Raw genomic sequence first — 141,809 nt, forward strand, 5'->3', positions numbered from 1 at the left:
CCTTGCTACCTCTCTGAGTCTGGCAAGCAGCCTGTGCAGCCTTTCCTCAGACCAGAAATGATCTCACAGGGCAAGAGGAGAAGTGAAGGGACAAGTCTGGGAGGCAAAACACCCATGAATTCCCCTGCTGCCTGTGAAGAGGCTCAAAGCTCATCTCTGGTGGGTGCAGAGATGCTGCTGCGGCTCACCCCCATGGTCTTATCACACAGCCGCCCACAGACGCCTCCTGCATGGTGAGAGCCCCAGGCACAGTTATCACAGCAGCATCTCTCCATCCTTTCCAAGCTGGAGCAGCCAGGGCAGGGTGGCTGGCACCAGGACACCATCCTGCCCATGATGGCCGTGTGTGACATGATGAGCTTTGCCTCATTACAGCTCCCTTCAGCTGACAGCAGCCTTTGTGCTACCTCCAAGGGCTCCTCTGGGCTGCAGTGACAAGCCGTGATGCCCAGGTTCAGTGTACACCCAACAGGCAGGGTGGCTGGCGGGCAAGGTGTCTGTTGGGGTTGTGGTTCCATGGGTTGGTAATCTCCCCACACACCAACATAAACATGTTGTAAATCACATTGTGTGGCAACACCAGAGAAACTGTGGCTGCCCCATCCCTGGCAGTGTTCAAGGCCAGGTTGGACACAGGGGCTTGGAGCAAGCTGCTCCAGTGGAAGGGGTCCCTGCCCGTGGCAGGGTTGGAGCTGGATGAGCTTTAAGGTCCCTTCCAACACAAACCAGGCTGGGTTCCATGATTCTGCGGTTATACACCCAGTGCTGTTGCAACACTGACTGATCACCAGTAGGTGCTGGTTCTTCCCACACTGCCCAGAAAGACAAGCAGAGCACTGTGGGACTCTGGAGCACCCCGGCTCCCAGCAGCATGGAGCTGTGACAAGGCTGCTACAAAGAGAGCACTGAGGAAGGGTCTGGTGTCCACCCTGACATCGCTAACCCCCAGTTTAAAGCCTTTTGAGAAGGCTCTCCAGGGCCAGACCTGGTAACATCACAATTTAGGGCTGTTTCACAAGTGAAAGTGGGGCTCAGCTGGGTTCTGCAGCACAAGCTGGCTGTCCATAATGAGATCAGGGTGGAAAGACAGGCTCAGGCAGCTCAGAGTCTGCTGCGTCGCATCTGTTAGTTTGGAGGAGCCTGGGACAGGGAAGTTCGGAGCTGCCTTTCCTGAGGAGCATGGTGCTGAGATAGCTGGTGATTGGCACCCTGCTCGCAGGTGATGGACAGGCAGGCAGGGAAAGGGATGCTGAGGGAGGGAGGACCGGCACACTTCTGGAACAGAGCGTGGCTCGCATTTGCACTAATCCCATTAGGTCTGTTTGCACTAAGCCCCCGTGAGAGCACCCTTATCGAGAGAGGCTGCCTTTGTGAGGGCCAGGCTCAGCTCCATCACCACCACTGGGAGCAGATGGGGAAGAAGGGCACAGTCCAACCAACTGTGCGTCCTTGTGTGATCAAAACGAGGTGCCAGACCAGCCTGGCATGGTTACTCAGAGGTTCATGGCAGGCTAAAGGGTGCTCTCAGCACTGAGGATGGATTGGGGCTAGGATAAGCACAAGGAAGGGATGGCAGAAGCAATGTGGGGTGAATGCTGTTGCAGGCTGGTCATCTGGCTGTGGAAGAACCTCATAGATTTTCCCTGGGTTAGAAGATGCCAATTCCCTGCTAGCAGAGGCGGGGAAGCTCCTGCTCTTAGATTAGCTGCTGTTAGCAGCACCCCAGCCTTCTCTCTATCAGTCTGCCTATGGGAATTAACTGAGCTATGCATTCTGCTGGGGCTTCAGTTGGAGAGCCCCCCAGAGAGGGGCTGGGCTTGCTCTAAATCTCCTAATCCCTTCATCATGCTGCCAGACAACCAAAGGCATGGAAGCAAACTGCCTGGGGCTGGGCCCCCCTGCCTCCCCCGAGCTGCTGCAAATCCCAGTCATCCTGTGGGTGATTACAGGGGCTTCTCCTGTAGTACAATATCCAATCTCCCCCAGAGGCCACGGCAACATATGCAGGGCCAGTTGCCATGAGCAGAGGCAACCCTGCTCATCCTATTAATGGTGATACAAGGGAGGGATAAGCAGGGCAGGGCAAGCTCCCTACAGCCTAGATCCAGCCAGGGAGGGAGGGCTTTGCAGCTTCCCCCTGCCATGGTCCCGCTCCTCCTGCATGGTGGGCTCTGCTCCTCACAGAATCTCCCCGTGGGGTTTGGTTATTGAAGTCCATCAGTGCCCTCTCCATGGCCAGCCCTGCTCTCCACAGCTGTCCACAGCTGCCTGTGGGCATCGTGGCATAAAACACACCCCCTGCCAGAAGAGACGGTGTTGGCTCTTAGAATGTTTCAGCTCTTTTTGAACCTTTATCGCAAGCATCAGGCAGGCACAGCAGTGGCCCAGTGCCCTACTCCCATGTCAGGAGTACACCTGAGGCCACTGTCACAGCAGAGGCAGGCAGCAAATCTGTGCTGAATGGGCAAGAAAGACATCCTGGTTGGAACTCATGGCCTGGACAGTTCAGCCAGCTCTGCGCGCAGCTCTGCTGGCTCACTTTGTCCTCCCATCACATCTGCTTGGCCCAGGAACCATCTCAGGACCATTTTGTTTCACTCAGTGAAATAAATCAGGCAGTTCTGAGAGTTCCACCTGGATCCCTGTTTCCAGCATGCAGAAATGCCCATTGCTCTGCAAGTGAGGGACTGAGAGCAGGAACCAAGTAAGCGCAGATTTTCTGTTGTTCCTGACAGCTCTGCTTTAAACCTCACCGTGCTTCTTATTGAGCAAAGCCTCAGGAGAGGCAGCCTCCATGAGGAAGGTGGTGCCACTGCACCTGATCACTCCTGGTTGGAGCCAGGACACCCCAAACCTCATCCCACATCACCGTGCAAGCAAATGAATCTGCCAGATCAGTGCAGGCAGCTGGAGCCACAGGGTCAGGCCCTCAGGAAACACTTTTCCATCAAAATGAGTGTCCCTGGCCTGGCACATTCCCAGTTGCTGCTGTAAGCCCAGGACCCTTTTGAACCAGATGTGCTTCAGAAACCCAGGTCAGAACAAAGCTTATGCAGCAAGTTCACCCCATCACCCATCACACACTGTGCCCGTCTGGCAGCCAGTCAGACCGTCACCCTCCTTGCAGATACCTCTACCACAGGGAAAGCCGTCAAGGAGCAGGCAGTAGGAGCAGCTTCTCCACTTTAGATGATTCCTGTGGAGACCCAGGCTGTGCAAACTTCCAAAGACTTGGCAGGGACACCAAGGCCACCTCACTTCAACTCTGTTTCAGTTGGTCATGAGGCTCAGCCTGGTGGGACCATGCCAGGCAGGAGGATACCCCTTCCACCTCCATGTGCAGGGCTCACTGGGTACCAAAACCCGTCCCATGAGCAGCACTGTGCCCATGCCCCAAGCCGTGCAGCTGCAGCATCCTCAGCAGCAGCATGCACGAGGTCCCTTCCCACCCTGGCAATCGATGTGTGCTGCCATGGAAACCAAACAGTTTCCAGACCAGCACAGAGCCTGCTGGTTGTGATGCTCAAGGCATGGATGTGACGCTTGGGGCTGTGCTGGAGCACCCGAAGGCTTGCTGCATTGTGGTGGGGCGGAGAGGCAAGGAGAGAACAGAGGAGGTGAGGAAGTGAGTGAGATGGGATATGTTGGTGGGGTATAGAAGGGTAGAGGGGAGGAGCAGAAGGAGGCACAAATGGGGGCACAGGGGGTCTGAACTGGGCTGACTGGGGAAGAGGAGGGATCATGAGGAACAGCTATAGGGCATGGCACAAGGCCAGGCATGTTCAGAACGGGCAGGGAGGTCCTGGGACTGTGCCTCTCCTTAGGAAGACAGTCCCTGGTGATCCCAGTTATCCTGGGGCAGCTGGGTGCTGGCAGCTCTATGTTTGTTGTCCCCCCTGTGCCAGATGTGGGAGTCTGGCACCATCTTCAGCAACTGGATCCTCTTTCCCTGGGATGGCGCATCAGCAGGCAGCAAGGCCACTTGGTTCCCCAGGATCCCTGGAGACACAGCCCTGCTGCTCAGGGGCACAGAGGGCAGTTGAGAACCCCCAATCCCTCAACCATGAGGATATGATTCCTCAGGAGTGGAGGGCATTGCCCACAGGAGAGCCCAGCAGGAAGGGGATGGTAGCAAAGGAGTGTCTACAGAACCCCTCTTAGGGGACAATGTTCTGTAACTTCACTTGGAAACTCTTCTTTCCTGCGAATACTTGCCGATGCCTTCCAAGCTGGGGATGAGTCTTGCCTTTGCCTGGTGCTAAGACTGTGTCAAACGCAGTGCCTGCAGCTCAGCAAAGAGAGGCACGATGCTGTGTGTGAGCCCAACACAGCTGAGACACATCGCACCCATATATAACCCCACTAATGAGGGAGCACCTCTACTCCAAGCTAAGCAAGTACCTTGTGCAGTTATTGATCTTGCCTAGCTCAGTGCTGTGCAAAGGCAAGCAGGAAAACACAACAGCCAGGGCTGAGCAAGCTCCCTGCAGCTGCAGTAGGAAGCAGCCACAACCATGCCCTGGTTTGAAGCGGCCCAGCTGTTTCTAAAGGGTCTGAACTACCTTAAAAACATCACCCAGGCTTGGGGAAGGAGATGGTGAAATGGTGGGGAATGGCCCCAGATCTCCAAGGAGCAGTGATGGAGGCGGGACTGTGGAGCTGGTTGGTGGGACTTGCCCTGGTTCCCCACCTGAGCTGGTGACAGGGACAAGCGTAGGAAGCCTTGTTTCATGTTTTCCCTGAAACCTTTTGGGTTTAAAGAAAGGAGACTGGTCTGTGGCAAACTGCTCTGTGGGGTTGTCCTGCTCATACCTGGACAGAAACATCCTTAATCCAGAGAACAGGAGCAAGGAGAAAAGAGCAGCCACACCAGGGCTCCTTGTACCTGAAAGAGGGCAGCAAGAGCAGGTATCTCCCCACAGCCACCTCCGCTCACTGCCTCCATGGGCTTTCTTCCCTGAGTACGCCCCAAGCCGCCTCGAAGGATGTGACACGTGGTAAGAATCCATCAGGCACAAGCAGCCGGGTTTTCAACACTTTTATTGTAAAGCTTTAGGAAGGGCTAATTACAATGGAGTTGGTCATCTGACAGCTCAGCAAACAAACAGAACAGGAGAGAACGGAAAGGGGATCACGACGGTGTCATGCTCACTGCTCTGAACAGAAAGAATTACAAGGGAATCAATTGTGCTCACAGCGCCCGGGGAAAACCAAGCCCAAGGCCCAAAGCCTTCCCCGCACAGGGAAATGCATCACACATTGAGAGCAATACAACCTTAGCAAGAGGCATTGCCTTAGACATAGGTCACCATCTGAAAAATAGTTGGGTACTTTACTCTGCCATAGGATTTCTCCTTTAGAAAAGCTACACCTGCATGTACATAAAACTGTACAAAAAACAAGGCATCACAAGCAAGGAAATGAAATCTCGTATAAATAGAACCAACACTGAAGAGCTACAAAGGGGTCGCTTAGATCCTTCCCACGCAGCCCGCCTGCTCCCTGGCTCCCACCTTTGGTTTTACCCCTGGCTTGTCCTAGTGCAGTGTGAGATGCAGTGAACCCCCCTGCAGAGGCGTCAACCCCCTTCCTCTTCCCTGTGCTTGTCTAGACTGGAGCCCGTGGGGAGCGTCACCCCCCCACGTGCACAGAGGCTTTATCCTTCTGGCTTATAATTGTGCAAATGAGCTTCTTTCCCACAGCACCTCTTCCGTGCCCTCCCCCAGTGACACTGACGACTTCACCCCGGGACAAACCCCTAACACCCCTCTCCCAGCACCTCCATCATCCCAGGGACCCACCCCTGCTGCACCCCACAGAGCCTCCCAACCCCGTGGCACCCCAATGAGGACCCATTCCCTGTGCCCCCTGTTTCTCCCCACCCTCACCCCCTCCATGCTCCCCATAGACACCCATCCCCTCTCCACCCCTCAGATACCCACTACCCCACCGATACCCATGCCCTTTCCTCACCGTGCTCCCCTCCAAAGACCCAAACCCACCATCCCACTGTGCATCCCCCCTTCCCACACTCCCCATGGCACAGACCCCCAGCACCCACCCCTCCTGCTCCTCGGGGACCCCCCTCTGCACTCACCCCCCCTTGCACTGAGAACATTGCCAGGCGCTCCAGGAGACAAGACAGCAACTCCAGCCACGGTGATTTCAGCTTCAGAGTCCCTCTGTGACCCCGAGCAGAAGGCAGGGAGCCCCCCCGCAGGCGAGGGGCTGGGGTAAAAGCTGGTCTTGCTCTCTCACAGGGTCCCCAAGAGGGGCACTGGACACTGCTGCTGCCTGAGCCGAGGGGAGGCGTGAGCAGTCGAGTTGGCAGTGGAGTCAAAGATCCTGGCCAGCGCGGCCAAATTGCACATTCTGCCCAGTTTGGCCCTGAAACTACAGAGCTACAATAAAAACAAGTTCAGGAGCGTGACCTGCTCAGGCAGCCAGACCAGGGGCACATGGACCCTGCCGGCCGGCCACCATGGGCAAGGGCAGGGCAGGGATGCCCGGCTGGACATCACCGGAGCATCGCGCCCGCCTCGAGGGAGCAGCAGCAGGAGGCTGGGAGGAGGGTCCTGCCCCCTCCGGTGACACCCCGAGGTGCCAGGGCTGCGGGCGATGCGGTGCTGCCCGGGGATGGCAAGGAGCAGGGTTGGGGCTCGGGGTGCGGGTGTGAGCAGGCGCCTTCTGCCGCCCTTCTCTTGTCACCCGCTGCATCCCCTCAGGCCAACCGGAGCCACACTGGGGAGCTGCCCCCATCTTGCCACCGCTGCCCAAGCAGAGGGAGAGGAACTGCTCAGAGACAGGGATGCTGGAGGGGAGGAGGCTGGGAAGAGGGGGCCCCTGGTGCGCTGCACCCCAACAGGCACTACAGCTATGGCAGGGCAGTCTCTGACCCGCGGCAGCCGGGTGCCAGCTCCCTGCAGTGTCCCCGTGCCAGCTGAGCCCAGCAGAGCCCCATGGTGCTGGACTGCATGAACCGGAGATGAGCCACGGGGGCAACCGTCCTGCAGTTACCGCTGGCCTCGCTCCCTAAGGAAGATGCCAGAGATGAAGACGATCAATGTGAATACGGGAAGAACAACGGTGCAGCACAGCCCCTCCCCGCATCCTGGCAGGGGAGGACTGGGAAGGGCTACCCAGGAATGAGGTGTGAGGCCCCTGGACCCCTCCTGCCCATGGAGCCCCCCAAAACAGGAAGCCCTGGCTCCCGAGGGAGCAGAGATGCTCGGAAAAGCGCCCAGGCATCCCCCTCTGGAGAGTCCCTTGAGGGGCAAGGGGATCCTCTCCATTGCCCCGGTTGGGTGCCCTGCGAGGGAGCAGAGGATGCCAGGGACCTGCCGGGGACACCGGTGGACCTTTGACAATGGAAGAGAAAGCTGGACCCCGTGAGAGTGGCCCTGTGGCCTAAGGGCAGCAGGAGTCCAGCGGGCAGGGGCTCGGCGGCCCCCGGAGTGACCCTGAGACAAAGCTCCTCCTCACAAAGGCAATGGTGGCTTACAGGCGGATGGGATGGAGGTCGAAGACATGGCACAGCCAGCCCCACGGGCATCCCCTGCCCCGGAGGAGGCGCAAGGCGATGGGCTGAGACGCCACAGCCGATGCCGACCTCCCTGCCAGCAGAGCGGGACTGAGGGCTTCTCCGGACCCAGCCGGTCCCTTCACTGGGGGCTCCCCATCCCTCCTCCACCCGCTGGGCGCAGGGCCACCACCAGGGACCCCCCCCAAAGCAGACCCCACCTATGGCACCGGGCAGTCCCTAGGGACCCTGCAGCTTGTGGGCACAGTGACAACGTTCAGGAAGAGGTCCAGGCTGAGAAACAGCAAAGTCCCTGCAGTCCGGCTAGGACGCTGCCCCTCTCCTCCAACTCCCCAGCTGCTGTCTCAGGGACTGGTCACATCTCTATTTACAATATAGAACATGAGTGTGGGCCGGACGCTGCGCTCCCGCGGGCTTTTCCACACAGCAAACCATTCAAAGCTGGAACTTGCTCCCTGTTTGTTTCTGGTTTCTTTTTCTTTCTTTTTTTTTTCTTTTTTTTTTTTTTCCCTTTTTTCTGTATTTTTTTGTTTTTGTTTAAATGTCTTTTGTTTCGAGGACAATAAAAAGTTTCGATCAGGCAGGACTTGAATGTCATTCCTAAGCTTCGTATTTACAGGAGTCTACAGCAAAGAGACAGGCAGCTCGCTCCCCGTGCGTGGGGACACCCCTCATCCTACGCCCCAGGAACTCACCAGCTCTGCATGGACCTTTGGTACGTAAGCCCTTCTCCCCAGCCATGCCCTCTGCACCAGGAGCCTGCCCAGCCCTCCCCGGCGACGCAGCAGTTCGGAGACATGCACCCACAAGTGCTCGGAAATGGGCTTTCGGACGCTTCCATCCTTCCCACCCACCCCTGGCCCCAGGAAAGGACAGGTTAAAAAGGCGCTGCTCTCATCCCTCCTCGCCCTGCCCTGCTGTCCACAGAGCCCCCTGCCTGGAGAACCGGAGCGATAAAGCATTGAAGGTTAAAGTGTTCCTCGGGACACCGGCCTCAGAAGCGCGTGCTCCCTGCCCCTCACGCCCAGCCTCACAGGTAGATCTCCCTCTTGGTGGTCTGGGAAGAGGGGGTGGTGGCTGGCTGGAAGTCCGAGGTCTGGGTGAGAGGAATTTCCTCCATGGGAGAGTCCTTGCAGGGCTCATGGCTACTATTGGAGAAGGCACTGTACGTGGGGAGCAGGCGGAGGTTGGCCATTTTGGTGCTGCGCTCTTCTGAGAGTCTGGGGCTGCCATTCCCGACTTGCTCTTGACTCCCTCTGTCTTGGTAAGGCACAAAAGTGGAGAGTTTGAGGGCGTTCTTGGGCCTGCGGCTGGGGGAGGACTGGCCGGGCATCCAGCAGGTATCGGAGTGGCCGAACTCTGTGCACTCCCGGGTACAGGTCCCAGTCATGGCTACATCGGGCAGAGGCCGGAGATCTGCGGAGAAGCAAGTGAGAGCACTGTTACACGCACCTGGGTACCACCAGCTCGGGATGTGAGGATGCTGCTGAATGTGTTACTGCGAGAGGGATGTGGAGCTGCTTGAGTGAGTCCAGAGGAGGCCATGGGGATGCTGCGAGGGCTGGAGCAGCTCTGCTCTGGAGCCAGGCTGAGAGAGCTGGGCTGGGGCAGCCTGGAGAAGAGAAGGCTCCTGAAGGGGAGACCTGAGAGCAGCTCCAGGGCCTAAAGGGGCTGCAGGAAACCTGGAGAGGGGCTTGGGACAAGGGCCTGTAGGGACAGGCCAAGGGGAATGGCTTTAACCTGCCCGAGGGGAGACTGAGATGAGCTCTTAGGCAGAAGCTCTTCCCTGTGAGGGTGCTGAGGCACTGGCACAGGGTGCCCAGAGAAGCTGTGGCTGCCCCATCCCTGGCAGGGTTCAAGGCCAGGTTGGACACAGGGGCTTGGAGCAAGCTGCTCCAGTGGAAGGGGTCCCTGCCTGTGGCAGGGGGCTGGGACTGGATGAGGTTTAAGGTCTCTTCAACCCAAACCAGTCCGGGATTCTATGATGGAGCACAGGGATGAAAAGCAGAGCCCAGGAGGAACCCTATGGCTCCTGGCAACCGATGCCTCCAGTCCGAGCTCACAGTCACAGCTCCCTCTGGACAAGCACCCTCCCTGCAGCAGATGTGTGCAGAGAAATGGAGGCAGAGCACAGGGCAGAGCTCACCCCCTTTGCAGACGAGCATCGCACAGGAGGAGCTCCACAGCCTGGGCTTGCACAGCAGGAGACAGGCTGGCACCAGACTTGGCACCCCACAAGCTGTGGGCACCACCAGGCTCCAGGAACTCCTTTGGTCCAGCATCTTTGGGCACCACTGACCCAGAGACAGGGAACTGCCCCAAACACAGGCAGGCTCCCCACTGCCCTGAAGGGCATATTTCCTGAGCACCATCCTTGGCCAGCCCTGCCCTGCTCTCCATCAGGCTCTCCATCAGGCATGCCAGGCCACCTGCAAACATCCCAGGCACCCCTCAGCAGGAGCCCCAAGCCCAGCCAGAACTCCTCAGACATCGTCTGGTTTCCCACAGAGCCTGAAATCCCTGAGCACAGTGAAGCACACATGGGCAAACCCACATCTACCCCCAGAGAGGCTGCACACACCTGATACTCATGAGTCCTGGCCCAGGAGTGCCCAAGCACCAAGCACCTGCCTCTGAGAGAGCCAGGTATCTATCTGAGGGCATCAATAGCTCCCTGCTCCTGCCATAGCTGAGAAACTGACCACTGAGGTCTGGTGTCCTCACATACCAGCCACCCTCTGCCCCAGACACCGCAAGATCTTGAGCCTTGGCCATGCATCCTTTATACAGGGAGTACCTGTCACAAGTCTTCAGAGGCTGAAACTTGGTGTTCCCATGCAAAGGTGAGTGTCCCTTCAAGAGCCATTCCAGACGTAAGCCGTTCCTTGCCACCTACCCCAGCCTGAGACACAACACAGCTCCCTGCCACTGCCTGGGACACATCACTGCCCATAAGCACCTACTGGCAGATCAAGGCTGGTGCTGATGAAAGGGTGAGCTGCTCATGAGCCTGAGCCTGCTCTGACTTGCAGACATCTCTTCTGGTTCACAGAAGTCCTCTCCATCTCCACCCAGGGGCTCACTGCACTGTATTGCTGACAAACAGCCCCACTGGCACCTCTCACCCCTGGGAAGAAGCAAACAGGAGCCATCCACGGCATGCTGGGCGCTCTGCCCTCATCAGCGCATCCCTCCTGCACCAGTCTGGGGCTCATGGACACAGACATCCCCCAGTCACCCTGGCACAGCTTTCACACACAGGCAACCCTGGGGTGAGAGGAAGGTCTCTGAAGGAGAAGGCTCAACACAATGCCAGGAACAGTTGTCAAGGGTCGTAAGGGAGAACTAAAGAGCTGGGCATGGGAGAAGGGGCAACGTTAGCAACAAATCAGTGCATGAGCATATCTTGCCCTAATACAGCCTCCAGTGACTGTATCCCCTGGTCTCAGCTCCTTAAGGGGCTGAGGCACCCCAGTTTGTGCCCCTGGTTCCTGCGGAGGCTCTGGCACCCACAGTGCTCCCAATGCTGGGAGGCATCTCCTGTGTCCCGTCCCCGGGCACACACGTAAGCTGTGATATCCTGGCAGCAGCCATAAGGACATACCTCAGCGCAGACCCCCTTCACAGCCTGCTCCGCTCAGGGGACTCTAATGAGGAGCAGAAAAAGGACGAGAGGGTCACATCATTGCACAGCCCCAGCCTCCACACCCACCCTCAAGATCCTCCTGCACCCTTCAGCCTCTGCCAGCCCTCCCCGTAGCCCTGCACTGATCCCACAGCATCCCTCTGGTACCCACTGAATCCTTTGGCCCTGCTCCAGCATCCCTGAGCCTGCTTGGCCACCACTGCTGACCCTTCTTCTCCAGCCTTACACTATCCTCCCTGGAGCCCACGGGCCCTTGCAGGACTCACATGGGGACCTGAAGCAAAGCTTGAAGCCAGCCGGCTTTTGGCACTTTAAGCAGAGGGGCTGTGCATCAAACAGCAACGTGCACACACACACAGATACAGCCCAGCTGGTGCCACCAGCACGCTCATGCAACACAAATGGGCACACTCAGATGAGCACATGGGCAATGGACAGCAAAAGCAGCACAAGCATCACAGGGGACAAGATGCCCACGCAGGGCACTGTGAGAGCAGAGCTCATCAGTGCATACTTTGGGGTTATTCTCAGGGCTGGCCACAGACCAACTGTCCTATTTCCTATTAAAGTTGCCTCATTTCTTTCTCCTTGCTACAGATAGAAAGCAAGAGACAAACCCAGAGGTGAGACAGCTCAGTTTTCATCTCTGTGAATCAAAGCATAGACCAGAGCTCACATCCTAGATGATCCACCAGGTCTTCCTCTCAGAACACCAGGATGCCTTGGTGGCCACTGATGTGGTCAGTTTGAGGTCATGTTATGCTGTCTTTCACTTCTATTAAAGAGGCAATACTGTTGTCTCTGTCTCATCTGCTTTCCTACCAGACAAATGACACGGCTCATCATCATTTCCACTTCCAGACATGCCTCGGTGCTGCACACTCCAAGGGTGGGGAGCAGATGAGTGCTGTCACTTCTTGCTCTGACAGAAGGTGCTTTGCTGAGTCCATGGAGGGTAATTGCAGGATGAAAATAAAAGCTACCTCTCCAGGGAACAGAGCTATGGTGATTTCCTTGTGCCAACAGCAGCTTAGAAAGCACAGGATCAAGCAGGAGCGCTTGGTCTTTTATTCAAGCAGGGTCTTTTATTCTGGTTTTACCATTGTCAGTTTCTGGCACTAATATCCTTTTCCAGTGCAGTCCCTTCGCTTGCAGTGAGATGCTGGCATCAGAGCTCTGCTGCTAAAGGAACATATTATGTGCCATGAACACAACCAGCTCTGCTTCAAGAGCCCGGGAACAGGGCAGGGTGTCATTCCTGAATAGCTGTGATTTAGAGCAAGCAGCAAGCACGACCCTGCGGCCTAATTCTCAGCACACGCTGGTGGTGCTTCAGAGCCTTGCTGTGCCCCTGCAGGCAAGCAGAAATCCTTCTTTGGGGGTGGGAGTTTTGCCCATGAAGTGCTGATCCTGGGTGCCCTGCAGTGTGTGAGGAGGCAGACCCTAAACCTCCCTTGGGATCAAGGTGCCCACTTTACCTTACAAAGTGTACTTGGGATTCTGGATCCCTCCTCCACCCCAGGAATGCAGTTTTGTGACTCTGAACCCCAGGTGAAGAAGAGCATGGCCATGCCCTCTCCAGCATCCCATTCTTCCACAGCATCCTGGCCATGCAAAGTAAAAGCTCCATCTGTGTCCCCTCCTTCAGAGGGCTGGCCCATCCTCCTATTGCCGTTTCCATAGCAGAAGGCTCTACTTCACAGCCGGGAGGGTTGTGTAGTTGGGCATTCACAGTCTTCTAGCTCCCCACTTCCTACAGCTTTACATTCCTATGGCAGCCTCATTAGCCCCTTCCGGGCTGCTCTGCCTCAGCACATTGCATAGGAATGAATCTGGGGCAGTAAAAGCCACATCCTTTTGAGTTTTCCAGATGAAAGGGTGGCACAGTTTGGGGCTCACACCATGGGGCATTCAAAGATGCACCCTCTGCCCCCGTTCTGGCTGGAGGAGGGGAAGCTCTCTCAAGCCGTGGCTCTGTTCTGGATGCTGGTGTCTGTTCTCATCTCCAGACATCCAGGGCACCTCTGCAGTCTGTGCAGGAGACGGTGCCAGGCTGTCTCCTATGGGAAGAGGCACAAATTGGTGCCACTGCTAATTATTTCTCTCTACATCCCCACGCAGGGCAGGGACACATCCTGTTGCAGCCACTTTTAAGGGCTCCTCTAATCGTAGCAGCTCTTAGTGGGGGATTTCAACAGTGCACTGTCAGATAGGAGACAAAAGCAGGCAGCCTCATTCAGCAGGCACTTCCATCTCGTGCTGAGGATGTGCTGAGGTTCACTCACCCACTGCAAGCCAGGTAGCTTCAAACAGAGGCTGAGAGCCAACCTCAGCTACTTATTCTGCCACCATCTGCAGCATCTGCAGCCTGGTTTGGTCCTCCCTGTCTTCCCTCTATGTCAGACATCAGCACTGCATGTGTGGTGTGCAGGGATGATGCAGCACAGGAGGCCACATCTTGCAGGTGAGGGGATGTGGTGGAGCAGCTCTGGGAGGGAAGACAGTGGGACTGCAGGGATGTGACATGGCAGAGCACGGCAGAGGGTGCAGAAAGTCTGGAAGGGAGGAAGAGGGAAGCAGAGCATGCTAGGAGCAACCAGAGAGGTTCAGTGGTACAGAGAAATGGGAAATACGACAGTGTAGGAGGCTAAGCAGGGTGCTTTCCTGAAGCATTAGATCAGAGTCATCTTCCCTACCTGGTGGCACTGAGAACATTGGCCACTGATTCCAACCCTGTCCAGAGCCCAAAAGCAGTGTAGCCCTGGTTGGGGGTAAAGGGGTGGAGCAAGGCCCCGGCTGCAGACTGAGGGCTGGGGTGCAAGGTACTTCCTTCAACGTGGCTGTCTTTCAGCCAGGGAAGGATGCAATCTCCGGTACAGGCAGCTTTACCACCTCCGTTGCCCTGGTGTGGACACCTGGAAACACCCCTCACCCACATGGAGCCCTCAGGGCTCTGCAGACCACTCCTGGGATATCCCTTACACGGTGAACTCCCATGACATCCCATCCCAGCAGCACTGCCCTCCCTGCCTGCCCCTACTGCATCTATGCAACGGGAACAGCCTTTGAGATACTGCTCATTCCAATGGTTATTCCCACCACACAGCTCTTGAATGTAGGCACCATTCCCCTACTCCACCATCACTTACTGCTGCCATTCTCCTGCACCATCACTCCCTCCAGGTACCACTGCCTACAGCGCTGCTCCCCACAGGCACCATTCCCCTACCGCGGTACTGCTGACAGGTACCATTCTCCCATGCAACTGTTCTCTATAGGTACCAGTTCCCTACAGCGCGACTACCAACAGGTAGCTTTCCCCTGCAGCGCTGTTCCCTACACGCGCTGTCCCCCGTGGCGTGGTTACCGAAGGTGCCACTCTCCCATGGCGCTGCTCTCTACAGGTGCCATTCCCCGCAGCGCCATTCCCAGGAAGCACCATTCCCCCACAGCGCTGCTGCCTACAGGTACTGGTCCCCCACGGTGCCACGTCCTCCATGTGCCACGTTCTGTGCTGCTGCTCCCCCCAGGTATTGCCTCCTCCCCACTGCTGTCTTCCCTCCAGGCACTGCTGTTCTAATGGTGCCATTTCCTCCAGGTTCCATGTTTTACAGCGCTGTTCCCTCCAGATACCATCCTCCTGCGGTGCTGCTTCCTCCAGGCACCAGAGCTTTGTGGTCTGCTCCCTTTTCGCTACACCCCAACAGTACAGCAATGTGGATAGTGTGATCCAACATCCCGGTTTCTTATCCCAGCAGCCCCACTGCTATTCTATTCCATTCTATCCTATCCTAGTCCATTCTATTATAGCATATTCCACCCTATGCTTATTCTATTCTATTCTAGGTTATTTAATTCCATCCCACTCTACCCTATCATATTCTGTTTTATTCTATTCTGTTCTATTCTTCATGTCTTTGCTTCCCAGCACTGCCTTGCATGATCTCACCCCTTGACTTACTCCTCTCCATGTTCCTCCCTCCCAGCAGCAGCATGCCTGACCTAACAGCCTGGAGAAGTCCCCCAGTGTTGGCAGCAATAGATGCTCCACAGCCCATCCCCACCTGGCCAGCTCAGTGTGAGCTTTCCTTGGTGTACAGGAGCCTTAGTGTACAGAATGGTGGCCCCTTCGCAACACGGCTTCCCTTTCAAGGCCTTTTGGGAGAGGGAAGCTGTGCTGCAGGTAGCTGTGGAGCTGTGATCTCCTTTGAAAAGCCCAGACACAAGGTTTCCCCTTCAAAGCTCCCAGATGAGGTGGACAGGGCCAGTGTGTTATCCCCAGCAGGGAATGCCCACTCTCCAGACACAGGGGCCTGGAGCAGCAAGCTGTACTGCAGCTCCTCAGCCTGTCTGCTTTCTGGCCCCTGATTCCCACATCCCATGTGGACGTGACCAGAGCTCTCTACCTCCGGAGCAGCACAAGCACAACACCAATCGCACTTTCCAGGCCTTGGGGAAGGCTGCTGGACTGCTGCCTGTTTCCACAGCAGTGCTCCAGAGATCAATGAGTACAGCAATATCGGAAGCTGCAATCACAAGCAGAGCTCCCCGCAGTCCACGTCAGTCCCTATTTTTCCTCGACTGAGCTAACACCATCCCTACAACACCCAGGCAGACGGTTTGCAGGACCATTCCTAGCACTACAACACCCAGACAGACGGCTTTGGGGACCAATTCTAGCACTACAACACCCAGACAGATGGCTTTCCAAACTTAACACCATCCACTACAGCATGCAGACAGATGGCTTCTGGTATCTGAAACCGACCCGACACTGCCCATAGAGGTGGTTACTGCAGTTCAATGCCACACCTACAGCTCTAGGGGCAATAACAAGCAACACTGGCTCTTACAATAAATACTGAGAAAGATCCTCAGACTGATGCCGGCACACAGATGGGTTTCTCCTAGGCACCAAAGTCAAGAGATGTAGCATGCACAGCCATCTCCCTCAGACCCTACGGCACTGAGCATCTCTCCCCTCATGCTAAACAGTAGTATCCAAACACCAGTACCAACAGCTTGCTCCTAAGTTAATGGGCTGTCAGCCCCCAGATGCATACACAGATCAAACCATGGCCCCTGGAGTGTATTACAACAGCACACACTAACTGCAGCACCGGAGCAAATGACTTTCCAGATCCTGCCAAAGGGATCACAGCAGAACCAGCGTGTAATGCATGTGGACAGATCACCCACCAGCCTCAGCATCCCCAGCACAGGTAGCACTAAGCCACTGTCAGAGTGAAAGCCTGAGCCCTGGCTCCCAGAGGACATGTTCTTCCCTTGTCTGGCACAGCTGGAGCTGGAGGGGCCACCTATTGCTCCTGTTATCCCTGCAACCTGCAGGCAGCTAGTAGGATGGGTATCTCACAGCCACATTGCCCCAGCAATGGAAGGTGATCCTAGCACCCAAATGGACACTCACCATGTTCCTGCAGGGACCAGGCAGGGCTCACAAGGTCAAGTGGTAAACTACAGGAGCCATGGGACACCCAAAAGGCCCATCTGCCCCCGGCTTCTCTGCAGCCCATGTGATACCCAGTGAGACAAATTCAGTCCCCCTATAATAGACTTTGTGCTGTGTGGTGCCACTGACATGATCTCCTACCCTGGCACAGTGGGGCTGCAACCTTTGCTGGGCTATAAAAAGCAGAATTATTACATTAAATGGCTGAATAATTCTGTTCAGAACTACCTTAATAGGATTAGAGAGTTCAAAGGTTAGGAAATGCCAAAATTAGGATGGTCCATGCAGTCTTAATTCACTTCATGAAGGTCTGCTTCGTGTTGCAGAACTGAACTGTGCTCCCCAGGGTCCTTCTGTGCCTCTGAGGGACAGAACAGAACCACCTGGGAGATACCCCAGGGTTTGGGGGAAGAAAAGGCTTTGCTCTACCCCCCAGGCTGCAGGAATTGGGGAAGGTACAATAAAAGGGTCAAAAGGTCACAGAAAATTGCTTCTCTGAAGCACTGCGCTGGAGGATACGGGGGTTGCTTCACTCTCGAGGAAAACCACAACCATTTCCTTTCCTATCTCCTTTGGAAATGAAATCTCTGGGCAGATTTCACTGCCACGTTTCAAAATATCTGGTAAGTGGCACATGTCCATGGAGGAGCTGTGTCCTTGCAGTTCAGGTTTGCCAGAACTTCAAGCAACGGAGTCACTGGGCAATGAAACCTGCCAGAGGGGAGACTGAGATGAGCTCTTAGGCAGAAGCTCTTCCCTGTGAGGGTGCTGAGGCGCTGGCACAGGGTGCCCAGAGAAGCTGTGGCTGCCCCATCCCTGGCAGTGCTCAAGGCCAGGTTGGACACAGGGGCTTGGAGCAAGCTGCTCCAGTGGAAGGGGTCCCTGCCCATGGCAGGGGTTGGAGCTGGGTGAGCTTTAAGGTCTCTTCCAACCCAATCCAGGCTGGGATTCTGTGATTCTATGATCCTCTTCACCCACGTTGTATAAAACACAGTAACAAGCCTAGCTCCAAAATGAAATCATGGTTCCTATAATATCCAAACACTGTCCTCTGGCCAAGGAAGAACTTCTCAAGACACCAACAGACAACAGCGGTTCAACAAATAACCACCAGGCAGGTCAAGGAGTCAGGCAATAACCAAACTCTCTTCCCAGTCTCATTACCTGCTCCTGCAATATCCAGCCCAGGCGAGTAACAGCTCCTGTAGTAGCTTCAGGAGTGCACAAAGGTCTTGACAAGAAGCAGTGGGCAGCAGAGCATCCTCCCTTCTTCCCCCCCTGCCTAAAGAGGAGGGGCAGGGGAGCGCAGGGCTCCTCGGGCTTTCGAGTGCTCTCAGAAGGCTGATGATGGTTATGTAAATGGCAAGAGGAACACCAGCTGCCATCCCCTGGGGCTGTCAGCTCATGCATGCCTTGTATGCGCATTCCTGCTACCCAAATACCGACACAATTGCTCCTTCCACATTCTCACCTTGTCTCCTGCACACAGGAATGCTCCCAGACCCTCCCAGTGGGGGTCCCAGACTGGGTCTGTGGGGCTGACCCATCCCCTTGTCCAGCCAGGGGCTCCCTGAGGATACAGGGATGCATTACCCAGAGGCTCCTGGTACTGCTGGATGATGGGAGGGGGGAAACCACAGGGGCCAGGCACCCAGGGCCAGCAGCAGTGATCCCCATGCCAGTGAGAGCTCTGGCTACTCACTGACCCATAGCTGAGGTGCCCTTGCCCAGCCCTCTGATGCAAGGCACTCTCCAGCCAGGGTCTGCTGTGTCTGGGTGAACAGCAGCAACATGGCCCTTGTGGCACCAGGTCCTGGGGAGCTCCTTGTCCATATTATTATGGGTTGCTGAAATAGAGTGGTCCTCTTACCCTTCTTCCCCTCTCAGAGCATCACTGAGACATATAATGGCTCCTGGAGCGGACTGGAGACCTGTCCATGGCTCCTGCAGGATTGTGCCTTGTGCTCCTGCCGTGGTTCCAGAGGCTGGGGACACCCTCCAGACGTTGGGGACACTCTACCTGCTTGCACTGAAACCCTTGGGGCAGCAGCCCAACCACCCCAAGATATCAGGCATAGGACATATTACAGCAGCAAATGCTCTTACAGGAGGAACCAGTGCTAATCCTTGATCTCTACCTTGTGCCTGAGCCTGCGTAAGGCGGGGGTCCCATCCCCTCTGTCCCAGCCCCTCTATGAAGGCAAAGGGCTCTGGGGGAGCACATGAAGGGGTCCCCTCCAGCCCTCACCGCACAGTGTGAACCACAGCCCCCAGTGTGGGGCCGGGCTCAGCACCGTGGCTCTGCTGCAGCCCATGGCTCCCGCCAGCCTCGCTCCAAGGGTTAATCTTCCTCTCCCGAGCTCCTCAGAGCTAATTAGAAAGAGCCTGGGTAAGTGTGGCAGCACACAGCCACCCTGCACTTATCTCCCCACTTCCGGGGCTCTGCCCTTATCATTTAATTAAAGCTGCAGCGCGCTTCCCTGCCTGGCAGCACCTCATCAGGGAGCTCACTGGAGCTTGAGGCGGTGCCTTTGCCAGTTTGCCACGGGAGAAGCAGGACAAAGGCAGGGAACATACCCCAGGAAAGACAATAAAAGGGAGAAGAAGGTAAAGAGAGTCCCTTTGTGCTGGCAGCCAGGTTGGACGGGGCTTGGAGCAAGCTGCTCTAGGGGAAGGTGTCCCTGCCTGTGGCAGCGGTTGGAACTGGATGAGCTTTAAGGTCCCTTTCAACACAAAACAGTCTGGGATTCTATGACAAGGTGGGCAGGGAGGGACCAAGCCCCATCCCCAGTGGCAGCCATGATGCTCTTAATGGGGACGCAGGGTTCTCTCGGCCCTACATGGACCTCTGGGATGTCAGCCTGGAGGTCTGACAGCAAGCTGCCTCCACCACAGGCAGGTTGGGGGACCCTACAGCCCAGCTCCGTCACCCAGCAGCAGCAGGTCCCTGGATCCCCTACCCCACCCCAAAGCAGCTCTCCCAGCACAGCACGCTTGGATGTACCCTGACACCAGAGCCCATGCATGCTGCATGCCCCTGCAGCACTGCAAGCCACACTCAGCCCTCCCATTGGCAAGGAACAACCATGCAGCACCCAGCACCCCAAAGAGAACTGGGGACCTCCAGTGTACTGGGCAAAGAGAGATGCCATCAAACAGCAGCAGCTGCAGCACCAGGTCTGTGAGGGAGGGCTGGGATGCGTAGACCCTGAGAGCTGCTGCTGTTTGAAGGCCGCACAGCAGTGTGTGGGAGCAGGTACCAGGGCTGTGTGCTGGGACTCAGGCATTTTGGGGCATGCAACCCCCAACTGATGCTGACAGCTTCCGTGCCAAATTCCACACCTCTCTTCCAAAGCATGGTTAAGCTAATGGGTCTTGAAAAGAACTTCTTATAATCAGTTTGTTAGCAGGGCTGAGCCAGCACATCTTGTTCTCAAGAAACAGCTGGAACACCTCTGCTAAACCTCCAGAAAAGAAGAAAAAGGCATTGACCCGAGGGAAACCCAGCATGGAAAATTCAAGCCTTAGTGCTGGAAATCTGCTGAAGTGATAAGCAATCAAAACCAAGGCTGTATAACACAAAATGCCAAGCAGCCCGAGGCTGTACAGTCTATATAATGATCTTCATTGCAGATTCCTAAAGCTGCTGGGAAGCTGCAGCCTGGTTGGGAGATGCACGCGTGTGCTTGGCGTGTTCCAAGCAGGAGGAATGGAGCGATTCAGCCTTATACCAACACTGTGCCATCCTTCCACTGCTCCTGCAAGGGGTGGTCCTCTCCCACCACCATTAGTTCCTCAATCCTAATCAGGAGCAAGAATTAATGCATGATATTTTAATTTATTCTCTAAACTCATTTCCATCAAGCCCAGTTTTGTCACCTCCGGGCTTGTAGCCACATGTTCAACCTTGGAGCACATTGCAAGGTGCCCCAGTTCATGTGCAAGGGGGACTTAGGAGCACTGCTCTGGTTTTATGAGCACTCTGTGTTTGCTCCTTGGTGGCTGCCTCTCATTGTAAGCTTGTATTAAAGCTCTTGTGTCAGGGAGTACGCATGTCTGCCTTTGAACAAAACCATTGTTAACTCTCCATCAACAATTTAATAATCTTTCTCCAGCAGGACAATGAAGCAGGGGAAATTATTCTTGCAGGGGAGCCGGTAGCCACACAGCAAAGTGCTGCTCGAGGCCTTTGAAGTCACATAGGTGTTTAACTGACAAAAGAAATCACAACTTTATGAAAAGGGCTTGCCTCCAACAAGGAGAGCTGGAAACAAAGGAAACCAAGACCACTCGGAGGGAAGCGGAGCAGGGGAGAAGGAAGAGCCTTTGTAAAAGAGTCAAGCCAAACCCCAAGGAGAGAGGAAATGACAGTATGGATTTGCATGCACACGCTTTGTTTTCTTTCCACAGATCTTTCCTGGGCTGCTTAAGAGTAGAGTGAGCGCATTCACTTGTCGCTTCAGCTTTCTTGCGTCTGCTCTGACTCTGGAAACACGCTGGCTGGCTCAGCCATGATGGAGAGGAGGAAGAGGCTAGATCCTTGCCAGAATCTGTGGTGGATATTTGAGGGAACAGGGAATGGGCATTAAACCCAGACCTGATGCTCTTGGGCTTGAGGAGGAAATGTCTGTGTTGATGGAGGGTGCACGCATAGACCTGGATACCACACCCAGCCAGAGAACCAAACGCAGGTGAAATCCAACATAGAACATCTTTGCGAGCATCAGACCAGGGGTATGGTCATCAAAATGACCCAACAGCAAATGAGGGTGTCTGACTGCTCAAAGAGCCCACACAGAAGAGCCTGAACCTCTGAACTACCCAGCCCCTTTCTCTGCAGTGAGGAGACGTGCCATAAACCCAGCTGAACACGCACATTATTGATGCCTCCACCACCCACAGCCTCAGAGGTTGAAAATCTGCAGTGGAAACTAAATGGGGAGGGATTTGTGGCTGTGATGTGGCGGGAGCAGCCTATGCACTGGTCACATCCTCCTGTGGTGCAGCCACAACGTGTGCCAAGGATCAGCCCAGGTAGTCAAAGATTCTGAATTGAAGCACTTGCCATAATCCCTCATGGGGGCATTGACAGGATCTGCAGTGGCAATGGCCACAGCAGGGCAGAAGTCACCTCCTCATGTGAAAATAGGATGTATCAACGCCAATGCAGCTCGCTAAAGGCGCAGCTCTGAGCAGGCGGGAGGATATCAGTGGTCTGATGCAAATGGGGAGGTTTAGGAATGAGGCAGACTGGTTATGGTTTGTTTGGGAAGATCCAGGGGAAAAGCCCAGCTTCTGATGAATACTGCTCTGCCCCATGTTTGTTATTAGGACGGCAGAAAGGCGCACTTGTGGGAGAGTGGGAAAAAGAAGGATAATCGCTTCCGATAGGGAATATCAACCTCCAGCTACTCCTGAGTGCTGCAGTTTACAGACTGCTAGAGGTGAGATGCAATAAAGTTTGCACCACTCGAGGGAGAGCTGCCAGAGGCAGTCCTAAAGGCGCAGGATGAATAAAACATGCTTTAAGGAATGAGAGAGGATCAAACCTGCTGCCTAGCACCCTGGCAGGACAAGGGGGATACATCATTGCCTTGTGTTGGCAAAGGGGATTTGCCAGCTCTGTCACCCCCAAAGCACAGCACAAAGGCACAGCAGGATGATCATGAGAAGGTTCTGATTTCACGGTCCAGCAGAGACGTCTGAAAACTTCCAGAATCAGTCCAAGGGCATAATTTTTACAGATTATTTGTCAAAAGGGAGAAGATGGTAATAGCAGGTTTGCTCCTTATGCACAGTCCATAGCAATAGATGTGTGCAGCACTGAGCAAAGCAGCGGTGTACCTGTTTGAAAAAGCAGCTCGGAACTGGACAGGTAGAGCACTCAAAAGGATCTGTGATTTGAGAGGTCTAGGATCAGCAATTGACCCTTTGAAGGAAGCCATTAATCATCATTAAGGAGGTTTATGTCCCGAGGGCCCAAAGGCAAAGCAACATGAGTCTTGTGTCTTCTGATGTGGGTTAGCAAAGAGAAAACAGGGCTTGGAGATGAAAAATAGAACATGTGTGGCCAACAGGGTTTACCTGCAGCACGGAACTGCCTGAGCACGGGAAGGGTTCAGGATGTAGCTGCTGATAGGGGGAACAATAGCATGAAAGCAGCACGGGTTTCAGGAAAGGCAAGATATTTGCCTTCTCTCCCTGATTCATCTGCATCCCAGTGGGTGCCCCTTCCTCTGTGGCTAATAAGCAGCAAGATGCTAGACACAGAATATACAATTCCTTTTGCTTTTATTCATTTTATTTCGAGATATAATAAGTCTTGCTTTTGTCAAGATCCCTGTTGTCTGGGTAATTTCATCTAGAGATCCTCAAGGAACAGAGATCTCCATATCACTCCAAGTTTAATATCTTGGTTTTAGCTGGCATATTCTCAAGCAATAACTTACACAGCCAAAGAAGAAGAAAAAAGATTACTTATGTCTAATTGGCATTATACTAATTAGCAGCAAAATACATCAGGCAAATAGCACATCTATTCGCTCCCTGTCATTTTGCATTCCCCACTCCATCTTCTCCTTCCTCTGCAGCTATAAACCAACACAGCATGCTGTTCTGACACATCCCTGAACAAAGATCATATCCTAACCCTTTCCTCCTTTCTCTTGCTGCCTCCTTGTTTTTTCCCTTCCAAGCAAGGTTGATTGAAAACAGACACAGACATACAATGGATTGAGAACTGTTGGGTTTATGAATTTGTGCCCATCCTGCTTTTCTCTGCCAGATCCCCTCCCCAGCCTCTCCCAGTGTTTCGCGTACAGATGGTTTATGGCCATCCATGTAAGAACATTTAACCTTTTATATCTGAATGAGTATATGAAAACAGATAGACTAAACGAGAGGTACACATCCTCTCACACATGGGCCACCACAGCTGATTTATTCCTGACTCACGGCATTTTTGGCAGTTCACCCTAAATGCTTTTAAAAGTGAAACAAGTTAAACTTGATAATGCCAGTCTTCTGCTGGAGCAAGGGTCCTGAGTGTAAATCTAAGCATCCCCAAGACTGAGCACTGTCCTCATCATTTTGAGTCAGAGCAGCTTTCTACCAGACAAGAGCCCTGGTGCAGTTTGGAGGTGAGCACTCTGTGTGGAGCAGCCCTTCCCAATGGACAGGATGGATGAAGCAACACTGACTGAAAGAGTTTAGCCAAGTAGGTATGAGATATGCTGGGGTGGCTGGCCTCAAAGCCCAGCAATAAGAACAACCTTGTTTTCAGTGACATGGCAGTGGAAGAAGCACCGATGTAGGACCTGGTATCCATCAGACCCTGGGCAGTCCTACTCTCCCATCAGGGAGGTGCAGCCCTCCTTTCCCATAAGGAGTGAGGCTGAAGCCCACTGCAGAGATTATCCAGGTCCAACCACAATGCCCAGGGAAGAAGGAGCTCACCACCATGTGGCTTCCCTACACTGCTATTGTACCAGCACTGGCTCTGCATGATTGCATCAGCTCACAAGAAATGAGCCCTGGTTCCTGCAGGGGAACCTCAGCTCTCTGAAAGGCAAAGACAGGGGCTGATATGGTTAGATAAGCTCTGAGTCAAAGCAGCCTATCCTTGGTATCTCTCGCCAGATGCCATGACTAATGTTAGATTTATGGAGTGTCCTCTCGCAAGTAAAGCAAAGAGCTAGCGTTACAGCACTTACTGGAGGCGACTTCAAATCAGGATGGATGAGAGTTTGTGGGAAGGAGACGGAGAGAGAAATTCATTAATAGTGAGAGCACAAAGGATGAAATCCTGGAGAAGAGTGAACAACTGAGATTGACATTTGACCTCACATTGATTTCTCCGAGGACAGGAATGAATCCCTTATCCACTCTCTCATGCCTACAAGAGGGATTTTCCACCTGAGGGATCTACACCTGACCAATCCTTCAAACTCAGCCACATGCTATTTCTATGAGAAAGAAAATGCAGTGTGAAGTCCTCAAGAAGCTCAAATGGGTGACTTCATAAGCTTCTCTAGCATTAAGTTTAAATCCCACACTAATGCAGGTCCCTTTACATAGGAAGAGGTACTGCCAAGCAGGAAGGTTTATAGAGACATTCAGGAGCACTCAGAGGCAGATAAAGGGGAAATAACTGACTTAGATCACACAGGAGCTGGAAATGGCATGTCAAATTACTTCAAAAGAAGATTTCTAAGGAAGCAGGTCTTTGAAAACAACAAATAGTCTGGGGCTGCTGAGGGATCCTAGCTGTCTGTTGCTTTTACACTTAGTCACTGTTTCTGGTTTAGATGTATTCTAAACCTCACGTGGCTGTTCGGTGCCCTTCTGCCAAAGCCCTGCGTTCTGCAAGTTCTGCTCTTTGTGGAGCCACAGAGTAGTCAGGTTAGGAAAATTGCTCTGACTTCAGAGTAATATAGCCAAAAAATAAGTGATCCAGCAAACCTTCAGCCTGATCAGCTCCCCAGTCCAGTTTGCCATGCAGCCAAACTGCTGTGCTGGCACAAGAGGGCACATGGCACAGGGACAGGGATGAGCAAACCAGGACACAGAGGAGGGGAGCTGCCTATTCTGGCACTCTTGCTAACAAAACACACAGGGTGCTGGCTGTGCTTAACAGGTTCATCAACAGAAATGCTCATAACTCAGCTGCTGGCTCTCCCCCATGGATGTCCTGTTCCAGTGAGACACACCGCTTGCCCAAGGAAGCTGTGAATGCTCCATCCCTGGCAGTGCTCAAGGCCAGGTTGGACACAGGGGCTTGGAGCAAGCTGCTCCAGTGGAAGGTGTCCCTGCCCATGGCAGGGGGGTGGAACTGGATGAGCTTTAAGGTCCCTTCCAAGCCAAACCATTCCATGATTCTATGATTCTAGGTCACATCTGCAGTCGCTCCAGAGAACCTGTCCAAGGGCAAGGCACTGGGTTCAAAGCCCTGTTCAAATGCAGATTTTAAAAGGATATAGAAAACATTTCTATACAAAACCAAACACAACAGAAGTGTCTGAGGGAGCTCCATCCAACCCCTTGTTCTGATGAAAAGTCCTGCCTGGAGAGCAACGTGGGACAAACGCAAAAGGGACCCACCCTCTTGTTCCTGGTGCAGACCTAATTCTGAATGCTTCTTCCTGTAACAGAGTTTAGCAAACTTGAGTTGAACCCATGAATAGTTTGAGGATGACATAAACCACTCTTTGGAAAATAGACTTTGTACCAAGGAAGGGGTGTTTAGATTTGGTCTGGATAAGAAGGAACATTTGCATGGGCATTTGCAATCACTGCCAGGCAAGGAAGAAAACCCTCATTGTGTGGCAGTAAAACTGTACCTCACCTTGCAGCCACTTTGTGAAGGTGAAGAGTTCCCTGTTTCAATGTCACCAGGGCTGCAGGAGTGCATGTCCTGCCAGGTGAGAGTGAATAGGGAAGAGTGATTCCAAAAAGCAAGGTGAGTTTTGGGCTGGCTTTCAGCACATTCCCAAGCCTGGGGTCTCTGCAATATCATGCAGTAAATCAGCAAGTTTAGAGCAGGGTCATCTCACTGGGATGTGCACTCATGATAGCACAGGGAGAGGATCGTGGTGGGTAGTGCTTCCAAATGGAAGAAAGAGTAAAGACGTAGAATAATGACAGGATTTTCTCCATCCAGTAGGTTCACAGCAGGGAGAATGTGAAGGACATAAAAGAAGGGAGATGACATTGTCATTTCCATCGTCTTGCCAAAGACAGCAAGAGGGAATGGAAGATGTCACAGCCCAGCCCAGGATCACAAGGAATAGCAGAAAACTCAAAAAATCCCATCTTAAATGCAGGAGGCACACGTACAGCCATAGGGATCTATATATTCTACAAGAGAAGGCACCTTCCTACTGAAATGTGAAGCTTTTTGTCCCTCAGGCACTGACTGAGAACAGCTGTCCTGCCTAGATTTTCCATAATCACATAATGCAGCTACAGTTCAGGGACAGAAAGGGTGAAAAACGTAATCAGAATTCAACAAGGAAACTTGGATCCTTCAAAGAGCTCCTCTAGAGATGTCCAGGATCTGCCAATGCTCTTTGGAGAACCTGAGGACAATCTTACACGCACACTACCACATAATCCTGTGAGACAAGAAAGACACTGTCAAATAAATTATTAAAGCTATTTTGGACAACGTCTGAAGCAAGTAGCATCCTTCTTAGAAGGTCTTGAGAGGATTAAAGGCATTCTCTGTAGCTAGTAGCTGTGTAGTTGTTACTCAGTCTGGGGAGGAGAAACCAGCTGTACCCTGTTTACCCCGTGCTCCTTGGTGCAGCTAAGGTGAGGAAGGTGACCTGGCTGACGTGACATCCCAGACCTGCTCTGACTGAACGGCTCTGTCGTAACAGAGAGTTTACCCAGGCATGAATGCTGGAAAACATGGAGAAGAAAAACATTAGGGTGAGAACAAGTTTGCAGTTACAGCTCAGACAGAAACGGCGTGTTGCAATAGCGATGGTGTAATCCATGACCATTTGCAATCTGTCAGATGTTGCCTCTCCCAATGAAAATCTTTCCCTACATCTCTCTCCAGTAGTGATTAGGAGAATCAGAAGCTGTCTTTGGGGATGAACCAACATTAACTGAAGAAAGAAGACAAGCTCACGATTTCTTATGACGAAATGCAGATGCCTGCAGAGCTGAAGATCACTGAGGAACCCAGATGTAATTTGTAGAAGTAGACGAGATGCAGAAGATGGTCCCAGACAGGATGTGTACCCTAAACAAGAGCAGGACTCAGAAGCTGCTAGTAATGACAAAACATCTACAGTAAGTAATTCCAGCCCTGGTGTCAATAACCTGTGTTAAGAAGGATCAGTTATAAAAAATCCCAATGTTTCAGCTAGAGAGGAATCCAAGCACTGGTCAGAGCCAAGCCAACAGCCCTTAGATGTGTGACCTGCTGGCTCTCAGTTGGAAAGGGGACACAGTGCCAGCCAGAGACCATCCTTATTCCACAGGCAGCACCATTTATCTTACCCTCTGCCGTACTCTCAGTGTTCTCTTAAAAGGTGTGAGATCTTCCAGTAAGTGCCGTGTACCAGACAACCTATGTGGGCTCACAGCATTTGACCAGGACACGGCATAGAGCTTGCTTGAATCCTACAGCCCAGACAGAAACCCAGTCAAAAGCATTCCTCAGTCCTCTGCAACAAAGCAAAAGTGCCGCAGGGTATGTTTGAAAACAAATCTGCAGACTGAACATGTGCTTGGAACACTTTCTGCAAGACAAAAGGGACATTTACAGATAATGCAGAAAAAAGAATAGGCTTTAAGATCCAGAGACTTCACTCTGCCAGAGGAGGAGAGAGACAGTCATTTTTTTTCGGTCCCATCTGCTGGCTGGAAGGAACTGAGCAACAACAGCATGGAGAACCTTAAAAAGAAGCTCATGACTGGACTGACACGAAGCAGAAGACAGGAGGCAGTGGCTGCCCAGTGCTGCAAACCCATCCCATCACCATGAGCAGTAAGAAGAGATTGCTGGCTTGGGACTCCTCTTGTGGGCTAGCCACCTTCCCAAGGTGCTGTGATATTGCAGGGGGCATACGCAGCCCTGTGCCAGGCAGCAGCAGCTCTGTTTGTGTGTGATGGACACACATGCCTGTTGTGAGGCTATGAAGATGAACACCAGCAGTCACATTATCTCTGTGCCTGGGGCTGCTATGGATGCCACTGAGTGCTGCTGAGAGCTGTGGGCTATCATCTGGACACATCCACACCGCTAAAAGGTTGTTGGCAAATTGGCCATCAAGCACAGAAAAAATGATATGAAGGAAGGGAAGATCCGAACTATAATCAGAAGCGTAGCAAAGGGGAGCAGGAGGAAAATTATCTCCCCAGGCTGCCATTGCAAGGGTTGCCAAAAAGCAGCGCACACATCCAAGATGTGCCAGATGTTGTTGCTGCTGCCCAGGAATGGGACTGCAGGTCTGCGGTGGCATCGTGAGCAGATGGCAATGGCTGGGAGGAGTGCAGGGAAAGGTGGGAGGGAAGGAAGAGAGACCCAGCTGCCAAGATATCCTGCCTTGGCTCTGCTCACAGTGAGGGACTTGACTCAGGTTTTGAGCATATCAAAGGGAACTTTAAATGTTGACTTGCTCACATGCGATCTACAAGTATGCATCAAGTGAGGTGTCTCCTAATGTTGTAAGATTCAATGGAATTAAACGGCAGCTAGCGCAGCTCAAGCAGAATTCAAGTTGCAGCACGTGAAACTGGGGGCAGAGAGGATGTGCCACTGGAAGGGATCACCGGAACACTTGCCACCATTTGCGCTCAAAACGGGACCTTTCCGAAGCAGTCCTCCCGCTCAGCCATGGTGAGATGAAGAAATCAGAGGGTGGAATTTTATGGCTTGTGTCATGCAGGGGTTAGACAAGCTGCTCCTTCTGGCTTACATCAACCTACCAATCTTTCTTGAAACTAACAATACTCTGGACTGAAAGGGTTTAATTAAGTCCAGCAGTCAAACCCCGGCAATGCTCTCTCAATTCCTACGCTCAGCCTGTGCTGAGGTGTACAAAGGAGGTAGGAGACCATCAGAAAAAGACTGGTCTTGACAGAAAAGCCTATGACTATGAACCAGGTGAGAGGGTTTTACACCTAGCTCTGCCACACAGTCCCAAAGCCACGCTGCTCACGCCTCGTATGCAGCCTTAGCTTTGCCATCCAAGAGCAGCTCCGAGCCCCATGGCTCGGAGCACTGGGGTGCTGCAGCAGCTCCTCCGGGGGTCACCCAATGCTAGCAGCCATCTCAGAATGCAGATTGTGATTTTCTGTTTCATTCCCCACCTAGGGTGGAAACTCCTTCCTGGAAGGAGAGCTGCGAGGATAAACTCATTAACATCTGTGAAGTACAGACACTACTGCACTAAGTGCATTGCGAAAGCTCAGGAGATGATTGTTAATTACATATTCAGTGCGGGGTTGTGATGGCATGCATTAAAAATGGCATGGGGTGCCCACTTTAAATAATGGGGATAAAGCAATTTAAACATTCGTCCCTGCTCTGTGGGCTGAATTCAGAACTACTTCATGCAATACTTCATCAGGTACCTCTGTACCACACAGGGACAGAGCGAAACAGCCTTGATGTAACGGTTCCTAAATTGCACATATTTGGTCCTGTAATCTTACTAAATTGTCTCCATCGTCAATGGAGAGAGACTGGCACTTTCATCATCCAAGCTCTGCATGCATTATGGCAGGGCAGATCCTCTGCAGAGCAGAATCACTCCCAGGCTCCTTCCAACTAAAGCAAATCTGTGATGCAGGGAGAGCAGATGTCTTTAGCAAAAGCAACGGGTGGCCAAGTGGGAGACTAAGCTCAGTTCCCAGCTCAGTGTACCCCACAGAAGCAGATAACAGCATGGCAAAATGTTGGGGAGGAAACAGTGGGCAGCTAGGTAAAATACCAGGGATGACAAATGCCTGGGATGAGTGAGGAGCTGGCACATCAGTGCCAAGATACTGGAGAAGTCTTCATCAGAAGCATCGTAATTCCTCCTGAAAAGGACCTGGCTCAGCCCCTGCAATACCGCATTTTACTGCAGTCTGCACAGTCAAAAGTGTCCAAAAAAGGAGGACACTGATATGTGTGTTAATCAAGTGAAGAACCATCTACAAAGAAAAGGCATGGATCTGTCTTCCAGTTGAAGAGCTATAAATAGCCTTGCATACTTGCTTATCAGATTGGTTCGGCTGCAGGGATAATCTCCTGGAGAAAGCAATGGAAGCCCTGTTATGTTGGATATTTATAACTAGATGAAAGCCTAGAAAATGCGCAGTCGTGTCAGTCTTGCACTCGTGCCGCGAGATAGGGTGTGTGGGATCCAACTCATCTCTTCAGTTTAATATAAGGTCAAGGATGGCTTAGTCTTCCCAGATTCACAAAGAACAATATCTGATCTCTTTGAGGAGCTGGTGCCGCTTCAGAAGCCGAGGCAAGGGCATGGTGAGACAGTCCCCTAAAAGGTCATGATGGTCCCATATCACTGGAGACTCTTTGCAGGGAGGAAGATATGACCCTTCTCTGGTCAAACAAGGCAGAGACGTCTTGTTTGCACCAGGGAGGTGTCATGTGCCACATCTCGGGCAGGAGAACCATGGGAAGCCCTATTCTAATGAACAGATCTAATATGATCAGTATCTCCTAATCTCCAAATCGCCTGACCTAGTGCCTGCTTAATGGATCACGATGCTGACCCCAGCCCCTAAGGTTCATCAAACTGTCTTTGCCAGATTACCTGCAGAGCACCAGGACCAACTAGGGTTAATGCTGGTGGATTCCCCAGAGCATTGGCCTGCCACGGCCTCTGCACTGATCCTGGTTTATACAGGTCAGAATGGCTGCTGGAGGCACTGGAGCCTGACTTCCCAGCACTGCCATGTGAGGGGAGCCAAGACAGGACAGGCTGGGGGATGGAGAGCAGAACAGGGTTACAGTCTTCCCCTGGGAGCCTCTGCACACACTGTATCACATGTGGATATTTGTGGATGGGTGCGTGGTGCTGTGAACATACACAGGGTGTCATGTGCAAAGTGAGCTGCCTAATTTATAGGGCAGGTTGGGTTTTGTGATGCTGTGGGCACCACGCCTGAATGCTCTGTCCCTGAGAGTCACTGCTCTAGGCGGTATTCTCTAGCCTTCCTTGGGTCTGCTAATCCCCATCGGGCAGACAGTGAACATCTCAAGCAATACAGGCAGAGTTTTCTGCCCTCCATCTCCTGCTGCAGATCATCCAGGTCCTGTTCTCTTTCATAGAATCATGGAACGGTTTGTGTTGGAAGGGACCTTAAAGCTCATCCAGCTCCAACCCCTGTCACAGGCAGGAACACCTTCCACTGGAGCAGCTTGCTCCAGACCCTGTCCACCTGGCTTTTCCTCTTTCTGGTTTTAGGCCTGCTCCTCCCTCACCACCTCTGGGTTGCCTGTCACCTCCAGGGGATCAAACTTTCCTCTTCCAGGTCCATCATCACCACTGCCCTTTCATATCCCTCAGCACAGCCATGTAGTATCTCCTTGCCCACAAGCCCTTCAAGCCTCTCTTGTAGGTACAGGCTTATACTCAAATGGAACTTAAGAATTCCAGTACTGTTGTCCTGTGCCAGGACTCCAGGAGCCTCTTCACACTTCCCAGTTGACTGGCTGGTACTTTTGGGAAGAAAGTGATCTGCATGACACTCCTAGACAGGAGGATACCTCATATTGCAAGAGCAATGTGGATTTGGGAACCCTGCCAGACCCTGCACCACCATGCCTTGCTTCAGTGGTTATGGCATACCAAACTCCAGTGTTACTCCAGGAACTAACCTGGGAAGAAGGAAGAGATGTTCCAAGAGACCTTCAAGACCACAGGCTACCCTGGGCCACACGTGTTCCTTGACAGGGAGACCCAGTGGGTTTGCAGCTCCCTGGACCAGCTGAACACACTCTGAGCCCTTTTCACACCACATACAGACCTGTCCCAGAGCCAAGGATGCCCAGAAGTAGCAGGAGACTTCAGGAGAACACTCTGCACGCCCTCTTTTTCCCTCCCAGAGGTTCCTCTGAACTTGCCAGCCCCACTGCAACCTCCCCTCAGTACAAGAGCACAGAAGGCAGCAGGTACAGGAATGTTATGTGCACAGCCAGAGCCAAATCCAAGGAAGCAACTTAAGCTGGCCAGAGAAGATAGCTTGGGGAGTGGGCTCGCTGGGGGTAGTCAGGCAGGCAGCACAGAGGCAGCACAAGGAGCAGAACTGGGGTTGAAGCTGTGCCAGGGCAGGGGGAAGCCAGCTCTCCCACGGTGAGACTGCAGAGCCCCCGGTGGGGAGCTCAGGTAAAGGTGGCCCTGAGCAGGAGGTCACTGTCGGGTTTGCCACGACCACACTCCCTGATCCTCCACCTACCTCCTCACCCCAGCCTGTGCCCCTGAGCTCTCCCCCTCTGCTCCCTGGGAAACCCCCCGGCTCCAACACCCACCGCAGCACAGAGAGCTGCATCACACCCCGGGCACCCCTACATCCCTGCCCTGCCATGGGGCACCCATGGGACCACTTGACTGTGGCACACAAGCCCACCATCGGCTGGGCTACAACCCCCTGCACTGCTGCCTGTGCTGCCACCTCGGACCATCCTGTTGGGCCCCCTGTCTACATCATTCCAAACCCCTCTGCCTCTTGCCAAACCCGTCTTCCTCCTCGACTCTTCCTATTCCCACATCTCGCTCCACCCAGACCTCCTCTCCCTCACCCACTTCTCCCGTCCCCACCATGTCCTTGTTGTTCTCTTGCTTTGAGCCTCACCTCTTCTCCAGCCTCCCAGCCCTACATGGCAAGCCTGTCCCATCCGAGCTCCTCGCCCCATCCCACCCGCACCAGGGGAGGTGCAGCACTGGGGATGGAGAGCCCTGGCGCAGGGTCCCTGGGATGGGGCAGGCACGCGTGCGGCGCGCACGTACCGTTCTCGGGGTGCTCCATCTCCCCGATGCTGCCATCGGGCGTGGTGCGTTCATAGTGGTCCTCAGGCAGGGCCAGCGGCCCAATGCGGGGCCCTGACGATGATTTGCTGCTCGGGGTCTCTGACTCCTCCAGCCCACTGTCGTAGTAGCTGTGCTGGGAGGGATCCTGCAGGTCCTGAGCCTGGCTGGCTGCAGAGAACGTCACTCGGCGATGAGGTAACTGAGAGAGAAGAGAAAAGCTGTTGTATCACCCACCCAGCAGATGAAGGCAAAGAGGGGGTCAGGCAGAGTGCTCCTGCCCAGTGCTCCCAACACCAGCAGGGTCCACCACAGGTCCCACACAGATGCCATCCGAGCGGCTCCAGCACAGGCAGGAGCACCCCATCAGACACCAGCACATGCAGGGAGCACACCTTGCACCTCTGACCCAGCAGTTCCCTCCATGGCTTGTGCCCCAGCTTCCTCTTCCACTCAGAGACAAACCTGGGCAGATGCCGTCTCCCATCACAGGCAAGGTCCCCTGTTAGCGCAGCATCCTGAATCACTGGCACTCACCCCATCCTACATCTTGGCACTTGGACTCTGCATGCACCCTGGGTGCTCTCAGAGACCCCACCTCAGAGACCAACCTGGCTGAGCTCACCCAAAAGCCTCTCTTATGGGTTCACTTCCCAGCACAGAGCCAGGGTTACTCCATTCTGCACCTTCCAGCCTCTGACCTGACACCATCTCTCATCCTAAGAGATTCAAGGGTCATCCCCGCATCTTTTGTCTGCTTGTTAAGCGTCTCAATGACCCTGCTTTACACTTTCTCTCCCCAGCATTGCCTCATGCTTGGGAGGAGCTCCCTGCAAGCAACCATTAAGCTACATCATTATCCTCCTCCAAACCCGTCCATAAAATCCTTCTTTGTGGTGATTACTGAGGAGTGGAAGGGGTAGCAGGAGTTCATAGGGCAATAGCAGGATGAGGCGTGCAGAGAATGAAAAACAAACACCAAGAGAGAGAGAAAAGACACAAAACCGCCCATAAACGTAGAGCCCAAGACAGGAGCTATTTGTTGGGGATCTGAGGGTGATCAGGATAGAGAGGAACCAACACACCATTTAGGCTGCTACAACTGAGTGGCAATCGGGCATCCCACACAGGTACCACCAACGAGGAAGGGGAAGGAATTGAGCCTAACGGAGGGAAGGAACACACAGGGAGCATTTAGATGAGCTAAGTTGCTTTTCAGGTTGGTTGGACCTGATTAAATTCACCCCAGATGCTCAGAGACCTGATTTAAGTCACTTCAGAGGTGTTATGGCTTTTTTGGTGCCTTTTTTTTTTTTTTTTTTTTTTTTGCCTTTTATACTTTTAAAAAAGAATTTGTAGAGAATCAGGGAGCTTCCAGAAGCCTGGAAGCGATCTAAAATAGCACCTGTCTTTAAAGAGGAGAAAAAAGAAGAGCTGGAGAATTATAAAGCAGTTAGCTTAATTTCAGTTCCTGGAAAAATACTGAAACAGATAAAAGAACTCTTTGTAAGTACCTACAAGATAACAAGAAAATGAGTAACAGCCACTGTAGGTTTGTCACAAACAAACATGTCAAGCCATTGAACTCCTTCCTTTGAAAAGACATCAGGCCTCATGGATGGAGGAGGAGCAGTAAATGTTATGTCTTGACTTGAGGAAGTTTTTGACACTGTTTTAGATGATGTTCTCCCCAAGTAATGCAGGAAAAACAGTGTAGGTGCAGCATAGTACTTCTGTGCTTGGGTAATATAGTGCAATTCACTGCAGGGTGGATGGGAGGCATTCAGAAAGTTGGAGTCAGAAAGTAATTACTGCAGACAGGCCTTTCAGCTGGGACGATGCATCAAATGAAACTCTTCGGGTTGTGTCCCGAGTCCCTCCAGCCTGTATTTCCATTAACTGCTTGGCTGGCAGATGTGGAATAGATCTGTCACATTTGCACACCGCGCAAGCAGGGGGCTGGCTGAGGGACTGGGGGTTACCACAGATCCTGGGTTGATGATCCGCCAGTGTGTCAATCTCACACCAACAAATGCATCTATATTGGGATGTGCAAACAGGAGCTTTGCCCTGGAGTCACGCAGGGATGTGTTTGCTCTGCAGGGCTCAAGCAGGGCTGCAGAGGCAGAGCTGTGTCCAGGCTGGGCACCGCTTTTGAGAACATGTGCACCAGGGGAATAGAAACAAGCAATACGTAACGGTAATAAGACTGAGGAACCTGGTTTGGGGAGGAGAGGGCTAAGGGTGGAAAAGACACAGCACTCCTCAAGCTCATAAAAACCTTCTGCAAAGGCTTTTATGGCTACTTTTGGCCACAGACAGACAGGAAGGAATGGCCTTCACTTGCAGCAGCGAAGACCAAGGTTAGCCACTACAGAAGAAAATGCAGTGGTAGGTTTAGCTTAGATTGCCAATAGATTGCCAAAGAAGAAGCGCAATCTTCATGAAGGGATAGGCAAGCACCTCCCAGGAGGTCTTGTGGAGGAGCTGAGGTCAGGGCAGTCCTGCCCACTGCACATTTGCATGCAGATGACCCTCCAGAGGACATCCTTCCTCTGTAGGCTCTGCAGCTGTGTAGAGCCTTGCAAAAGCCTTCACTGCACAGACCTCACTGCCCAACATAGAACCACAGAATGGTTTGGATTGGAAAGGACCTGCAAAGCTCATCCAGTCCAACCACCCTGCAATGAGCAGGGACACTTTCCACCAGATCAGGTTGCCCAGAACCCAGAACCAGGTTGCCTGGCCTGGAATGTCTCCAGGGATGGCTCATCCGCCACCACAGGTAAAACCTGTGTTTTACCACCTTTGTTGTAAAGGGAGGTTGTGAATGCTCCATCCCTGGCAGTGTTCAAGGCCAGGGTGGACGAAGCCTTGGGTGCCATTGTTTAGTGTGAGGTGACCCTGCCCATGGCAGGGGGGGTTGGAACTGGATGATCTTAAGGTCCTTTCCAACCCAAACCATTCTATGATTCTATGATTTCTTCGTCATGTCATCATGCCAGGCAATGCTGTTCCACCACTGCTTCTTCCTGCACTCTGAGTGCCTGGCTGAGACTGCTTCCTCCATCACTGGGGCTCATCAAATCACAGAATCATTTAGATTGGGAAAGACCTCTAAGATCATCAAGTCCAACTGCAAACCCAACCCTGCCAAGTCCACCACTAAACCATGTCCTTGTAAATGCCACATCTACACATCTCAATGCTTTTGCTTTCTCTCTGTGCTTGTAAAACCCCAGACAAGCAGCCAGGGCTCCTTGGGGTGCCTGCAATAATACAAACAAACAGCTTCAGAAACCCAGCCTGTGACAGCTACTATCCCTCCCCTGAGGGGCCCACTTCCAAATAGCATCACTTTTACCTAAAAACCACCTCTTTTAAATGTCACATCCTGCCTGGCAGCCCTCAAATAGGCTCTTCTCACTGCATGGCAAAGGCAATCCACACTCAACCCCACTCCCCTCCAACCCTGCATGGCACTGATGGGGGTTATTTCCACCCTTGTGCTCTGCACAGTCCTGGCAGCTTGCGGCTGGCTGAAGCTCTCCACCCGGACAGCCTTGCTCCGGAGTCACAGAAAGACACTGAATCAATTTGTCTGGCACTGACTTACAGCAATTGGGTTTTGATTGACCTTTCCCTGCGAGGTTAAAGAGCCTTTCAGCACGCAGCGTTTCCTACACAAGAAGTTGCTTGTACAGTGTGATCAAGGCACGCCTCAATCTTCTTTTTGAGGAGTTAAACAATCCGAGTTCCTTATGTCTCAACCTGCAAGCCAGCAAATCAGTTCTGTGGCCCTCATCTTTACTTGCCCCAGCTCTTCCCCAGTCCTCGTCAGTGGCGATTCCTGCAGAGCTGCTGGTGCCATCTCACCAGGGCTGTCCGCAGAGCCCTGCTTCTCCTTCCTCTCAGGGTTTTGCACCCTAGGACTGTAATAACCCTTTGGTGGGAGCACTGCGAGTGCTCACACTGAGCTACTCATGCAGTGTGACCCTAAAATCCATTTTAAAGTCAGTGCTTTCCAGGATATAAACCAGCATTGCCATTTCACAACATCCAAGCTTTGCATTTGGCTGTGTTAAAATGCACTTTGTTTAAATGGGCCCAGTTTACCAAGCAATCTGGATTGCTCTGCATGACTGCTCTATCCTCATCATGATCTCCACTCCACCAATCTCCGTGTCAGCTCCAAATTTTATCAGTGGTGATTTTATATTTACTTCCAGATCGTTGATTACAACATTGAATGGCAGCAGGCACAGTGCTGCTGCCGAAGAGCTCCTCCAGGAGAACCTCATTCCATGAGGATTCCCAACAACAATTGCTTTTCTTCACTAAGCTGTTGATAAACCAGATCTTCATCTAGCTAACAATGCTTTGCTTCTAATGAGGAGTGCTGATGCAAAGTAATAATAATAATAACATGATGCGTTATCAACTCGGTATCTTCACCCAGCTCCAAGTTGATCAGCTGCACACTGTAATCTTCCACTGACATTAAACCAGATCTGCTGCTTCAGACCCGCAGGTATGCCTAAAGCAGGTCCTGTTCCTCACCATGGGCAGGAGCAGATGCCTAAGGAAAGGTTTAAGAACTGGACCTGTCACGTAACGCCTCTGCCCAATATCCCTTCCCATCAAACTGCGTTGACTGACGTCAATGCTATTTCCATCACTGAGTTTCCTGCCTCAGCTATTAATCCAGTTGTTCCCTGGGGCTGGTGAGGACAGCATGCGCTGCACACAGCATCCCATCACTGTTCCAGCTGGCCCATCCTGGGGTCCCCAGCTCCGTTAACACTCCCAGATCAGGCAGCTCCTACTCCAGACCTTTCAAGGCTCTTTGGCACAAAATTATTTGACTTGATTATTTCAAACATCACTCTTCCAGGAGCTGTGTTTAATGTTGAACCAAACCTGGGTCACAGCGCACTGGCAGGTACTGCATCCTACGTTGTTATGTCTCAGTCCAAATTACCAGAACTATTTATTGAATGCGTTTGCATTTTTCCTACATAATTAACCATTTTGCAATCTCCGTTCGGGAATGACAGTTCCTGGATTCCACCTCTTGCTAGCACATTTTTTAAAGCACTCCTTACTACGTTCAGCTTGTCAGAATTGATTTTCCCCCAATGTCTTTGGCTTTCCTCGTCAATTCTCTACACTCTATAACCACTCATTTCTACTAATTGCCATATACTCCCTCCCTTTTCCTCCCTCCTTCCCCCATCTATTGTTTTGCTGTTTCTAACTGCTGTCTCCACTCTGCCACTGCACTGGAACAGGGATTTGGGGCAAAGCTGCCTATTTTCTTAGCTGAGAAATTGTGGCTCTGAGAAAAACTCCTTTCAAGGGCTCCCCAGTGCCTGCTTTTATATCCCCAACAGGGAGACCTGCCTGCACCAGCCTCTACATCCAAGGAGCAAATGAGCCCCTATTCCCCACCACCACCACTTTCTGCAGGGAGTACCAGCACCAGTGGCTGCCTCCAGCAGCAGTGGATGCTCTGATGAAGACATTCATCCCTGTTAAATCCTGTGGGTTTCTGTTGTGCTGCAGCTCAGGGTTTTTCCCTGAGCAAGGAACTGTTTGCAGCTCATACATTTAATGCCCCCCATTCTCTCTGAAGTGCATTCGCTCCTTTTTAACTCCACGCCTGCTTTTGGCCTCCGCGGCATCCTGCAGCAGTGAACTCTCTGCCTGTGTGCTAAGCAAAAAAAGCACTTCCCTTCGGTTTTACATCTGCTGCCTGGTAATTTTTCCTTGAAATCCTCCTGCCTGCAGGGTGATGAGGAAACATGAGTAATTGCTCCTCGCTCTACCCCTTTCCAATTTCACACATCCGCGCTGCATCCCGCTCCGCCGTGTCCTCTGCGAGCTGCAGCGCGTGGCTACGTGCAGCCTTTCCTGCAGACACCAGAGGGGTCAGGCCACCCTTGCTGCGCTCCCCTGTGCCTGGACTAGCTCTGCACCAGCCTTTCTGCAATGAGGAGGACAGCATCACACCCTCAGTTCCGGTTTTGGGGTTTATCCGTCAGTAGCAGGGGCTTGTTTCAATACGACATTTTCTGCCTAAAAGCACACCCGAGCCTGGTAGCACACCCCAACCCCCCCGCAGTACTGGTCCCTGCCATAGAATCATAGAATAGTTAGGGTTGGAAAGGACCTTAAGATCATCCAGTTCCAACCCCCTGCCATGGGCAGGGACACCTCACACTAAACCAAGGATCCTCTGTCCTGATGCACTCCACCTTAAGGGTCCCCACCCATGGATGCTGCAGGGGGACTAAGGGTCCCCATCCCTCCTCAGCCCCACTCTGCTCCCTCCTGCCTCATCCCTCCGTTACAAACATCTCATGGAGGCCTGCACCAAGATGATTCTCCATGCTAAACCCAGGGAAAACAAACGGCCTACATGACAGCAGTGCTATGAAGTATCAGGGCTGCTGGTGTTGCACCAGCTCCCCACAAACACACAGCATCACCCCCTGTGCAGACAACACGGGCCGAACAGCAGAGTATGCTGGTCCCCATCTGACAGGCCTGAAATTGTGCTATTCACAAAGGAAACCTTAAAATCCACCCCAGGCACACTTTTCCTGCCATTAGGAATGGTGCAGAACAACAGCCCCCATGGAGATGATCTGCTCTGCTCCCCCCCTGAGCATCGTTGAACGCAGGAGTGGTGGAAATATCAACATTGATAACTACAATGTTGATATTCCAATGCCATTAGCTGCTGATCCGAAAGCAGGATCCGCGGCTAATGGGCTCATCTGGCAGCTTCCAATTGCTCCTGCGCCTCCCCACATGCCAGGAGCCTCAACGGCCTTTCAGCCAGCTGCCAAAGGAGCTTGCTTCCCCAACAGCCGCCACAATGCAGCAACTCACAGGGCTGCAAGTGAAAGGCAATGTCAGACCAAATGCCCAGAATATAAAAATAAGTGACAAGGGAGCCATTGTAGCCCATGAGTTAGTCAACTCCAGATTCATTCATGAGCCCCTCTCTTTTACAAACCAACCTGGAGCTACACAACATCCCTGGTTACTGCAAAAGAACCCAGAAAGATAAGCCCAGAGATCGTGCCCCCAGACTGCACTTTTCACGTAGGGAGGCTTTGCTGCATGTGGGAAAGATTTTATTTGCTAGTGTCATGTCTGGAGAGGAGCACAGCTCCAGCGCAATGCAACACAGGCTTCAGAGCAGGAGGCGGACGGGAATATTATGCCCATGGAAACCAGGGCAAGCCGCAAGGAAAGCTGGACCTGAATTGCCAAAAGCCATCCAGGGCAACACTCTGGCTCTAGGAAATCAGACACAAGCTCGTGGCCATAGCAGTCGACCATTTTACAGCTCATCTGAGCAACTGCTTCTGCCGGTGTTTGGGGGTGAAGAAGGACTCAGAGCAGATTGCTCTTCCAGTCATTCCCTGTGCTACCCCAGCAGGACACCAACCAGCCATGCACTGACTTTTGGAGAAGAAATCTCACCAAAAGCATCCCTCATTTCTCCTGCACTTACCCTCACACCTGGGGCTGCCAGACCTGCATCACCTGCACGTGATGGAAAGAGGTCACAGTGATGTGTGGCACCAGGCAGAGCAGCGCGATGAGGGAGAGCATTAAGCAGCAAAAGACAAATGCCGCTGCAGCTTGGCATCATCCTCCTGGCACCTATGGTAACGCTCTGCTCCTCAAGGACTGTGCTTCTCCCTCTGGTCCTCTTCATGGTCTGGGAATCCTGTCTGCCCCAGAGGTACATCCCTGCCTTGCCACAGCATCGCCAGGTCCAGATGTTCAGAGGCATAAGGGTTAACTATTGCTTCTTAAAGTGGACCAAACCACGGCAGAGCTGCAGTTCCCAGCAGTACTTGCTCCTTTTCAGCACACCATGAAGGAATTGAGGAAAGAGCTTGTGTAGAGCAAGGGAATGGGTCCGAGGGACTCTGCCTGCTTCGGACAAAGGAAGGATGGAGCAACCAGGCAGGACAACTGCAAGCCTAGAGCTCCAGCCAGCACTAACAACGGAGGGAGACAGAACCAGCCCTAAGCAAAGGTGCGCTCTATGCACCTCCTGCGTTCAAAAGAACCATTCAGACCTTCCCAAAATTCCCTCACTGAAGGTGGTATACCCAAACAAGTGCTGACAGCTCTGGACATGACCAGTAGCAGACCTAAAGGCCCAGCGTTCCGATCTGCCAGTCTGGTGATTTGCTGGGGTCACCTCCTGACAGCTCCTGTGGCTGCAGAAGGCACATTAGCAACAGGAATGACTGTTCTGGTCCATCTGATATTTGAGTAACCTGGTCTAGTGGAAGGTGTCTCTGCTCACAGCAGGGGGTTGGAACTGGATGAGCATTAAGGTCCATCCCAGCTCTAGTGATTCTGTGTTAATGAGGTCTTCTTTAATGGCTGTTCTCTGTCCATGAAGCCTTGTGTCCATCCCCACCCCAGTGTCTGAAGTGAGGGTTGTTCCCAACAGCCCTTTAGATGTTTCACTGTTGACAAACGAAGCTACAGAAGGAATCCATAACTGGAGGAAAGACGCAGAGGACTCCACAGGAATCACACCTCCCAAGCCAGGTATTATGTGAAAAGCAATTGCTCACTCTTCTAAGTGCCCCTTTGCATGGCATCCATCGCTGGCCATTAGCAAGTGCTGACCTTGCAGACAAGAAGAGAGGTGCTGGAAGTCCTGCTGAAATAATGATAGCAGAGCAGCCATCCTAAAATGGACAGCAGATCCCGAGGCACTATTTAATGAATAAATCTGGGTAAAATGTGGGCTGACTCCACATGGGTGCCCTGAAGCCTCCTGAAATTTGCATGATGCTCAAAGAAGCCGCCAAAGCCCGGTGCCAACCTGCCTGGTCAGATCGAATTTATCTAACTCATAGCAGGATCTAACGCAATTAGAAACCCATTTAGACAGCCTGAGGACAGAGATTGCCTAACCTCTGTGCCTATCAGAGCTCTGAGCCCATCAAGGATGTGCAATTTGGCTTTTCTTTGGTTGAAATGAAGACTGGAAAGGAAAATACAAAAATAAATCATCTGAAGGATGAATCATAAAATCTAAAGGGGTTATAATCTTTATGGAATAATGTCTAAATTGGACTGACCGTGGTGTCCCAAAATGTCTATCACCTTCAAGCTGATAATAGAGCCATTTTGTAGATAGCTGGGATGGAATGGAAATTGCTCGGGACACAGAAGGTGGTCTCATAACCACATTAAAACCATCTGAAGATCCCAGAGAGAAAAAGGGTTCCAGGACTGGGAGTAACACTTGAATAAAGCCCTTGAGGAATCCAGCAGCTGGAGAGTGGGACAATAATGCCAGGGAAATAATGAGCTAATCTGGCTCCCAGTTGCACCCAGTGGAGCTGACAGATAGTACTGAAAGCTCCAGGGAGAGCAGGGGGTCCCAAGCCGCAGACTCAGGACTCAAAGAACCAGGAATGCTTCAGTGGCAGACTTGGCATGGAAAAAAATGTCAATTTGTTGAAATCAGATCATTTTTCAAGCAAGTTTCCTGTTTCTAAGTTGGGGCAGGGGGGATATCTTTGCTGACATGTGAGAATGAAAAAGCGATGCTCTTGCAAAGGTAATTTTCCCTTCAGCATTCAAGCCAAGTATTCATTATGAAGCTAAATTCAAAAGGTCAGTGAGAACCATGACTTTAGAAATTATTAGGAAATAGATATTTAAACATCTGTATCCGTGGATTTCCTTGAGCCACAATAGAAAGAAAATTGCCAGTTCTTGCTGATTTGTTTTCAAATAGAAAATTGTCCTCCCATGGCAAGCCTGTTTTCTAACCATCTCCATTTCCACTGGCAAAGGGCAAAGCTTTTCCTTTGTGGACAAGGAATTGTGCCTATTCCCTGAGTCTGTGCACAAACATGCTCTAGAGCCTTTGCTTTAGTGGGCTGCAACCAACCTGCACATAATGATGAATAAGGACAGTGCGTAAGACAAGCCTTCGTCTGGAGGGATCAAACAGGTAAGACAAGGAATACTGTAAGGCTTGTTAAGGCCACTTGTCTGCCAGCACTGGGCAGGCATTACCACTCTTTCTGGCACAGGACCCCGGGTATGGATGAGTTAAGGACAGCTTTCTTTTAGCCTGTCCTCAAATCCTGGGTGAGCTGTCAAGTCCTTGGGCCAGACATTGCAGATCATGGCTCAAGAAAGATTTCCTGAGCATTAGAGAATGTTTCTGCACTGTCTTCTCCAGGCAGCGCACATCCCAGTAGTCCCTAACGCACTGTGATCTCCTTGAAATCATTGGAAAAAACCAGCCCAAGCTCCTCCAGGCACTCCCAGGGCCTTGAATCACAACACCCCAAAAGGTCTTGCCCAGCCTGAATAATAACGAAGAGCTCTTCAAACATCTGAAATACTGATTTGGCTTTCTTCTGGGCTGGAGTGCTTTTGATGAAGAAGCAGAAAGATTAACAGATTAGTGTAAGAGGAACATCAGACACCACATTAGCAAGACATTTAGAGCATGATCTCAGTCCCGGCCTCAGACAAGGAGCTCCCCCCCAGCAGGGATGGATGGATATCTCTCAGAGTCTCCCAGCAGCAGCTTTGCAGCTGCTCAAGAGCATGGGGGAGCTTGGAGCATGTGAAAACCAGGCCATGTGGGAGCTAAATAGCTCCAGGCTTTCAGGTTGCTGGGGCCTTTGGAGGTGTCTCAGAGGAGCTAAATCAGGGCACTCTGACTACTTTGCTACAGAGCAGGATCAGTTCCAAGGGAGAAGGGGGGATCTGTTGTCCACCCAAAGTGATGGCTTCTAAAGACAGTGTGGATGAAGCCCCATTTAGATGGTTTAGATGCCACATTTAGATAGATGATCATGAAGCAGGTATTTTGCAAGTGGAGGTGCTCAGAAGGATGTTTACCTCCTGCGGCAAGGGCATCTTTGGGATCTTTGGGCAGGATCCACAGGGCACGGCTGTGAATGCCAGAATGGATGTAAATAACGTACGAGCTTTCTCCTACCCTCCTAGCAGGTCACTGCCACAAACCTACTCTCCCACCCACTCTTCCTGTGAGCATCTGAGGGACCGAAGTAAACAGCTGGCAGCATGAGAAGACATTGATGCAAAACAACCAGGAGACGTTTTTAAGGGATCCTTGGGAGTTGTTTTCTTTCTGTTCACTTATCTGACCTCCTTTTCCTCTCGTGCTCTCAACTGCTGGGTTGAGACAGGAACCCCACTAGGGAAAGAAACCTGTGCTGCTGGTGGGATAGTGAAAACAGGTCCTCAAGGGTGCACACTGAGACCTCCAGAAGTGTCCAGAAAGTTAGACAGAAGACAATGTTAAAAGAGGACCTACTGGGGGAAGGCTGAGTGTGTCCAAGTCACAGGTGACCCTGGCTCCCAGAGGTGAAACCAAGACTGAGCTTCATCCAGGATGGATTGATGGATGCTGCAGCCAGTGTCAGAGGTGACAAGAGGGGGACCAAGGTACCAGAGGTGGCCCGTGCCCCTGCAGCCAGTCTCCTCCTCACCCATGCTCAACCCGCCTCTGCCTCAACCAAACAGGCTGTGGGCTTCCTGGGCCATTGAAGGAGAAGGGGCCAGGGGAAGAGTTCCTTATGGAGCAATCTCCATCAACCACCTTGGTTTCTCCCAGGAGCAGAGCCTGGGTTGTGTAACTGCAGCTTGGATGGACTGGCACGCAGGGCAGCGCGTAGGAGCACAACTCTCCCATGAAGATGGGTTGTGCCTAGGGTTTCATGCGTAGGTGCTCTCACCCAACAGGTATGCGTGGGGATGAAGGGTGGAGGGGGAGGAAGGAGCTTTGGGCTTGGCACAGGGCTCAGCTCCATGGGCAGCCTTCAAAAGAACATGCCAGCAAGAGACAGATTTGGCAGCGAACCACAGGGGCTGAACGTCCAGGACCCCAAGAACCGTGAAGAGGAGCTCCTGCTCCTTGTGACCCACCCCAGCCCCACATGAGTCAGCCCATGCACAGCTCCATGGCTCTCACAGAGATCATGGGTGGATGTCAGCTCGGGGGACACAAGCACAGAGCATCCATAAGCGCAGAGCATCCATAAGCACAGAGCATCCACCTCTTCACTGGTACCCCACACCCTCCCAGAGCTGCCATCCCCACCTTGAGCTGACACAGCTCCCATGGATAGAACTGCTCTGTGTCCCCTCATGCTCCCCCGCAGCACCCCACCCTGCCCTACATCACTCACCCCCTTATTACCCCAGCCTCCTCTCCATCCCATCCCATCCCAGATCTGTCCTCACCCGGGAACACCCCACCCTTCGCCCCATCCACAGCCTCCTGGCTGCGATCTGGGCAGAGGGACCACAAGGAGCGCAGGGAAACACCCTGCTGTGTTTTACCCTGGGTTTGGGTGATGGATTCAGCAGGCTGCAGGGCTGGGCACTGCTCCAGGCTGCTCTGTGCACTGCAGCTGAGAGCCCGGCCGAGCGGGCAGAGCAGTGCTGGGAATATCAATCAGCACAGCCTGGCCCGCACAGCCAGTGCTTTCATCCACAGGGATCCACGGCTCGGCGGGCAGAGCCGGCCGCGGCCTCGGCCCGCACTCAGCATCTCTCCGCAGCGGGGGCAGCAGTCAGAGAGGCTGGTGGGGAGGGGAAAGCGATGGGGAAGAGGGTGGTCACTGCCTGAGCAGGGAGGGATCAGGAGAGAGGGATGGAGGAGCAGACACAGCTGTGACAGAAAAGGGAAGGGGGAAGAACTCCCCCAGATCTAAACTAGGGAAGCCGGTGTTCACCACAGACCAACACTGGCTCCAAGGGTATCAGGCAGGGGAGAGCCTGGGGGTCTGAGAAGCAAGAGGAAGAGGAGGGCAGGGAGGAATGAGCAGCCTTTGGCACAGCAGGGTGGGAGGAGGGGAAGTGGCAAAAGCTACAGTTCATCCAGCAGCCCTGCCTGGTGCGAGGAGCCCCAGGCAGGCAGCACAAGCTGGGTGAGCCTTCAAGGGATCGAAGGATGAGGTCCCAAGTGCTGTAGGGCCAGGGACGGTGAGGCAGGAGAGCCCAGATGTTCTCCCCGCTGGTACAGGGACAGTAAATACCTGCCTCCCTGCAGACACACCGCTTACAGAGGACTCATCACCTGCCCAAGGCTGCACGTTCTGGACACCCGCTGTCACCTCCCACTGCGTGCAGGCTGCATACACCCCACTGCCACCACTCCACACACTACAGCTTGCACATCGCCCTGTGCCACCTCCGGCTGCGCATCCCCCATGCCCCCTCCCACAGTACAGACTGCACACGCTCCGCTGCCACCTCCTCCTAGGACAGGCTGTGGCTCATCTCCCATGGCTGAAGCTCTTTGATGCCCCACGGTGCTCCCGCAGGCAGAGGCACCCTCCCTGCCACAAACCGAAGTTCCCCAACACAGGAGCCACTGCACATTCCTCCCTTGCTTGTGGGGTTCTCTGCATCCTCACCAACCCCCCCGAAGCCAGCAGTGTACGACCCACTCCTCACCCCTCCTCACGCTCCCCCAGCTCCCTCAAGCACCCCACTGATGCTCACAAGCACCCACAGCTGCTCTGCAGAGCACGGCCACTTTCCAGCACAGAGAACTCAGCCCCTGGGACCTCACCTACACGCTCCCTCCTTTGGTCTCCACATGCCCGAGCCACAGCTCTGTCCCGTTGATCCCGGGATCAGGAGCTGCTGTGCAGTGCCTGGGCCCAAGCCGCCCCCAGCACAGCATCTATCTGAAACAGGGGAAAACCAGGGCAGGTCCCCCATGAACCCTCAGCTCCATCTGCAGCTCGTTGCTGGATCCATTTATCAGCTCATTCCACGTGAACGACCTTGAGAAAATCCACTGACCCGGGACGGTGGGAGCCTTTCCCAGACATCTGCCAACACCTAAACCTGTAATTTATGGAGGCTCTAAGCTAAATTCTGAGACAAGACAATTTCATTTCTGCCCATTACAGTTACAATATCCCTCTTATCCCCCCCCTGCAGAGAGTAATTAATACTGCACTGTGCTCCTGAGCCTGCAGGCAGGTGCAGGCACCTCTGCTGAGCTCGCAGCAGCAGGCTGGAGTTAACACCACTCCAGCAGCGTCTCAGATGGTGGGGGGCACTGAGGACCCGGGGCAGGCTGGGTTTGTGCAGCCAGGAAAGGATGCAGCAGATCCCTCCTCGGTATAAAACAGCCCCAAAGGATGGAGCCTGGGAGACGGGCAGAAGAAAGAGACTCTCCCCACGCGTTCTTGCCCCAGGTTCATCAAAGAGCTGCTGAGGACAAGGAAGGAAGGGAAACTTCTCTCTGAAAGTTCCCAAACGGGAGCAGATAGCAAGGCTGAGCCAAGCCCCCAGACTGCCCTGCCCAGCCCTGAGGGGACTAGTTATTTGGGTGGTTGCTGGTGTCTCCTTTCCTCCTCTGCAGCCATAGCATCTCCCCGCAGGTCGCAGCCCTGCTTGCCTAGGAGGCCCAGACACTTCCTGGATGGTTCAAGATAAAACCTTATGCTGTTAGCAAAACAAACTAGGAGGCTGTGAGAGCCAAGGCTGGCACAGGGCTGAAACCACCGAAGCCAGAACCACTGGTTTCCCCAGATGATCTAATCTCTCCCAGCGCCAGAGCTCCTCTTTCCCCAGCAGCCTGGTGCAGCCTTTTGGAGCCCCTGGGGAAGAGGTGAAGCTGGTGTGATGGGCGCAGGGGTGTCCGCCCCAGCTTGAGAGAAGAAACATGAGAAAGAGGAAGGGGTGTCTGGGGAATGGGGTCCATGAGTTGTGATACTTGGCCTCAGGGCCTGGGGAAGGGGTGATGTGCGACTATGGGGATCCATCCTCTCTCCAGCCCACTGGAGACAAAAGCCTGAGCAACCCCCAGGGCAGCAGCATCACCCCCAACCTCCCCGGAGGGGCAGAGCCATCTTCATGGCGAGCGTGGCTCCATGGCCCTCCCGCAGCCCCACTGCCGCCAGCAAGCTTGCCTTGGAGCAAGGGAGCACCTCTGCTTTGTGCAAGGGTGCCCATGGCATCCCAGGGTGGGGGAGCACCCTGCTTTGGGTGCTTCCCCCCCGGCGCTGCTGACGCACCAAGGCTCCATCTGCAACTGCGTGCGTCCTCATTCCAGCACTGCGGCGGGCGAGAGGCATCTTCCAACCCTCACAGCAGGATGTGGGTCATGCCAGCCAGGCAGGGATCTGCTCCTCCATGCGCTGGGACATGGGTGGGTCTCAAAAGGATGTGGGGATGAACCAGGAGAAGCTGTGAAGGGGGATGTTGGGGTGGATGAAAGCTGGGCGGGAGGGTCCATGGCTCAGACTGCCTCCATGTCCACACATGGGTGTATGTACATGCATGCATTTGTGAACCCTGTCCTGGAGGAAGCTGCCTCCTTAGGTGGCAAAGCAGTGACTGGAGATGAGAGATGTCAATCTGATGAAGGGGGTCAGCACCATGAGGCCTCTGGACTGGCCATGCTGTGGCACAGTGGAGGGCTTGTGGAGATGACTGGCCCACATGAGCATCACCTCTGGGTGCTGCAGGGCCTGGGTACTTCAATGACTGAGGATGTGGGAAAATACGGCTGGGAAATTGCTGGGAGAAAAAGCATTTTCAGGGGCAGCAGGGAAAATAAGGCACAACCGGTCAAAAATAGAAAACTTTATTGAAGTCAATTCCAATAGGGCAGCTGAGCTCAGCCCCACGGCAGGAGCCCAGCCTGCCGCTCACCGGTATACAAAGAAGGGAGAAGGGGTCTCCATAGGGCACAGAGGATACAGCATGGTGGGGGAATGGAATGGGTGGTCCTCACCCACAGGAACCCAGGAAGAAGGCAAAGCCACAGGCACTCATTCCCCCTCTCCATCCCTAGCTTAGTTAAGGATAGACCCGACAGGCGCCAAAGCAGAAACGTGGTGCAAGCTAACTGGCCAGACAGCCCAAGAAAAGAGGGCCCTGCAAGCTCTGGGCTCATCCCATGACCTCCTGGGACAGCTCCAAGCTCCAGTGCACACCAGCGAGCAGCCCTTCCCAGTCCGCAGCCAAGACCTACCTCTTCCCTGCCCCGCACACAGCTGAGACCCTGGCTAGACCAAGAGCAGTGACCCGAGCGCAGCAGGCAGCAGAGACCCCAGTGCCCTGCTCCTCCAGCCCCTAGCACAGACCCGGTCCCAGCACACAGCCGGACCCATCCCGCCTGGAGGAAGCATCGGGGCCGCCCGTATCCACACTCCCTCTCTGCAGCACGGCTCCCGCAGAGCCATAGCTCCGGGCCCGATGCTCGCACTAAGGGAAGCCTGGTTTTCACCACGTTGGCTATGGCAGAAGGCCCAAGCCTGGGGGAAGCCAGAGCCGGAGCCTGGGAAAAAGGCAGAGCTTTGCTCCTCCACCCAGCCCCACCTGCCTGGGCAGCCGCAGCGGGTGCAGAACTCCCTTTTGGGCGGCTTTGTGTAGGGATGGCGAAAGGTTCGGCCACACCAGTGGAGCCAGGTTGGCAACAGCAAGGCTAGTGCCTTCCTCACCGCTCCCTGGATAGGGCACGTCTAGAAACTGCCTGCCCAGAGCTGTGGCAGGAGCAGGACCAGTCTGCCCTCCCCATGAGCCAGCCCAAGCAGAGGGATAGATGGGAGGGTGGGCACTGCCCTCCTCGGTGCTCTTCAAACGGGTCCCCAAAGGGATTCAGGTGGGATTCCCTCCCCAGAGCCCCACATGCAGAGGCACACACATGCAGCGCCCTTCGCATCACCATCACCCAGGCAGCGCCACCAGGACCCAGCCCCGGGCGCTTTGACAAGGGCTCTGACAGATTTTGGCCTCCCCCCCACCATCCCCATCCCTTCCCCATCCCATGACCAGGCTCCGCGGCTCGGCTCCGGGGCAGTCCTCAGCCAGCCCCCCCGGGCCACGCATGCAGGGCTGGGGGCCAGTCCAGGCTCACTCCCACACCTCTGTCCAGATGGCTCCCCGGTGCAGCGGGGGGGCCGCTGCCGGCCGCAGGATGAGCTCTCCTACCTGCTTGTTGGTGTATTTCTGGGGGTTGGTGCGGTAGCTGTAGTCCGAGTACTGCTCGGAGCCCGTCGAGTTGTTGTCCCCAGTGCCAACAAAGGTGTTGGTGGCCGGCAGGTCCTGCACCACTTGGTGCTTCTTGGAGGCAGAGGGCGACTGAGGCTGCAGCTGGATGGAGGGCAGCGGAGAGTTGGAGCGGTAGTGGCGACCCAGGTCCGGGCTGCCCGGAGGGTAGTTGAGGGGCAGGTGGATTCGGGGGCTGTCGCTGACAGAGTCATTCATGAGGTTGAACTTGAGTGATTTCTGCAGCCCCGTCTCCTCCTCATCCTCTGTGGGCTTGGGTGGCTTTGGAGACTTGCTCTTCTTCACCTTGTTCTTGCTCTTACTGCTCTTGCTGGCCTGCTTGGGTGCATACAGGTCCTTGGTCTCCTTCTTGCCTGCCTGGTAGCCGCTCTTGGCCTCCCGCTGCCGGCAGTAGCGCACCAGGACGACCAGCACAATGACCAGGGTGACAGCCACGATGCCGGCGATGACTCCGAAGAGGATGTTGCTTCGCTGCTTGCTGCGCTCATATTCGGGGTCTCCAGCAATGTCAATGTCGAGGGGGGTGTCCAGGCTGTGCCCCACCAGCGTGTCCAGCAGCGTGCGGTTGGCCAGCGTCTCATTGACATAGAAGTGCACCAGCGCCGTGCCATGCCGCGAGGGCTTGCCCTTGTCGTTGACACGCACCACCAGGCGATGCAGGCCATGGTGCTTGCGTAGGATCTCCTTCTCCAGGGTGATGTCCCCACTGTGCGGGGAGATCTGGAAGAGCTCGAAGGGGTTGCCTCCTGTGATGCTGTAGATCAGCTCTGCATTGACACCAGAGTCAATGTCCTCCGCCTTCACCTTGCTCACCTGTTGGCCAGGGCTGGTGTGGGGCAGGATGTGTTTGTAGGTGGCATTGGAGGGTGAAGTGATGAAGGGGGCATTATCATTCTCATCCAAGACATTGATAGTCACCCCCACATAGGCAGACCTGGGAGGATCTCCACCATCTACTGCCTTGAGTCGGAAAGTGTATGTGCTCTGCTGTTCCCGGTCAAAAGAGATGCTGGAGAGAATGGTGCCAGTGCCATTCTGGATGACAAAATCCCCGTTGTCTTGCTCCACTGACAGCTGGATGCGGGCATTTTCTCCTTTGTCAGCATCGATCACCGTCACCATGCCCACAGGGCTGAGGGGTGGCATGTTCTCCATCACTGAGAAGTTGTAGCCGCTCAGCATGAACTTGGGGTCGTTGTCATTCCTGTCCATGACGTTGACGGCCACAGATGCTGTGCCCTTGAGGCTGGGGCTGCCCTTGTCTGCTGCCACCACCAAGAACTCATAACGCTCCCGCTGCTCTCGGTCCAGCACCGCCTTCACCCGGATCTCCCCAGAGTCAGGGTCAATGGCAAAGGATCCCTTGGAGGAGGGGTCTGTCACCAAGGAGTACACCAGCTTGGCATTGGAGCCACTGTCAGCATCGCTGGCACTCACTTCCATCACCAGGTCATCGGGCTCATTGTTCTCGGGGAAGGCCACCTCAGTGAAGCTCTGGCTGAAGACGGGTGCGTTGTCATTGACATCCATCACCTGCACCTTCAAAGAGTTGGTGCTGGAGAGGGGCGGGTTCCCCGAGTCCACCGCCACAATCTCAATGGTGTACTCCTTCACCGACTCATAGTCCAGCGGTGTGGTGGTCTGTAGAAAGTATTTCTTCTTGCTGTCGCTCCCTGTTTCACTAGCCTGCCGCAGCTGGAATGGGACGTCACCCGCCACCACGCAGGTCACCACTGCATTTTCACCCTCATCTCGGTCGGACACTTGTACCAGAGCTACTGCTGTCTCTACCGGCACGTCCTCCGAGATGTTGGCCATGCCATCCTGGTGGGTGACAAGCCCTATACCCCGAATCTCTATGGAGGGTGCGTTGTCATTCATGTCCTTGATGGTGACCACCACCTGCGTGCGGGCGCTTTTGGGGTTGGCCCCCTTGTCCTTGGCCATGACGGAGAACTTGAGGATGTTGACATCCTCGCGGTCGATGGGTCCCTGCACGGTGATGAGCCCTGTGGTGCGGTCCAGGCGCAGCAGCCGCCGCACCATGTCTGAGGCTTGGTGGAAGGAGTAGTCAATCTCAGCATTGGCACCCTGGTCTGAGTCGTTGGCTTTCACCTGCAGGATGGAGGGAGAAACGGTGAGCAGAGGGCACGCTGACATGAGCCCCTCCACAAACCACCATGCTTCCCACCGTGGCTTCCTCTGGGGATGGCTGCGGGGGGTGGGGGGGGAAACCAGGATTTCCTCTTCTGGGGCCAAGGACTATGGGGCAAAGAGCCTGGACCGGCAGAACAGCTGGGAGCGGCCCTCCGGCATGGAGGCTTCTCCTTGCTCTTCTGGAGAAACCGGCTGGGCCGGTTGGCCGTGCTCCCTTCCCAGCCAGCTCCGGCATGCAGGGAATCCTCCGGAACCCATGCCGTGCGACCCAGGCAGCAGCAGGGAGGGACCACAAACCCTCCCCAGAGAGGAGCTCAAGCAGCTGCCTGCTTGAGGTGAGATGGGAGGAGAGGATGTGCGGAGCTGCAGCAGCTCCATCGCAGCATGCAGGGATGCAGCCAAGAAGTGACTGGGTCTGCCTGAGTGCTGCATGGCACCAGCAGTCCCTGCCTGTCCGTCAGGAGCTCTGCATTCACATAAACCTGCCTTTATGCCTATTATTTGCTTTCTAAAGAAGATGAGGTTTGTCTAACATTTGCCTCCCTAATCGGCTCTCCGAGCAGCCTCTTCTCTGCACCATTTGCTGCTCTGCCGTTATCTTGCTCAGCAGATTTGGATGGAAGAACGAAAAGTTGTTAAATGTAAATTCCACCTTTTACCTCCACTCACAAAAAAGGCGGAAGTCATTTTCCCCCTGAAAGATAAAAGCTGAGCAATGGCAGCGAGCGGCGGCTCAGCCCATTCTCCTCCTGGCCATGCAGCTCCCTTATCTGCTTCCAACTTCCATTCTCTTAACAGTGAAAAATGAATTCTTAAAACATTCACATCAGAATTAGCAAGCAGATGAGAGCTGGCCGCGCTCTGCTTATTAAGATGGCAGCTGCAGATAAACACATGTCGGCTACTATCATCTCAGTGCCCCCTCCAAGCCAAATCCACCACGATCCATCCCTTCGGGCTCCCTGGGCCAGTTTGCACTGCTGCCTGAGTCGGGGCAGAGCCCCCATCCCCTGCAGACAGCAAGGCACCCCCGGAGCCACAGGCAGCCCCCCCCCAGACAGGCAGCAGGGATGCTGCTTGCCCCCCATCTCCTGTGCAAGCCTCAGTCTCCATGGAGAGGCCAAGAGAATGCAACTTATGAAAGGGTCTATGTCTTGTCTGCAGGCAGCATTGAGATGGGTCTGGCATGAAGCCAGGCTCCCCGTGGACCTCGGGTCCCAGCCCTCCCTGTAACCCGGAGCCTTGCTCCCGCACACCCGCCACCCTGCTGCTGCCCCTCGGATGTGTCCCGCACCTTCCCATGCATCCCTTACACCCTCATTTTAGATGTGACATCCCAGGGACCTGCCTGCCCACCGGTGACACCGGGCTCCTATGACTTGCAACCCTCCCTTGAGGAACCATGGCAGCAAGCGGCTCTATAAACACTCCCTGGGTTGTCCCTGCTGCAGCCAAGCAGGAGGGGAGCTGGGGAGGAGAAAGCCCTTGCACTCACCTGCAGGACCGAGTGCCCCACAGGGCTGTTTTCAGAGAGCTCTGCCTCATACAGGGCCTTCTCGAACTTGGGCGCGTTGTCGTTCATGTCCAGGATGGTGATGCGAAGCAGGGCACTGCTCGCCCGCGGTGGGTTGCCTCCATCCTGCACCTTGATGGTCAGATCATAGGAGTCCCACTGCTCCCGGTCCAGGTTCCCCATGACGATCAGCTGTGGCTGCTTCTCATCCTGATCCTCTGCCACTTGCAGCCCAAAGAGCTCCTGCGCCTCCGGACCAGCCGTCAGCTCGTAGGAGGCAACACCATTGGGGCCCGAGTCCCGGTCCATGGCCAGGGGGATGGGGAAGAGCGTCCCAATATTGGTGTTTTCAGGGATGGAGAGGGTGAGAACAGGCGAGGCAAAGTTGGGGGTGTTGTCATTGATATCAAGCACCTCTATCTGCCCCTCGAGCAGGCGTGGGCCGCTGCTCAGGATCAGGTCAGTGATGGACACTTCGAACTCCAGGAAGCAGGGCTCCCCGGGCAGGAGGTGCTGGCACTCACGCAAGCTCTCCCGGTCAATGGAGGTCTCTGTAGTGTAGATGTCCCCAGTCTTGCCATCCACACGTAGGTACGGAGCCCCCACTTCCAGCTTGTAGAGGTGCCCCACGTCTGGGAAGCCGTAGTCGGAGGCCAGGCTCCCTATGAGGGTGTTGGGGGGTTGCTCCTCCTGCACTTTGTAGACCACACGCGTCCCAGAGACGAGAGAAGGGAGCTGGAAGAGGAGCCACAGGCCCAGGCAGGATGCCAGCGGTTTCATCCTGCGCTGCAGGGGAGCTGCAAGGAGACACAGACACCAGACGTTAAGCAGACCCAGGACCACTCTGCCCCAGCCAGTTTCCCTGGCATCACTTTTTGGGTGCGTGGCCCCAGAGCAGCCCTCAGAGGGAAGGGGCTGGCAGAGCTGGCCCCAGCAGTGGTCCCCTGGCAGCCTCTGCACACAAGTGCCCTGGAGGACTGGTCCTGGCTTGCAAAGTTTCTGCAACGCCCTGCTCGGGTGAGCAACCCCATCATTGAAACCCCAGCCCGGGCTTCCTGCAAGTGACAGGAAACCACTCCTGCCACTGTCCACCCTCTTCATCACCACACAGGCTGTAATTAGACCCAACGAGGCGCACTGACAGGGTGGACTGCACGCAGCCCTGCCAGCAACCCGATGGGAGCCGGCCAGGCTCCGAGACAGCTTCTCACTACAGGAACACAGGAGCATTGTGTGCCACGCACTGCAGGGACACTGCCTGCCACGCACGGCGGGGACACAGAGGCACTGCACCCATCTGCCAGCCCTGTGGAAACAGGAGACCCCAAACGGGAGCAGGGGTTCTGCTGGGATGCTGCCTGGCTCTGCAGCTGGATGCTGCCCATCCAGCACTGCAGGACATGGGACACTGCAGGGATGCCACCCATCCAGTACTGTAGGGACACTGGGCACTGCGGGGATGCAGGGCTGCCTCCCATCCATCACTGCAGGGACATGGAGTAATGCAGAGATGCAGGGCTACCTCCCGTCCATCACTGCAGTGATTCATGGCACTGCTTGCACTGCAGGAATACCACCCATCCATCACTGCAGGGGCACAGGGCACTGCCACGGCATGGAGAGAGCAGCACTGCCCACCCTGCACTACCAACACAGCAGCACTGCCAGCCTCGCACTGCGAGATACGAAGCCACCACCCATCCAGCACTGCAGGGATGCAGGAGCCCCGAGATTCATCGCTCCTGCACTGCATGCAGGGCACTGCCATCCGCCCGTGCTCCTTGCAGGAAGAGGGGCACTGCCCACCCCTGTATTAGGGGGGCACAGACTCACTGCCCACCCTGCAGTGCAGAGCCCACAGAGCAGACCCTGCGTCTCCCCACTGAGCAGCGGCACTGCACAGCCCCAGCACGCTGCAACGGCAGGCACAGCATCTCCCCTCTGCTGCACAGTCACTAGGCAACCCCACACCCTGCGCCAGCAAACGCTGTTCCCTTCGCTCGCTGCAGACACACTGTTCCTTCCCATTCCTCCCACTCCAGACTGGGACACTGCACACACACGCACTGGGTGCCCACCCTGCCGCTGCAGAGGCAGTGGCAGACGTTCTGCCCCCCTGCATTGCAGAGACACACACTGCACAGGCTGCACCGCAGGCACCCAGCCACTGGAAACCTCCTCACAGTGTGCACACACTGCAGAGGCACTGCCAGCCCCTTCTGCGCCAAGCCACAGGCCCTGTCACCCAGCCCGTGTCTGCTGCCATACTTGGCCCCCAGCTTTCCTGTCCCCTGCTTTCTGCTCTGGGAATGCACCTCCAGGGTCCAGGCGCTGAGCTGTGAGCGTGAAGGGTGCAGCTCAGCTCACCAGCGCCCCAACATCACAGGGGCTGGGTGCCCCAAAATCAACAGCCAGAAGCATCTGCCATGGCCCCTCAGCACCAACCTTCTCACTACTCCCATTGCTTCCTCTCTCCATCCTCCGCACCACATCTGTGGGATGGGTGAGCGCTCCTCCACCGTCTCCCCTCCATGGTGCCACATACCAAGCGCCTAATCCCTGGTGATGCGGGCACTGTACAGATCCTCACCAAGTGAAGCATCCTGCACTGTCCACCCTGGTATTTCCCGCAAGCCAGCGTCTCCCGGTCCCTCCGCCCCTCCGCTTCCCCATGGACAAGTGCCCCATCCCTGGCAGTGTTCAAGGCCAGGTTGGACACAGGGGCTTGGAGCAAGCTGCTCTAGTGGAAGGGGTCCCTGCCCATGGCAGGGGTTGGAACTGGATGAGCTTTAAAGTCCCTTCCAACCCAAACCAGTCTGGGATTCTATGATTCTATGATAAGTGCCTCATCAGTGGCACAGAAGAGAGGAGATCTCCCTCCACAGGTGAAAACACATCTCTTTCTGGAGATGAAACTATGGTCCTGAAGCCCAGCTTGTCTCTGCTCCCTCTGTCCCTCTGTTCCCTTCCCCAGGAAGAAGGGAAGAGGCAATCAGGACTATTCCATTCCCACACAGGGCTGAGCATGGAGGAGGTAAGAAGTTGACCAGAAACACAACGCCCCTCAATACAGTCAAACCCCAGCAACGCATGTACATCCACATGCGTGTGCACTGCCTGCACGTACTCCTGTGTGCACTATTGGGTGTCTGTAGGAAAAGGCACACATGTGCCCACATGTGCACTAGCAGGGTGTGCAGGCATGCCACACGTGTGCATGGAGCACATGCATGCCTGCACCCGGGCAGCCTGTGCAACGGACACGAGCTTGCACTCCTGCACGTGTGTGTGCACCGAGCAACGCGTGTGCCTGCGTGGGGGGGACCATGTGCGCATGTCCCTGCTGCCACCGGGTGTGCGTTCGGGTGATGTCACCCCACACTGGGGTACTTACACCGTGTGCGTGCCCCAGCTGGCTCACACGCATGTCCACAAGCAGCACACGTGTGCGCTCACACCAGACCCCTACAGTTGCCTTCACGGGGTGGCTAAACCCACACTGAGCTTCATCACCCCTGTGCTCCCTTTGGACATGAGGAACAGCGAGCATGGGGAGATGGGGAAGACGGGCATCCGCGGATGCTGGGAAGGGGGTCCCAAAGGACACCCCATCCGGGAGCAGCACCCGCACCCATCTCCGGACTGTTTGCACAAGCCTGTTTGCACTAGGCTGGGTCATGACTGCCGATGACGTTAGCGTTATCCTGACTAAGCCCTGGTGTGAGGCGGAAGATCGCAGGTAAATGTGAAAGTTCCCGACCCGGTGCAATGCCTCACAGAGCCCTGACTGAGAGCCGGGAACTGGGAACGCCTGTGCCGGCCTTGGAGAGGGAAGGGAGTCACCCGAATGTGCCCAGCACCTACGTTTTCTGCTCCAAAACGGGCTGGAGCCTGAACCTGAGCCACATTCCCACAGGTGAAGGAAACCTCCAAGGGAGGAAGAGAGGGGCTGGGGACCAGAGCGGGACCATCACCCCACAAGGCGTGTGAGGGGCCCTGGTTCACTCGGTGAGGAATCCAGCTCAGCGCCTCAGGGTGCGAATGACACAGCGCAGACGTGAGAGCCCAGAGCTGGGCTTGAGGAGGAGGAGGAGGAGGAGGAAGGCTCCACCACCGGGGAAAAGCACGTCTGTGCAGGAGACAGAGGCTTCCCAGGGGCTGGTCCAAGGCATCGGGCTGTTTTCCCATGGGATCTAAGGACCATCCCACACTTTCTTCTCTGGTGCCAGGCACCTTTTTTCCGACCTGCTGGCAGAGCGCAGAGCACTTAAAACTCAAAACCCCTCCCAAAACAACTATTCCTCCGCACACACAATTCTCCCTACGGGGAGAGTGTGAGAGAGACTGAACCACATGAGAGAGGCGTTAGTCACGCTGCTTAATGCATGACTGGGAAGCTCTCAGAGGACAGTGGCATGCAAAATCCGACAGAATTCAGCCATCCACCCCCCAAAACAACCCAAGTCCTAATGAGAGAGAGGTTATAAAGCGCCGAGAACTGAAGCAACTGCTTGAACAAGCCAGTGCTGCCTGCGATTCCCACAGCCCCTTGGCCCCGTTCCACAGAAGGCAGCACCGCTCCGGGAACGGGCACCAAAGTCCACCCTCTTATTGCTCCCAACGGCTGATTGCGTGGCTCGGAGCCATGCTTACAAGTCCATCCACCCTGTACTGAGCACACAAGTCCTAATCCCCCAAACCCCCCTGCTCAAGCTCTGCTCTGACACTCGGAGCTGGATGTTAGAGCTGGAGCAACATCCGAGCAAGCAGCAAATGCAAATCGCGGCTTCACTCCAGGCATGGGGTTGGGATCAAGGACCATATTGTCCAAAAAACGGCCACCGATGCTCATTCCTGCTTCGCAGGCACAGAGAGGCTGAATCTGGGCATTTCGTGGCACGTCCCACGGTTTCCTTAGGCTCCGGCTGCCACTGCGGCTGCTCGGCATTTACACAGCCTGGGCCCAAGCGCCCCAAGCCGGAGCACCCGGTGATGGGGAACCCCACTCGCTTGTGGGCAGCTTTATCCCCAAAACCATCACTTAGAAGCCGCACAGTGATGAAGAGAGCGTGAAGCCCGGGGCCCTCCCTCCTCCTGCCTCCTTCTCCACATCCTTTCCAACTCCGGCAGCGAGCGAGGCAGAGACCTGTCAGAGCCTCCCCGGGCTGGCAGCCTCCATCCTCCCACCCCGGGGGTCCCCCATAGCCCCTCCGGGCTCTTGTCCCCCCCGACCGCCTTCCCAGAATGGACAGGGGTTCTGGGGGAAGGAAAATATGCCGCGGGCCTGAAACACCCGGGCAGGGCCGCAGGGAGCGGCTGTGGAGGGGGCATAGAGGATGGAGGAAGGGATGCAGGGAGGCCGGGCACGGCTCCGCGGCCCCCCGGCGGAGCGGCCCGGGCTGAGGCTCCCGCGGATGGCAGCGCCCCGCTCCGCCGCTCCCCGCCGAGTCCCTGGGGATGAAACGGGGCTTCTCCCGCCAGCCCCGCACGGACACCGCGGGAAAACACCACGGGAGCCGCTCTCCCGGCACCGGCTCCACACCCAGCCCCGCGCACCGGCGGCGGAAACCGGGATCTCACTCGCACAGACACCCCGCTCCGGCAGCGCACCCCAACACACAGCCGCAGCCTCGACACGCACCTCCCCTCTACCCCATCGCCCCCAGGGCACACGCACACGGGCGTGCACAACAGCCAGACCCCTTCACCCCGCTCCTCCCGCACGGACACGCGGAGCCCCGCTCCCAGCTCACCGCAACTTCTCCGGTCCGCACGCACAGCGCGCCCGAGCCGCGCTCACACCCGGGTGGCAGGAAGGGGGGGACACACAGCCGGGGGTGGCAGGAAGGGGGGGACACACAGCCGGGGGTGGCAGGAAGGGGGGGACACACAGCCGGGGGTGGCAGGAAGGGGGGGAACACAGCCGGGGGTGGCAGGAACGGGGGGACACACAGCCAGGGGTGGCAGGAAGGGGGACACCCCCCCAGAGCCACCCCCGACGCACAAAAACCCACCCGGACCAGGCTCTCGCTCCGACACAGCCGCGCACCCACAGCCACCCCCCGCCGCCCGCCCTGCCCGCGCAGCACAACAAGTGGCAGAGCCGGGCGGGACCGGGAACCGGGAGCCGCCGCCCGCGCAGCCCGGCGCGGAGGAGCGCGGAGGGACGCGGGATGCTCCCAGCGCCGCTCTCGCCGCCGCCCGGCTCCGCGCTCCCGCACAGCGGAGGGGTCTCGCTCGGGGCATCCCGCACAGCTCCGCAGGGCTCCGCAGGGCTCCGCAGCTCTCCGCGGCCGCGGGCGGGAGCTCCCGGCCCTGCCGCAGCTCTTACTTGGATGCGGACAGCGCTGCGCTCTGTGCCGGCCCCTTGCGCGCTGATCCAGCGGCGTCTGCATCGCCTCCTCCCCGCCGGGACCGGGCTCCCCGCACCCCCCCGGCTCCTCTCGATCGTTATCCACGGATGAAAATCAAATTAAAAAAAAATTAAAAAAAAAAGAAAAAAAGAAAAAAAGAAAAAAAAAGGAGGGGGGGGAACACAAAAATACAAATCTAAACGTCCCGCGGGAACCGCCCCCCTTTCCCGGGCCGGGGCTGCGGCTCCTCGGCGGAGCGGCGGCGGCAGGGCTGGAGGCAGCCCCGGTGGGCAGCTCCGTCCGTGCCCGCCTCCGTCCCTCGGTGTGTGTGAGGATGTGCAAGGGAAGCGCAGCGCAGGCACGGCCCCTTCCAGCCCCCCCCCCGCTGCCTCCGCCTCCCGCCGCCACCGCGGGGAGGTGGAGCTCCGGCTCCTTATCAGATCCCGAGCCCAGGCGGGCCGGGCGAGCGGGGACGGGGCCCGGGTAGAGCCGTTTCAGCTCCGAGCCTCCCGGCTCCGCGGTGGGGAAGGGGGGGTCCCGCAGTCCCCCGGACCCCTTCGCCCCCCGGACCCCTCCATTCCTCACCCACTCGCGTGTGGGACGGGTCTCCCCGATGCTCTTATCTATGTATTCACTCGTTGAGTTTCTCATCCCGCTAAGGGGTGGGAGCAAGCCCATGTGGGGCTGTGCACACCCCTCTGCGCACCCCCCCCCAAACCAAGCCGGGCTCCCAACCCAGCAATGGCTCCCGCAGCCCTGCCCATGCCCTTCCAGGCACTGTGGCCTGGAAAAGCGACTGTACCCTCCCGTCACACCTTGGTGAATCATGCTTTTATTGCAGTGTCGGGACTGGGGAGCAGAGAGCACCTGTGAGCTCCCCAAAGCACCTGCGAGCTCCGGCTGCCCTTGCGGTGCCCTCGCAAGCTCTGCTACCTCGGCTGGCCCCGTGGGACCTCCGGAGAGGCCTGGCGACAGCGTCCTCCAGAGATGTCGCTTCCCCCGGTGTCTGTGTGCGAGGAGAGCCAACGCTCCCTGCCAGCACGCTGGCTCTGCAGCCTGGCCCTGCCAAAGGCCTCAGCGCTCTCCGATGGAGATGCTGGGGTGGCCCTCGGCACCGTGAGCGCTCCTCCCCACGCAGCACCCGCCGTCCCCGGCCGGTTGCAGGCCGTTTTCTGGCCGGGATGCCGGGAAGCCCTCTCTGCTTGGCCGCAGCGTGCGGCCGGGCTCATCGCTTGCCGCGGGGCCACGCTAACCTGTTGCGCAGCGCCCACCGCCGCACACATGCTCAGCTCGGCTGCGATCACTGCACCATCTAGAGGCTGCGCAGCCCTGCTCCGAGCAGCCCTGGCTCCGGCTCAGCCCAAATCACATCGCTTCCCCCCACCCTCCCCTCCAAGAAGGCTGCTCGGCCCCTGGCAGGCCTTCTTTTTCCTGCTGAGCAGGAGGAAGGGGCTGGAAAGGGATTTCTCTGGGTGGGAATCCCTGCTTTCCGCCAAGACTTCCTGCTCCTGCAGAGATGTCAGCTTCTCCACATCCGTGCTTGGTGTTTTCTTCCCGAGTGTCAATTCTCATGAAGCCAATTTAGCAGAAGATGTGAAGTGAGAACCCAGGGAAGGTCAAAGCCCACCATGGAAGGGCAAGGAAAGGAGCTGCAGGGTTTGCCAGGGTTTACCCTGCTGATAAAGATGGGGACCCTCGCAGAGATGGGGAATAAACTCCTTGGAGACAATGTGAGGTTTCATTTACTAGTCAATGGCAGCCCTCTTTGGAGGGCCAGAAAGCTGCAGCAAAGGGAAGAATGTAAGGAAGTGACCCCATGGATCCGAGGCTGGCCCTGGGGCGGTGAAGGCGAACTGAAGAGCTCATTGGTGACTAAAGGTTTCCATTTCACAAGAGGCATCTGTAGTCATAGTCATGGGTGCTGGCAGCACCCAGGAAACTGTCCATGCACGCAGTTATCTGTTTGGTAGGGAATGGTGTCTGCCACCTACAGCCTCTGCTTGGGCACGTTTTGGAGAGGCAGGTCCAGGCTTTATGGGCGCCGGGGGGACACATGTCCCAGCCCCCTGCAGCCCACAGGAGCTGCTTGGCAAAGCCCCTGCATTCCACACAGCACCTAATGGCCAAGGGAGCTGGTGGGACACCATGTCCAGGCCACCGGAGGCCTGGCATCCCAGGGGTGATTTGTCTGTCCTACCTTCCTCCTCTGCCCGCTGCCTTTGAAAGCAGGCAGGCTCCTCCCAGAACGCTCCTTGCCCTCTGACAGCGAGGACAACCTGATGATGGCATTGCCATTCCCTGGCCTCTCTTTGCTTGGGTGTTGTAGTATGAACCCTTAATATCTCTTAGCCATTTCCCAGGAAGCAGAGCCAGTCTAAGCAAAGGGAAACAATCAAACTGCAGCTTTGGCAGCAGAGTTCTTCCATGAGACCCTCCAGATCCTTCCCACTGGCCTGCCCTGGTGATGGCAGTGCCACCAAGCCTGGGAGTGCTGTTGGAGGCGCTGCCTTGCCCCGTGCAGCGGGTACCCCATGTGGGGATGCTCTGGCATCACACAGAGACAGCTGCTTCGTGGTGCCGGTGGGGCCTTGTCAGAAGAACAAAGCCTGCAAGGGAAGAGCATCCAGCTAAATCTCTGGGAAAGCAAGAAGAAAGGGAAACATGGAGAGCAAATGAACCTTACAAGAGAATAAATACCCCCTCCCCAACACACACACGCAGCAACCTGGCTGCCGTCTGCTGCAAGGAGTTCAAAGGCTCTTCTGTTCTCTCTCATCAGCTCTGGGCTCCACAGGAGAAGCAGCAGCGCGGATTTGGGCAGCAAATGCTAATAACACAGATGTTCTGACAATTCGCTTGTTTCTACAATTAAAAACAAAAAGATCCTCAAACCCCAAATGCGAGGAAATGAGCACATTAAAGAACTTCTCCTCCGCATGCCTACCGTGTAATGAAGGGCTGCAGGTTTGCGGGGGAAGGGGATGGGTGGTTTCAGCCCGATCCGGAGCGTAAGCAGGATGCAGCGGGAGAGGCACATCCCTCGGACCACACCAGCTGGAGAGCATGGCCGGGAGATGCGCTGGACGTGGGATACAAGTGGCCAACCCTACTCCGGGATGGATGGAGGGATGGATGGAGGGGCTGAACGGCTCGGATGGTCGCTGCCTGTCTTGCTTTGGGAGGTGCTTGCTGCCGAGTTCTTGGGAGGTTGTTTTTATTACTGTTTTAACTCTTTTTTTAACCTTGTTTTTCTCTTGGCTGCACTTTCACTCACTCATTAATTTTGGTATTTTTCTCACGGTATATAACCCCTGTCACGGCTGCCATGGCAACAGGAGGGAATGTGCTCAGCGCTAAAATATGCTCTCAAAAATAACAAAAATAAGACAACAGAGGCAGCTTCTGTGGGCTGCTGCAAATGCAGGTCTGGCCCGGCTCGGTGGTGACGGAGGATGAAAGATCCTGCAAGCCGGGGAAGCCCCTGAGCTCTTGGTCCTCCCACAGCGCTCATCCCACCTCGCATCTCAGGGCTCCACCATTGCCATGCTGGAAGCTCCTCCTGGGATGGACCCTTGGGGCTGAACATCACCGACCTCCTCGTCCAGCCCTGAAAGCTCATCCCCTTCTTCAGGGATCACCGTCCCCAGGACATCACTTCAAATGAGGGGGAAGCATGGGTACAAAGGCAGGAGAAGGGGGTGAGGGCACTGCTCAGAGAGGGGTCTGCTGGTCTCTGGTGGGTTTTCAGTCCATACATAGATTCCTGGGTAAGGAACAAATGGAGATGTGTGGTGCCCAGAATCAGGAGCCCCAGCCAGCGTGGCATGGATGGTGGGGCTTGTCACACAGATCTATTGTCCTCTTTCTGACAGGATTCCTGGTGTGGATGAGAAAGGCAATTGTGTTGATATAGTAGACTCGGATCTCTCCGAGGCATTTGACTTACTTCCACCTGACATTTTGATTAAAACTTGCATTATAAGGAATTAACAGGGTACATATTAGATGGATTAAAAATGCTTCCCTGGCAGATCTCAGAGGTAGTTGCTAATGGGTAGATATCAGTAAGTAGCACTATTTCTACCTACCTCCCCCTGGGGACCTGTTCTTCGTCCACTGCTATTAAACATTTTTATCAGCGATGTAGCTGAAGATATGAAATCTTTGCTGGTAAAGCTTGAAAACGACACCGAGAGTGATGAGATAGAAAGGAATGAGGAATGGTTTCATGCTGAATCACCTGGTTAAATGGTCAGGGTGCATTTGAATACAGATAAACACAGGAATATATCTGGAAGTGAAGCTTGCATGTCAAGCCTCCAGGCTAGATCTTGGAAAGCAATGACTCTAGGCATGCTTATACAGGGTGGAGATATGAACGCTGGCTTCCAACCAGCAACCGAGGGAGCGCACTGAAAGCTCTCGCAGGAGTATTTGCGTCATCCAATGATGCAGTTTTGTCCAGAAAGGGGCATTAGTGGACTTAGGTGCCCCCAGATGAACTTGGTGGGCCCAGCTGAGGGTGTCTGAAAGGGAAGTTCACTGTCAGAGCACTGCATCTGTCACCCACACTCAGACAAAGGCAGGGACATACCCACAGACCTGACCACAGACCCGACCGCAGGCTGGAAAGCCAGACCTAATGATGTGATGCTTGTTAAAAATACGTTGTTAGGTGATCTAGGACCTCACCTATGTCCTCCTGTGTGGAGAAGATAGTGAGGAGCCATTAAATCCCACAGAAAGGCGTAACAAGTGCACGGCTGGACCTGAAGAGGGTCAGATTGAGCCTTGAGTTGAAAGCCAAGTGTCCCAGAGGTGAAAGCATGTGAAGGTTGGAAGAGCTTTTCCCAGAGAGATGATGGGCTCAGCCTTAGTAAAGAGATTACATCACTCTGTAAAAAAGAAACCATTTAATCCAGCTCCTGGAGCAGCTCTGAGGGTGATGTGCGAATGGGCCAGGGTGAGTGACCTCCCCTGGCCTGCAGGGACCCTTGTCCACCTTCTCCCTTCCCTTCACAGGCGGTTGGGAGCAGACTGTCTGCAGTGCCCTGCAATTATTCAAGCAATGATTAATCAGTCCCTTGCTCCAGGGGTCAGGTGGACTTCTGCAGGGATCAGGAAGGTTCCTCCAATCTCCACCCATCCTCTGTGACACCAGAGGTTCCTTCAAACAGAAACAGCAAGAGCACCCAACGTGAAACCTTGCTGGCAAGTGGAGCTTTGGTGCTTAATGCCCACGCTGATCGTGGGATTCAGACTTGAGAAGAGCTTCTTAAAGACTGTTATAAGCCTGCGGGGATGCTCAGCTTCCCCAGGCAGTGAGCCAGACCAAGGGGCAGCACCATGCCCATGCCAGGGACTTGGTGGCCTCCCTTCCATCCCTGCCTCTGGCACTCGGTTTGTTCCCATACAGCCTCAGACTCTTGCTCATGGGGCTTAGCACGGGGGCTCCTGGGTAGGAAGCAGCAAGTTGCGCTACGCATGGGGTATGCGGGTCCTTTGGCACCCTTTGCTGCCTCCCCACCCCTGCACCCCTGGACCTGGCATGGTGCAGGTCTAGGAGCAGGCAGCCTCAGCCATGCCCTGGCCAGAACACTGCTGGGTTTGTGTCCTGCTCGTGCAGGAGCTGCTGGGGGTCTGGCAGAGCTGGCATGAAGGGAGGAGAAGCTGGAGAGGAGCAGGAAGAGGGAAGCACACTGGAAGCACAGGAGCCAGCTGAATCTACCCCATCCCTGCTGCTTTCTAAGCTGGCCTCTCCTCCTTTGGGTGACCTCCTATTCATACCTCCTCTGAAAGGAGAATTATCCCCATTTCCTGCTTTTGTTAGGGCCCAATGGTCTCCTGCCTGTCAGCTTACCTCCATCCAGGCCCCTGCTGCTGCTGGGAGATGTCCAGCCCTGGAGACAGTCTCTGTGAGCAGTTGGAAGGAGGTTTCCGCATCCTCAGCACAGGAGCTGTTGGCTGTCAGGGCCACTGTGATCTCCCTCCACAACCTCCTACCTTTGAGCTGCAGTCTGAGGGAAGCAGGAGGAAACTCGGGGAGAGGAGACCAGCTCAGACCTGCCCTGCCCGGCGTGACTGACACAGGGACAGGACACCCAGCAGCAGAACTCGGCTCATGTTCTGACTTGCCCACAGGGACTGGGCTGGGCAGGAGAGGAGCTGCTCTGTGCATGGAGGAAGGGAGAGGCTGGGCTCCTGCTGCTCCTGACAGGACACACACCTCGGGGAGCCCTGGCCAGCCATGCTCCTGTAGGGCTCAGGGTTGCATCAGGGGTGGGCATCACGGCAGGGAGGGTTCTGGGTACCAACCATGGTGCATGGACCATGGTGGGGTCAGAGGTACCATGAGCATGGACAGCAGGAGATGGAGAGCTCAAGGTCAGCACGGACATGGCAGGAGATGGCAGGGACAGACTGAGGGGTGGGGACCTAGGGAAGATTGGTGGATGGAGACAGCAAAGGAGAAGGGAGGCAGAGGACAGGGATCCCAAGAGCATCAGCAGGGTAGAAACAAGATCACTGTGGGCACGGAGGGCAGGAACAGTCAGCCCTGACCCTGGGAGCTCATGGATGGGAAAGACCAGGGCAGGATGGGCTGGGAATGGAGAAGTGCTGAGGCCATATGGGCAGTATCTGCTGGGAGGTCAGGCAGAGGCACACACAGAGGCTTGGGGCCAGCAAGGGGCTGGGGTGGGAGGTGGCGGCAGTGGCGGACCTGCGTGGCCTTTGCAGTCATTTGGATGCAGTTGGAGAGTTGTGTTTGCCCTGAGGGAATGGCGCTGTCTGTCCCTTTATGTCTGCTCTTTGTTTGCTTTGCAATATCCTAAAGCCAACAGTGTTCCAGGGCAAAATCCAGAGGAGCGGGTTGCAGTGCTGAGCAAGTGACAAACAAACTGGGCTCTGCTGAAAAGTCCAGCTGAGACCCTCTCACCAGGGGCACAGGTCCCAGCAGTGGGAGCCCTGAGCAGCAGGGCTGGCCACGGTGGTCCTGATCCAGCACCATGCAGAAATGGGGTATCCCTAGAGAGAGAATGAGCCTGATCTAGGAGGTCTGGATTGCTGGAATGTGGGTTCCTTGTAAAGGGATCTTCATGTGGGGCTGGGGAATGTGCTTGTGCTGGTGTTGGGGATCAGCTGGACCTGGGATGCAGTGGGTGTCATACTGGGGATGGGATGCATGTGGTGAGCATCTCTGTGCTCTGTACACCCCCTGTTTGTGCCCAGGAGCCAGGATGATGGGCACATCAGTGACACAGAGCTCACAGCAGCTCCTGTTTGCCTGAGCATCATTGCCCCAGGCTGGGATCCAGCACCCTGGGATCCTTTACCCCTCCTGCCTCTTGACAAAGTCCTTCTGTTCCCAAAGCACAGGAGGTCCCCTGGCCCATGCGGCAGTGTGTCAGCTTGGTGCCACATTGTGCTCTCCCCACAAGCAGCAAGGCCAGGGAGGCAGAGGAGAGGTGGCAGGGCTGTGCAGTGAGACAGCTTCAGGGCAGGTTCATGAGGAGCAAGATGTGTCCAGGGAGACCAGACTTTGCCCATCCTGATAAACAGAGAGCATTGATTGCTCCAAAGCAATAACTGACTCAGTCTTCTGTTCCTCTCGCTAACAGACACAACTTGCGGGGCTCTGAACTTCTGTGTATTTATTTTAGTACAAAGCATTAAAGGGAAAACATCAAACAAATAATCTACATGCGTCCTGGCTTCCCAGGCATTCTCTGCTCCCCAGGACATGCTGGCAGGTACAGCCCGTGCTGGTGAGTCCCACATCGCACAAGCATGTCTGCCTGTCCCCAAGCCCACAGCAAGACTGTGTCCAGTCCCTCCACATCTCCTTTCATCCAGCCTCTCAGAGCAGAGCCACCCATTCTGGAGGGCTTTCCTGCAGCTTTCTTCAGGCTTATTTGCCGCATTGGCCCTTGCATTTATATTCCCCCTCCAGATGGGTCCTGGGGACTCAAGGATTTGCTCAGCACCAAATGGAGCAGGGTGCCCTTTGAACATCTATAGCATCTCCACATAATCCTCTAACACGTTCATTTGTTGCCTGCCTTTCCTGCCACACAATTGCCAGCGTGCAGCCAGTGGGAAGTGAAGGAGAAAAGCCCCATGTTGGTGGGCTTTGTCTGAAGTGTCAGCCTGGAGGATGGCTCCTTTGGCCTCAGGCCTGCTGCGGTCACCAAAGTGCCCAGCTTGAGGTAGCCCCAGGACCACTGACTTGGTCCAGTGCTCACCAGTCAATGTCCCACCAGGAGCTGCAGCTTCAGCAGCGATGGCTCACGCCTGTGAGCAGCCTTATTTCATCTCCAGAGGAAACTCTTCAAAGCCACGCATGCACTTTGATTTCGGGAAGGTTTTCATCCCTGTGAAGATAAGAAAAGCTCCCTCGGCACGGTGCAAGGGCCCCAAGAGGCGCCGCAGCCCACATGCCTATGAGCCTGGCAGGAGAGGGGCTGAGCAGAGGCAGGCAAACAAGTCCATGGCCACTTGCGTCACTGCTGGCTTGGCACAGGACAGGAGCTGGAGCTGCACTTCTGGAGCCGGAGCTCTGCCGGGGCCAGTGGTGGTGTGGGGTGACCCAGGGGTAGGCTCAGCCCCTGGGAAATGGGGTGACCACCTCCAGGCACTCAGGACAGGGCTTGCAATAGGGTCGGCAGGTTGGCGAGCATTGTGCCTGGTGTGGCCTCTTGCAGGGATGAATGTGGTACCCAGGGGCTGTGCTCAGCTCTGGACTCTGCTGCCCAGGGGCTTGTTTTGGAAATGGGTGGGATGTGTCTGGGTTTGAGAGCTGTAAAATAGGAAAGCGCAAGAGGGACCGATGATGGGTGGCACAGGAGATGAGGTGGGGACAGCGCAGTTATAACAGCACTGCTCCACCACATCAGCCCTGCAGGGACACCAGGTCCACCAGTGATGTGCAGGGTGCTCACCACCTCCTTGTCCATCCTGGGGATGCCAGAGAGTGCCAGTAGCTCACAGAGCTGTCTGCAGTGTCAGTTTTAGCTAGGGCAAAGGAGCAGTTCCCAGGCAGGGCAATGTGTTCCTTGCTCTTCTGTTTCTCTTTGTGACTCCATGCCTGCAGTTTTAGTGTCCTGTGAGACACCAGACAGGCCCAGCTCAAAGGGGATCATTACAGTGCTCGAGCATTACATTGGTGGAGCAAGAGCGGGCAGGGTTAGGCAGGAGTGAACTGGAGAGCTGCTGGGAGCGATGGAAGGAGCACAGGAGAGCCTGGGAGACCTGTCCTACTTTCTCAACAGTGAAGAGCCAGGGCGGGGGTCCCTCCTGATTTCATGTCCTCAGGCCCCTGGCATATGCTATGGGAAGCCGCAGTGGGGAATTCCAGGCCAGCATCCCCCGGAGCATCCTGCAGTCTCTGCGGTGCCCTGTGCTAATGCTCTAGAGGAAGGTGCACGAACGCCCGGGGCACAAGGCAGCAGGGGAGGCCCTTGAGGGAGGTGTTTGCTCTTCTCTCTGCCAAGGAAAGCCTGGGGCAGAAACATTCATCTGTGCCAGATGCCTGCCTGTACCCCCATCCTGCGACAACGGGGGCTCAGAGGGGCTGCTTCGAGGGCACAGTGAGCTCCAAAGGACTGGAGCAGGCAAAGAGGTACCCTCCGAGCATCAGGCCCTCTGCTGCTGGGGCTGAGCTTCCTTGCAGGGGTTTTGTCACAAAAGGTGTTATAGAAACGTCTTTCTCAGCTGGTTTTTGGAGTGTTTTTTGTTCAGAGTCAGGTATTTAAAGCCCTGTGGACCTTTCCATGCCCCTCCACCTATTTAGGAAAGTGGGAGGAGAGGAAGTGATACAACAGATGGCATCATACGTTCTTGTTTTGCAATCCTATTGTTAGCATTGAAAACATAACCCAGACCAGCGCTAGTGCAAGGCAGCACGCCCAGTCCCTGCTGGGACAGCAGCCCATGGGGACACCCTGCCTGGCTGCAGGAGACTGATGGCTGTTTGGTTATGGTGGTGTTTGGTTTATGGTCCTTATATTTCAGCCAGTTTTTCTAAGGAAATGAGGTGATTTTAGCTCTTGGCTGATTTCAGCAGTGGGAGTGAGCTCTGCAGGATTTACTTCCCTTGAGGTGTCCCCACAATCAGTGGCTGGATATGGGGAGGTGCAAAAGGTACCCTGAATGAGGAAAAGACACAGCATGAGCACATGGCAACCTCTTGCATGGCTGCTTCTCTCCCTGCACTACCCCTGAGCCACGGTGCTGGTGCCAGCAGACAATTCTCGGCCAGGGGCCAGATCCTGATGTGCAGAAACACCAGGGATGGAGCTGCCCAGTGCTCCCACAGAATCCTCCTTGTCTGTGCATGAGCAGCAGGTTCCCTTCTGTGCCTGAATGTGCTCCTTCCCCCTTGTTTGTTCAGGGCATCCATGCTGGGTGCAGCATCTTGGGGAAATAAAGAGGGAAGTGAGGGGCAAAGCCTCATGCCCTGGTCTGGTCTGGGTCTGCCCTGCTGCTGTTGGCACGGACGACAGAGTCTAAACCCTCTGATAAGGGTCCTGCTGGCCCCGAGCCCTTGGGGTCTGCTCACAGCTCCGGAGGCAGCTCTGCTCCATCCTGGCTCTGGGCTGTGCCTCCTGTTGCTCGGACACGACTTGTGTGTCCATGGGGTACCAGACCTGCGAATAACGTGGCCTAGAAAGGAGGAGGCGCTCGGGGGACGTGCACTTGCCTGGAGTGGCTGCATACGGCAGCTCAGGAACCCCAGCTCGATGAGGTTTCTAATTACGTTCCTGCATAATGGTTTCCAGCCTTGCCTTGCGCTGAAGCAAAGCTTATTGGTTTGTAATCCCTAGCACACCCCGGGGCCTTCTTTAAAATGTAGGCCCAGCATTTACTGCCCCCGGTCCAACAGTTGGAGGATGTGAATTGGTGTGTTATTGCTGAGAGCTTAGGCACTTCGTTTCCAGCTCTTTGAGGACTCCAGATGTGTCATCCGGGCTTGGGGATTTGCTACCTTTTGTGTGTTCCAGCTTCGAATCCGCCATCTCTGCCTTTTGCTTCCCCGCCTTAGGAGGATGAGTTTGGCAACAGGGCTCCTGCGTGAGGATTTCCCTTCGGGATGCCTCCCTGTTTGGCCATGTGGTCCCCCAGCTCCATCACATCTCCCCATGCCCCCATCCCCAGCAGGCTCCCCCGCGCATGCCCTGTGTTGTTGTGTGTGCTCTCAGCCATCCCTGCCTCCCCGTTTCCATCCCACGTTTTACCCGCTGCTTTCTCTCTCTCTCTGTTAGCTCTCTGGAGGTTAATATCTATTTTCTCAACAGCATTTGGCTCAAACAATCTCATGCATCTGCCATAAGAGCAATATGAACCTTCCCTGTTTCTCTACCCAGTTGTTCCCAAAGCACTGCTAAGCAGGCTCGAGCCCGAGTCCCATCACATTGCACATGGCCACATTTGAGTCTCTGCCTTTCCCGCAGCTCTGCAGGGCCAGGCTTGAGCTTCCTCCATCTCCATCCACCACTCCTACATGTGTCGCAGCGAGAACCGCCCTTCTTTCGATCCCAGCCATGGCAGCTTTAACCACCCTGTTCCTGGGATTGCTTTGTGGGACTCACAACATCACCAAGAGGCAGGATCAGAGGCAAAGTCATGAGCAGGGACTGAGATTAAAGCCAGCTCTGGGTGGTACCACACTTACAGCCTAAATGGTAACCTCCATGGGAAGGGAAAGGGCTTTCCACCCTTCTCAGGGAGGGGCTTGGGCTCATGCATGAGCTTTGAGGATGCATAAATGATGTGCCTTCAGCTGAGGAGGCAAAGTGAGGCTGGGCAGTGGGTGCACAGGGATGCACAGGAGGAGAAGAAGGTGTCACCCATCCTCAGCCAGAGGAGAGGCACACTGAGGACCATCAGTGCCTTGCCATGGTGTCTGGTGATGAGGACCTGACCCCATCAGCACAGTCCAGGTCAGCGATGAGCTGGGGAGATGTCTGCCAACAGCAACAGCTTCCTCCTGCCCCAGAGTTGCTTCATCCGCTTGGCCTGGGGGTCCAGCTACCCGGGATGGATGCTCCCAGTGCTTTCCTCCATGGACAAAGCCTCTTGAGTAGCTGCAAAGCTGCTCCTGGAGGAGCCCTGAGCACCCTGTCCAGGACACAGCGTTCCTTTCGCTGTGCAGGTAGCATCTCCAGACAGGGATCTCTTCTGAAACACAGTGTGTCTGCAGAGCTCCCAGGGCAGGATGCACACATGGTTATGCCATGATGCTGCCCAGGCAGAGACGAATAGCAGCATCAGGCCTGCGCAGTTCTGCAGTAATATCCAAATCTGCTTACTGTCTGCCGCTGTGATTGAAGGAGTTTCTGTAATAATGTATTAGCTAAAGCTTCCAGATTATCCCAAAAACATCAGCTTTAACAAAGGGGTAATGCCTCTTTAATCCCCCCATGATCCCAGTTCCCAGTCTCTGCAGGACATTAATTCACGGCTAATACACAGACTCCAGGCAGGCTGCTGATGTGGGCTGCATCCGAGGCCAGGCTTCGCCAGGCCACCGCTTTGTCCCCCTGCTCCCTGGGAGCAGCCCAGATCTCCAGCCTGGCCCTGGTTCCTGAGCAGGCTCCTGGCCTTGCCCAGCTGCATTGGGTTTCAGGGTGATGCAGGATGCTCCTCTCTTCCCTGCTCCATGACATGGCTGAGCATTGGGTGTTTGTTCCTCATCCCATACCCCTGGAGGAGAACAAGCCGGTGGTTTTGTGGCACTTGGCAAACAGCTTCCATGAGGCTTGGAAAATGCCATGGCCCGGGGCTGCTGGGCAGGCGTGGAAAAGTACATCCCTTGTGAGCACCATGACTTCAGGGGGACTTCACCCTGGCCCCATCCAGTGTGACAGAGAAGCTCTCCTGGGAGCTGGTATTTGGAATAGGACTGTGCTGGCTGTCAGCAGCCTCCTGAGAGCCCAGCGAAGACAGGTCCAAAACTGAGCATGTATGGAGCCCAGCCAGGATACCAGAGAGGACAGCAGCTGGAGGGACAATGTATTAGCAGATGAGGACCACACGGTGCTTGTCCCCTTCAGCAGGACCCCAGGAGCCAGCCTGCCCCACTGACAGGCTGGAAAGCACCATGGAAATAGCTGTTGTCACCCTGAAGTGCTGCAGCCAGAGCCACTAAGCCTGCAGCTGAGCCTCTGCTCTCACCAAGCACCAGCTCAGCCATGGACAGGATGAAGATGGTCCAAGAAGAGATCCTTTGTGAAACAGCCTCTGAGCCTTTTCCTTCTGCGCCCTGTTCTTGTTCTCCTTCAGGCCCAGCTCCATGAGCAGAAGGAGCTGTAACTGAAATGGATGATGATGATATTTTGTCCTGAAAAACTGGTGGCAAATTCTGGGTGGTTCCAGCCAACCCTTCAGAAGGCTCCTCTTCATGGCTCCGAAACCAACCCCATCCATCCTGATCTGCTCGGGGTGTGCACATGGAGCCAGCTCTGTTGAAATCATTTGATGGTGGGAGGGCAAGAGAGGAACCTTGGGATTTTATAGCTATGGCCCTGTGTGGGGAGTGCCCATTGTACTGCCCATCCTTCCGAGAAGCCTGGGACAAGGCCACAGTGCACAGCACTAGACAAAAGGCTCAGGAAAATAACCCTTAGCACAGCAGCAAAGGCATCAGACGCAGTGGCTGTCCAGCCCCATACATATGGGATCCCTGCCCACGGAAGCTCTGCAGTAGTGCCTTCCATCCCACCGATCATTCCCTCTCATAGCCAAGGCCGAGGATCTGGGTCCATGGCTGCTCCAGAAGCATCCAGAGCCCTGTCCAGGAGATAACCGAGAATGTCACAAGTTGTCTTCCAGAGGTGTCCATCTCCATCACAGCCTGTAAAGGGACAACAACAGGGAGGCAGTTTGAGCTGGGAGGAGCACGTCCTACCCATCTGCAGAGGCCAGTAGCCATCTGGGCAAGGACCCGAGCACAGTTCAGCTGCAACCTTTGAGCTGGCTTTTCTCAGCTCTCTCTTTTGATGTGTAAATCAGCCGCTACCTCAAAGAGCTTCAGGATGGCTGAATTCAGCAGCAGGTGCCTTTTGCAGGTTTCTTCCTTTCTCACCAATTACCTTGCTGGTATCCACGGTTACTGCAGCATCCTGCATCCAGAAGGTTTCTCTGCCTGCTCGTCCGGCACCCATGGGGTATTGCTGCAGACCCAGTGCTGCAGACCCAATTCTGTGACAAGGGCAGGAGGCTTGAGGGTCCCTCAGAATGATGATCTTCCCTGGTTGCTGAGGATGCTACCCTGAGATGCACCCTGGCTTGCTGGGGACATGCAGGCCCCCATCCTGGCCATGCCTGTGTGCATGCACACACTGGTGGTGTTGAGGCACCAGTGTTGGCTGAGCTTCTGAGGAAGCACACGCATGAATCCATACGAAGGTGTGAGGTTCCACCCATAGGAGGGTATCATTTGGACATGCAGAGGCCGAACACACTATTGTTTGGCTGGAATTCTGCCTTCAATTCTTCCTAGGCTCTCAGGTGGATCCACGCAAGTGATGCTGCTATGAGACACCACCTTTGAACCTGGGTTCCTGCCTCTGCTCGTGGTATAGGCACAACCTGGGGCCTGTCACTGGTCATACTGGAGCCTGGACCTGAAACCAGCCCTCCCACAGTGTCTGGACCTGCAGTGAGTCAGCCAGCTCCTGTCTGCTCTCTGCCATGCAGGCACTGGAGAGGCTGCAGCAACAGGTCCTTTCCAAGGTGCTTGCCCATGCCTGGGCACTCCCTAGAGCTGTGTCACTGCAGAGGAGACACCCATGAGCTTGCACACATGGACACACGTGTGTGCCTGCACACAGAGTATGTGCAAGCACACACGTTGCCATGGTGGGGTGACAGAGGGTCCAGGGCAGAGCATCCAGCACTGGGGGATGTCTCCAAGGTTTATTTTGGCACCTGCTTCCCCAGCCTCTGTGCTCCCCCCTGCGCTCCATTCCCACCCAGTCCCCACAGCCAGGAACGCCGGTGGATGCTCCCCCTGCCTCTGATCTGGGTTTCTAATGCCAGCGCAAGGAGCTGCAGCAGCAAACCTGGGCTGGTGCCAGGCTCTGAAAATCTGGCCCTGACACAAGCACACCTCCGCGCGCTCAGAGCATCAGCCCCTGCAGTCTGGTGTGGGGAGAGGGGTGGAGGGGGAGCGGCGTGGTCCATGGAGCCCGAGGTGTGTGCGACACCCGTGCATGGGGGAGCCGAGCCGGAGCTCACCCTCCCTGCTGTGCTGCAGCCCCGCAGCCTGGCCATGCAGCAGCCGCATGCACTGAGCCCTGCGTGTGTTCCCAGCCAGCGTGGTGCTGCTGCTGGCCCCGTGCCCCGGCGCTGCCTCCAGCAGGGCTCTGCCCCATGCCAGGGAATGCAGCGAGTGCCAGGGAGGCTCCAGCAGCCTGCGGAGGTTTAGGAGAGGCGCGGGGCTCCCTTGCAGAGCGCTATCCCAACAGGCTGGGTGGTGTTTCCCTGCAGGGCACTATTTCACAGGCACAAGGTGTTTCCTTCCCAGAGACACGTGTGCAGGAGGTGCACGGGCAGGCACGGAGGAGCGGGGCAGGCAGGGAGCTTGGATGCAGGCATGGGGATACCAGGAGCTGAGCCAAGGGGCTGGCATAAGGAAAAGTAGGTCCAACCTGGGCACGGAGGCTGGAAAGAGGAGGCTGCGCTTGCCTGATTAGAGACAGCATCTCCCAGGGATGCCGGGAGGCAGGACACCCAAATGCTTTCACGCAGAGCCTGAGCCGGTGGTGCCTGTGTAAACACAGATGGATGGGTGACCTGGGAAGTTCAGCTGTGCTTATACCTACAGCGCAGGACCTGCGTCTCTGGCATTTCTAATCCAGCTTCCCTCCGACATGGGGAGGCTCAGCCGGACCTTTGGGCAATGGAAGCAGGGGGAGCCTGCGGGACCACTGCCCCCGCGCCCCCGGGGGGTTAGCGCTGGTACCTTCGTCGCGTTTCAGCTCGGTGCCGTGGCTCCTGCTGTGCAAGCAGCCTGCCACCCTAATTACAACTACTTTAACAACAAATAAAATGCCACATACCGCCCACAGCAAGAGGGAGGGGGGAGCTAAAAATACCCTCCCCTGCCTGCTGCCAGCAAACCCCAGTGGGCCACCTGCTAGTGGAGAGCCAGAACCACCCGGAGCAGAGACAAGCACCCACCGCACGCTGTGATGGGGATATAAATGATTCCCGCAGCGTGACCCGGTGCTGCCGGCGTGGGCTCCGTGGCACAGCCCTCGCAGCGGAGATGGGTGCCCAGGCAGCTCAGGCACGCTGGCAGCTCCCCACGCTGCCTGCAGACACGGTGGGAGGTGCAGCTCCGAGGGAGACGGGCTGGGAAAATACCCGGGAGGGTTGGATCCATCCCTGCCTCCTCCCCAGGGTGGCTGCGGAACCAGGGACAGCGGGAAATGCATCAGCAAGGACAAGGAGGTGATGGCAGAGGGGATGGGGGGACACTGGTGTAGTGGGGCAGCATCCCTAGCATCCCAGCAAGCTGCTCTAGTGCAAGGTGGCCCTGCCCGTGGCAGGGGGTTGGAATTGGATGAGCTTTAAGGTCCTTCCCAACCCAAACCAGTCTGAGATTCTATGATCTACAACATTGCTGGTGGAACCAGGGTGTTGCAGTGGGGGCTACAGCAGAGGCATTGCCATGGGGCTGGGGTAGGGATGTTTACTATGTCAATGCAGCCTGCTCTGCACTGGAGGTGGATGATAAAGCACCAGCAGTGATGGAGGTGTAGGGATGACAGGATAAGGATGGTGGGGAGATGCCCCTGAGCCTGCAACACCCTGGACACTGTAACCCTGATTCTAGATGTTGGAGGTGGCACCTTCCTGCCAGCAACCGTAGGAAGGACATCAGTGGCCTGCAGAGACCCCTGAAGCAAGGAGGCACAAGCAGCACTACAGAAAGACCCTGCAAACCCAACCCCTCCTTGACCAGCACTCATCAAAGTGCCCATAAAGAGCAAGGTTTGCTCCCTGCTTTGGAAGCTCCTGGGCTCCCAGGGATGGCCGGTACAGGCTGAGTCCTCTGATGTCTGGATAGGCAGCACCTCAAGAGCTGTGGGAAGCACAAGATCTGGGCCTGCTGGAGCTGCTCCCTTCAGCTCCCCTTGCTCAAGTAACCATTTGAGACCTCAGGGAGTGGATCTGAAGGGGAGAAATGGGCCACATGCTGCCTCTCATCCAACAAAATGGAAACAAGAGGTCCTGGAGGACACATCACAGCGTAAAGAGCGTGAAACTAGAAAGCAGCTCACAGCTCCCTGCCTGCCTCCCTCTGGAGAGATCTGCCCACTCAGCCCTAGTCACGAGAGATGGAAAAGGAGCAAACCAGAAGAGCATTGTCTCGGCTCCAACCCATGGGAGGTCTGAAACCTGACAACAATGCAGGAGAGACTCTCACCCTATTGTTAGTTTATCAGTGCATGACAATGTTCTTTGCACCAGACCCACGGAGCAAACCTGCTCTGAATGCCCACTGTGGGGCAATGCAAGCAAGCCGCATGTCCCACCAGCCCCAGGCATCCTTGGGTTCCTGCAGCAGCACCAGAGCACCAGTGGCAGAACCCAGAGCCCCTCTTGCTCAGGATGGCTCTGTTTGGGCTGTGGTGCTCTCCCCAAACGTGACCGCTCTTCCCCCATGCATCCCCCATGGATTCAGGCTTTCATGTCCCGCTGCCTGTGTTTGCGAGACCTGGGGCCCACGCAAGCTCCCCCCATGCTCCAGCAGCACAGGCGGTTTGCCTGGGGGAAGCAAGCCTGGAGGAGCCTGTGTTCCCCACAGCAGAGGAATTCAGCTAGAAAGGCAAAACTGACACAGGGACAGTCAGGGGGTTGTGGTGCTCAAGACACAGGAAGCCATGGAGGAGCTGCATTGCAAAGAACTGAGTCATAGTCTTTAATGCTGTCTCATGCCAAACAGAACGGGCATGAAAGAAAAGGCAGGAAAGGCAAGGACCAGTTTTTCCCTCCCTTCCCCCAGTGGTGCTGGTGCTGGAGGGTGTGCTGGGGCATGGTGGGGACCGGCCTGACTCCTTCTGGGACAAGGCTCAACCCTGCAGAGCCTGGAAGACTCTCACCTTGTTTTCTCACCTGCCCGAGGTTTCCTTGCCAAGTACAGAGCAAGTAAGACGCTTTCTGCCGGTATCTGCTCTGGGGTCAGGGCACCTGCACTTAATGGGTGCCACATTACAGGTTGTGAGCTGTTATTATGGCATGTTTATTCAATTCCTGTTGGAACAGGCTCTGATTCACCCCCCGGGTGGGCTAATGTGAGGGCAGCATTTCCTGTCCCTGCTCCCCACTCCACCCTCTGCCCGCGCTGCCACAAGGATTGTGCTGCTGGTGAAGCAGCCACTGAACCTCCATGGCAGGAAACAGCCACTGCAATCACACACGCAGCATCATTGCAATCACACACACAGCGTCACTGCAATCACACACACAGCGTCACTGCAATCACGCACACAGCGTCACTGCAATCACACAGCATCACTACAATCACACACATCACTGCAATCACACACAGCGTCACTGCAATCACACACACAACATTTGCACATACACAGACTGGGGCACACTGTGTGTGTCTGGATGGAGCAGCCCTGAGGAGAAGGACTTGGGGTGTTGGTTGATGAGAAGCTCCCCATGGCACGGCTTCAGTGTGCACTTGAGCTCAGAACCCCTTTCCCCCGTGTGCTAGGCTGCACCCCCAGAGCATGAGCAGGAGATCAAGGAGGGGATCCTGCCCCTCTGCAGTCCTGATCCAGCTCTGGGGCAACAGCACAAGAGGGACGTGGAGCTGTTGGAGTGAGTCCAGAGGAGGCCCTGGAGATGCTGCGAGGGCTGGAGCAGCTCTGCTCTGGAGCCAGGCTGAGAGAGCTGGGCTGGGGCAGCCTGGAGAAGAGAAGGCTCCTGAAGGGGAGACCTGAGAGCAGCTCCAGGGCCTAAAGGGGCTGCAGGAAACCTGGAGAGGGGCTTTGGACAAGGGCCTGTAGGGACAGGCCAAGGGGAATGGCTTTAACCTGCCCGAGGGGAGACTGAGCTGAGCTCTTAGGCAGAAGCTCTTCCCTGTGAGGGTGCTGAGGCGCTGGCACAGGGTGCCCAGAGAAGCTGTGGCTGCCCCATCCCTGGCAGTGCTCAAGGCCAGGTTGGACACAGGGGCTTGGAGCAAGCTGCTCTAGTGGAAGGTGTCCCTGCCTGTGGCAAGGGCTGGAACTGGGTGAGCTTTAAGGTCCCTTCAACACAAACCAGTCTGGGATTCTATGATTCTAACCCATCTTGGGTCTCCTGCATGTACCAGGTGGTGATTTGCAGCCTCCCAGTAGCTCTGCAGAGGCAGTGGGGTCACCCCTGGGACCAGGCAGGGTGGTTGTGGCAGGGGGTGTCCCCCAGCAGCCCGAGGTGGTCCCTCCACTCATGAATCCAGCCCGAGATGCTCACACTGGGAGTTCCCCAGGCATGTGCAGACCAGCACAAGAGCTGTTCTTTGCTGTGCCACATTTTCATCATAGGCTGGCTGTAAATCCCAGATCTTGCTGCTAATATTTGCAGCTGACACATGAGCCTGGCAGAGCAGTAAATAGTGATGAAGAGATGGCGGTCGTCAGACCAGCACAGGCCAATCCAACCATCCTATTTAATACAACCAGCTGAGAGTTATAACTAGGAACAAGCAGTGCAGGCTGTTCCTGCCAAACTGAGATTGGGGGTTTGGGAAGAAATATGCAGGAGACATAGCAGGTGAGCATTAGCCTCCCTGCAAGCACGGAGGAGATGAGCTGTGGTTCTGAGCTGAGGAGGGGATTGCTGCTGCCAGTGCTCATGCTTGTGCTAAGAAATGCTGAGCCTTAGCCCCTGCCGGAGGTGGCATGCGATCTTTGCAGCGTTAGCTCTTGCCTTTCCCAAAGGTGCATCCAGCTCCATGCCAATGAGCCCTCCAGCCTGGCCAGGGGATAGCCAAGCACAGGGAAACACAATATACATGCTTGCAGGAGCATCTGCCCTGACAGCACAGCCCTGGCCAAGGGGCATGCACAGTCCCACAACCTCTGACGAGCCAGGCATGGCACAGACAGTACTGTATGGCTGAGGTGAGATAAGATGCCCCTAGATGCACCATGGATTTCTGAGGCTTGAGCACCGGCCAGGCCCTGGCTGCTGGGTTGAAATTCCCAGAAAAGCCAGATCAATGTGTCCTGAAGAGCAAGAAAGCAATGGGAGCAGTGAAGTGGGTGTTGCTACTGGATACAGCCCTAGAGACAAAGCTGCAGGGAATGCCCATCTCACTCCCTCCTTATGCTGGCAGTTCAGGGCAGGCTGTGGAGCAGACAGCTCAGCAAGCTCTTCATCTAGGAAGAGATGCAGCAAAGGAAAACAGAGAAAAGGAGTGTTTTGTCACCATGCACTGACTCATGTCTGCGTTGTCATGAGTCAGGGTGGCTGGACCACGCAGCTGGGGATGGGGTGATAATCTCTGCCCCTTCAGTGCTCCAGCTGGCTGCAGCCTGGTGTAAACACCTCTGGGAGGTGACCCTGTGTCCTGGTGCATGTCCTGCCTGCATTGGCACTGATGCCAGGTCAGGGTATCCCGTCCCACATCCCTTGCCCCAGTGCTGCCCAGCACTTCTGGCACAGCCAGAGGGGTCAGAGCCAGAGCCAGGAGTTAATTCAAGGTAAAAATGGCTCTTTCTTTCGCCATACATACACAGGTTTTTCAAACAGGCTCAGTTCTGTGAGGCAGTTCCCTCTTCAAGCCCCAGTCAGGTGGGTTGACATGCTCTGGGAGCACACAACCAAGAGCCCAGTGCTGCCCCACTGCTGTCCCAGTGGTCCCCAGTGCCCAGTGTGCCACCCCTGACAGTGGGGTGTGCAGTGGGGAGGGACCCCTCCGGTGCTGGGCACCCACCACACACAAAGCTGCTGTAGCCAAAACAGGACCTCCTTGGAGTCATAGCTCTCCGATGCAGGTGAGCCCAGCAGCACTTCCCCACACTCCCTTGCACACAGGTTTCAAGGGGGTGACAAACAGCCTCTGCTTTGTCACATTTGCCTTTGGGAGAGCAGGCGTGTGCACAGAGCCATGCAGGAGAGCTAAGCGGAGCGGGTGAGCAGGGCTGGAGCAATTTGCATCTGCTAACGCGCCTGAGCTCCGCACAGGCTCCTTCCTGCCTGGAACCCTTCCTTGCTTTCCCACCCTGGCTTTCTGCCCTCTCCCACTCCCAGGGCTGCATCCCTGCAAACGCATCCTTTCTCCTCGCCAGCCCCAGCCCCTGGCTGGGCTCCCACCATGCTGTGGCAGCTCCTACCCCGCTACCAGTAAAGCGGAGAGTGCTGGGATCCCTGCCAGAGCCCCGTCTCCTGCATTTCAGCTTCCAGCTAAATGCCAGAAACGTGATCTCTGGAGCTTGCCAGGTTATGGGGAGGGACGTTTTCTCCCACCACCCGCAGCTATGGTGGTGGGAAGCATCACCAGTGGTCCTGCATCCCTCGCTGTGGGGAGCATCACCAGTGATCCTGCATCCCTCGCTGTGGGGAGCATCACCAGTGATCCTGCATCCCTCGCTGTGGGGAGCATCACCAGCGATCCTGCACCCCTCACTGTGGGGAGTATCACCAGTGGTCCTGCACCCCTCACTATGGGGAGCATCACCAGTGGTCCTGCATCCCTCGCTGTGGGGAGCATCACCAGTGGTCCTGCATCCCTTGCTGTGGGGAGCATCACCAGTGGTCCTGCTGCCCTGCGCACCTGTGTCTCCCATCTCCCCCTGCCTGGGGACTTTATGGTGAACCAAAACCCTCCAGAGCCTGCTGAGGTTCAGAACTGGTTGCAAGAAAACCCCTTGATGGATACCCGCAGGTTGGGTGTGCAGCTTACACTTCAGAGGCGTTGGAGGGAATGAGGCAGGACCCTAAGGAGTCTGAAAACAGCTGAGATCACAGTCAAGCCAGGAGTGTCCTGCTCCTCATCTAACCCTTGTCTGGGCAAATTAATGGTGGTCATCCCCCTGCTTGGAAGATCACCAGCTGGACAAGTAACACCCAGTATGTGGGTCACTTGGCTGGGTGCGTGGGGCACCATGGGGTGCTCGTACCTCAGCCCCACATCCTCTCCTTGTAGCCTCCCAAGCTATGAGCCAGAGAACCTAATGAGATTCAGATGCTGCATGGACCCTGGAACGGAGACAGCATCACTGTGACTTCCACTGCAGTACCCGTATACCTGAGGGTGCCATGGTGACACCGGTGGGAGCTCTTCTGCCCAGCATCCTCTTCCTCAGCCAGCATGGCAGAGGCACAGTATGAAGCAGAGAACCGATCACCACCGGCCATGCTGTGGCAGGGAGCTCCATCAGGTTTTGTCATGGAAACCTTCACCCAAAAGGGCATCTCTTCCTCTTGCCAACCTGCTGTGCCAAGGGGTTTTCTTTCTTCTTGCCCATTTTCCTCTTGTTTTCATCATTCCTTGTGTGCCCTCTACAAGCTAGCACTGATCTCTGCCCACCAAGGGGTTGTAGGTCATGGTGCAGGTCCCGGGGGTGCTTCTCTGCCCATTCCCCAGTGCACAGACCTGCTACAAGCCACCCCACAGCAAAGCTCTCCTGGGTACCACTGCCTGAGCAGTGCTGTGCTTTGCAGCTCGGCAGGGCTGGACCAGCCTCCAGACACACTTGGCTGATGCCTGCCACTGACATAACCTGGCAGCAGGCTCTGCAAGGTCAGGATACCTGCCATCCAGGGACAAAGCAACAGGAGGGATGGGTATGGATGATCCCAGGGTGTCACAGGAGCATGTACACTCACCAACATGGGAGCCTTTCATCATGAAGCATTCAAAAAGCAACATCAAGCATGCAAAAACATTGCAAAATGTCCCATGAAGGATAAGAAATGTAAAGTTAAGACCCTGCATTCAAACCTCCTTCCTCCTATTCCTGGGAATAGGAAAGCAAGGGTTAGCACAAGCTGCTGTGCTCTGACCCTCGCTCATGCAGGCAGGGTGGTATTGAAAGCTGGGTGCACCTCGCTGACATTGCCCAAAAGGGCTGTGTTACTCCTTCAGAGGCCAGAAGGGACAATATCTTTGCTCTGCGGCCACCCCTTGGATGCAGCATTGAGCTAGACTCTGTCCGTGTGTGCTGCTGGTCTCCCAGTGTGCTCTATCACCCGGCCCAGTGCTCACACAGCAGCAGGGTCCAGGATCATTGTCAATATCTTATCTTCTTCTTGATGGAGGACACGAGCCCTGGTCAGGTCCCCAAAGCACATGGCCCTTGCTCCCCTTCATTCAAACCAGCAGAGCCCGAATGAGGGCACCGGAGCATCACCAAGGCAGCATCAGCAGCACTCAGCGGGTCACCGCAGCACACAGTCCCCAGCTCTGCTCACAGGAAGGTGTCACCTCCAGCATCACCCTGCTCTGCACGGCCACGCCACGCGGGTCCAGGCTGTGGGATGCATGGGGCCTGAGTATTTTTATCCTCTGCATATGTGCATGAGTCACTCATTTGTCTCTCTTCAATATTAAACTATTCCAGCACAGCGCGAGCGCAGGGGGGTGGGAGCGACGGAAAGGGAATTAAAATAAAGCTGCCCTCACAGGCTGGAGGAAGGGAAAGGAGGAAAACCATCGCTGCTTACCCCAGCCATCCTGCCCCGGCCCAGCCAGCCCTCTGCACATCCTCCACAGCTCAACCCAGAGCTGCAAGTCGCCTTTCTCCAGGCATGGCCAGTCCCTGTCCAGGGAAACCCCTTGGCACAGCAGGTTGGCAAGAGGAGGAGATCCCTTTGGGTAAAGGTTTCCACTACAAAGCCTGATGGAGCTCCCTGCCACAGCGTGGTGACCAGTTTGCTTCCTCCTCTCCCATGTTGGCTGAGGAAGAGGATGGAGCCAGAGGATCTGCCTTTCCCAATGGCACCCTCATACATGTGAACACTGCTGTGGGAGTTACAGTGATGCTGTGCTCCATGAAGCATCCAAGTGGCTGGGAATGGGCTGGCCCTTGGAAGGGAGACCTGAAGCCCCAGGTTGCTGGGTTTGCCCCTGGGGTCCCAATGTGTCTGTGCCCAGAGCAGCATTTACACATTTCCTTTGCAAAGGAGGAAATCTCCCTGCGTGGGATTTATTCTTCTGCACAATGCTGGTGGCCGGGAGACTCCAATTGCATGTGTGTGCATCCCAGTGTGTGTGCTGGTGTGTGCTCTCCCTCAGTGTGTGCAGTCATGTCTCTGTACGAGTGAATTGCACACATGTGCTGGGGCTGTGCTGCCCATGTGGCTTCGTGCACTATCACCAGCACCAGGCAAGGTCAGCCCTGGCTCTGCACGGCCAGACTTCCCCAGAGGCACATCCTCCTTCCCTCTGACAACCTGTGCCAGGGGAAGTTCTTGCTCACATCCAGCACAACCTCTGGGATACCATCTGCCTCAAGAGGTGTTCACTTCCAGCATCTTTGCCACTTCTCTTCAAGTAGTTGCATGCTGATGTTAACTGCCTCCTGCACAGCTAAACCAGCCCAAGCCCCTCAGCAACATGGGCTGTGGGCCAGTGGCCACCTTTCAAGGCAGGGAAACAAGAGGGTGGTGGGACCAGAGCAGAGCTTTGTGTCTGGTGGTAAGGACAGATGTGACTGTAGGATCTTGGCTGCTGGCAAGGAGCAGCGGTCCAGGGGCTGCTCCAATCCCTGCTGCTGGCCCAGGAGCATCGTCTGTCCAGAGCTGCAGGCTGGGGACCCCTGCACCCCATTGCTGGCTGCAGCCTCTCTCCTGCCCTCAGCCGTGGGGCTTTGCCAGGAATGGAGCCAAGTCCTGTGTAGCTGGATCAATCCAGGGATTTGGGCTGCAGCATAGGCAGAAAGCAGATACATTGGCAGAGGAGGAGGGCTGAGATGTGGGAGCCTAGAAACCACCCCTGGCACTGTCACTACGGCAAAGGGCTGCCTCCCATTGCACCCAGTAACACAGGACATCGTACCCAGCCAGACATCCAGGGCCGAGGCCTCCAGCTGCCATTCCTTGGCTTTCCCAGCTTCTAACCTTGGGTGGGTTTTGCACTGATAGACCAGGGGAGAGCTGTTCCTCTGGTCCTGCTTCCAGCCCTGCTGACCTCCCTGTGCTGGGCTCCAGAATGGTGTTTCAGATGGAGAGCTGGGGACCCTTAGGGAACAATGGACTCACAGGAACACCTCACCTCGCTGGGAAAGCAGGCAGAGAGAGCACTTCCTGTGCCCAGCATCCTCAAGGGGCAGGAGGTGAGCATGAGGTGGTGGTGCCAGCTCTGCCTGCTGCAGCATCCTCACCATGGAGGGCTGCATGTACCCCAGCTCCTCTGGTCTGTGGTGCTGGAGTGGCACAGAGGGTCCCCGGGCCAGAAGCCACCTGCCAATGTGTCAAGGATGAGAGGTCTCTGCTGGACATGGACCTGGGGACTGCTCATAAAGTTGGTTTTCCACATACCCTTGCTCTCTGAGGGCTCTCTGCCTGCTGCATGGCCCACGGCTGTGCAGGAATGGGATTACAGGCAGCTGAGCTGTGTGGAAGGGGAAGATGGGATCATCATGGGGCTCGGTGCAGTGCAGGGTGGGTTTGTATCTAGGCAGAGTGTGCCTTCTGCAGCTCTGAGCATGGCCATGGTGCCCTGGGCATGGACCCAAGTGGGACCAGCAGCCCTCAGAGATGGGACCATGAGTCTGGAGCATCTCTGGAGCCCTCCCAGCCATCCGAGGGACCAAGTCCTTTGGACTCAGTGCTTGTTTGCTGTGTGGCACCAGTAAGCAGCCCTGCATCCTGCAGCACCCCCCACAACACTCCTAATCTCCCTAATCCCTTGAAACAAAGCATTAATCCCACAGAGCTCAGTAGAGCAGAGCGGGGCTCCTGCACCGTGCTGTGGCTAAACCGTGCTCTAATCCCAGAGCAAACTGCTCTAATCCTGGTACAAGGCTCCCTGCCCCCCAGATCTGTAACTGATCTGCAACGTGGGGCAGGGATGCAGTGAGGGGCACTGATAGCCATAGCCACCCTTGGCTGTCCCCCTGGAGATGCCGTGGCCTTGAGGGAGGGCTGGGGTTGACGGGGTGTCCCCATGCAGCTCTGTGGGTGCACTGGCTGAGGGGAATGGGGCTGGGGCCATCTGAGGTGATGCTGCTGGGGCAGCCGGGTACCCGAGCCCTCTCGCCCCCATGCTGGACAGCTCTTGGCAAGGCCCACACTGGGTTCCTGCCCACCCCATCGATTGGCTTCAGCAATATTTAACTCTCCCATTTAATTTCCAAATGGAAAGGAGTGGTTTCCACTCATTTGGCTGCCTGTGAGCACTTCCAGGTCTGCTGGGCTCCAGCACGCACGTCTGCACCAGCACCGATGCGGAGGCAGCAGGGATGGGGCACACGATGCCTGGTGACAGGGGTGTCAGGGTGCCCAAAGCGAGGTCCCTGCTTTCCCAGTGTATCCAGCTGTGCCCTGCTGGGATGAGGCAGCTCAGAGCAGTGCAGGGTGAGTGATGCTGGGAGCTGCAGAGCCTGAGCTGGCCAAGCCATGCGTGCCTGGCACCCTGCCCATGGAGCCATCTCAGTGCACGGGCAATGGGGAGGGCTCTGTAGGCAGGAGCTGCCTCCCTCTCCCCACCAGGCAGGAGGAAGATGAAGCCCTGGGCCTTGTGCCCTCCTCTGCTGGTGCCCAGCTCATTTCTGCAGCACCAGGGAGCACCCAAAGAGCAGGGGGTCCTGCTCCTCCTAGTGCCTCAGCCCCACAGCAGCACCCAGGTCTCCTCATCACCTGGCAGCAGGTCCCAGAGCAGCCTGCAGAGACATCGATGTCATTACTATTTTGGGCAACCTGCGCTAGTGGAAGGTGTCCCTGCCCATGGCAGGGGGGTGGAACTGGATGAGCTTTAAGATCCCTTCAACCCAAACCATTCCATGGTTCTAGGAGCTTTCCCAGATCCAGGCAGGACCAGGTCTTGCACCCCAATATTGCAAATCTCCAGCTCAGCATCCTCCCCAGTGAGTGGTGTCCATTTCAGAGATGCAAATCCCAGGTCCGATCCATCCCAGTTTGCAGGGGAAGAGCCTTTATCAAAACTGGGCAGCATCAAGCATAGCTTCCCCAGGGAGCAGCCTTCATACCTCGGTCCATAATGTGCTCTGGCCAGTGTGATTCAGTGCCTGTTTGTATAAAGCTCTCCCCCTAACAGCCTCCGAAGCCCGCGCACGCAGTTAAAATACTGGCTGAAATATTTATTGAGTCAATTTTCAACTAACATAAACTGTGCTTGCTAAGGAAGAAAAAAATCACTCTCCTTTGCCGTGAATCCCAGAAATGCAAATAGCACGGTCAGTGCCGGGCAGATGGGAGATGCTCTGCACTTCTGCTGTGCCTCTTCCAGCTCCTGCTGCCCACCGGTACCCATGGCCTTGATGCGTTGCGTGTGCTTTCCCCATCCCTGCTTTCTACCTGGTACTCCTTGCACACGGGAGCTTTGTTTCCTCCTCAGTGCTGGTTTTGCAGCTCTTTGGACCTTCCCTTTGGCAACATCCAGGCCCTTGCCAGCACTGATGGTCCCTGGACCACAGAGGCAGGGGCTCTGCGGGGACTCTGCAGTGAGGAGCCTTTGTCTTCCTCGCGGGGGAGCAGGGAGGGAGGGAGAAGATTTGCAATGAAAATGGAGTGGTTGCATTTGAATATCCCCAGCAAAAGAGCCATTAGCGCTAATAACAGCTTTCAGCACAGTGCAGAGGGCACTTCCCATCCGCAGCCTCAGAGCACTTTGCACTGAGCCATTTCCCCATCACATGAGATACGAGGAGCGCAGCAGCACCTCACCCGCGAGCTGGCTGGTGCGGGGATGCCAAGCCTGCTCCTTCCACTGCCCTTCCAGCCCTGCCAAGGGCTCAAAGGGGAGGGCAAAGGGCTGGGACCCAGCTCCATGCCCCACAGCCCCGGCTCTGGGGCTGACAGTGCTCCAGCATAGGTGTCACTTCACTTGTTCTCTCCACTGTCACCCCAAACAGGTCTCTCAGGGACTCTGTTTTGCACAGTTCATCCCACAAGTTCTTCCTTAGCTTCTAAAGGTGACCTGACCTGTGGACAGAGAGGGTGCAAAGGGACATCTGCAGCTCAAAGGGCCAGGACCTCATCACAGCCAGTGACAAGGGATCCAAGAAATGGGAGAGGGACATTCGTGGTATGAGCTTCCCTCACCACACTGCAAGTCGGGCCAGGGGCTTGTAGGGAGATTTTCCAGGGAAAACCTGCAGGTCTAAAGCTGAAATCTTCCTGTAAGGGAGCTGAGCTGAGAGCAGAGCACTGAGAGGGGCTGGGGAGACAAGCTCCGACAGGCTCCAGCGATAAGCAGGAATTAGAAATGCATTAGAAGCCGCTTCAAAGCCTTCCAGATCGGAGCAGCACATCTGATGCCGCAAATGCTCTCAGCTGAAAGGCAGGCAAAGCAGGCTGTCACATGGGCTCTCCCAGCTTGTGTCCCCAGGGTGACATGGGCTCACCAGCCACCACACTGGCTGGTACCGGGACTGCACATCCACCCTGGTCCCTGGGTGCACTGGCACCCACAGGCACTCTGAGGGTGATCACCCACTGAGTGCACCCACTGCTGCACTCAGCTCCCTGCAGGTCCCAACCCTTGGCATGTTTGCTTGGGTGCAGGTCTGTGTGGGTGCTCCTGGTAAGCCACCCCTGGGTGCTGGGGCAGAGCAGATCTGGGGGTGCACACAGGGTTTGGGACCTGAGGCTGCAGCTCTGGTCTGTCCTCGTTGGGATGCTGCTGTCAGGGCAGTGGGACCCCGACAGCGGGTGATGGATGATGCTCCCATCCTGACCTGAGCGGCTGGTGCTGTCCCCTCACCATGCACAGCCGGGCTTGCTCATGGGGTTGGGTTTCTCTCTGGCTTTCTACCATACAGAGCACACAAAGCTCAGCTCTGCAGTGCTCTTCCCTCCAGCCAGATGCTGAGTGGACATTCAGCAATGCTCCCTGCTGCATCAGCCCTGGGAGAGGCCGTGTTCAGCTGGCATGTGCCCCTGCTCCAGAGCTCTGTTTGGGAGCCAGCCTCCCCTCACTCCACAGAGCAGGATGTTTAACTCTATAAACCCTGCCAGGGCAGCAGTTATGCCAGCTTGGAGTCCCATGGGGCAATGCAGAGGCCCGGGCACAGCAGTGGGATCCCAGCCAAGGACTTATCCACCAAGAACCTCACAGAGGGGAGATACCAGAGATACCAGCCCTCAGGCCGATCCCTCCTGTGTGTAGTGGGGCTGAGGATGCTCAGCACTGAGGGTGAAGGGAGGGTGCTGTGCTGGGTGCGGAGGTTAGCACCAGGGTCCTGCTCCTCCCTCCAGCCCCGGGGCCCATTTCCAGGCTGTTTATTTTTATCCTGTGCTTGATGGATTGGTGCACGGCTTCGATGTTTTTCCACCAGTTCCATCACACTGCAATTTAAGGTTAGTCCTGACTGCCAGAATGAGTCAAAAGCTTTTAAAAAGCCTATAAACCAGGCATCTATCCTGCCCTGGTTGTATTCCACTTCTTTGTTTATGGCTGAGGTCACCGGCTTGTGTCTCAGGGATGAATCCAGGTCACCGGTGGCGATGACGTGGGGTGTTGGGAGACCTGCTTTGCCTGGCTCCTGGTGGAGCTGGGACACCTCTGCTTCCGTGCACGAGCCCATGTGCCTCTCGAAGCATGCAGCATCCGTGCAGGAGGGGCTGGCTCCGGGGGGTCTGTGTTTTCCTGTGCTGAAGGGCTGTGAGCATAAGGAACCTGCAAGAAACAGGCCTAAAAATCCCTCCCCATTGAGGAGCTTTCTCCTCGCTGCAGTGAGACCCAAGCAGTGTCTGAGAGGGATTATCCCCATCAGGGCAGCGGCTAACCCGGGACACCAGCCAGAGGGTGCTGCAGATGTCCTGCTGTTGGGTTTTGGAAGGTGCTGGGTGTTTTATCCCCCAAACCATCCCTATTCTGCTGTCAGGTCTGATGGAGGTGGCCAAGCAGCAGCTGGATGCCCCTCTGGACCGCTGTGCACACAGATGCGCAGGGACACCCACTGCGCTTCACAGACGTTCAGGCGATAGCTTAGGATCAGCATGGCCAAACCCCATCCCTTAATCCTCCTCCCAACCCTCCCTCTTCCAGCTCTGGCAGTTGCCATGGAGAGCACCACAGAGTACTTCTTCTCACCCCCTACCCTGGGTGAGACCCTCCTCCCAGCCCTCTGTCTCAATTTTCCCATTCCAGATGCAAATCCAGCTGGATTTCCTAGCGCAGCATCTCCCCGAAGGCTGCCAGACTTTTTCCACCTGGCTTTTCTCATCCACTTCCCTTTTTCTTGGCTTGGATACTCCTCATCTGGCCATGCCCCCTCCCTGCCCTTCCACAGCCATCCTCACCCTCAGCCAGACACCCACCTCACTGCCCCCAGATCCCACCTCCTGCCTGCCTAGTTCATGTTCTTGCTGCATCCCTCCTGCCTTTCTCACGGGATGGGGACCATGCTCCCTTGGGAGAGGTGTCACCAGGCACTGACGTGGCTACGTGGCCGCAGTGCCAGCACTGTGGGGAGGAACTGGCAGCTCCGAGCCCTGATGCAGAGATCCCAGGCTATATATAAGTGCATAGTTACACACTCGAGTGCACACACCCATCCGGGCAGCCAAGAGGGCTCCCAGGCTCCCTCTTGCCAAGCTGCATCCCAGCTCCTCCTGCTCATTCCCAGCCTCGGGCAGTGCATGTGCCAAGCCAGGCTGGGGTTCTCAGACAGCTATTTTTAAGGGAGTTGATTTTGGGATGTGGCTAGCAGTGAGGATCCGCAGGGCCAGGGTGATGTAAGGGACAACAGCCTGCAGCTTGCACAGAGGAAGGAGCAGGTGGATGGGCAGGATCCTGATCTCTGGTGTTTCCAGGGGATCCCAGCTCACTCTGCAGTCAGAGAAGGGCACAGGGAATGGAAGCACCCAGGCTACGTCAGGAGCAGACAGAGACATATCCACACATCAGCTCCCTGCTCACCTCCAATGACCCCCGGGCTGCAGAGCAGCTCTGCCTGCGTTTGGCTTGGCAGCCCCTGGGGAGGATGCACAGAGTGGTGCCAGCAGCATGTTCGGCCCTGCTTGGCCTCTCCAAGGGAAAAAGGGACGGCACAGCTCCATGCAGCATGGAGATGCACAAACTACATGTGAATGAGCTGGCTCTTCCTTGCAGTACTGCACAGATCCCAGCGCCCCGCATCCCAGACTGCATTAGCTGTCAGGATGTCCTAGGATGGGGAGGCTGGTGCCAGAGTGAGCAGGGCATAGAATCAGAGTTGTTTGTATTGGAAAAGACCTTAAAACTCATCCAGTTTTGACCCATGCCATGGGCAGGGACACCTTCCCCTAGAGCAGCTTGCTCCAAGCCCCGTGCAACCTGGCCTTGAACACTGCCAGGGATGGGGCATTCACAGCTTTGTTGGACAACCTGTTCCAGTGGGCTGTATAGCCCCAGCTTTCTCAGGCTGTCTTCATATGGGAGATGCTCCAGACCCTTATCATCCTCTTTAGCTTCCTGGAAGGCTGCTGGTTGTTGCCTGATGCCCACCTCAGGAGGGACATCTCATGGCTGGGATGCAACCGTAGATAGCTCCGGCAGCCAACAAACAGCTTCTGATAAAAGCTTTGCAGGAAGAGACATTAGAACCTGTTGCTGCCCAGCAGCCAGTGCAGGGAAGTGCACAGCTCACTGCAGCCTCCAACTATCCACAGTTGGGTGCAAAGTGCCTGCATGCCCCTCTGCACCCCGCCTCGAGCATGCATGTGGCCCCAAGGGAAAGCAAGAGACAAATCATCCCCCCTTAGTGACTTGCAAAAGATGGTCCTCACTTAGCACTGCTCCAGAGCAGGCAGATCCTGCCTGAGCAGGGCTGTAGCGTGGCCCATGGCCCAGAGCTCAGAGGTGGCCCCGGGAGGACAATAGCTGCTTTCTAACCAGCGCAGCATCAGAAGGCAGGCCGGCAGCTCAGACAGTTTCCTTGTGTGATAGAAAGAGGGATCAACACATCTGCCTGTGCCCCAGGCCAAGTGCTGCCCTGGCCATGCTCTTGACACCAGGACCAAAGAAGGAGAGGCCTGTGCTGGCTCCAGCCGTGCCAGAGCAAAGCTGGGGTGTGCAGGACGGGTCCCCACATGGCTGGTCCCCGGTCCCCTGTCCCCTCCCTCTGCTGACGCCTGGCTGCAGCCTGTGGGTCAGCCTTGGGCTGGTGCCTGCTTCCACACCGCTCCCTCCGAGGATGTGGGTTTCATACCCAGACCCTTTCCTCGCCAGCTCCCCACTGCAGGACCTGGCTGCTCACCTCACCGCAGATGGGCAGCTCCGGGCTCTGGAAATGCACCGGCGCTGGGAATCTGGAGTGCCTGCTTTGGGCCAACACCTCTGATGGGTAAAGATGGATGAGCAGCAGCCATCTGTCTGCAGACTGACCTGCAAGCACACACAGCTGCTGCTCTGTTGGCACACTGGGAAGAACAGGGACCGTTCCAGGATCCATTGGTTTGACCCCAGCAAAGGGCTGAGTGTTTCCTTGTCTCCTTGTCATCATGAGCCGCAGGGCCCTAAGGAGCAGCAAAAAGGGGTCAGTGATGACTGCGGTCCATGGCTGTGCTCCAGCAAGCAATTACAGAGGACATGGAGGCTTGAACACCTCAAAGTAGGGGCTGGGAGGCTCCAGGGGAAGAGGGGGGGGCTCCATCCGTGTCACCTCATGTACACACCCTGCCAAGACCCCAGCCTTGAAAGTGGAGCTGGGGCTCCTCCTGTTCCTGGCTCCGTGCTGCAGCAAGGCAGGGCTGCACCTCTGCTGCTGGGAAGTCCCATTGCCCACCACCCCCAGCATCCCCATTGTCCCCACTGCCCCAGGACCCCCCCCCCAGCCCCATGGTCCTGTGGAGGTGAGGCAGAGCTGCAGTGGCAGGAAGCACGGGGAGCTGGCAGGGACAACGTGTCCACCCATTTGTCTGTAATTAAAAGTTGTGTGTAGAGATTTCCTGTGACACGTCCCGTGAGTCCAGCTGCAGACACGGTGCCGCTGCAACCAGGAGATGCTAATGAGTGCTTCTGCATATTAAATACCTTGTTTACACTAAGACAACAGCCGGTGGAGCTGGGGGAGGGAGGTGGCTGGAACCCTCACTGATGCTTTCTGCCTGCCAGCCCCTCAGGAACCGGCTGAACCCAGCTTTGGCCAGGGCCTGGCTGCAGGGATGGTTCAGGGCTCTCAGCAGTGATGCTGCAGCCCTGGCTCAAAGCTCTGTGTGTTGGCTCCACCATCCCATCTCTGCCATGGTCTTCCTCTCTGCTGTGGGCCATTGAGGACAGGATGCCCTGCCCCTGCATGGTGTTGAGTCTAGGGGTCTCTGGGGACAAGGGGCACAGATGCCCACCCTGCCCATGTCCATTCTGGAGAAGATCTGGTCTTGACTGCTCCAGGGCATGGGGTCCTGGAGGGAAGCAGTAAAGGGGAATCTCTACCCAGGAGAAGGATGCAGGATGAGGGCCACAGCAGCACTCACCATAGAATCACAGAACCAACCAGGTTGGAAAAGACCTTTAAGATCATCAAGTCCAACCTTCCCCCAGCACTGCTAAGGTCACCCCTTGCACTGAGGCTTCGTCTCCAGGGTGTGAACCCTTGCAGGGCCGGTGCCTGCAGCCCTGCCCTGGGCAGCCTGTTCCAATGCCTGAGCACCCTCTGGGGAAGGAATTGTTCCTCAGCTCCATCTAAACCTCTCCTGGCACAGCTTGAGGCCATTTCCTCTTGTCCTGTCACTTATTCCTTGCCCAAGGTCCATGTCAATGCTGCTCGCCACTGCCCAGCATCTCCCGTTTACAAGAGATGCAGGGAAGGTGCACAGTCCATGTCCCAGGGCCAGCGACCCCTGCACCCTGGGCACAGGTGGGGCAGGGTGTCACCATGCCAAGAGGGAGAGCTGGGATCCAGCTGGGATCAGATTTGCTGAACACAACTGGCCCTTCCCCACCAGCACAGGGGCCGGGAGGTGCTGCAGGGTCTATCCTGGGTGATGGTGGGGGGCACAAGGGAAACAGCTCCAGCCCTGGTGACCACAGCTTGCCAGGTTGAGGGGAAGCTCTCAGCAGGGAAGCTCCCTCCATCAGCATGCAAAGAGATGGACAAGCCTGGAGAGAAACAGCTCCAAGAACATCAAGCAGCATCAGGACTGTGGGCCTGTCCCCAGCCTGGCCCCAAGGTCCCAGCCCAGGCTGTGGGGCACCTTTCCCTCTCTATATCCCTTGCCAGCACCCTGCAAGCTCCTGCACCCCATGTCTCGGCCTGGAGAAGCCCTACCTGCTCCCCCATTGCTGGGGCATCCTTGGGGGGCTGCTGCATGCCTGTTGGCCTGAGCCTGCAGCTTCAGCTCTGCTGCTCATTCCTGCTGCCTTCAGGCAAGCATCCTCCTGCCCTGCCGCCGGGTGCCACACACGCGGGCCCACATGTGCCACTCAACAGCCTTGCCCAGCGTCATTCCAGCTCCTCCTGCTGAACATGTCCCGTGAGGCCAGGCTTGGCTGAATGATTGATGTGATCGCTGACAGGTTGCCTGAGCTGGGCACTGTGGAAGTGTTTCTTCCTCCAGAGACAGGCAAGCATCAGCACAGGGAGCTGCAGGAGCAGCCTGAGGAAGGCTCTGCTTTGCAAAGGCATATCTGGCATCAAGGGAAAGCTGAGCCCAGGGTCCATGGGGACATGCAGCCCCATCCCAGAGGCAGCAGCTGGACCACAGCATCAGTGGCATCATCTTTTCCCCTTGTTGCCTGTAGTGCCTGGAGCAACTTCTTGCAGCATGGTCCCCTGCCGCACATGCCTGAGCAAGCCAAGCAAGGGTAAAGCTCAGAACAGGGCCACAGATGCCGCCAGCAAGGGACAGACACAGGCAGAGGCAGGAGCAATGGGAACACGGGGCTGTGTGAGCTTGTGCCAGGCTGCAGAGGAGTCAGGGCAAGCAGGCAGAAGAAAGGGTGAGGGCTGTAGGGCCCCAGCGTGTGCAGGGTGACAGCAGCAGGGCTCTTCTCTTGCTCTGCTGCCTGCCCCTACAGAGCACCAGACCTCTGCTGCTCACCCTCCAGATGCTGCAGGAGCCTGCCCAGAGCCCTCATCCGCTTATCCGGCCGGCTGTGGCTGGTAACAAGTGCCCTTGGGGATAGGAGATGCACCATTGGGTGAGCGTTCCTCATGTATGCCCGTATGGATGATCTTCACACAGCCTGCAGCAGCCAGAGCCTCTCAACCCCACTCTGTGCTCCGGGCACTGTCTCTTCCCACCCATAAACCCACCCCTTTATCTTCCCCCAGGCACCATCACTTCTTCCCCAGTCAGTCTCACAGCTTACGTGAGAGAGGAGCATGCTTCCATCCTTACCTGGTCCCTGCAAAGTCTTCCACATCTTTGCAGGGCTGCTTGGGCAGAGCTGTGCTGGGGCTAGAGAGGTTTGCCTGAGGGGACTACTGTGGGGCACATTGTGGCGTGTAGGACTGAGATGAGCTTGACCCCAATGCTCATGATCTGCAGATGCTGCGGGGCAGTGGGAAGTCTGTAGCAAAGGTTGCTGAGGAAGCAGAGGGCTCAAGACAGCCTTGGGGAGGTGGGGTAAGCCTATGCCCCTTCTCTTGGTGCCCTGTGTGTACCCAGGACCCCCCCCATTAGCGGGTTCCACATCCCACCTGCACCCTTGAGCCTTGCCCACCCCTCCCACAGCTCCCTCCAGCCCACCCAGGTCCTGCCTGCGCTGGAGTTGCCAATCGCAAGCGTTTTAAATGTTAATGACGCTGTTTCAGATTTGTAGTGGAAACTAATTAAAATTGTTATTGTTAGCGGGTGTGAATTGCCCAGGTGTGAATCATTATCCTCATTAAAATAATCAGGGAGACGGGGATGTGACAGGAGAGCAGATGGATGAGAAACTGCCTGAGCCAGCGACCCAAGCGGTTGCACAGCCCTGGTGCCCATGGGGAGCCCTGGTGCCCATGGGGAGCCCTGGTGCCCATGGGGAGCAGGGGCACCCCTGGCAGGGTGGCCCAGACCCCCCGCTCCAGCCCCACATGCTGCAAGTGGGGTGCTGGGATTTGTCAGAGCAGGAGTGGAGATGCTGCAGGGCAGGATGGGGTCATGGCTGCATCAGGGCCCCCTCAGCATCCACCTGAGCCAGCCCGCTGTGCTTCTCGATGTGCTGCTCGGTGTCCCCCCAGCGTGGCACCCACCAGGGCACGGTGGCAGTGCCCTGGCTGCCTGGGTTCAGCGGGCACAGCCGCAGCGGGGTCTGGTCCCTGCCCGGCATACGGGAACGGGACGGCGTGTCCCAGCACAGCCTGCCCGGGGGCTGCGGAGCCCTGCCTGCAGCTGCCAGCAGCGGGGAACATGGGCAACACGGGCAGCGCCTGGTCCAGCCCCGCTGGAGCCAGCCAGGCTGCGAAGCCCCGGGGCTGGAGCTGCCCCGGGTGGACCCGCGCCGCCGCAGCCCGTCTGCAGGGAACAAGGGCCCCTTTCTGGCGGATGAATGGGCTCAGTGTGCGCGGCCCCCCGCGGCCCCCCGCGGCCCCGGGTCAGGGGTACCCCGCGGGCACGGCGCGGAGGGGCAGCTATTCAGGGAAAGGGCATTGACCTCCCGGCGCTCAGGGTCGCCTTTGTGCCGTGCATCCCAGAGCAGGGGCTCCCAGAGGGACAGCCGGGACACCAAAGGGAGGAATGATGGCACATGGCCAGTGCTGGGGGCTCTTTACCTCCAGCTTCTATCCTCTGTGTCCCACTCTTTGTCCCCTGTGGGGCCAGCTGTGGGGAGTGATGCTGGAGATACTGGTTACCAGGACTCCAGCCCAGCAAGGTGTCAATGGGAGCAGGTTGGAGCACATCTCTTAGGTAGTGGCCGAGGCTGACTGCAGGGATGTGCTGGTCAGGTGGCACTCAAGGCTAGCTTATCTGATGATGTTTTCATCTATTGACAAATCTATTATTGATGATACACTTCCCTGGACTTGGCAGAGCTCTGTGCGTGCTCCAATCGTATCCATCACATAAATCGCAGCCGGGTTTTGCCATCGCTGTGGAATTAATTATCCCCAGATTGTTTTTTCATAAATATTTGACAAGCACTAACAATACAAGGCGCAAAGCCCCCTGGTAATTCTGTGCCTCCAAATTACCCTTAAAATGGAGCTGTCACCTCCTGGGCTGTGTGGCTCGGGCTGCTTTGGGGGAGATGTAAAGGCTGGGGCAGGACCTCCATTGAGGACAGGCTGCTCCCTCCCCCTGGGCTTTGGGGATTTCACAGGATGAGTTGTAAATGGGGCACAGCACTAAGACCCATCTAATTCACTTATCAAAGGCAGCCTGAGGCAACAAGAACAGTAAACTGGTCCCAAACGGATGGGTAAGCCTTGTACAGTGCAAGGATTCTTCCTGCAAGGGTGCAGCGCTTCTGTGGCTCTGCACAGAGGTGATGCTCAGCGGCTGCTGAGCAGTGGGGCACATGCCTGTATATTTGGATGTTACTCAGCAGAAAGTCTTGGCATGATTGCTTGGTGCCTTTGAGCTGTGATTAAGCTTGGAGCAGAGCACCTGAAATGGCAAGCCCAGTATGGGATGGTCTATGGGGCATGTGAGACTCTGCCCCTATAAAGCCTCCCCACACTGATGCCTTAAAACTGTCCCTGCCCCCTTTTCATGGCATGGAGACACAAGCCAGGCCACTGGCAAGCCAAGGAGCTCAGCCTCAGGGGTGGGCTGCAGGCATCCATTCTAAATTAGGGGCACTAGAGGCAGGATGCAGTCCTGTGCCAGGAGGCTGAAGGAGGTCCAGGGCCGAATGGCTCAGGACCATGCACCCCTGCACATGCACCCCATGCACTTCCATTCTTCAGCTGTGCTGGGAGGGAGCAGGCAACCGAATGCAGTTGCACACATTGCCAGCGGCCAGAAGGTTGGCAGAAGTGAAACAAACCCAAAGCAATAACTGGAGGCGTTACAAGTCCAGCTAAAGTGAATCTAGGAGAAGAACTGGAAGCTTCCCAGGAAAGCTTGCGAGGCAGCCTACAGTCAGGAGGGAAATCATTGCTGGAGCAGAACCCACCACGAGCAGCCGGTCTGCAGCTCTCCGTGCCAGGCCAGACTGAGGATGCAACCAGCAGCCAGGATGCTGTTGGCTCAGCGGCGCAGGACAGCAGGTACCAAAAGAGTCATCAGGGACTTCTGAGGAGCTCACAGAAATGAGCAATCACGAGGACTTCAGAGCTGAAGTGGAAAGGAGCTAAAGTTGGATGAGGCTTGGAGCAAGCTGCTCTAGTGGAAGGTGTTCCTGCCCATGGCAGGGGTTGGAACTGGGTGAGCTTTAAGGTCCCTTCAGTTCAAACCATTCTATGATTCTCTGAAAAGCTGTCTCACTGCTCTGGCACCCTGATCTGAGAGCAGTTGTGATCCTCAGGGCATAGGCTGGACCACTCTTCTAGAAGGACTGGACTGTTCCAACACAACAGCATCCTTCCTCCCCTCTCTTACCTCACAGCCCAAACTCAGGCAGATACTAGGTGCCATGGACCTACCCGCATGCTGTGCTTCTGCTTTGGGACAGGCACAGGATGAGAAGGGCACAGCTCAAAGCAAACATCTGTACTGCAATGCTGCCTTTTGCTGGCAGGAGGAAGGCTCTGGTTGGACCCACACACACCAAAAGGACTCCCAGAATGAATTGACAATGGACCAAGGTACAGATGCTGAGCTTGGATGGGCCTGGCAAATTAAAATGAGAGAAAGGAGGCCAAAAGCACCCGCGAGATGCTGGGGCTGGCTCTGAGGCTGGAATCTTCTTTGCAGGTAAGTGCTGGGAGGAGGCTAAGACACATGCTGGGGACGGGAGCATGAAGCCTGCACGTAGGGAATGGGGCCAGAGGAGGGAAGGGTGACTCGAAGCTGGTTCTAGGAATTATCAAACAATTAAAGATGTGATAAATTTAGTCTGTGCAGCAGGAAATTGGCAATAATGCAGAAATGAAAGGAAGCAGTTGAGCTGACTGCTGGGCACTCTGCAAAACTGGCTATAAAAAAGAAGGACTGCCATAAATATAAGGGCAGCCAGGAGAGGACATTGCTGGTAATGAAACCCTTGCTCTCCATGCCGGAAATGAGGAGACGCAGAGCTGGAAATAGGAAGATATCAACCTTGGCTGTGCCCATCTAGGACACACAGTGATAACGGAAGGCCAGAAGCAAAATGAGTGCTGGGTTTGCTCACCCCTGCTCTGAATTGATGGTGTTACACCAAGAGGCTTCAAAACCCAACAAAAACCCACCCCAGCACACTAAGGATGCTGAGCAGAGTGTTGGCCTGAGCTCCTATGGAAAGAATCCCTAAGGAATGCTGCACGAGCTGGGAAGTGCCACCGTAACGGGTGAGCTAATTGCTTTGGATTGTGTTGCATCAATCAGGCACATAATAAATGCCAGGAGTGGGGTCAGGGAATTGGAAATTGCCTCTGAAGCCAAAGCCCCGGCAAACAGCAGTCTTTAGGGAAGCTCTGGGCAGCAAACACAGTGCTCTGTCACCACCGGAGCCATTCTCCTCCTGCACAAGCACCAGCAACAAGAGTTTCAGGACAAAACCCAGCTAATGAATTGTTAACATTGACTGGAGCTATTTTCAGCTGATCCAGGACAAAACATTCAGCAAAATCCCAGCTACAGGATGGCAAAAACAAAAAACCCAGCTGCTTTGTGCTCAAGAGGCAGGAAACAGGCTCTCATGGGATGCTCGCACGTGAAGGGCCCCTTGGGCTGGTGCCCACGACCCCTGCTTCCCCTCTGCCTTTGTATGGAGCTGGTTGAGGGGATTTGCTTGGCTCTGCTGCCAAGCACTGAGCCTGGAGGGGTTTGGCTTGCCTGGGCCACCAACAGACAGCTCCTCCGGGCTGGTGGCGGTTCCCCATGGGGCATGGATGAGCATCCCCTGCAGCCGATGGCTGGGAGCTTGAGGCTGGCCAAGCTCTGCACCATGGAGGACATGGCAGTGGTCACCACGGGTGTCCTTGTGCCAGAGAAGCTGTGTCACTAAAGGCATGGTGACCCTGAGCATGTGGCCCAAGCGTAAAGCTTGGTGTGGGGAAGTGCTTTGCAATGTCCACCAAAGGGAGTGGCTCTGTCCCCACAGTCACCTGGAGCTGCTGGGCTGTCCTACAGCCCCGCAACCCCTAAACAGGGGTGTGGGGAGCTGAAAGGCGCATCTACATGGCAGATGAGGGTTATGGGGTGTCTCTGAGAAGCCATGGGGAGCTTAAGGATCCACACACACATCAGATCTAAGAGGCTGCTGTAGCTGAAGACCCTCTGAGCCTGCTTTCATTCCCTGGACAGAAGAATGGACGCCAGCCTGCACCTACAGCCCAGCCATCCTGCTGCCTGCAGCCACCCTTCAGCCCTTCCCTGCCCTGCAGCACCCAGGCAATGGGTCTGACCACCAAGAGAGCATCCAAACTTCCATGCCAGGCTTCATTCCAGCAGGAATGAGGTTGGCTTCAGGCACAGAGACCTCAGGGAGAGACAAAACAGAGGAAATGCTGTTTTGTAAAGCCCCCCACGTCTATCTGCTGTGGCCCTGTTACCTGCACCTCAACAAATGTCACTTCCCCTGCCTCAAGGCAGCCCCCCCCCCCCATCTCCTTGCTGTCTTCCTGCTGTGTCCATGCCTCTCCAAGCAGCTCCCAACCCCACCATGCCACAGGTTCCCCCAGGCTGACAGATCATGCCCCATCCCTTCCCTGTGTCAGGGTTCTTAGCTGAGACCACGGACTGCTGCAGGCTGGATGGCGCAGAGGGGTTGATGTGACCCTGGCAATGCCCAGACCTCCCCCAGCATCTCCGCAGCCACCTGAGCGCTTCCAAACACCATGGTGGGGACATGGACTTGGGGGCAAAGCCCTCAGCAGCATCTCAGACTCATGCAGGGGCTCACAGGGGGTGTTGCTTTAGGGACCAGTGCATTCCTGAATAGCCCAACACAGCCAGAGAGCCCCAGCCATGGGGGAGTGACCTGGTGCTCCATGAGCCCCCAGCAGAGGGGGTGCCTTTGAGGGAGGCTAAAAACACTCTCACCTTTCAGGCAGCAAAGCAAGAGGCTCGTCATGGGGCAGGAGAAGGGGGTTTCCATGAGGCACTCACCATAGCATGGTCTGCAGGGTGGGCACACACGAGCTGCTCTGCGGAGGTTCCGGGGTGCAGGGGGTGGCTGAGGCTGAGCTACAGCAGAGGCTCTGCAGTGATGGAGAGGGATGGATGAGTCACCTCGTCTGCGGAGAGCTGGAGCTCACACTCACCCGTCTCCCACCACTAATTAATGCCAATGCTAAATACAAACACATCCACGTTCCTCAGCAGTGCGACGTGGACAGGCTGAAAGGCAGAGCCTTCAGCAGCACTTGCTTTAAAAATGAAGCAAACTCCCACATGGAAGCCTCCAGCTCTGCTTGAAGCTGCTAATTTATTCCCCTTCCTGCTGCTCAGCCTGCAAACATGCCCCAGTATGTGTGATAAGCCCCAGCAGCCAGCTCCCGAGCTGCCCGTGCCCACCCTTAGCTCCACTACGCACTGTGAAAAGAGCAGCCCTGATGCCAGGAGACTGTGACAAGAAGGGACAGGGAAAAACAGGAGAGCATGGAAAGAGCTGAAGGCCTGTGGAGGGATGCAGGGCAGGATGCAGCTCAGAGATACTGTAGGATCCCAGACCCGTTTGTGTTGGAAGGGACCTTAAAGCTCACCCAGCTCCAACCCTGCCACAGGCAGGGACACCTTCCACTGGAGCAGCTTGCTCCAAGCCCCTGTGTCCAGCCTGGCCTTGAGCACTGCCAGGGATGGGGCAGCCACAGCTTCTCTGGGCACCCTGTGCCAGCGCCTCAGCACCCTCACAGGGAAGAGCTTCTGCCTAAGAGCTCATCCCAATCTGCTGCCTTTCAGCTCTGTGGGAGACACAGGGTTACCTGATGGAGCCTGCCCAAAGAAGACCTGCAGAGGACCAGCCCCTGGCTCAAGCACACACCACTGTAGCCCCAGCTTTTTCCTGGATTACAGACCCAACCATGGGACCCACAGGAGTCTTTATGGAGCCCAGCTCTCTGCTCTCACAGCCAGCAGCCACCTTAATGCACAGTGCTTAATGCAGCTGGTCACCATGACCCCCTCTGTCTGCAGGCAATGGAAATCATTACCTTTTCACAAGGCACTGCATACTCTGTGTGGTTGCATGTGCACTGCTGACCTGCTGCCAGGCCATCCTGCTCTGCCACTGTCAGCTGGGACGGGGCAGCACAAACTTTGCCCCCACTGCTCTCAAGGGGCTGGGCAACAGCGTCAGCTAGTGGAATGTCATCACTTTGGGGGAGCATCCACTCTAGTTTAATTTATATAATGATGCTGAGTCCCCACTTTGAATTCAAACGGGCTCAGTGAAGGCCCTAGAGCAGCATCCTGGGATGAGTGGAGGTGCTCGGCCACTGAGTACCACCTTGCTGCCCTGGTGCACCCAGGTTTGCAAGCAATGCCTGTGCACTGCTGCTCCTGCTCCCACAGGGGCCCTTCCTGCCATCTCCAGGCCAAACTCTGCCTCGTGCTAAGCAAAGAAGGAAAACCTGCACTGCAGCACAGTCCCAGCTGCCCCAACCAGCACCACCCTCATGCCATGGGGCAATGAAGCCCAGCAACCCCCTACACCATGGCTCCCAGCGTCTCGCTGCCTGCTCATTCAGGCACCAGGGGCTCAAGAGAGATGCTGGTCCCAGAATCACTGCCGCAGGCTGCTGCACTGGGTGCATGTGTCAGGACAGGGTGCTTCAGCATCCCCTTTTGTCCCTGGCGTCCACTGAAGCCCCCGCAGGGCTGAGGGACAGCAGGGAGCAGCGGGTGATGTGTGAGCCTCGCTGGCAGCCCCCACGCACCCCTCTGTCAGCAGGGCCCTCCTGCCTGGGCACCTCTGGGTAATCCATCTGCTGAACACGCTACAGGCCATTAGCTTTAACTAGAGGGAGTTGTGGGGAGAATCATTAAAGGAATAGTTCACAATGCAATTAATAAAGCACCTCATTAGGTCTCCTTTCTGTGCAAGCGTGCAGCTCCCGCTACCGGCTCGTACAGGTCTGGTGCTCTTGCATGAGGAGACATTGATTTTCTTCTCCAGAGGCAGGTGATGGCTGGAGGTGGCACCAAGATGTTCCCACTCGCTGTGCAGGAGCCAGCAACATCTTCAGGGCTTCTGGCACTTTGATCTTGCACTACTGGGGCTTCATTACAACTAAAACCGGACTCTTTACCCCCTCTGGCTCTCTTTGCTCCTTAACGGGCTCATGAGTGCAAGGTGCCTCTACCCATGGCAGGGTTTGGAACTGGATGAGCTTTAAGGTCCCTTCCAACCCAAGCTGTTCTATGAGAGCCCTGGTGCCAGGCGATGTTGTTGCACCAGGCAAAGGGGTTCAGCACACTCCATAAGGAGTCCAAAAGGAGGCCAAGAGCTGCACCTGGGGATTTGCCACCCACTCTCCTATAGCCTTTGCCAGGCAGACCCCTTTTCCTGGGGTCTCCTGTGTTGGTGCCTGCCTCTCCAGAGGGTTTGCAAGGGTCCCAGTTGCCTCCTGGCAGTGCTTGACTGGCAATGGCCATGTGCGGGTCTGCGTTGCCACCCTTGGCCAGCACCAGGCACAGGGACCACTTTCAGGGACGGATTTTGTCTCATTTCCAGGCTGCCTCTCCCAGCCACACAAGGTGCCTTTTGCTTTCCTCTCCCAGTACCCACTGGAAGCTGCTGCATGCTCCCGGCACTGGGACCCACTCCCAGAAGTGTCTGCACAGCAGCCGAGGGGGACACTGCTTGGAAGCACCATGGAAGGACAGTGCCAGGAGGTGCTGTCATTGCTGACTGCTCTTTTTGCTTCCAGCGGCTGCTTCACATCAGTGGCTCCTTTTAGGCTGCCTTCACCCTTGAAAACCATCAATGTCTTGCACCCATTGGCATGGAGGGCACTCTCTGTCTCTGCAGACAGCAGGGTGCTGATGCCAAGGAGCAGAGGTCTGTGCAGCAGCACCCAGGTCCCAGCAGACCTCCCACAGGGCCAGTGCTATGGGGCTGAGGGCTTCCAAAGCAATCACTGGCTGTGCAGCCAGGAGATAGGAGACCAGAGGTCCTGGAAAACAGTGACAATCCTGGACAGAAGCATCCATGTGGGGCCCAGGGCTCCAAGCTGGATTCAGTGCTGCCCTTCCTTGTGGAACAGGCAGTATTTCAAGGTAATAAATGGACTGGACCCCACTAGAGCAGGGAAACATTCTGGGCAAGAAGGAAGCAGGCACGGATGGGGCTGGAGGCATGAAAGCTGTGATACTACCGGTGATGGACCCCTGTGGGAAAAGGAAGCAGCAAATGCCAATTATTTGCATCTTTCTCCATCTGCAGGCCTAGCAAGGGGGTTATCCAGAGGTAAGAGAGCCAGTGCAGAGACAGGTCTCAATGATCATGCATCAAGAGTGATGCCGTATCGAAGAAAGGATCACTGAGGATGGCAGCACAGGCAGGGAACACTCCTAACCTCCCACAGGAGCCCTAGAGAGGGGAAAGGAGAGCCTCCAGGCTGCCCTTTGAGCTATGTTGTCTGGGGACAAGCTGCCACCCTCCTGCACTGCGAGATGCTGGAGTGCATGGGCAGGGCACAGAGGAAGTGGCAGCAGATTTCACATCTGAATCAGACTCTTTCTCTGCCTAATCTCAGCCAGTACAAGTGGCTTAACCCATCGGACCAGCTCTAAATCCCCCTCTCCTCCTCCTGATCCCACCTAAGCCCTGTGTTTTCCCCCCTTGATAATCTCTGATTCACTGGGATCATGGAATTGCTCTGCCAACTGCACAAATCCAGATGCTTTGCTGATGCGTGGGGACCCAAACAGCAATGAATGCAGATGGTGAATGTTAGAAACCTCTTCTTGCTCTCCACCACTGCCCAGTCCTGCCACTCCCCTACTGTGGAGCTTGGAGCCCGGAGCCCAGGACACAGCCCAGGAAAGCTAAGCCATGATACTACAGGGGCAGAGATGCCCATATCCCATGAAATCCCCAAGCTCCTATTGCAGAGCACAGGGCACAGACATCCCTCTGGAGAGCAGGATGGGATGCAGGGCCTCCTGGTCAGAGCTGGTCCACACTGACATATGCATAAGGGATGGGTGATTTGGAGACAGGCTGTGTGTGGGCTCCAGAGCATTCCCAGCCATGGATGGAAAACAGGGCTGGGCAGCTCCACTGAGCCCAGATCCCAACACCAAGGTCAGGCGATGCTTTGCTCTGCCAGCCATGTCCTTCAGGGTCTGTGCAACACCCTCTGGTTGACATCTTGCTTCTGAGATGGTTTCATCCATGCAGCTGTGGGACCAGAGGGGTAAGCAAGGAGCTGGAAGCATCTCGAAGCTGCTGGAAGCTGCACCCTATGGCACATGGGTACCCTGACCCCAACAAACACACTAGTCCCACTTCATCCCTTTCTCTGCTCCTGCCCCAGCTCTTACAGGATGGGACAAGACTGGGAAGACCCTGCCTGGCTCATAGCATGTGTGAGTCACATCTTCCCTCTCTGGACACTTTGTCCAAGGGGAAAATCCTGACATCAGGGGTCAGGCTTTTTCCTTCAGTCTCCATGTGGGGAGCAGCAGTGCCCACATCCCCACACCCCCCCTTCCTTGTCACTCTCCCAAATTTTTGTCTATAAAATCTCCTCTAAGCTGTGAAAGCCCTGCTGCCAGGAGTTATCGTTAGCATTGATGTCTTGCAGCCATTTTGAAGGTATTTCTTTCTATTCCTTCTATTTGCTTTCTTTTTCCCTTTAGCCTGCATTTCCTATATTGTTTTTCACCCCCAGGAGTGGGCTCTGTGTGCTTTTTTTCTTTGGAAATGTGGGCAAAGTGCCCCATAGCATCCCATTTAAGGAGGGATGGAGGGATAAGCAGTTCGTGTTGGAGCACAGTGAGCTTGGCTGTGATTTCACATGGGGTTTTCCTTCATCTCTCCTACAATAGCCTTATGCCTAATGATATTTGTCTAATTAGAAACAGGCCCAATTGTTTTACACAGTAGGAAAATGGGCTGTTTGGCAATGCTGATGTATATCTCTGTGAAGAGGGGTATGCAGAGCCCTGAAATAGATGAGATCTAGATGAGAGGGAAAGATTATATTCAGGTGCTCTGTTCTGTCAGAGAGCCTTTGATTTGGTGGATTGTGTAGCATGAAAGGCCAGGCTTGTTACAGCCTTTGTGTGACTAAGAGTAAGATATTAAAGTTTGATGCACTGCTCTGGGAGATGCTACGTGATGGATAGAGAAGACTTGCCAGGCATTGTAGGAGCTGTGTAGGGCCTTTAGGATCTTTGGGGGCTGTTTGCTATATATTTCCTTGCTTAATGGTTTGCACATGAGCTGAGTGCTAAGGTTGGAGTCCGGATTGCTTATGTGACCTTGGCATATGATTTTCATACGCAGGAACATTTGGTTCTGCGCAGTGAGCAGCTCCTCATGAATTGCAGGCAGTGACCCTGGGTGTCAGCGAGCAACCTCAGCTATTTCACTTCTTACACTTTAAAGAGTTATGGCTCATATTACTGGGATGTTTTCTCTGCACAGGTTGCTGCAGTGGCAGCTGAGAAGGCTCCTTGTAGGTCCCTGATCCTCTCTTGGGACTATATCCGACGGTAGCTCAGGCACTGGTCCCCATGGAGAAGCCAACAAGCCCATGATGCCAAAGCCACCTGAGGCTTCCAGAATGATAGATCCTGGACAACTGCAAGTCAGACATAGCCAGACAGGCTTCTTCAGGCAAGCCTTGGGGGCTCAGAGCCTACTGGACAGTGTGTCCTTCCCAGAGCTGTCTGGGCCTCATCCCTGGAGCATCCCAGGGGTACTGTTTCAGGTACGTGCTTGCGTTTGGCTGCTAATCAATGCCTCTACCCCAGCCCCTCAGCAGTGCAGGGCAGAGGGTGTTATGCAGATGCTTTTACTCACACCTGCACTGAGTTTTTGCAACACCAAGCGCTGTGGCAGGTCCACCCCAAGGATTCTCCAAGGACTCCAGGCTCCAAACCTAAAGCCAGCCTGGGTGCAGGGAGGAAGCAATCAGTCCTAAGGACAGCTCGGCTGTGACATGTTTCCTAGGACTAAGTCTTCCATTCTTGCTTTAACCTTTTCTGGTGACTTGTGGTGGCTGTGTTAAACCATGATATGCCTGCAACATGACAGTGATTTGTTTAAAGAGCCCACACTTGTCCTTGTTAGCGCTCACTCGGTGCTCTGACAGTCCTGTCAAAAGCTTCTGCACATTTTTCAGTTCTCTCCCTCATTTGCTCCTGTCACCATGGGGAAACATACAGATAACAACAGTCCTGGTGGCATTTGAGCAGCTCAGGGGGCTTGGCTTGGCTGCATCATCCCTGCCTGGCATCCTGAGCGGTCACTGCTGAGCCTGGGGAAGCATGGCTGCATCCTGAGCCCTGCACTGACCATCTAACTGCCCCGTACAGCATCATTCACCAGTGAGCCTGTGGGTACCAAAGTGCTGCCCAATGCTCGAGACCAGACCACAACACTGAAGGTGCCACTTCATACCCCAGACTTTGCAAGGCAGGACCCTGGGGATGGGCTGGACAAGGAGCAGACACTGGTTCCTGTCCGGGTGTATGCATGTGGTGGAGCTGGTAGTTTGGGCATTCAACTGCTGTCCCAAAAAGAGGGTTTTCCAGCTAAAAAAGAAGGGCAAGGAGCTCAGGTCCCTGCTGCCCTCTCACCAGTGGATGACTGTGCAGAAAGGGAATGTTGCTGTTGCCAGCTCTGGCTGCCAGGCTTCAGATTGAAAGTAACCAGTGTAGGCAGAGCATTAGGCATGCAGAAACTGGTCCTCTCTGGGGACGTGGCTGGGAGCGAGGTGCCTTTCAGAGCATTTAAGAGCTAATGCTTCAGTGTCCAGGGAACTCCCACATGGATGAACTTCGGGGCTGAGCGCGGCATCAGGGAGAGTAGATAGATTTATGCTGAGGTTTGGGTAAATCGGAGGGAGTGTGAAGGGTGTTTGACAGGGCTGGGAGCACCGAGCAGCACACTCAGTATGCAAACAGAGCAGCCTGCTCCGAGAGCTCATCCCTGCCTGGACCAGTTAACGTTGGGCAATTCAAGTGGTTCCTCTGCTGTAAAGTCTGCAGATACCTGGGAAGAGGAAGCAGTGGAAATTAAACTTGAAGACAAATGCCTGTAACTATCTGCATCCCTGCACTGGGCTGAGCAGCCCTTCCCAACCCATGCCATCGCCTTCCATCGGGCACGAGCAACGCACAGCTTCTCCACCTCAACCTCTTCGCACGCAGACACGGGGTGTCCTGGCCTCTCTGCTCTCCCTGTGCACCAGTAAGGGTGCATGGGTGCCATCTCCAACACCACCACCTCGCCTGGGACCCAGCCATCCCGTGCTGCTCATTCCATGATGCTCGCTCATTGGAGACTGGCCTGAATCCACCGAGCTGCAGAGAGATGACGAGCCCAGAGAAACCCATTTCCCAGAGATAATGTTGTATTTTCAGAGTGCATGTAGACAAATACGGCCAAATGTTCCCCTCCCTGAAGCCATCAAAGCACCACTGACTCCATAATATTTAATGGCTTGTTTTGCTCCCTAAATGATACAATGAAAAGGATTATTAATGTTAATAGCGTTCTTATCATATTTTAATAGCATCATGTATAACCGAAATGTCATCTCAGCGCATATTTCTCTTGTTCTCACCCAGGGCGCGGAGTAATCATACTCCGGGGATGCAGTGAAGGAAGAGACATTGGGCAACAGGGTGGAACAGGGGGCTGGGCCCCGAGGCTGAGCTGGACTCATGCAGAGCCCCAGCACAATAAGGATTCCTACAGGCTGAGAGAGCTGGGCTGGGGCAGCCTGGAGAAGAGAAGGCTCCTGAAGGGGAGACCTTAGAGCAGCTCCAGGGCCTAAAGGGGCTGCAGGAAACCTGGAGAGGGGCTTTGGACAAGGGCCTGTAGGGACAGGCCAAGGGGAATGGCTTTAACCTGCCCGAGGGGAGACTGAGCTGAGCTCTTAGGCAGAAGCTCTTCCCTGTGAGGGTGCTGAGGCGCTGGCACAGGGTGCCCAGAGAAGCTGTGGCTGCCCCATCCCTGGCAGTGCTCAAGGCCAGGTTGGACACAGGGGCTTGGAGCAAGCTGCTCCAGTGGAAGCGGTCCCTGCCTGTGACAGGGGATGGAACTGGATGAGCTTTGAGGACCCTTCCAGTACAAACCAGTCTGGGATTCTAAACGTTGCCCACAGCCTGACCTCTGCCCTTGTCCCTCCCTGTGCTTCCCTGACAGCTCTGCACCCACGCTTACTCCTCATCCTCTCCCACAGACCTGCGGGCACTTCCTGTGTACAGCCACACATACATCTGCCCTCAGGAGCAGGGATCCTCCTCCATGCTGTGAGCATACACACACTCAGTGGGCAGACCTCCTCCCCAAGCCAGCTTGCTTTTGTATTGCCAAATGAAAGGGGGGCAGCTCCACTCTGACCTACTCATATTTCACTAAAATGTTATTTTAACACTTAAAAGGGTAGCAAATACCATCGGCAGCTCTTCATTTATCAGATCGATGTGCAGGGAGCAGCATCTCCACCTTAATGAGCCCAGGAGCCGGCTCACAGCTTCCCAGCACTCAGCCTGCAGAGGTGAGGGGAAGCAGGGATGGGTGCTGGCACCCCAGGGCACACATCACCCTTTTCCCCTCTAGAGAAGGCCATGGGTGCTCAGTGACTCCCCTGGTGGCTTTGGGACCTGAGCAGGGAAAGGAGGGCAAACCCCGCAGGAGGACAGCAATGATGGAGACCCCAGCCTCCAGCCCACAGCACCAGGAATGTGGAACAAGCACGTCCTGGATTTCCCCTCCAGCTCCTAAGGTCACAGCTGGTTGTTGAAGCCGGAGACTCACTTGGAGCTATTGCCTGGGCTGGGAAGGTGCTGGCTCTCCTTCCCAGCTAGGAAGAGCCCTACCAGCCAGCCTGGACAGGGACTGCAACATGGGACTACGGTTGACTTTGTCTCCCAGGTTTCTGGTGCATCCTTGTAGCTGCTTGGCTTCTCTTAGTGCCAGGGGACATCAAGCTTGGTCTTCCTCTGCCCTAGAGCTGCTGTAGAGAGATGCTTTCAACATCTTTCGTTCCTCCTTGCCTCCTTCCCCACTTCATGTAGCACCACTTCCTCATGACCTGCACCCACACACATGGAGGAAGGAGAGATATATGGCTTTTCTTCCCATAGGACACAGCACTGCAAGATCCAGATCAGCAGAGAGATCCTGATAGGTGCCACATGGACACCGTCCTACAGACAACAAGTCTATAGGTGCAAGGCAGTGCTCTCCTCCAGACAGCCCCAGGGATGGAGACCCTGGTATGGGGATGGTCATCACAGTCACCACAGGAACTTCGTCCTCACTGTAGCAGTAAAATCTGCATCTCCACTGGGAAGTCTTTGCTTGGAAACTTGCCGGGATTATGTTGGAAAAGTGTTGCAGCCATCCTCAAAGCTGAGGACAAAGGACAATGATAAAGATGAGGCAGTGCCGGGAGAACTACAGGGACCAGTGCTAGGTTTGCTTGTTTAACACCTTTGTTAATAATGCTGGCAGGGAGAGTGAACAGGAAAACCAACTGTGAGGGATTCGCAGGTACTTTCCAGTGTGAAAGCAGCGTTTTGCTGGGGTGGGATGTTTCGCAGTCCTCAGGATACCTGCAAAGATGGCTTTGAGTCCTGAAGGTCTCAGTTTTAGGACATTGATTGAACTCATTGCTTTTTCTTATCTGACTTAGAAGACATCACCAGAAGGTTCCTGAAGGGGCCTGGAGGCCATGGACATGTGCAAAGGTCCAGCATCCCATGCACATGGGAACAGCTCCCATTGCTGCAGAGTTCCTGCACAAAGAGCTGCTCTGCAGGCACCCGGATGGGCACATCTGCACTGAGCCCAACCTGCCTGAAACCAGACCTGCACCAGGGATGGGATTATGGATTATCCCTGTGAGGGTGCTGAGGCACTGGCACAGGGTGCCCAGAGAAGCTGTGGCTGCCCCATCCCTGGCTAAGCAAGGCCAAGCTGGACACAGGGGCTTGGAGCAAGCTGCGCTAGTGGAAGGTGTCCCTGCCCGTGGCAGGAGGTTGGAGCTGGAGTTTTAAGGTCCCTTCAATACAAACCAGGCTGGGATTCTATGATATAATAAAGGAAAACCTTTTTACATGTGGTTTCCCACAATGCTTTAAGTGGTTGTTGGGTCTCTGGGGCATCCCATATTGTGTCTTTAAGCATCCCATGATGGAGCAAAGCACTCCCTGTTCTCCTGTTCATAACTATTGGCATATGAAATGACAACTCTCCCAATTTAGCTGAAAAAAAACAACCAAAAAAGTATCAGGAGTTTTGCATAAAATTATTTAAAAGCAGAATCAAGAGCAATATTTGCAAGCAGTATTCACTGAAATGCAGCAGCTCTCCCAGATAACACACCCCTGAAATGTGCGGATAAAACTGAATTGAAGAGATCAAAATCCTAAGGAGGATAGAGGCAGAGGGGGTGGGTCCCGCTGAGACGGCAGGCAGTCAGAGGCAGAATGTGATCCACTTGGAAAAACACAGCCATGCCATTGAGGAGAAAATGATCCGAATCGCGGTCTGAGTCACTGAGGGGGGAGCCCCGTGGGGCAGTGGGGCTCAGCAAGAATGATCACTGCTATTGAGGAGGGCGTTGCCACACCACTGCTTCCTTTCCTCACCATCCATCCCATGTTTTCGAAGGATCAGAGTCTGGCTGGAAAATCCTTCTGCTGTTCGTAGGGTATTTTAAGCCATGCTGGCTGCCCACGAGCCCTGGGGATGCTGCCGCCCCAGGGGAGGGTGCCAACTGCTTGCAGGAAGATAAGCTAGGATGAATGCTTAACCGGGAGCTTTACTGTGCATGCACAGCCCAAAATCCAGCCTGTACCCCTGTGCCCCGAGATCCCAGCATCGTGCCAGAGCTCTGGGTGCACATCAGGAGCCTCATTGCGTGCCCAGCCGGGATGCACACACCACACACGTGCTCGCCATGCTGATGCTGGTCTCAGAACCATGTACCCCACTGCTGGACCATCTACTCACAGGTTGCTGCTTGGTCTTGGTCTCCTTCAAGAGTCTCTGGATGTCTCTTCTGCCTGCTTGGGCCTGCAGCGAGCCACCACACCAGGCAGCAACAGGGGCTGAACACGGTGGAGACCTGGAGCAGCAACAGGAGCGCTTCCCATATAGCAGCTCTGACATGATCCATGTTGTAGCTGTATCTCACTCACTCAGTGGGCATATGGCAAGCCATTCACTAAATAAAAAAACTAAATTACCCAGACTATAAAACAGTCAATTTCAAGCCATATCCTGACTGTAATAGGGCAATAGCATTTCATTTACTGCTACAACAGCAATCCTGCAAAAGAACAGAGGTTTTTTGGGGGGTGGTGGCATGAGGCATGCCAATGCGTGGATGTTTAGGAGGGGGATGAGGCTGCCACAATCGGGGTTTGCCCCTGGGCCCCCAGCTCCCATCCCAGAGTGAGGGCTGCTGTGCATGTCCCTCCTTTCAGCCCTGCTGCTCCCAGGTTGCAGGCTCACCGTGGGCACTCCAGTCTCCACAACATGGAGCATTAATGTCACATTAGCCTAATGAGCAGTTTCCTCATCTCCAGGTTGCACGTCCTCATTTTCCAGGCGCAGATAAGCTGTTTGTGTCACGGACGGCATTGTCTATCAGCATGCCATGCTGTTGCTCTTCCCTCTCCTTGTCAGAGTGCGGGGAATGGAAGAATAGTTTGTAATCTGTATACCCTGCACATCTTACACCTCCCACTCATTTTGTAGCAGCTGTTTCTACTCATGGAAATGGGTTGAAGCCTGGCCCGGATCGAAGGGATGGGAGATAGAGTGTTTCACAACTCCTTGTTTCTCCAGAAGCATAGTTCCTCCCAGGTCCCACCGCAGCATCCCTGCATCACACTTCTGGTGAGGTGGAGGCAGCAAACACCAAGCTTGAGCATTTAGCCATGAACTCCCTGGAGTGATGGACCAAAAGCTGTTTAAAAACAGATATAGAGGGGGCTGTGATCACCCCTGAGGCACCAAAACAAACCGGGCAGGGCAGCAGAGGAGCTTCGGCCACCCTTTGATGCTGCAAAGCACTCAGCAGCATTAACCACCCCTCTTCAGCCCTTTTTCCCTTCAAACCAGCTCAGCTCAGCAGTTCAGCTTGCATCCCCAGTGCAGGGCTGCAGGAGCCATGTGTTGCCTGGGGAAGCTGTGTTAGTTCACGGCAGGCAGGAGGGCATCCCTTTGGCAGCTCTCTGTGCTGCCTGGACCTGCTGGTCCTGCCTGGCTCCACAAGCCTGGCAGAGCAGGGCTGGTTTTTCATTGCACATCCCCCTCTTTCCCCTTTGGGATGCTTGTCTGCCTTCACAGCCACTGGACATGAGCCTTGCCAGGTGCTGGCAGAGCTCCTCTCTTCCTGTATTGCAGAGTGCAGGCAGGAGTCACAGGCAGGAGTCACAGGCAGAGCAAGGGCAGCCTGTCTAGCAACTCGTTTATATGGCAGAGGACAAAGGTGTTCTGCAGCACCTCTGAATGCAGGTGTAACCTAGGACAGTGCCAGAAGATCCGTCCCCATCAGCATCCTGCAATTCCAGCTCTTTCTGCCCTATGTGTGCTAGTATTTGGGGAGGGGACAGGAGACGTGCTGGTTCTGCAGCTCTCCTGGGAGTGGGTAACCTCGGGGTAAGTGATTTGGAAACCGGCTGGCCTGGTCACACCGAGTTCCTCTGAATGAATGGGAATGCGAAAACAGAGCAACTGAAGATGGCGCTTGTGTCCCGTCCCCCCCGCCCACCCCAGTTTCCCAGAGGGGTGTCAGGCTTGGACAAAGCTGGTGAAAAGCCCCTGTGCCCAACCTGGCCTTGAGCACTGCCAGGGATGGGGCAGCCACAGCTTCTCTGGGCACCCTGTGCCAGCGCCTCAGCACCCTCACAGGGAAGAGCTTCTGCCTAAGAGCTCATCTCAGTCTCCCCTCGGGCAGATTAAAGCCATTCCCCTTGGCCTGTCCCTACAGGCCCTTGTCCGAAGACCCTCTCAAGCTTCTTCTCCACCCCTGACTTGCTTTACCCATCCTGCAGCCCCTCTTTACCCGAACATAACTGATATTTCAATGCTAACACCAGAGTGCTCATAATGCCTCTTCCCATACACCCCCTTGCTTATGCTGGGCTGTGAAAATCCTCATGGAAGACATTTAGGGATTGCTGTAACTCTCTTTCAAGCTGCCAGCATCTTCCCATGGAATAGACTGTGGGGTAGACTTTGCATGCAAGTATTTTCTTGTCAACTGACAACACTAGCTGCCAACTGAGATATCTTGCTGTCTCCTTCTGTAGGCAAGGACTGGAAGATGCTGTTAATATTCCCTCTGCAGTGCATCCCTGTGATTTTGCCCTATTGAAGAGCACTTCAGAGCACCTATCTCTGCATTAGATTTCCCCGAACACTACTTAACTGGGACATTATACCCAGCTAAGCCTGAGACCCATCAGCGCGGCGTGCTGCAGCACTCAGCTTTGCAGGGGTGAAGACGCAGGTCAGCGCGCTGTTATTGCTGGAGACCATGAAGGATCGCGTGCAGCAGAGGAAGTCACAACATTTATCAGTTATGCTCTGCTCCAGAGTGAGAAACCCCAGCTTCTGCACAGCCCCTTTATTCTTCACAGCCCCTGCTAGTGCTGCTGACCCACAGCCAGTAACTCCTAGATTAGCTTCCTATCTCTTTTATCCTCCAGCCAGCATCCAAGTGGAGCTCCCATTAACACCTGCACCCGGAGAGGAGCTGGTTTAACACTTCAGAGCCAGAGAGATCCCTTATTTCCACCTTGTCCCAAGAAGCATATCCTTGCCCTATGGATCCTCACCAGCACCACAATGTGCAGGCTGTCCTGGCAGGTGCCTGCCCTGCACTTCCCTGGATGCTCCCTCCCTAAACCTGCTCCCTTGTTTGGCAGGACACAACCAGAGCTCATCTGTGGCAGTGCTGTAGCATGGCAAAGCCCAGGAGGGTCCTGTCCACCTTCTCCCCGAGTCCTACCCTTCTCTGAGAAGGGGATGGAGGGGTCTGAGGGGCTGCAGTTGTGTCCCATGCACAGCCTTCATCCTCTGGCTCCTGGCTGTGGGCTTGTTCTCTGGGGACCTTGCCCTTGCTGGTGGGACACAGGACGTGCCCATACCCTGGCAGCTTTCATTGTGCATGGACACGTGTCCATCCTACATCCTGGGATGTCTGCAGTAGCGTTGCCTTCACAAACTCACCCAGGTAGCAGTTTGGGGCACTTCTGACTGCCACCAAGCCCTAAGGTGAAAGCCTTTGGACCTGACTCATCACACCAGTTACCTAAACTGTAAATTCCCAACGCACCCATCCTCTGGAGAAAGCTTTGGGTCAATTTGGGAGCAACCCCAGGGCTTTGCGTGTTCCTTGGCAGGGCAGATGAAGGGCTGGGGCTCTGTGCAGAGCCAGGCAGATCCTTATCCTCATCCTCTTGGGGACAAGTTTTCTCAGGACTTGACACGCAGTCACCCGCTGCTCCTGCAACACTGATGCCACCTGCAGCGGTTTTATCTGCCAAATATCCCTGGAATTTCAGGTTTAATCTGCTGTAAACTCCTTGGCGTGATTTGTCCCTTCCAAATAGTGCCATGTTTTGATGGGTTAGTGACAAGGACATTTAATCCTGCAGGATGATCCTTCTGTTCGTTTGACTGGTGTCCTTTTCATGTCAAAACCTCCCAGCCACTGAGTAAGACCTCAAACACTGCTGTTAAATTGTCACTCCAACACTCGCCCAGACAGGCCCAACGTGTTGCACTGGTGTTTCCCCCCAGGGGCCCATCACATCCCTTTCTCCCTCGCTTTCGCATGCACAAGGGGTTGGGATTGTTCTTGCTGAGGAACTTCAAGGAGCCTCTCGCCAGAGAAATAACATTTCTGTTGGTTTATTTATTTATCGATCTGCTCCCTTACAAAGTAAAGGGAGGAAAGCAGACAGAAGAGAGGGAGATGAAGAAGTAGGAGGGGGTGGGAGGCCGGGGAGATGAGCTCCAGCTCGATCCCGCTGCCACGCTTCGATCAAAGGTATCTACAAAGGGAAACCAGATCGTTTTAAACGTGTCCTTAGCCCTTTCCTCGGAAGCTCTACCCCGGTTTGCCAGGGGCCGGCTGAGCCACAGCGTCTGCCCCCGGGGGCCAGGTGCCCTTCTGCCACTGAGGGAAAGAAGCTTTGCAGCTACAAGCCCTGCGACAGAGGAGCAAGATTCCTGGGAGTGGAAGTGGAAGTGTCCTCGCTGGCGGAGCCGGCTCTGACAGCACCCTGGTGTGCAAGGCCTGGCCAAGGCGGGAGGAAATGCAGCCGCGCTGGCTTTGCTAATTGCAAATGGATTTTAATCTGCCCTCTGCAAAGGATCTGATTTCTCCTGGCAGCCTTCAGACCAAGCCATCTTCTGTTCCAGTAATACCGTGTGCTTTCCAAAGCACAGGTCCCTTGGAGATCCCAGGCCCTGCAGGGGTGATGGGCTGCCCTCACTAACCCCCTCCTCCAAGCTCCTGGATTTCCTCCAGCTCTTTCATTTGCTACCAAAGGCCTTGATGGCAAACAGGGTCACCCCCTGGAAGCAGATTCAGAGCTCACAACTTTCTTCCTGCCCCCTCTCATTGCTCTGCACGTAGCCTTCATTGACCTCAGGATGCTGAAGCACTGCCAGTCGTGCTAGCCTGTGCCTCAGGCACATCCAGCAGATCCCACAAGACAGCGGGATGCTCCATAGAATCATAGGATGGTTAGGGTTGGAAAGGACTTTAAGGCCATCTAGTTCCAACCGCCTGCCTTGGCCATGCTCCCATCATCCCCAGCCACACAGTGGCCACACAACTCTGCCACATCAAGGGCTGGAGCAGTCTCCAAGGCATGTGTGTGTCCCCATTCCCCTGTCCCAGGTTCCCCCAAGACTCGTGCCCTTCCCATGGAGCAAAACCCTCCCCATTGGGTGACAAGGGCACCCAGCCCCACTTCCCATGCACATAAAGGCTGGCAGCAGTCTCAGCCTGGGCTGCAGCAGCTCTGCATCCCGTTCCCTGCAAGCTACCAGGCTGCCTGCCCTTTATCTTCAGCAAGCATCTATTGCTTCACTCCATAGACCAAGTGCCTTTGAGTGGAAGAGCTCTGATGTTTATTCATCCAGGACAGACCCTAGATACCAACACACTGATAACAACCACAACGGGCTACTTGAAAAAGCAGATAGGATCTCAAAGACTGCTGCACGCACAAGGCATTAGCCACTGTGTAATGCAATTCATGAATATGCAGCTCCATTGTGCAGCGCTGGCGAGGACAACGGGACATATTTTCATGCTGATCTCAACCCAGTCCTTGTCCAGAAAAACCCAGCCTGAGGGATAACCGCAGAGACATGTGCATCCATCCCACAGAAGAACTAACCCTGAGACCCACGTGCCCATTGCTACAGAACATGGACCACATCCGTCGCTGCTCATCTGGAAGTGATGCTGGGGGGGTGCCACAGGCTTTGTGGGTCCTGGAGTGGCATCTGGGGAGGTAGGGGGTTGGCCACTATACTGGGATCCAGCAGGAAAGGACTCACAGCATCTTGGAATCAACCAAGTTGGAAAAGACCTTTAAGATCATCAAGTCCAACCATTACCTCAGTCCAGCACTAAACCCTGTCACTGATGGGGCAAACTGTCACAAAACCAGTCCTTTGCAGCAACACTTCATCACTTGCCTGTGCATGGGCTGAATTTCTCCATGCCCGGGCACTGACTCAGGAGGCGCTTGTAGGGGAGGGGAAAGATTAGAGCTTGGAGGTGCTGGAAGGTGGAATTAATCCCTGCAGTGTGAGCAGCCCCATAGGCAGCTATGGCAGATGACGTACTTCCTGCCTTGCCATGTTGGATGCACCCACACCAGCATCAGTGCCCGGGGGGATCTCACCCTGCAGCCCATCTCTGTGGCTCGGTGGCACTGGGGACGTGGCGGGGTGATGCCTCTGCCAAGAAACCAGGCTGCAGCAGCAAGGTCAGCCCTGCTCCAAAGGCTGGCACGCCACAGGCGCCCGCCTCGCCACTGTGTGATCCGCACCACCGAGCCTGCTGGCGGGGAGCTGGGAATGGAGCATTTGTGAAATTAATTAAGACAACAGAGGCCCAAAGAAAGGGAAAGTTAATTAGTCACGGCAATCAGTTAGATTTGATCCAAAAGAACAAACAAAGAGTTAGAAGCGTGTCACTGGCGGGCTGCTTCTCTGGAAAAGGGATTACGCGGAGATTTCCACCAAAGGGAATGGCTTTGTGCTGCTGCTCCTTATGTAATTGGGGATTTAGAAGCGGCACAAAGAGTCATTACCACCAAATTTCTTTGTCAGAGAAAAAAAGTTGACATTTATGAAGCACAGGAGGGAGCAGCAAAACAAGACGAATCAATAGGCACACGCTTGGAGAGGGGCTTCCTTGTGAGATGGGGCCAGGCGCTGGGAGGGCTGGGGGGGAAGAGGAGGAGGAAGGGTGATGCAGGAGTATGTGCAGATGGAGCAAGCTGCATCAGCACCAGAAGGAAACCACGGTGTGAAAGCCGGTGGCCAATGTGTGAAAGCAAGTGGGACATGGCAAAGCCATGCTCAGGGGAGGATGAAGGGGTCAAGCAGGGATGGCTGTTAGGGAGGCTGAGCAGAGGGGAGCGGGGCCATGGGGTAACTGTGCCCAGAAGAGCTGGTGGCATGGAGAACGAATCCCATGTTTTCTGCTTGAACTCCTCAGTTCTCTCTGCTTTCTCCTCCACAGTTAACTTGAATTATTTACTCTGACTCTGGCAGCTTCATCCCTCTGAATGGGCACAAAGTTGCCTGCTTGTTGCTAAGGACCCCCCCAGCACCAGAGTCATAGAATCCCAGCCTGGTTTGGGTTGGAAAGGACCATACAGTTCCCACCCCTGCCATAGGCAAGGCCACCCTCCACTAGAGCAACTTGCTCCAAGCCACGTCCAACCCGGCCATGGGTCTCAGCCACTGCACTGCCCAGAACCTCCCACTGGCCCTCAAATCCTCCACCAACCTCCCCAGCCCAGCAGAGCCCTGAAGTGTTTCTGCGTGAGGAACACTGCACTGGGCACAGAGGGATTGTCCCCTGGTGAGGGGGTGACAGCAGCGTAATCCCAAATTTAGCAGCATTCCAGCCTTTTGGGGAAGGCTGGCTCATTGGCTGCACATTCCCAAAGCTTTCTGACCCAGCTGTGCCTCAGTGCTGCCCCTGGGATGAAGACAAGGCTCCCAAGGCTGGGGGTGCCCATGGGGGTGCACCCTGGAGCTGCTGTCAGCTGGGGATGTGCTGGCTGTCACATCCAGGCCCAGATCCAGCACCAGGGCTTAAGCCATCCCCATGGCAGGCAGGGAGCCATTGCCCGCCTGCCAGCATTGATTTTACATCAGGAAGGCTCTGCCTGGAAATAAATAAATAACTCGAATCCCACACCCAAGCTTAGCTGTGCTCTTTCCACTCTAAGTGGGTCAGGCGCTGACAGGAGACCTGGTGAGCGCACTGCAGCACCTGAGGCTCTGTGGGGATGAGCACGGTCTCCCCACAGTGATGCTAGTGATGCAGGACACAGAACAGGTACCCCTGGTCCCCCACAGGCTGGGTGGGAGAAGATCAATCCCATGGCTCCCAGGCTGGTTTTATGGAGCAGGCTCTTCTCCTGGGATGTATGACGGGCACACATGGGGCTGGCACCAGGCAGATGAGGGGAGGGACCTGTCACTCACTGCTTGCTCTATGGTCCTGCTACCTATTTATTATTAAAGCACTGATCCACATGTCACCTTCAATGACGGGGAGGAACAAAGTCACCCCACACTCTCCCATGACCCCTCTGGATAAGTGGCGAAGCCAGATCACAGCCAAGTCCCCATTTAAACATCACCAGCACCACAACACATCACATCCCCCATGGCCTGTCCCAGAGACAACCAGTCCCATTCACCCAGGAGAACATCTCCATCATGTCCATGGAGACCTATACTCAAACCCCCTCTTCTGCAAGAACAAGCCTGTTGGCAGGTCCCTTCCCAGGCTCCCAGCGCTTCTCTTTGGGCTCTGGCAGCATTTCCAGAAGTTGTTAGGGAGCCTGCTCATTAGTTTCTGAGTCAAAAAGCTTTTGACGCTGGCTCTGGAAGAGCAGGGGTGTGCTGCACGCTCTCTTCGGGTCCTTCTTGCAAATGCACTCAGGTTCTGTGCTTTGATACGTGCTCCAGTCTAGACGGCATCAAAATCAAAGGCCTGGAGCCTTGTGAACGCGGTGCTTGCTCACAACTGCTGCCCTCGCTGCGCCACGCTCAGCCACCGCTGCGCCACCACACTTGCCACCCGCTCCGCAGGGGTGGTCCTGGATGCTGGGAACAAGCCTGGAGACTCCTGCAAAGCTCTGCTTGATCCAGACAGACCCAGCTTGGGCTGGGGGCAGCCCTGGGACCCGGCTGCATCCTGCACTAGGAAGATGCTGGCAGGGTCCATCTGTGCCTTGGCCAGTGATGCTCACCCCAGAGGTGCGTGCTGCAGCCCTTCCACTGGCATGATGAAACACAGAGGAGCATCCCCACTGCCTGGCAGCCCGGCTGCTCCCAGGTTTATGGTTTTCCACAATGACTTTTGGGAAATGATCGCTGGTTTTTAATTAATTGTGTTAAAAATACAGACATGAAAAAAAAGCAACAAGTAATGCAGCTCTTCCCATGGGACAGCCCAGCCTGGGCTGGAGCTGGCTGGGGGGAGATGGGGAGGGAGTCAAGCAGAGCCTGCTCACGTGTGTACTCGTGTCAGTGGCCCCACGGCATCCCCTGGGGATGCTGCTGGTGTGAAAAGCTGGCTGGAGGCTGGGGAGCAAGGACGGATCCTGTCAGTGGATCACAGGAACATGATGGCCTGTCAAATCTGCTCCTCACTCATTTGCTTAGTGACCGTGACCGGCAGCGGCAGCCGAACGCAGCCCCAGCTATCCCCCTGCTTGGAAAAGACTTGTTTTGTTTGCAGTCATCTGGCTCATGAAAAATGCAGCCACCCATTGCCTTGTACATGGAATTGGTTTTAGCTCTGTATTCTCAGGTTTGGTGCCAGGAGAGGGACAGATCCATCCTCAGCTGGCTCTGTGCGAAGGCACAGGGGGTTAGGTCCCTCAGCGGAGCCCCTTGCCCCGTCCCCCATACTCACACCCTGCCAGGGCTGCAGAGGGGGACATGGGGGGTGAGACTCGTGCCTCATCCCATTCCCAGCCTCCTCCCACATCAGAAAAGATACGGGAAGCACCTTCCAAAGCAGCACCAGGCCTGTCCCAGGGACCCGTGTGCACACACTGTGCCATCCCGCTGCCTGTCAGTCTGCTCCCTGCACCCTGGTGTCTTGGGAGAGCGATGGCAGCGTCGAGCCATGGCTCCTGGCAGGACACTGGCTCCCCAGCGTGGTTTTCAGGCAGGTTTTGGGGTGATCCTACTTGCCAGACACCTTCCCATGGCAGCACAGCAGGCAGGGTGGGTCAAGCCTCTCACCATTGACCTTCACAGGGGAAGCACTGTTCCTTCAGCATAGGACACCTCATGGGACCGCAGTCAACCGGTGCTCCATCCCAGCTTGGTGATGCACCATTCTCCCCCTCTGCTTTTGGCCAGCTGGCCTGCATGGAGTGCACTGGATACACTGGGAGATGAACAACCAGCTCCTTAAATGCTTCTTGCACGGTAGGAGAAGGGAAGCGTGAGAATACTTAAAATCTAGTGACCTGCAAGCATCTCACACTCGCTGGTATCCAAAGGGGCCATGGATTCTTAAATCAATACCCTCAGTAAAGCAAAGTTTCACGCAGCACAAGGAAGCCTGTTCCAGACCCATCTTGGCACATAAAGAGGAATTGATCTCCAAGCTAAAAAGCAGTGGTTGCTTAGGTGTGAATGACCAAGACATGGCTGGAATCGAGCCCCCCCGATGCCGAACATGCCTGCAGCATTGAGCGGGCCAGTTCCACAGAGCTGAAAACAATGATGAGCTGAATCAGCTGGAAGAGCACATTTAAACTGAAACATTTGAATCATAATTCCAAGCTGTGAAGAATACTTTACCAGCTCCCGAAGAGACAATCCCTCAATCAGGAGAGCAGAGGCCTGTTAAGGAAAGCGGGCAGCATTAGACAAAAGTGAAACCAGCTGTAGAGAATGAAAGCAGCAACACACAGCAAGCGGGGGAATGGGAAGCTGATCATTTCCAACCTTGCAAAATGACAAAACAACTGTGGGAGACAATGGGAAGCGGCGTTTGGACACCTGCAGCATCCAGCGCATCCAGCAGCAGCCATGGGGAAGGGGGGGTTCAGCCATGGTGACCCAGGACCTGCTGTGCCTTCCCATTGGGAAGAGCTGGGGGTAATGAGGAGGTGATTTCTGCTGGTGCTGGGCAGGACAGAGGTGTGGATGCAGAGCAGGAAGGTTGGGAAGAGCTGGATGCGGAGCTCTGTGTCCTGCCATGAGCGGGTGAGGATGCAGGTGAGCGGAGGCAGGCTGGTGTCAGGCTGAGGTTTGAAAAGGTCAGCATGACATCCATCCCAGGCAGTGCCACAGAGCGGCTTGTACAGGGCTAAATGACAGAGGAGCCAGAGGAAGGTGGTGTAAGCAGCAGCAGGCAACACGGGTTGTGAGGGAAGCGTGGTGTCAGCTTGACAGGATCATCTGGGGGTGTGAGACAGGTTTGATGATAGCCAAAGTGCAGACCTCTGGGGTTACATCTCCTTGCTTATGAGCCAGAGAACCATCACCCATCCTTCCTCCACCCTCCATGACCAGGGAACAAGCCCAGCTCCTTGCTCCTCGGAGGGGACACAGGGGATGTGGGGAGAGCACAACATCACTGCAGCCACCCCAGGAGATGCTGAAATCCCTGAAGGGCTCATCCTGCCTGTAGCCTGCTCTCACACAGGGATGGCTACTGCTGCTCCTGCCAGCTTGGCACAGAGACCCATGGATAAAACCCTGCACTGAGGGCTGGAAGTGGGGGGAATAGCAATGGATTTCAGTGCAGGTTGCCTGGGAAGAGGGGTCAGGTTGTAGAATCATAGACTCACAGACTGGTTTGTGTTGGAAAGGCACTTAAAGATCATCCAGTTCCAACCCCTGCCACAGGCAGGGACCCCTTCCACTGGAGCAGCTTGCTCCAAGCCCCTGTGTCTAACCCGGCCTTGAGCACTGCCAGGGATGGGGCAGCCACAGCTTCTCCGGGCACCCTGTGCCAGCGCCTCAGCACCCTCACAGGGAAGAGCTTCTGCCTAAGAACAGAAGAGCATCTCAATCTCCCCCTGGCAGACTGAAGCCATTCCCCTTGACCACCCAGATGTCCGGATGGAATAGACAAGCTGGAGCCCCGAGCCCAGTGACCATGCAGGGCGGCAGCACACGCTGCTCAGCCCCATTCCTTGCAGCACCCCACCGCAGCCAGGCTGTCCCCAAGTTCAAAGCAGCTCCTAACTGCTCAGCTAACACCGATTTACCACTGCCCGGAGCAGCAGCGCATCCTGCGCATGCAGCGTCGCTGAGCCAGCCGCAGCCCCTGCCCGCGGCGGGGACGGGCTTCCCCGCCGGTGTCCTGCCTTCCTCCTCCTCCCGAGGCAGCTGGAGCTTGTCCTTGCAAACGGCACTGACACGTGTGGGGGGCTGCAGCCGGGCTGTGTCTCAAGGTCTGTCTCCTCTCGCAGGCATGGGCAGCACGCACACCTTCTGGACAGAGCTGCTCCGGCCTCATTAGGCACAGGGATGGAGCGGAGGGGGGGGGGGGTGTGGTGGCGGGGTGCAGGAGGACACGATGTGTGAATCAGAGCTCTGAGACCTCGAAGAAGCCTCGTTGTGTTCAGGGAGAAGCCAGGGCTGCGGGGCCGCGGCCTTGGGTGGATGTTACAGATGCAGGCACAGCGCCAGCGCATGGAGCTGGTTGGTGACAGCTCCTCCAGGAGCACGGTTCGGGAGCTGCTCCTGGTGCCGGGCCCCCTCGCACAGCACAGGAAGGACGATGGCATCCGAGAGCTTACAGAGACTAAAAACGTTGATGAGAGCCTCTAATCCCTAAACCCCCCTGGCAGAGGAGCGTTTGGCACGGGGAACGCTCGCATTCCCGCATGCCGGCGCACCGCATCCATCTTCGGCCCAAGGATGTGCCAACAGCTCCGTGCAGAGCACATGCATTGGGAGAGGCACCGGTGGGAGCACAGGGGGGCAGGCTCCATGTGCATCCGCAAAGCCAGCGGCTCCATGGCACATCCCAGATTGCACACCCCAGAGCTCCAGTCCCCGGTGTGTTTTCTCTCTCTTCCCCTCATTTCTGTTCATAAAGGGTCTGAGCTTAAGTAATGAGGCTTTTTTTTCACTTCTCTTCTTCTGCAGGAAGATACACAAGTGTGCCAATGTAAATTGCTCCATTTGGAGGGCTAATTGCACTAAAAGGCAGCCTGATCTGTGGTTTTTCTCTATTTTACATTAGCAGCTGAGCTGTCAGATCTGAAATGGAAACTCATTTTTAAGGCTTTGCATTTACAGTGGCTTCAACAATGAAAAATGTTCCCTGACAGTAATAGAAGGCAAACCTCATTAGAGAAACTTAAACCAAAGCGGCACAGTGCTAAAGCCCTCAGGCTGCTTCCAAGCATCTTAAGAGGGAACAAGAGCATTTTTCACATGACTCTCTCTGCCCGTGGAGTGCTCTGGCTCTTCTCGACTATTGCCGTGCCCGCAGGAGCTGTATATCTGACATGCACAGCGCTGCAGCAGAGATGGCAAATGGCTTTTTCTCAGGGGCATTCCAGGGGTGGAGAACCCAAACCCAGCTTGCTCTAAAGAGCTGCTTTGCCCACTCCTGGGCTGGCATTTCTGGGGTGCTCAAATCACCCCAGCAGCTGTGATGGTGGCAGCTGCAATGTGCAGCGTGGCACGTGTGATGTGGCACCAAGAAACACATCGGGCTCTGCTATTTACTTGTCAGGCATGCCAGCCACCAGCACCAACAGGAAGTGATGCTGGGAAGGATGGTCAACCCTCCCCAGACCCACCTCCTTCCCTTTGCCCATGGGAGCTTCCATTGTGGCTGCTCCATCCCTGGCAGTGCTCAAGGCCAGGTTGGACACAGGGGCTTGGAGCAAGCTGCTCCAGTGGAAGGGGTGCCTGCCCATGGCAGGGGCTGGAACTGGACGAGCTTTGAGGTCCCTTCCAACCCAAACCATTCCATGATTCTATGATTCCCCAGCCACCAGCTGAGCCCAGGGCATGGATCCACAGGTGATCTGCAGCCCCTCACTTTCCCTTCACTGCACACCAGGGTTTCCTAAGTCTCTGCCACCCAGCCTAACAAATGAGCCCAGGCAGCAGATGTTAAAAGCCTGTATGCTGCAGATTGAAGGTAGGAATGGCTGGGCAGGGCATCTCTGCCAGCTTTGCCAGGGCCTATTTGCATCCACATTAATATCCAGCCAGTGATTTGCATGGTCATGAGCTATTTTTAACCTGGGAGCTCAGCTCATTCAGCACAGAGCTCAGCCTGCTCTGGGGTCAGGGATCAGCCTGTACTGTGCCACACCACAGGAGATGCTCAGGGTTTAAAGAGGAGGCTCCTGGTGGCCACATTGCTGCTGGGACAGCACCAGCAGTGATGGGAGACGCGGCATGGATGCAGAGGTCCCAAACCACAGCCCACAAAGGGCTCGGCAAGGCTGCAAACTGCAGCAGTGACCGCGCTGGGATCCAGGAGCAGGGAGTTCTCTGGTTTTCTTTGTAAAAGGCCACTGTTTCTCAAGGAGACCCATTTGCAGCCCCAGGGATTCCCTGACAGGGCTCCTGCCTGGAGAAGGTGCTGCCCTCTCCCTTTTCAGGGCACAGATCCATCAGTAGGGCCTGGCAGCTAGAGAAAGGGGTCCAGCTTCTGAGCCAGAGGGGAAAGAGAGGGTGTGAGCATGTATTCCTTGCTGGCATCCTTCCCTGCCTGCATCCTTCCCTGACAGCATCCTTCCCTGCTGGTGTTCTTTCTTTGCCCATGCCTTCTCTCGGACTTTCTTAGGACGTTATTACAGGGATCCTTTCAGCATCCCAACTTCCATAAATCCCCTTCCTAAGGCATCACACAAGCTCTCCTTACAGCATCAGCAGCGGGCGTCCTCTCCACATCCCCTCTGCCAGCTCCACTGCAAATCCCCATGCACAGGAGACCACTTCAGCCAGATACAGCCCCCTCAGCCCACTCGGCCCACATCCTCCTGCTTTCTCTGCGGCCTAAAGGTGACATTTTGGGGACAATGAGGGTGAAATCTGTGCAGCCGTTTCCCAGTTAAGTGAGAGCAAAAGCAAGCACTGGGCTGGTGCTCTGCTCCCAGGGGCCAGCACGCATGCTCCCCAGGGTGCTCTCCCAGGGCGATGCCTTCACCACAGAGCATCCTTCCAGCTAAGGAATCTATATTCCCTGTAGCTGCTTTTCCCTTGGAAAGCCACATTTTAATCTGTGCTGCAGATTTCCTACAATGGTTTCTGGGGATTTTTTTTTTTTTTTTTTTTTTTTTTTGTGCTGGAAACGATTTTGACCAGCCAAAATATTTCACTTATTTGGTTTCCAAAAATCTCCAACTCTTTCAATTGCTTGATAAAAACCCTGACAAATGTAATCAGTCATAGTCATTCCCTGCAGAAATGTTTGCATTTGACCAGAAAAAAGAGAGAAGAGAAAAGAACAAATAGTCATAGCAAAAGGCACTTGGCTCCTGCATCAGGCTTCTGCATCCCAGACTGTGTTTGGATATGGGCATCCCACTCAGGGCATCGCAGTGTGTTGAACACATCACAAGGCAGCATCAGGGCCCTAGTGGGGTCCCAGAGGCAGCAAGGAGGTGGTTGGAGGGCAGTGCCCCAAACCAAGCAATGCTGATGGAGGTGCCCTGACATCCCAAGGGGGAAGGAGGTATCCCGCTCCTCCTCCCAGGTGCCTGTGCTGCTGGGCCCTGGCACGGCTGCTGCGTGATTGCTGCACCCAGGGGAAGCTTGGCTTTCTGTCAGGCCTTAAAATAAACTCGTTTGGCACCTTGGGGAGAAAGGAGGTGATTTCAGTGACAGCACTGCCTGAGCATCTCTCCCCGCGCTGGCTGCTCGTGGCCTTTATGGGGGTGCTTCTGCTTGCGATTTCACACTACAGGAAGTGTTCGCTGCGGGCAGCTGCGATGCTTTGTACCTCCCTTGTCCCCAGACGCGGCTTGAGCTAAAGAGCACTGGCAGAGCCACATCCCTGCTGTGGACATGGGAGGTCTCTGCGGCTGGAGGACCCTGCACTGTGCCCTGTGGCCTCTCCTGGGGTGCCCATGGTGGGGGGGGCTCCTTCCTGACCTCATGGATGAGAGACGGGAGGTGAAGGCTGAGGTCTGGCCACCACGGGCCGCTCTCTCCTGCCTGTCCTGGCCACGGCAGAGTTAAGCACACCCCGCGCATCGTGCTGTGCCACCGCATCTGCGCTCCCAGGATAGTCTGTTCTCTCCTCCACGCTGCCGGGGAGAGCAGGGAGACGTCTGCCTTCCCTCCCACTCCCTCGTTACTCACCGGAGCCGATCTGGACTCCAGATGGGCCGGAACTGGTTTTCCTCACAGGAGGTTTGGGGGAAGGGGAAAGGGGGGGAGACAGGAGCCTGGGCCAGCCCCCCATGGGATCAATGGGAGCTCGCAGACCAGCTCCCATGGCTCCACCCTCAGTTACCAGGAGCTGGGGTGCTCCCCGGTGCTCAGGGTTTGTGGAGGGTGAAGCAGAGGGTAGAGGAGGAGCAGGGCTGTGTACCCCACACTGCACCCACGCACTAGGGGCTAGAAGCAAGGCGGGTGCAGCCACCTCTCACCTTTCTGGATTTATTTAAACAGAGCATTTATCCAGGCAGGCATGTCCTGTGTGTGCCAGCTCTCTCTGCTCCTATAGAAAACACTCTGCTTTTGGTCCAGCATCCCAAAGAGGTCTCTGATCTCTCAGCATCTCTTTCCTTTCCATCTTCCTAACACACCTGCTGCCATCACCATCCTCTGCTTCCCTGTGTCCATCCCATCAGCATCCCATCCGCACTCACTGGATGGTGTCCAGGCTGGGCAGAAGCCTCCACCCTCTGAGCAGCCTCATGCCATATGGGACAGCAGGAGCTAAGAGGCACAAGGTCCTGCCCAGGTCTGCCAGGGGATGCTGAGCCAGGCCTGATGGGGTGGTGCCAGACAAACCAATGGCTCCTGCTGGGCTGCTCCAGGGCAAGGAATTCCAGGGCTCTCCCTCCACATCCCACAGGCACTGCCTTGAGGGTACCCAGGGACCCAGAGCAGCGGCAGCAGCTTGTGCCTGTGCTGCAGCATCCATGCGTGGCCGCCGCAGCTCCCAGCTGGTCTGTGGGTGGTAATCTCGGCAGGTTGGTGGTGGCAACTTGATGAATGGGCTGTAGAATTTGGTGAGATAATTAAAGAACCTGACTCCAACAATGCACCTGATAACAAATGAGGTGTCGCTTCTCCCTCTTTGTTTTGCACCATGAATTGTATTCCTAAAGATTAATGGATTTACCATTTCTGTCTCAACAATGGTCCCATTCCCTGCTGCTCCCCTTTACCATGAGGTGCATCCTCCCACCTCTGTCCTCAGTGTGTCTCAGACCACACCATGCTCCTGCTTTGCAGAGACATGGAGAGGCTTCGGGGTCTGGCAGCCCTTAGCCTTGGCTCTGCCTGGCCCCAGCCCCACACTGCACTGGAGAAATCAGGGGTCCTCCTGTTCATCCACAGGGCATCTGTCCCTCTGGGAGGGCTGCAAGGAGTTGCATAGGCATGTTCCTAGTGCAGTGGCATCAGGCCATTTGCTGGGATGCCACAGAATCTGTGTACAGACCCATCCACTCTGCAGACAGTGCCTGGATGAAGGATGGATGATGCAGGGGAGAACAGGGCTGCTCTGAGCTGCACAGACCAGGAGGGAAGAGCCTGGCTGGTTGTGGTGTGCACACCAGCTGGTGACAACCCAAATCGGCATCCAGCTGAGGTGTGAAAAGACCCTGCCCAGCATCCTAGGGGCTGAGAAGCACCACTTCCAACTGCTTTCCATGACTCAGACACAGAGCACTTTGCCCAGGAGACAGCACCCTCCTCTGTCCCAGCGGCTCCTCCATCTGGATCAGACCTTCCAAGCGAGACACACTGGCAAGGGATGCACTTGGTGTGCATGGCTTTAGCCAGGGAGCAAACACAGAGGGATCCCTGGAGCAAACAGGCCCTGTGCTCCCTGGGCCAGCGGAAGGCACGAGATGCTCCAGCCATGGCGGCACTCACCACTGGAGTGATCCTCCCAGCACCATCCACACACAGGTCAGAGCAACTGGGGACTGAACTGAGGCACCGAAGCATCTCCAAAATGTGCTTATGTATTATATAGACATTCAAATTAGGTACCTGTGCGAATGAGCAGGTCATTAATCACCCACTCATTTAATTGGTTTTCCTGCCAAATTGGTTACAGATAAATAATTAAAGCTAAAAAGCAGGTTTGGACGCATTCCTCTGGAAAGCCGGGTCAGCAGCTGCAAAGAACATCTTTTACCTCTGTTACCACACTGCGTCCCCAGCGGGCAGGATGATGGTGGTGCTGGGGTCCCTGCCCGTGCTGGCGCTGGGGCCTTCTCTGTGTGCTGTCCCCTGGAGAGGCTTTCCTATGGAGAAGGTGCATGCCCAGGGGTGCATCTCCGGAGCGTCCTGCTGCGAGTGTGGGTTTTTCACTGCACTTGGCTGCTAATCATGCATAATAATCGCATTTGCAGAACACAAATGTCACTTGGCTGAGTGCTTTAATTTACTGCCCCGTAAACATGCCCTGGGGATGCCTGGGCCCATAAAACATTGACAAGGGCCCTCGTTTCCTGGACATTGTCCCCCACAGACCCCTTTGTCAGATGGCACATCCACGGGCTGCGAGCGCAGAGCTGGCTGAGGATGGGCACCGCCGTGATGCAGCCCCAGCTCCTGGTGTGATGGGGAAGGAGGAAGGTCACCATTCACTCCTGAGTGTGAATACAGCCCTGGGGTGCTTGAGCCAGCACAGGTCCTGGTTGAGGCAGGAGGGGCTGAGTGAGGTTGTGCTGAGCCCACAGGTCTCAGGAGCATGGGCTCTGCCCTACATCCCTGCCCCACATCTCTGCCCCATCCCATCCACCCCATCCTATTCCATCACACCACATCCCATCCCACCCATTCCATCCCATCCCATCCTGCAGGACCTGGACTAGGATCCCCAGGTGGACATTAGGCATCTTTTCCTGTGCATGGGACATGAACCACACGTATGGGGACACATCCCAAGTGTGGAATGCAGTTTCCAGCCATTGCTCAGGCTGCATCAGCTCCTGCTCCCCATCAGGAGGTGCAGCCTGGAACACTGAGCCGTGCTGGCTCCCACAGAGCCCAGGGGATGCCCGAGCAGGGGATGGTGCTGCCTTGATTTGATCCCTTGATTCAATCAGGAGCAACTGAGGGGTCTTCAGGGATTTCCCAGGCTCTCCAGAGGGATAGAAAATCTCCTTCCCAGAGCTTTTCCTCTTGGTGGAGGAGAGCTGAGCAGTCACTGCTTGGTTCAGTGCATAAACAGAGGCAGGTCAGTGGCAGAAGTCCTTACTTTACAAGGATGGACTTTACCGACCTATGGACTAAGATGCAGCTAGCTGGACCTCTTCCCCTCCTTTTTAAACACAGGCTCTGTACTTGCTGGTCCCTGGCAGTCCCCAAGCCTCTCAAAAGGTGCTGGATCCACAGCATGGATCAGGGTGCTCCTGAACAGCACCTGGGAGTCTCCCTTCCAGCTCCACCGTGGTCCCATCCTGCTCCAAGGCAAGTGCCCATGGTGCCCCCGTAGCCCTTATTTGCCCTATGTCTTTTGCCAAGCATCAGTCTGCTTCAGATGCTACAGCTCATCATGGGACTCATTCCCTTTGCTCCTGCTGGGAAAGAGATGGATGGGGTGGGCTCCTCCTCAGTCCCAGGCACTTGCCATTCAGGCCTCATAGCCCAGCAGTCCCCATCCCCTTGCTCCATCGAGGACAATTTCAGCACCCTTGGTTGCTTTCTGATTGTCTCAGCCACTTTGCCTTGTTGTTCTTGTTAAAGGCAGATCTCAATAAGTAGTTCACTAACTCAGCCATTTGAGAATCATCATTAATTTAATATCCTTCCTCATTTATTAATGGGCCTACTTTGTCTTGGCTCTCCAGTATTTCCTTTTCCCCTTGATATATTTGTAAAAGCCCTTCCTATTCCCCTTAGCCGCATGGCTACCACTAATGTTTGCTTTTCCTGCTGTCTTTAACATTTCTCTTCAACCTTAAATGACTTGAGCTGCTCCGGCTTCTCTCAGCTTCCATGCAGGGCTTTTCTCCTCCACACCAGAGCTGTCCTGCTGAGGGGCAGCCACGGGGGGCAGCAGTCTCCTGCCTGCAGCACACTCTGGCAGCTCCCTGCTGGATCCTAAGGGAGCTCCAGGAGTTGTTCTTGCCCTGGCAGGGGTCCCGATGGAGGCAGCAGGACAGGGCATCTGCTCATTGCATTGTGAGAGCTTCCCACAGAGAGCATCCCAACTGGAACAGGGCAGGCATCTCTGAGCCCCTCTCACTGCCCTGGCCCACATCACACCCAGTGCAGCTCAGTTGGACCCCGAGGTGACCCACAGCACTGTGTGAGCCTGGCCTTGGCTTCTGCAGCACTGCAGTGCGTCTGGCTGGCCCTTGCCATGATGCCTGCAGCCAGCACTCATCCTCATGGGCTGCGTTCACCGAGTCCTGGCCATGGATCATCCAGGGAGGACATCAGCCAAGCCTGGTCCCCTCACGCTGCTGAGTCCCCACTCCTTGCCTCAGCAGCTGCTGGAGATGGGGAGTCCAGGATCCAAAGCCAGGAAAGAGGGGCTCAAAGACTTGATCATCCAAGGGAAAGGTGTGGGAGCAAAGGGAGCAGGCAAAAAGTTACAGGCAGGGCTGAGGAGCGGGTATTAGCCGGAGCGCATCCTAAGAGGAGGGTCGGCTCTGCTGTGCTGTTGCCAGGGTGATGGGAAGCAGAGGGCTGGGGATGTGTCTGTTTACATAAGAATTGTTGATTAATGAACATCCAGGCGAGATAATGAACCCGGGGCCCGGAGGCACCGAGTTATCTCTCCATCGCCAGGCAGGCAGTTCAGCGCTCGGGCTGCAGAGCCTTCCCGGGCCACCTCTGTCTGCGCCCCAGCCTGCGTGTCCCGGCGAAGCCAGGTCCTACACAGCGTGCAGCGGTGCGGGGACCCAAATCCGCGGGAGAAGAGAGCCCCCATGTGATGGACTTCACCCACCCGTGCCCCTGCAGAGCCTCTCCAAGGTGTCCGGGCAGCGGCAGCGCTAGGATGCTGCTGCTGGCAGATGCTGAGAGAAGGAATAGATCCCAAGCTCCCTCCATGAGGGCACAGTGCCCCCAGTGCTGATGGAGCTGCTCCTTTTTGGGTGCCCGGTGGAGCCCGGGCATCTTCCCTGCATGGGTGCTGAGTGGCCAGGTAGGAAGCTCAGGCAAGCTGATACCCACCACGCTCCCAGGTCCTCATCCCCCCTGGGTCAGCCGAGAGATGGTCTGTGTCCCACACACCTCCCTTCCAGGCAGTGATCCCATAGCCTGCCATGAGGTGGATGTGTCACTGCTCACTTTGCTGGCCCTGCTGCACACACCACTAGTGCCACCCAGGTCACAGCGTGTGGAAGGGCTTCCCACACAGCCTAAACCACCAAGTCTGGTGTTTGTTGGCACCTCACAGGTGATTCTTGACTCTCACCTTGATGACAGAGCATAGGAACACCCCGAATGGGCTTGCGGATGGCAAGGAGGTGGAAGAGCGCAAATCCCCTCCCTGGATTGGAACAGAGGCAGGTGAGTGGCTATAAAGATCCTCATGCCCACAACCACCTCCTTTGAAGTTGCCAGGCTCCATGTGGGGAAAGCTCCATATCCAGCAGCTTCCAAGCCATGGAGAAGCTGAGAAATGTCCCTAAAAGCCACGTGCTGGTAAGAGTGCCCGTGCCTTGCACAGAGTGCTGGCCTATTCATATGCTGGTTTGCTCCTGCTCCCCAGTATCCCTTCACTGTTCAAGGCAGGCAGTGGGGAGGGAGGAGTGGTGGTCCCTGGGGCTCTCTGCCTGCCGTGCACCTGCAGGCTTGGGACACATGCAGGTGGCACCACAAGGGCGTGCATGGCAGGAGGACAAGGAGAGCAGCACATGAGATGGCACGTGTGCATCACCCGTGCCCAGATTCCTATGCCAGGTCTCATTCCCACCTCATGTATCAAAGCCTCTGTGCTCCATATTTAGTGGAATCCCATCCCCTCAGAGCTGAAATACCTCTTGAAGCCTGAAAAAATGTTGTGTGTTCCCAAGCAGGAGCCAGGGGCTGCAGCAGGGGAGAGGCAGGAAAAGAGAGGGGTCACTGGAGAGTGGAGAGGGGCTGGGAGCAGGGATGCTGGAGAGGGAGGGGGTGCAGTAGGCACTGAGCAGGGCAGGGTGAGCTGCAGAGAAGGGGAAGGGCAGTGGATCCAGGGTCAGATCCATGTGTGGGAGATGCAGCCCCAAACGGGTACTGGGAGTGTGGGGCAGGGCCCTGGGTGCAGCACGGGGATGATTTCCATGTCACTTCCGGCCATTAGGAAGGGCAAGGATGCATATTCCCATACACTTAGGACAAAGATCCGTGTCCCCAGGGACCCCAGGCCATGCAGAGACCTGTGGCAGGGCAGTGAGGACACAGAAGAGTCCATCCCTTTGAGGACCCCCCTTGCTCAATCCCCACAGCCCCCCATGTCCGCATCTTCCACTCCAGGTGCCCCATCCCTCCGGCATGCCCCCTCTGTGACACGCAGGGGGTGCAGGTCTCCGGGGGGAGACGGGGGACAGGACACAGCAGATGCTGTCACTTTGGGCATGGCTGGAAATAATGACTTTAAAAATGCATCATTGTGCGAACTGATGAAGGCAGGAGCTGCATCCCAGAGCAGGGAAGTGCATTGGGAGACCTGGAAACCTGCTTGATCTTTACATACCCTGCACAGCCAGCGCTCCTGAATATTTAACTGTGATGGCTCCCTGGGTGCAGCAGTGGCTGCGGGGGTACGGAGGGGATCCTGGAAAAGGGAATGCGAGGACCTCAGTAGAGGGGGAGGCCCCTTCTCCTCATACAATCCCAGACTGGGTTGGGTTGGAAGGGACCTTAAAGCTCATCCAGTCCCAATGCCCTGCCACAGGCAGGGGCACCTTCCGCTAGAGCAGCTTGCTCCAAGCTAGTCCATCCTGAGGGCAGGGAGGGAATCACCATGTCCCTGTTGGAAACAAGGGCACCAGTGGCACTGCCACCCACCCAGCAATGCTGCATTGAGTCATCTCTAATTGCCAGCTGTGGGCAAGCCAGGAGTGAAAGGCTGGGGTCTGGTACTGCCTGTGGCTCTCCTTGTCCCACCATGATGCCACATCCCATGGTACCCCATGGTGCTGTGAAACCCACAGTACCCCATGATGGCCCATACCCCAGCGTGCCCCAGAGAGCTGCACCCCCCTGCCATGCCATGCCATGCCCAGTGCCTGCTTCACCTGCAGCAAGCCTCAGCCACCCGCATCCACCCTGGAGCTCATCCCCAGCAGCACCCCAGCCCATCATGAGATTAATTCTTGAGAAGGGGCTGCAATTACCTTCCATCTCCCCCTTCATAAATATGTAGAAATCAAAGCAGCGCACTCTGCTGAGCCCACCAACACTCGGCAGTGACCTTTGCGAAACAATATGTGCTGCGAGGCGCGTTTGTGCTTTGCCAGGCAGGCGTTGCCATGGCAAAGCGGGAGCGCAGCAAACACACCGCAATTACGGGGGGAAAGCTCCCCGGCAGCACCACAATGCTCACCCCAGCACTGATCCGGACTTGGGCGCAGTGTATGTGTCACCCAGGGCCTCACCTGCCAACAGCCAGCCTGGAGGAGGTAGGAGGAGGATGCTGAGTGAGGTCGTGGCCTCGGATGAGGGAGGACAGCATCCTTGTCCTGGCCGAATGGGTTACCTGCAGTGTCTTGCCTGCATCGCTCAGCTCCATCACCTACAGCTTCCAGCCAGCTCCAGGAGCTGATCTCCATCCCCAGTGCAGTTGTCATTCCTGGTCCCTTCTCCCTCTGCTCTGCTGGGGACACTTGCTTTCTCCATACAAATTAGAAGCATCCATACCCCCATTCCTGCATACAAACCTTCAACCCCTCCTTCCCACACCCTCTCCCCTCTCCTCCATCCATCCCAGGGAGCACCCCACTTTGCAGACCATGCCATTGCAGAGTCCCCATCCTCTGCCTGCCACCTCCCCAGTGCCGCTGGGTGCTGCAGGCAGGGTGGTGGGGTCCCTGCTCAGCAGGTGGCTGCCATTACAACACAGCACAAAATCAATCAACCGCGCTCGCCCCTGACAGGGGTTGATGCAGGGAACAAACCATCCAAAGGTGTGCCAGTGCTCCCAGCCTGATGGGAAAGCTCCTCATGGTGCACAGGAGGTGCTTGCCAGGCCTTGGAGGTGCACACCGCAGCGTGCAGCCCTCCTCCTGCTCCAGCACCCTGCTGATGTGCAGCTGCACCAGGCTGGCATCCTCCAGACAGCTCCGGCTGGTGTCTCCCCAGGACTGCTCTGCCTCCATGGGTGCTTCAGTTCCCACTGACAAGCAGGCACGCGCTGGTGTCCCCCTGCCAGCGCTGGGGCTGGTCAAGCTGATCTGGAGAGGGGGATTTCAAGGCAATGCCGCTGCAGGGCAGGGATGCTCTGTAACCCCCGCACACCATGCAGGAAATTCCCTTTACCTGCAAAACCCTGCTGCTGCAGCCTCAGGCAGGGAGCAGGAGGCAGCAGTGCTGCGGAGAGCAAGGCAGGGATGAGCAGCCCGTGATTTTCAGAGGCACATCATCAACCCTGGCTGCATCCTTCCCTGTGCCACCTGCTCCATCCCCATGAGGAAGGGACAGCACCAGGGCCCTGGCCACCCCATCCCCGGGGACATGTCTGGAGGTAGGGCTAAGCAGAGATAGAGCCGGGAGCTGCTGCTGCCATGCACTGTGCCATATCACTGTTGCCATGCTTCAGCCATGCACCTAGCTGTGTCACTGCTCCATGCATTGTGCCATGCCGCCACTCAGCTCCACACCCCAGGACAGCAGCCAGCATCTTGCCTCGAGCAGAACAGCTCCGGCACGGCTCCACGTCCCCAACATGACACTCGACATGCAGCTGGCAGGATGTTTTCAGATGCATTTTTAGTCATCCCATAGCATCCCCATCCTCTGCTGAGCCAGGTGCCTGTGGGGCTCTCACCTCAGCGTCACTGCTGGTCTTTCAGAAGGAACCAAAGGTGAGGGCACTGTGCATGGGCATGGGGGGTCTGGGGACCTCCTGCCACCTGCACAGGGCACAGAGTGCCTGTGTGATGGGGGTGCCACCAAGCATCACTGTGTGTACGTCCCTGTGTGCACATCACTTGGGGGGCTGAGGTGACACTGCATGTGTCACCCTGTCACCATGAGTGTGGCACGAGCCCCACGTGTGTGTGTGCGCTGCAGAATTACTGCGTGCTCCCATTAGCTATTTATTTAACCTTGTTTTGGAGGCGGGTGAATTCCCTTTGCAGTGATGCGAAGCTTTATTGCTGCCAACCCATAAATCAGGGAGTTTCACTCCTCTCAGGTGCCAGAGGACTGCAATTAGCTGCTCTCCTGCTCCATGCACGAGATGCCCTCCCTGCCTAAGGAAGACACCAGGAGCCTCCTGCACCCCAGGGGAGGCTGGAAGGAGGTACTGGGAGGGCCCTTCCCCCTGAAACATGGATGCTGGAAGGATAAGGCTGGGATGAGCCTCTCATTGCTGCATGACATGGCCATGCACAGGGCATGAGGTGGGCACAAGAGGCCCCACTGCTCCTTGTGCCCTGCACCAGCACTGCCCCTAGTACAGCCGATGCACCCCGAATGGATAGGGAGGTCTCCGTTTGTGTTTTCTGACCTGAAGGGAGAGCAGGGAAGATTACACACACACACACACCATGAAAAGCATCACTGAGGCTCCCAGGACAGAGGCTGGCTCTCATGTCTGTAGGCAACCCTGGAACCCCCAGAGGAGGTGAGGGTGCTGGCAGAGCCCCCAGCAGGCAGGGAGCAGGGTGTCCCCATTTGGCACCTGCATCTGCCAAATCCGGCTTCCTGGTGAGCCCGGGTTTCCTTCTCACTGAAGAGTTTCTGCTCCAGCAGAAACTCCATTGTCAGGGAGCCGGAGCCAAAGGGGAGCTTGCGGACATGGCTGGCCAGCCCCAAGGGCACCTGCATCAAAGCAGAGCCAAAGCCACCACAAATGGACACCCTGTCCCCACCTATGTGCTTGGTGGCTCTGCTAAGACCATTGGGCTTTGCAAACAGAAAGGTGAGAGTCCCATTGGGAGTATCCAGGCTCAGCAAATCGCTCTGTGCCTCAAGAAGAGGGAAGGTGGAGAATTTCTCACTGCAAGGAAGGATGTGGCTTCCAGTCAGTGCTGCAGCAGGGATGCTCCCATCAAGGCACATCCAGGATCTGCTGCACGGTCCCTGCCCCATGGATGGTGCATCCATCCTGCATCAGGCCCCATCTCCTCACATGCTCAGAGGTGGGTGGCAGTGCCAGGGACAATTCTGGTAGCAAACCTCCTCTCTGTGGCATGACAGGGACAGGGAAGCTGCTCCCACATGGCACAGCCAGCAGCAAATGGTCCATGGCTGGGGCTGGGAGCGGAGCCTCACTCGTGCCCAGGCAGGGAGCAGGGGGTGGCTCCATTTCCAGCTCCCATTCCCCATTCCATCGGCTGCGCTGCTGGAGCTGGCAGCATGGGGCACAGCTTCCACAGCCACCCTGCACCGAGCCGGGCACATCCCAGCTCACTGTGGGGCCTGCGGCTGATCACCACATCCGCGGGATGAGGGCAGGAGGGGACCACAGCACGGCGAGCCCTGAGCCGCAGCAAGGATGCTTGTCTATGGATACAGGCACATCCAGCCAGGGAAGAAACCTCTGGAAGAAGCATCCTTCTCACCCCATGCTAGGAGGCTGAGGAGTGTGGGAGGCAAGGAGCAAGAGCGGTGGAAAGCAGCATGCGTTATCCCGGCCGCGAGCCCTTCCCTGCTGCAGGGATAGGTGCAGCGGGGCTGAGCTCAGTGCTGTGCAGGCAGTGGGGGCTGCAGGCTGCGGGGAGCAGGGCTGGGATCAACCCAGACTTCAAAGGGGAGCACGGTATGAATATTTCACCAGGCCCTGCGCAGAGCAAGGAGGCAGCAGCACTCTGATCGGGTGGGGGGTGAGGGGACATCAAAGCAGCCCTGCCAGGAGCAAACCTGGGCATCACCTGTGCCCTCCTTCAGCCCATTCGCAGCCAGGGACGTCAAGGAGCTGCTGCCCATGGCCCCATCCCCACTGGGAGCTGCTGCCCAGCTGAGCACCCATGGGTGGGCATGGGGCTGCCTGTTTGAAGTGGCTCTGTGCAGCACCCTGTTCCTTCCCAGAAGGCAGGAAGCTCACTTCCACCTCCTGTCCTGCCCATCACAGGCACATGGTCAGCGTGCACTGACCGAGACCCCTGCAGATGGGGTGCTGTGAAGCCAGGAGCTGCTGCACTGGGAGAGGCAGTGCTGCTGCCTGCGCTGCTGTTTGTGTCCCCAGATTAAATGGAATAATTCATTTGTTTTGGCTTCAGAAAGACATTTTCTGGCTGTCCTGTGAAGCGTGCCTGCACGTGCACGTGGACGTGGCACGGCTGGTGTGGGCAGGAGGTGGTCTCTTGGCCTCAGGGACTCTAAGGGACCAAAGCCAGTGGGGATGTGGGGCAGTCCCCCAGTGCTCCATCCCCAGGCCAGCTCAAGTAGAGGGCCAGTGGGGAAGCACCCTGTGTGCCTGCAGCTTGCTCTGCCCATCATGCAGGGCAGGGAGGTGGCACATTTCAGTGTTCCCACTTACAGCAGTGCTCTATTGTATAGCTCCGTGATGCTGCTGAGATCGTCAGAGCAGAGCTTGGCTTCCCACCAAGGCATCCAGCCCCTCCTGGGGCACCCCTACTCCACAGCACCCATGCCACAGCGGGGTCCTGCACAGCAGGGACCACAAGCAAGCCGAGGAGGGGGTAGCACTCTGCAGTGTGCCATGGTCCCAGGGCAGAGGCTCCCCTCACACTACAGGGAAGCAGGATGAGTGCCCTCCCAGTGAAATGGGGGGGGGGGGGGGGGGGCAGCACCCTGGCCTACAACGCAGGGAAAGAGGATTCTGCCTCTAGAGAATTATCCTGCGAGTGGGGACCTGTTCCTCATCACCAGCTGAGCGATGGGTTCCCTGCACCCTTCCCCTTCACCCCGCACAGGTTTCTCTCACCAGCACAGCTGCCACATCCAGATGTTGCTGGTACTGCGGGAGGCGGCTGCTCAGCCCACAGCTGCTCCCTGCTTCGCTTGCAATTGCTTTGGAACGATTGTGTGTGCTCAGCTCTTCAGAGCTAATCTCCATCCTGCAGCCGGGGCTGGGGGAGCTGCCCACGCCAGCCGGGGAGCCGGGGAAGGGGAGGGAGCCCCCGCTGGCAGCCCCCGCTGCCGGGGTGGAAGCGATGCTGTGCCGGGGGTGGGCTGGGCACCACCCCAGCCGTTCCTTCCCGCTTGATTGGGGCCATTAATCCTGAGCTCGCCGCCAACCTGACAGAGTCTGTAAGTGTCAGCGTGTGAGCGATCCGCTCGCTCGGCACCATCCATCAGGCCCCTGGCAAATGCCGTGCGACACCCCCCTCCCTGATTTATCTGAGGCCGATGGAGTCATGGAAAACAGCTGGTAAATCCTTCCCCATCAGCCGGCTGGTTATTAATGCAGCCAAGTGTGGAGGCAGCAAGCAGTTTGGAGGGATGGGCCTGGGCAGCGCTGGTGAAAGGCAGCATATGGACCGGTCCGGCTGCCCCCGCGGTGAGGTCCCTTCCTGCGGGGTGCTGCCTGCTCCCTGCCATGGTAGGAGCAGAGCCCTGGCCGCGCCTCCTGCGTGCAGTGCCCCGTGCTCCTGCCTGCTCCCAGCTCAGCGGGCGGGACACCCTCTGCCCCGGGGTGCTCAGGCTGGGGGTCTCAGCAGCCCTGGGAAGAGCGAGTTGTGCTGTTCCTGGTGGTAAATGGCCCATAGAGAGGGCCTAGGGGGGCTTTTCCAGGGTGTGGGCAGGCACACGATGTGCCCCTGATGCAGGAGCGGGGGGCTGCGCAGAGGAAGGGGGGAGAAGCCAGCATCAGCACTACGAGACCCTGACAGCCTGGTGATGCTGGCTGCACCCTGGGCTGTGGTGTGGGGACAAGCACAGCCCCATGTTGGGAGCAGGATGCCTCGGTCCCTGCCAGCCCATGCAACCTATGGCATCCCCCTGTCCTGGCCCACAGAGGCAGCACAGTCTGGAGGCACTCAAACCATCACCACCGCAGGGTGCAGCACCCACAGGCATCAATACCTGCACCTCTCATGGTATCACATCCCTGTGCACATCCCACCCTGCTCTCCCAGCCTGGCAAAACAGCATCACCCAGGGCCAGGCAAAACCTCTCGCCCCTGTTGCACCCTTCGCATGGGGTCCCTGTGTGCTCCTCATGCCCTGAAAGGCTGCTGTGCCCTCTGCATTGACGTAATGGCTTGGGAGAAGGGGGAAAATAAACCTGCACAAATGGTGCGAGTGGGCTGGAGGGAAGCTGGAAGCAGCGTCTCTGCGGTTGGGTGCCGAGCAGGTGCAGCTGACAATTAGCTCTCTCTTCCAGCCCCTTCATTTAGTTTCTCAAGGTTATTCTGAACACTGAATATTCAATTAATGACAGAGTGGCTTCGCAGGGCTCTAGGTGCTCCCTTCCCCGGGGTGCAGGCACCCGAGGGCGTAGCTCAAGAGGGGAGTGAAGGAGGAAGAAGCCCATCCTCCTCCTCCTCCTCACCGCAGCCTCCTCCCCTCCGCCCCCCTCCACAGCCACATCTCAAGCTCTCCGAGCCCCAGTTTTGTGCTGAGGAGATGAAGTGGCACAAGTCATCACGGTGGAAAGTAGGTGACATTGAGAGTCACGTTCTAGCCTGTCATGGAAGACATTGTGCTCCCTTTGCCCCACCTTCAAACCCAGCCTGGAAAAAGCACCATGCCCCAGCCCAGTATCACCCCAGCCTACCCTGTCCCCCCAAGCCATAGGGCTGCATGGAATGGAACGAGGG

General features: G+C 55.7%; 1 protein-coding gene across 2 annotated transcripts; it reads right to left on the reverse strand.

The window, feature by feature from the left end:
• Positions 1-6,091: 6,091 nt before the first annotated feature.
• On the reverse strand, positions 6,092-60,599 carry PCDH1 (protocadherin 1). 2 transcript variants are annotated; one of them, XM_065690422.1, is made up of 6 exons: positions 60,230-60,598; positions 53,881-54,695; positions 50,151-52,343; positions 33,132-33,351; positions 11,145-11,187; positions 8,872-8,956 (listed from the first exon to the last, which is right to left on the reverse strand). In XM_065690422.1, exons 1-5 carry the CDS (start codon positions 60,291-60,293, stop codon positions 11,162-11,164), a joined length of 3,318 nt encoding a protein of 1,105 aa, XP_065546494.1. In that variant the 5' UTR covers positions 60,294-60,598; the 3' UTR covers positions 8,872-8,956; positions 11,145-11,161. The 2 variants fall into 2 exon arrangements, with proteins under 2 accessions (XP_065546493.1, XP_065546494.1); XM_065690421.1 differs by lacking the exon at positions 11,145-11,187 and having other exon boundaries at positions 6,092-8,956; positions 60,230-60,599.
• Positions 60,600-141,809: the final 81,210 nt, after the last annotated feature.

The sequence above is a fragment of the Lathamus discolor genome, chromosome 10, assembly GCF_037157495.1.
Source record: "Lathamus discolor isolate bLatDis1 chromosome 10, bLatDis1.hap1, whole genome shotgun sequence".
NCBI lineage: Eukaryota > Metazoa > Chordata > Aves > Psittaciformes > Psittacidae > Lathamus > Lathamus discolor.

What these genes read in the sequence shown, in the direction of transcription:
- PCDH1 (XM_065690421.1), bottom strand. Translation starts at nt 60,293, where the DNA reads ATGCAGACGCCGCTGGATCAGCGCGCAAGGGGCCGGCACAGAGCGCAG. An exon ending in TGGGGCACTCGGTCCTGCAG is followed by an intron (nt 52,344 to 53,880) that starts GTGAGTGCAAGG and finishes TCCATCCTGCAG; the next exon opens with GTGAAAGCCAACGACTCAGA. An exon ending in AGAAATACACCAACAAGCAG is followed by an intron (nt 33,352 to 50,150) that starts GTAGGAGAGCTC and finishes CTTCTCTCTCAG; the next exon opens with TTACCTCATCGCCGAGTGAC.